Here is a 144,179-nt window from a genome sequence, read left to right as displayed (position 1 = left end):
CCCAGATATGTTCTAATGTTCATGTCTGGGGAATCTGGTGGTCAGCAGAAGTTTTGAAACTCAGAAGAGTGTTTCTAAAGCCACTCTGTAGCAAATCTGGACGTGAGGGGTGTCGCATTGTCCTGCTGGGATTGCCCAAGTCCCTTGGAATGCACAATGGACATCAATGGATGGGATGCAGGTTATCATACAGGATGCTTACGTACGTTGCAAAGTATCCCAGATATGTTCTAATGTTCATGTCTGGGGAATCTAGTGGCCAGCAGAAGTTTTGAAACACAGAAGAGTGTTTCTAAAGCCACTCTGTAGCAAATCTGGGCGTGAGGGATGTCGCATTGTCCTGCTGGGATTGCCCAAGTCCCTTGGAATGCACAGTGGACATCAATGGATGGGATGCAGGTTATTATACAGGATGCTTACTTACGTATCATCTGTTAGACTAGTATCAAGGGTCCCATATCACTCCAACTGCACAATCCCCACACCGTTACAGAGCCGCCATTAGCTTTAACAGCCCCCTGCTGACATGTAGGGGACATGGGTCCATGAGCTTGTCTCCATACCCGTACACGCCCACCCGCTCAACAGAATTTGAAACAAGACTCGTCCTACCGGGCAACATGTTTCAAGTCATCAACAGTCCAGTGTCGGTGTTGACAGACCCAGGCGAGGCGTAAAGCTCTGTGTCGTACAGTCAGCAATGGTACACGAGTGGGTCTTAGACTCCGAAATCCCATATCAATTATGTTTCGTTGAATGGTTCGCACGCTGCCACTTTTTGGTGGCCCAGCATTGAAATCTGCAGCAGTTTGCTGAAGGACTGCACTTCTGTCACGCTGGACGATTCTCTTCAGTCGTCACTGGTCCCGAGACGATTATGATTATTCACACAGACAAAATGAGTAATATATGAAGTGTTGAATATTAATACTTAATCAGTTATATTCTGGCAACGATACAGTTTATATGTACGTTTCGCACTACTGAAAGTTTTGTAATACGTGGCATTATTTGTACTTTGTGGTAACAAATAAACCAACTTGACGTGTATAAAAAAAGTGACAACGTGCTTGCCTACCAGGCAGCGGGCCCGGGTTAGATCCCCGACGGGATTGGAAATTTTCTCCGCCTGTGGACTGTGTATTGTGTTGTTCTCATCATCATCTTATCATCACCGACGCGCAAGCGCGCAAGTCACCCAGTGTGGCATCAACTGAAACAGGACTTGCGCCAGGTGGCCCAACTTCACCGGACGGGGCCTCACGGCCAACAATGTCACACGATCATTTCATTTTTTTAGATCTAGTACTAAGCAAAGTACCTGCTAATACGTATTATTTGAAAAAGATTGTATAGAGAATAGCATTATTTCGAAAAGCAAAGGTTAAAAGAATTCCATGATGGATATCGAGTAAAATTAGGAGCTAATACAACCTACTTGCTAAGAGCAATCAAGGCGTCAAATAAAGTGGCACTCAATAACTTTTTGTATAAAACATTTTTAAAAAATAGAGTTGTCAAAACATGAAAAATCATTGTATCCGCATTGGTTCCTACACTTCTTATGGCAAGTGTGGTTTGTTTACTGCCCTTCTTTGCTTTCCTCGTATGTTGATAGATTTTAAAAGTGTTTTCATGTTTCTGGACCTTTCTTTTTTAAGAAAACAGTTTTTTTAACTAATTACTGAATGTCACGTTAATTAACACCTTATTTACTCTTAATAAGTAGTTTGTACTAGCTCATACTTGTACTCGATGTACATCATGAAATAGTTTTCACCTATGCGGTTCATAACATTGTTATCTACCGCCGGCCGAAGTGGCCGTGCGGTTAAAGGCGCTGCAGTCTGGAACCGCAAGACCGCTACGGTCGCAGGTTCGAATCCTGCCTCGGGCATGGATGTTTGTGATGTCCTTAGGTTAGTTAGGTTTAACTAGTTCTAAGTTCTAGGGGACTAATGACCTCAGCAGTTGAGTCCCATAGTGCTCAGAGCCATTTGAACCATTTTGTTATCTACCATATATCGTTCTTCAAATAATGTGACGTGGTACCATGTATTTTGCTTAATATTATTAGGCTGATGCATAACTTCGTACCGTTTTTTTTTTATTTTGCATGTTCGTATTCCAGTTACTGTGAGTTTATTCATCGTTTGTCATTTTTTATTTGCTGCTAACTGTTGCTGTTTGAGTTTACATATTGTCTTTTGTCATTTGGAAATAGTGAGTGGAGCTGTGGATGCTAGAAAACGCAGTACCAAGTGGAGAAAAAGGAACATTTCTGACACGTTCTTCTGCTTGAGCTCAATAGTTGGATGACAGCAGCGGAGGCAACCGTAAACATTTTCTCCCTGTATGGGGATAATGCCACTGGACAGGGAAAGGCAAGAAAATTATTTTCTCGTCTTAAGGAGAATTTAGTATTGGAGGGCAGCGTGGAGGGTAAAAATCGTAGAGGGAGACCAAGAGATGAATACACTAAGCAGATTCAGAAGGATGTAGGTTGCAGTAGGTACTGGGAGATGAAAAAGCTTGCACAGGATAGAGTAGCATGGAGAGCTGCATCAAACCAGTCTCAGGACTGAAGACCACAACAACAACAAGGAGAAAACTCTCCGTGTTCAGAAATAACTATGGGATATAATGAACAACGTTTAAACACATTAATCCACGATGATCCACGTCAGTGTACTCGAGAAAATATCATGAACTGTGATCATTCCACCATCGTGCGACATTTTCATGCAGTGGGGAAGGTTGAAGGTATAGGCTGTGTGCGTATCGCATGTTCTAAGCCAAAGTCACATAAAGCATGTGGCCATATATACATCTCTGCTTGCTGGTCATCAACTGGCTCATGAACAACATCTACCAGTCACTTACTTTGCATTGTTACCGGTGACGACAGATGGTATCTTTACGGTGACATAAGGAAAAGAAAGGAATGGCTGAGCCCAGAGGAAGCACGAACTCCCCGTACAAAATTCTCCGCTCATCCACAAACGTCGATGGTGTGCATGTGGTGGAACAGCGACCGTGTGGTGAACTACGAACTACTTCCCCGAGGTACAACCATCACTGCTGACATTTATTGTCAACGACTGAGACGTTTTGCACGCGCAGTCGCAGAACAACGACCAGGAAGTTTGCGTGAAGTGGTGCTACTGCACGATAAAGCCATCCCGCATTCTGTTAGACTGACAAGAAACGCTATATATAAGCACGAGTTGAGTTGGGAAGTCATTCAGCACTCACCTTATTCATCGGATCTTGCCCCCCTCAGTTTTTCACTTCTTTCCGTTCTATTGAACAACCTTTAAGAAACTACCTTTCCGGGTGAAAATGAGCGCAGGTCATGTCTGGACGAGTTCTCGGTCTCAATACCACGTGACTTCTACAGTCGCGGAATCGAAAAATTACCCGAGCGTTGGCAGACTGTTGTAAATAGTGGAGGAGATATTATTGATGACTAAAGTATCTGTTGTGTGTTTACTAAACTTCTGGGGAAACGCTACGAACATGCACCAACATAATAGAAGCAAGTAAGTGATAGTGAAAAAAAAATTTTGCCATCGTTAAGTGTCCAATAATATGTGCTGCAATGAATGTTGAGTAAAAGTTTGTGCCAGTTAGGTTCACATGTTCTTTAAATCTTGTTTTGAAAATTCGTCCAGTTTCTGAGATAAAATCAGACTTGCTCTCCAAAAAAAAAACCACCTAAAAATAAACTTCGGAACACTCGGCGGACACACATTTGCCGTAAAAAAGAGAAACCCCACAAATTTGCACGTTCAGGCGTTTATAAGTTAAAATGCGATAACTGTGAGAAAATTTACATAGGACCAGTTGGGAGAGATTTCAAACCAATATTTAAAGAACATTTGAACCTAAATGGAAGAAACCCGTCACGTTTAGTACACAATTAAAAAATAAATCCACATAGCCAGCGACATGACGCAATGCCTGTTAGTCAAACATATTGTGGAGAAAGGAACTTTACTAAATATTTTACAAGAAATAGAAATTTTCCCATGGATAGTGAAACATTCTGATATTATTTTCAAGGAACAGACCGATCTAATGAAACAAAATCATTCATCGAAAACTTCTCTGTATAATTTAATTAAAAATACATTTCATATTTCTGAAATAATTCTCTATGCTGATTACATATATCTATATGTTAATCACACATTCGTATTGTTACATGAACATTGCGATATATTGCCATTGGAGTACGCTAGAGAATATCACACGTAAAGCAAGCTGAATTACTATGAACGGAAAAATTGCTTATACATAAAATAATACAACATGCCTGTAAGTATCTTATTACAAAAAATATGTGTCTTTTTATTAACACAGATACCGCTGATCATGGGAAATGCCTGAAAATAATCTGATGAAATAAAATATTAGCACAAAGCAGCTTTTGTCGAACATTTAATTAACAAGATGACTTATTTACAATGACCCAAACACAACGTAGCTCATTTCATATTATGAGTACATAATACCCGGTAGGTCCTAAATTACATGATTTACACATTCGTTCCTACATTTCTTATCGCAGCTGTTATTAGTATGCTGCCCTGCCTTGTATTCTATATCGGTTGGTAGATGTTAAAAACATCTTTTGGCATCCTCTATGTACTACATAAAAAATTTTATTCGATGCCACTTCGACACCTTGTTTCTTTTATAAGTAGACGATATTGGCTCATAATTTTTTACTGCAGGTATGTCTTGCAATAATTTCTACATGGGGTTCCCTAACTTCACTACTTCGTTCTGTACAGTCTTTCTAATAATGTGATGAGTTACTATGTATTTACTTAATGTGTGGTACATATACATGTTTTTGAGAGGGTCGTTTTCGCATTCGTCCCGTCTAATAAGATGTACCCAGAAATGAGTTTTAAATATCCCTCTTTTTGGTACCTACTGTCATTGCTTAATTATTTTGGCGAAACAAAAGGCGGAAGATAGACGTGTGTTCATGTGTAGAAATTGTTTCCTGAAAGAGAATTTTGCTGGTTCGTCAGTTATCATATAATTTGAAAATAATGGGAAACTTGTACTTTTGTGGATTACTCTTGTGTAGGAAATGTTAGTAGGTTGGGTTATGTGTGTGTGCATGTAGCCTTCAGACATTGACGGCCGACGACATGATGTTTTCCTTAGGTTTGCCGCGGCAGCAACTTATGGATTACATATTTGTCAAAATTTTATGAAATTTGTACTTACTTTTTATGTTACTTCAAATGATCTATACAAAATATTTTATTACGTCTGTTTGTTTATTCTTAAGTAGCTCTTGGTAGCTGATTATGTGGTATACGTTAAGTAAGTCTGGTAACCAAGCAATATAAGCAATCTGCCTCTTACTTTTGCCATCGATTATTTTGCAATGTTGGCAGGTATGTGTATCTTCGACAACATTATGACATCTGTTGTTAGTTGTCAAGCTGTAGTATTTAGAGTACAGATACAAATGTGACGTGAGATTGTAACGTTTATGGTACGGATTTATTCCTGATGCAGTTATGGAATAAGACTACCGGTTTGATAAGTGTAAAGTAAAAGAATCTGATTACTGAGATACACAATATTTAACTGATAATGACTTATGGTCGAAAGTAGCTAATCGCACTATTGAAATGAGGAACATTAACGTTGCAGTCTGCACGTTGTTTTTAATAAAATTAAAAACAGTGTCTCACTAGCATTGAAATTCAGTATAAAGGGCGTTTTCTTACTTCAAATGGTATCTTACTTTTACGACTGTTGTTTAGATCTGCTGTTTACCATTCAGTGAGAACTACATTTCACATCAAGATTTACTGAAGACGTATATTGTTGAGGTTGTAATTTTAGCGGGATTCAGCTATTACTAAGAAAATCACGGAACTCTATTTTGTTAATTTGACACGTAAAGCAAAAACGTTTTCTAAAAAAAAATAATGTAAAGTGATAGAGAAAGCTGCTACATGTAACTGTAAAATATGATGATGATGATGAGGTCCCATACTCCGAGAAGCGTAGGCAACGATGCGAGAGACCCGCACCGCCGTACTAGGCAAGGTCGTAGCGGAGGTAGTTTGCCGTTGCCTTCCTCTGACCGTAAGGAGGATGAATGATGATGATGATGAAGACAACACGAAAACAACACCCAGTCATCCGGAGGCAGGGAAAATCCCGGACCCCGTGCGCGGGAAGCGATAGCGCTACCGCAAGGCCTCGAGCTGCGGACCACTGTGAAACAGATGCCGAGTTATTATCGCGTTGATAATCTCGCCGTTGAGCGCCAATATTATCGTCATCCTAGTTATTGACAGATAAGAGAAATCCATAAACCTACATATCACTCTTTGATTATGGAGTTACTGGCTACTGTAATTACGGGTTTTCACAGAGAAATCGAGTTACAAGGTTTTCATTGCCTACCGTGTACCAACACTTGAAACGCGGTAATGTAATTGCAAGTAAATACTAGCAACAACATCATTTTCTACGTTGGAAGGGGGGACGGGGCGGGTGACACTCAGAAAATTTCTAACTTCCTATTTGAAAATAGTCTGATACTACAACCATTCATTTAAGCCCCTTGTACATACGTTAGTATACGGAAACACGATAACTTGAGCAACCTAGCAGCTACATCAGACAGAATGTTTCCGTTGTATAATACCACACGATAGCAAGAGAAAACTGACGATTAACACGACTCATCTGTTAATATGGTATGGTATCATTGTCATTATCCTGTTGGGTATTGCAAGAGATGTTTCGTTTCGAATATTTCCTTTCCGTAAATCGGATATTATATCTGTACACATACGACGTGAGACGTTGAAAAAATCATTAATGAAATGGAAAAAGAAAAAAGTAGTATGGACTCACCTTCCTCACGATCCCTGATTTCACGGAGAATTAAATGATGTCTTTCTTCTACGACAGCAAAAAAATTAAAAGATAAGCTGCAGTTGCAAAATCTCCCTGTAGAGAGACAAAGAAATGAGAAGTGGAGTACGTCGCTGTGCATCAGATGACGGAAGTACAAAATGGTAGTTCGTGACGTCACTGGAGACTAATGGTTTGTGGCAAAGGGCGGGCGGTACTGAAAAACGGGGATGGGCCTCCATTATGTGCGCCGCGGACTGCATGTAGCATCAGATCGACGACTTCATCTGGCGGCACACACGTTTTAACAGCGTTATTTATGGCAGCGGATGAACGATTGCTGGAAAATAAATATCCATTCCCTCTGAAAACCAAACGACCTACAAATCGACGTGCACACTCGCCATTAAGAATTGTGGCGAGTCACGGATGTCACGACGCATTTTACTGTCGACACGCAAGTCACAGCATTGTTAATGGCACTGGCTGCTGCACGGACAGACCCGTCTGACGCGAGCAAAGGAAAACTGTTAGCCCCTGCTACTCTTAGTGCAATCATAATGCAAAATTAGCAGTAGTGCATAATAATTTAACCAAATATTTCTCACTGAGTGAAAAAATTAGCACAAAAAGCACTTAAATTATCGCAGAACCTTTGATTCCAATCCACACCTATAACGACATTCAGAATGGCCTAGCTCCATACACAGGCTTAATAACAGCCTTTGCATTTGAAAGTACACCAATGTTTGCGAAATAAGTTACACTAAAGCATCAGTAGCAAAGATATCGTTATCGTTTGACTCAATGACTACGCCGTCGAACAATGTAGACATCGATATATCGTACCTTCTTTTGAGGATGAAGATAGTTAGTATCCCAAATATAGTGATATTTGCTTACTGACTTCGCACCTTCTATCTGCTGTCGTTGTTAACCATCTGTTAAAGCCAACGCACCCTCGTATGTAGCATGATACCTGTATTACGACCTGCAGGTACCTGAATATGAAGTCCAGTGACTAATGATTCTGTGTTATCTGAGCAGTTCTGGTAATTTATACCGAAAAATCGTAAAATTTAATTTTTTGTGGTTTTTCTTTGTAATTGATGTCGAAACATTGCCCTCTAATTCTAGAGATAATTAACTAGCTACATCCTAAGTCGACCTATACAAACAAACTATATTGCTGGAAACCAGGAAATTGTATCCTGGCAATACTAAAAAAATCATGTTTCAGGATACTTTTAATAAATAGCGTGCAGGCTTTGGAATAAACAGAAATTAGTTTTCGTAATGAGTGCGTAGAATTTTTATTATGAAATATAATAGCCTTATTATCTCTAGCCGACATAATCGTTAAGTCTTTCTCTGTCAGCTCAGTTTATAACCAAGTACAATATAAGAAGCATTAGTCACTACAAATATCATCATCCTTTGTGCGAAATATTCAGCAGCTCTGAGAACTTCTGTTGAAGTAAAAGCATTTCCTGAATAAAGCGCTTCAAAAAATTTCTGAACATTCTGTGAAAATTTTGAAATCTAAGAAGAATGGAACTAACAATTAAACGAAGTGACCTTTGCTCTTCAAGTTATCAAGTTATAGTGGTGTTGCATGTAAGACATTATGACGCCAATTTTGTGCCACAGAAAGTTTGTGTTAGATATAAAATGTCTGAAATTTCCTCTGTTGAATTAAAACATACGGTTGACGGGGAATCTTTGGTGTGACCAAGAAGTAAACCTACCCAAGGGATACACTTCGATTTTGATCAGTTTTGAATATGTAGCACTGCAGAGCAAAATAAGTGACACAAATATTTTTGTACGTGTCCATAAGTCTGTTAAGCAGGTGAAACATGCTCTTGAAAAAAACTGAGTTTAATGTTTCGGAAGGAATACCATTGAAATGGTAACAAATATTTAAAAAATTCAAATAAAAGTTGTATGGTTTTTAATATATGCTTCTATGATGCATCTAGATGTGTCGAAAAGGTTTTTTTTCGAAATCCCCTTTCCCCCCCACTACTTTGCTTTTCATTTCGACTTTTGCCTAGTAGCAAAATGTATAGCACCGTTAATACTGAATTCAATCATATATATGCTAAAGTGATGTTACAGAGACGCGTTTGTCAGAAATAATTTAGAAATATCTCTATATCGCCTCATGCGTCCAATGTGTGTTTGCTTCAATGTGTGCCGTGGTAGTGGTGTGACTTTTGGTCGACTTTTCTGCAGAAGATTGTTGGGTTGCATTTGCACTGGAATCCGGTTAGCGTCCAGGCCTTTGTGAATAGTAATTATCTACGATATCTTGGAGTAGAATTAGAACACAACTTAACTTCCAGGCTCATAAAACAACACGATATCGACATAAGATAGAGACTGTGTTTTTGGCCTTCCTGCTTTCAGATGGGAGAAGAATATGAGACGGCAATAAATCTCCTAGTTGGCTTACTGTGATCACTACGTCATTACTCTCCAACATTTGTGGAGACTTATAACAATCTAAGAGGAGGCCAGAACGACGTAGCGGGTACTCTCCACGTTGTGTCCGTTTTCAGGAAGGGGCTTGTAGGTTCTATTCGCCAAGCATTTTCTACCTTGTGTTGCCATGTTGTTCTGCCGCGTCCTAAACACAAAGTAGGCCTACTTCTTGCAACAAAATGAAGGATTCCTCGGTGAAGTGACGTCGCTGACCCTGACAACTTTCTCCATGTTTGAGGAATTTCTTTTTAATAGGTAGGGAGATATTGTGGTAGGGCACTCCACTCCTCCATCAGCGCGGTTGACTAACGCTAGATTTTCGCTGGTGCACAGTGGACGTGATGCAACACGCCTCCCCCGCCGCATCCCACACGTATTTCACAGAATTTAAGCAGGGCGAACAGGCAGGCCAGCCCATTCGTCGTTTCAAGAGCTCCCCCACCTGCGTTGTGCGATGTGGTCGCGCGTTGCCATTCATAAAAATTAAATCAGGGAAGAATACACGCCTTTTACAGTCATCAGGCTTTTAAACGGGGCAGGACATCAAGTAGGCCGACTCTGAGCAGGCACCACAGGACATTTTAAATCCCACTGTCTATACTTTTTCATAAAACTTTGTCAGCATGACCTGGAAGGATTCTAGATTCACAATCATAGCAGTGGAAGTTCAAAAACGTAACAAAATAAATTTTTTACATGTGAAATTTCATCATTTTTTCACTTACTATTAGCAGAATTTGTTGCTATAGGTACACTTTTATTCATAAGTAATAGAGAGTCTTTGATGAATTTTGCACAGCATACGAACCATACTTACAGATGTATGAAACTGTATAATTTATTTAATTTATGAAAAAATGAATGAGCTGTTACATTTTAAGCTTCGCGTTAAGAAAAAACTCAAATTTTAAAGTTAACTATCTCAATTTTTACCACAATTTTTTATACATTTGGAAAATTCTAGAGTTTCATACTCCTGTAAGTAACGTTTGTATGCTGTGAAGAATTCCTCGAAGACTGTCTCTTATTTATGAATAAAAGTGTACCTATGGCAACAAATGTAGCAAATAGTAAGTGAAAAAATGATGAAATTTTACGTGTAAAAAATTTATTTTGTTATTTTTTTGAACTCTCACTGCTATGAGTGTCAATCACGATTCCTTCCTGGTCATGCTGACAAAGTTTTATGAATTATTTTGAAAAAGTATAAACAATGTAAATTAAAATGATCTGTATTGTCTCTCCTGCTCAAAGTCGGCCCGTTTAACGTCCTATCCGAATAACTTGTTTGCCGGCCGATGGTGGCCGAGCGGTTCTAGGCGCTTCAGTCTGGAACCGCGCGACCGCTACGGTCGCAGGTTCGAATCCTGCCTCGGGCATGGATGTGTGTGATGTCCTTAGGTTAGTTAGGTTCAAGTAGTTCTAAGTTTTAGGGGACTGATGACCTGAGATGTTAAGTCCCATGGTGTTGAGAGCCATTTGAGCCAATAACTTGTTTGATGCGACTCGCCTGCTATGCCAACCGTTTCATCTCAGAGTAGCCCTTGCAACGTACTTCCTCAATTATTTGCTGGATATATTCCAGTCTTTGTCTTTCTCTATAGTGTTTACCCTCGACAGCTCCTTCTACTACTATGGAAGTTAACCCCCTTCTTAACAGGAGTCCTATCATCCTCTCTCTCCTTCTTGTCAGTGTCTTTCATTTATTATTTTCCTCGTCGATTCTGCGGAGAAATCCTCACTCCTTATCTTATCAGTCTAGAAGGAGTTCAGTGTCTCAGTAATGTTGACTGGTCAGTGTACACTGTTCAGAGATATGGAGGTCAATACGTCCCTGCAATCTCGCTCCATAGCACCTGAATCACCAAACCGATCGTGTTCCTGGACGCAGTGCTTGGTCCTACCATCGCCGTAAGAGGGTACGCCCTGAATCCTTATTCTGGCTGAACGTGCTCTCATCCACGATACCACTCCTCGCTATTCCAGTGCCTATGTTTTTGGCACTGTCTCAAATTGTGCCACCAATTTGCCGGTGTTGCCGGAACACAATTTACTGGTCGTCGGGCAAAGAGACCAGAGGCCGCATCTCTGTGGAGCGTGAGACTGCGTGTCTTTCAGTCCTGTTAAATGTAGTAGTAGTTGCATCCGCCGATTGCAGTGGGAGCTGTCATCTGCTGCGTTTGACCACCTATTCTCCTTCCGGGAGCACGACCTGTGGTTCTGAAGGCTCCACAGGCAAACTCAAGGGCTACACTCAATATACTTCGTCCTTCTTCCATGATTCTCCCGTGTGATATCATCCAAAAGTTCCATGTTACAATGAAGAGCACCACACAGCTCACCGTATCTGCTGCCTCCGTTTATTCCGCTGCGTAGCTTTGCGGGACAAGCCCCATTAGTCGCTGTATTCACGCTGACCTCACAACAGGTGACGTCTTGCCTTCTGTGCACGACCTCTGGCTACATGCTGCCGGACGTTGGTTCATTTCACGTTTGTTGTTAATATGTTATGTTACTTAATCTAACTCGAGCTTGGGAAGCGGTGTATAAGCAACTATAAATAATAGCAACATCCTTCACTGAAATTAACAGAGTTATAAAAATTCTAAATAACCGATATCACATGGTGCTGATGGAATTTCAAACAGTATTCTCAAAAGGTGCTCTAACTGATACTTGTAATACATCTCTGGCACAGGGAATTTCTCCAGATAAAATAAAACATGTAACTGAATTGTTTATAACAAAGATGACAAGAAACACTTAAATAATTATCGAACAGTTCCCTTACTGACCTATTTTTTAAAACATGAGAAACAGTAATGTATGTAATACTAGTCTCACACTTAAGTAGAAACAACTCGCTCAGCACATCACAGTTTGGATTCCAGAAGCGTTTCTGGACTGAGATTTCTATTAATTAAGCATTCTATTAATTAAATATTACTGGCCTTAAATAATAAAATATCACCACTTGGTATTTTTGTGATATTTCGAAGCCTTTTGATTGCGTAGGTCATGTTACTCTATCATAAAAACTGTATTTTTAGAAATCGATAGTTTTAAATTCGACTGCTTTGAAATATGTAAGGGCCAATCACGTGACAACGAGACAGATACAAAAGAATTAATCAGACTGTTTATTATTTCAAAAATAGTCGCCATAACTACTAATACATTTATCCCACTCTGAGACAAGACTTGCCTTCAAGGAAAAGTGTTTGCAGTTGTCTAAAGAAGCATAATTGTACCCAGGATCGTACCTCTTCGTCCAAAGAAAATCAACGGCCATGAATGTCTTTCTTGAGGGCTACGAAAATATGGAAACCGTGTGGGGAGAGATCGGGACTGTGTGGAAGATGTTTAAGGCCTTCCCAGTGAAACGTGTGGAGTCCGCCCCCATTTTGCCAACATTGTTCAAACTGCGATCCAGACGTTTCGCTGGGAAGCCCTTAAACATCCTCCAGACATTCATGGTCTCTTCCCGTGAGATTTGAAAAATTTTGCAAGGTTGAACAAAGACATTCGTGGCAGTCAATTTGCTTCGGACGAAGTGTTTCACGGACGGCTACAATCATAACTCCGTAGCCAACCGCAAACATTTTCCCATGGAGGTACGGACCGTCCTATAACACATCGGGATAACTGTATTAACAGTTATAGCGATTATCTTTGAAATAACAAACACTAAATTCCTTTTTTCCATTTGTCTCGTTTCCGTTTTACTTTCTTTTATACTTAAGACACAGAACGCAAAAACTTGTGCTGAAGAACTCAAACAATGTTAATGAGTAGAAAATTTTAGTGGTTGACCAGAATTCATAAAGGGAGCCCCACAAATTTTAATTCTGAGTGACTCTTATTCCTCATATATGTGAAGGAACTTCAGACAGAAAGCAACAGAATAGCTTCTCAGTGATGTTTCTCAAAGAATCGTTAAATTGTTCTTTGACAATGGGCTATCTCAAAACATGCATTGAACACTGTATAATCAGTTGTCTACAATGCAAACCAACAATGGATGTGGGACATGAACAAAAGTTAGCAAACAGGATTTTGAAAACTTGAACTGGAAGAAGCATATTATTGAGCCTCTCAGGCAGTTGCATTCAATTACTTTTGCTCTTCACATAATTGCTGGTCTTCGAAAAGAAGAAATCAACCTCCTGACATATTTTGCGTATTTCCAGTCAGTTATGTTTCCTCGAATAGTTTTGTGAGGTAGCTCTTTGTTTAGAAAAAAAAAAAACTTTCCATAGCACAAAAGCGAGCAGTAAAAATAATATTTGGTATCCACCCGCGTTGTCGTGTAGGCACCTCGTCAAGGAGTTGTACATTTTCACTGCACCATTAAAATATATGTATATTCGCTAATGAAATTCATCATAAATAGTACTCACCTTTTAAGAAGAACAGTGATGTCTATACCTGTAACAATGGAAGAAAAGATGGCCTATATGGTTTATTATTAAAGCTGTCAGTGGCTGAGAAAGTAGTTCAACATGCAGCAATATAAAATTTTGATCATTTGTCGAGTAACAGAAGATGTTTGACGTGAAGTAAAGCAGGTTTTAAATTTAACCTAAAATCATTTCTCCTCAACACCTCCTATCCGAGCAACAAATTTTTATTTAACAGCTGGTAGGCTGATAAAAAAGCTAATTTTAAGTGTAATATCATTATTACGTGAAAAATAATGCGTTTATTAATGTTTACACTAATCACGAGTACAAACCTCGTAAATTGATTCGTTCAGTTGATGTGTGGAACATTTAAATGATAGTTTTAATTATGCTCATCAATTTAAGTATTCTCGTGATATTTATTTGTCACGTCATCATAGTCCGTGCACCTTCCCACACTTCATTTTCACTTCTCCCCTCACACTGATAAATTATTCTTGGCTTCTTGCCGTTACACTGTAACCCCTTTCGCGCAGAAATTTTTCATAAGAGTCGAAACAGTTAATAATCTTCAAATTGGATGTGGCTGCTAACTGCCGTTAAACAAAATCCTGACTAATCCTAACTAATATCACATCATAGATAACTGAAGTGGGATACTTGTTCTTCTTAACCACATTATACGACCGCCCCTGTATTAACTGTATTCCATCATCCACACTCCTCAGTATCATCTGTCTCTCGTGCCTTTCATCGCTTTCATCGATTGCAATACACAGATACTGCATATGTCATGCCTGTATCAGATACTACATATATCATTAATGCACAACAACAAACAACTAGCATTTTATTTTTGTGTCATCAAAAATCGGAAAATAAATATACAATAACTTTCCGTTGGAAACAAAGACAATTAACAAAACAGAGGCTATTGTGAAATAAACAGATGGAAACTATGTAAGACGAAAATCCCCATCAGAATTCCAGACTTAATAGAGGTCCTTGAGACTGCGCAATCGATACCGCCAAGGTCACAGGACAGAACTATCGTCTGCCAGTGTCGTAGCAGCAACGATGCATTAAATATGAGTGCTACAGCCACATCTCTACGGCAATGAGAGATATGAAGCTCCAGTTTGTATCAGTATACGTTATACTAATTGTTCTGAAATACACCAATAAATACATTCAGTCTCCCGTTATTGTTGTTCTGAATGTCTTCGTTCGGTCTTACACGAGAATGAGATTTAAAATCTCGAAACCAGTAGTGTAGATAAAAATGTTATAACAAGGTCTGTGGAAAGATAATTCACTACCTTCCTGATATTTTTCGGCTGTAGATCCTCGCAAACTGTCGTAGTGATGAACGAACATTTTTGAAATAGTAATTACAGACGTTCTGTATACGCCGTGGTAGATTATAACCGCATGGAGTAAGCTACTTTTCTTTATACAGGGAGGTCCATTGATAGTGATCGGGCCAAATATGTCACGAAATAAGCATCAAACGAAAAAACTACAAAGAACGAAACTCGTCTAGTTTGCAGGGGGAAACCAGATGGCGCTATGGTTGGCCCGCTAGATGGCGCTGCTGTGGTTCAAACGGATATCAACTGCTTTTTTAAAAATAGGAACCCCCATTTTTATTACATATTCGTATAGTTAGTAAAGAAATATGAATGTTTTAGTTGGAACACTTTTTGCGCTTTGTGCTAGATGGCGCTGTAATAGTCACAAACGTATAAGTATTTGGTATCACGTAACATTCCGCCAGTGCGAACAGTATTTGCTTCGCAATACATTACCCGTGTTAAAATGGACCGTTTACCAATTGCGGAAAAGGTCGATATCGTGTTGATGTATGGCTATTGTGATCAAAATACCCAACAGGCGTGTGCTATGTATGCTGCTCGGTATCCTGGACGACATCATCCAAGCGTCCGGACCGTTCGCCGGATAGTTACGTTATTTAAGGAGACAGGAAGTGTTCAGCCACATGTGATATTAGTTTGACCTATGGCAGCGCCATCTAGTGGGGCAACCAGAGCGTCATCAGGTTTCCCCCTTCAAGCTAAACAAGTTTCGTTCTTTGTAGTTTTTTCGTTTGACGCTTATTTCGTGAGATATTTGGCCCGGTCACGATCAATGGCCCACCCTGTATATGTTCACCACACTGTTATTTATGAAATTTGTTCCAATCATCAGACTGTTCAGTTGGCATCGAAACTTACAGAAATGAGAAGCTCTGCTGTTATACAGTATTCTAGAGGAAAATGTAGACACAGTTCCGAAATGGTAAAATATATCGGAGCCTAGTCCATGTCTACTTTGTGATCATATGGATCACTTGCACTGAGTAGCTTGTTGTACATGCTAAAACTAAAGTAAGGTTATATGTTGTTATTATCCGGATTGTCAGTCGATATACTTTAAAATTTTTCTCTCTTAGAGACAAAATTTGAGTCGAGTCACTAGTGTAACTGTTGAGCGAAAGTGACTATGATACGTTCACGTGACTTATTAGTGTTTTGTCTGTTATTTATGATAACTGAGAATGGTGAACATGGTGGTGGCAAATGGCCTGCTGTTCTAGAACAGCCCAGGGCAGCCACCGAGCTTTACGTATCCATGCGACGGACAGATACTATAAACAGTGACACAAAGCCTCATTTCAAGACAGGTTTGGTATTTAACGTATGTCCTTGGCGCGAAGTCTCGTGATTGGAACTGTATCTACATCATTTTGAAGTGCAGGGCCGGGGTCTTACGATACTAATGCGTGCTGGGGCCTCTTACTATTCCAACATCGCATGGAGTGTGGAATGAATGACTCCTTAAATACGTGTATGTGTGCCGTAATTTGATTTTGTTTTGGTGGTACCTCCGGAGTGATATGAAGGAGCTAAAAAGTATCTCCAGATTATTCAGATAGTACTGATTCTTGAAATTCTGTACGTGGCTTTCACGGAACAACTTGCGTTTGATATTCAAGAGTCTGAAAATTCACAATTTTCAACGTTTCAATGGCACTCTACCGCGATTCAAGCAGACCTGTGACCATTCCCCCGCCGCCTTCTTTGCAAGCGTTCAGCATCCCCTGTTAGTCATGTTGGATGTAGGTCCCACACAATATAGCAATAATCTTGTTCGGGACGCACACGTTATTTGCAAACTGCCTACTATGTAGAGTGACTGCATTTTCCCAGCGTTCTGGCAAAAGAATGACTGTCACCTGACTTTCCTACAACTGAGTCTGTGTCATAATTCCATCCCTGTCCCTACAAATTTTTACACCCAGGTATTTGTATGAATTGACTAATTCTGAATCATTGGTATTGCAGTCATAGGCTACTAAGTTTTTTCGTTTGGTGATATACATAATTTTCATTTCTGTACATTCACAGCAAGTTGCTAATATTTGCACAATTTTCAAACCTGTCGAAATCTGACTGAATATATCTGCAGTTCTTTTCCAGATAGTACGAGGGTTGTTCAAAAAGTATCCGATCTTATTTTTTATTGCTGAAACCAGCAATAGGATCGCGCTCTCCCTATGTTTGTAGGCATATGTAGTACGCATGCCGGATTATTTTTTTCACGACTGCGGAAACAATTGAACACGATTAAATGGTGATCGCTGCATTTTACGTTGTGCGCAAAATTATGGAAAACGTTATTGCATTGTATTTTGTTTTGGGCATGGCGATACTAGAGTTGAAACCATCCACAAGATTCGACAGGTGTTTGGGTGTAAAGCAATGGATGCCACACAGACAAACGAGTGGTACAACCGCTTCAAAGATGGCCGTCCATCAGTGAAGAGTTAAGCAATTTGAGACAGACCTTCAAAATCCTAAAATGAGGTTCTTATTTGTCACGTTAGCGTCCTGGTTATCCCGGACAGACAAATCACCATTAGAGAACTTGTAGACGCGGTTAAAATTAGTGTTGGATCCATTCATTCCAGTTTAACGGAACATTTGAACGTCAGGAGGATTTCAGTGAAATTTGTGCCAAAGTTGCTAACAACTGAATAAGAACAACTACCTTCGGAGATCTTAAAGGACACGTTGCGTGCTGTGAACAGTAATACCAAATTTCTTAAAGCAGTGATAAGGGCTGATGAGTCCTGAAGTTACGAGTACGACTCAGAAAGAATGTTCGAGTCGTCACAGTGGAAGCATCCATCATCCCCGAGACCCAGAAAAGGGAGTCAGGTCCAAAGCAATGTGAAAGTAATGCTGGCCCTCATTTGACTGTAATGGCATGGTCCATCAATATTACATCCAGAAGGTACTAAGGTCAATAAGGAATACCACTAAGAGGTTCTGGTCGCCTTCGTGAAGCAGTGGGACCCAAACGGTCGGACTTGTGGGCAGCAGGAAGTTGGCATCTTCACCAAGATAACGCACCCGCTCATCGTTCTCAATTAATTCAAGGTTTTTGACCACACGCAACATGGATGTGGTTTGTCAGCCTCCAAATTACCCCTAACCTAGCACCAAGTGACGTATTGCTTTGTCTAAACTTAAAACAACTCTCAAGGGGACCAGGTTTCAGAACAGGGAAGACATTAAGGAAGTAGAATTCAACGGAGTAGCTGCGCACTAAACCAAAAGAAAATTCGCAGCTGTGCTTCCAACAGTGGCAGCAGCGTTGAAAGAGGTGGGTAGAAGCTGAAGAGGACTACTTCGAAAGTGACCTGTGTGAAACAATAAAGACTGATTTTTCAAATGAAAGCCAAATACTTTTTGAACAGCCCTCCTACTTCATTACATATAACTACGTCATCTGTGAATAATAGTGAGGTTGGTATTAATACTATGGACCTTGGGACCAACATAAACCACGAAAAACAAGGGGTCCACGACACTCCTGTGGAGGTTGCCTGATCCTACTTCTGTTGATGACTCTCCATCCAAGATAACACGCTGCGTTCTGCCTAACAATAAATTTTTAACCCATTTACAAATTTTTCAACATATTTTCGTTAATAAACGTTAATTCAAGTTCAAAAATGGTTCAAATGGCTCTGAGCACTATGGACTTAACATCTGAGGTCATCGGTCCCCTAGAACTTAGAACTACTTAAACCTAACTAACCTAAGGACATCACACACATCCATGCCTGAGGCAGGATGCGAACCTGCGACCGTAGCGGTCGCGCGGTTCCAGACTGAAGCGCCCACAACCGCTTCGCCACTCCGGCAGGCGCTAATTCAAGTAATAATTAATCTACCTGATCAGCAGCATTAGGAATTTCATGTGAGAAAAGCGCAGGTTCGGTTTCGCAGGATCGTTGTTTTCGAAATACATAATGATTCTCACGGAGGAGGTAACTTTGTTCTAGGTATCTCATTACGTTTGTTCTCAGTATACGGTGTAGGAATCTGAAACAGACGGACTGTGGTTATGTGCAACACGCTTGTTGCTCTTCCTATAGACAGAAGTCACCTGAGCTTTTTCCCAATGATTGATAACAGTTTTTTGTTCAAAAGGTCCGAGATTACGATTAAAATTAACTTCATTCAGGTGCAAATTCTATACAGAATTTGACGGGAGAGAAGTCGGACTCAAGAGCTTTGTTTACTTTTAAGAGTTTAGCTGTTTTCCCAACGTCAGTGACAATAATATCTATATCACTTACCTTTTGCAATGATACGAGAAGCAAATTGCGACAATTTGAAAATGGATATTAATCTTTCTGATTTTGCTTTGTAATCGTCAGCTCCAATTCTTGTGTTGTCCTTGAGCATCCGAACACTTACTTTGGTGCTACTATACGCCATGTCTTCTCCCCTTCTTGTTTACAAAGAAAACTTCTTCTACCAACAGCCCCACCGCCAAACCTGTGTTAGTGACCGCCATCTACAGAGGCTGGAGAAATCAGCAGTGTCGAAATGTTGATGGCATAAGAGACGAATTAAACCGTTAACTGGTCAGCCTACTTCGCGTAGCTTAAAAGTTGAATAATTTAGGTCTTTTAAACTAAACCATATTCAGGGTGGTCAGAGACACTCTGAAGAGCTTGTACGAGTGTTGCAGGGTACGTTGTGCTGAGAAATAATGATTACGAAAAAAATTCGGTCTGTTGCGCCGTTTCCGGGTTAATTTTCATTGAAGTTAACTAATCAGGCCCCTGCTTATGCAGATTCAAGAGGCTCGCCGATATGATTAGTATCACTTGTTCTCATAGCGTAGATGATAGCAAACGAGGCTTCTCAGACTCTGGCTCGGGTTCGATCCACGCTACCGCTCCATGTTCATTTTTCGTATCGCTTTCTTGTTCGGTTTTAGGAAACCAACCGAAGAACACCTTTGGCGACACTGCCTCTGCAAGAACTGACTTTCCAGACAGATTTGGGGACGTTCCAGATGCTAGGTGCCGCAATGTTAGTGACTGGCCGAATCTTGAAAGCAGAACGTGCTTGCCTCTGTGGTAAGAACGGTTCCCGTCTGATCATCTAAGTTAAGCGCCGTCGAGCTTGACTAGTACTTGGACGGGTCACTGTCCGGGTCTAACGAGTGCTGTTGCCAAGTGGGGTGCAGCCTTTGTGAGGCCAATTGAGGAGCCACTTAAATGCACCGGTCACGAAAACTGATAACTACTGGGAGGACGGTGTGCTAACCACATGCCCCTCCATATCCGCATCCGGTGACGTCTACGAGCTGAGTGTGATACGGCGGCCAGATGGTACCGTCGAACCTTCAAGGCCTTTCGGACTTTTTTTGTGATGCAGAGGACAATTTGCATCAAGGTTCAAGTTCTTTTTATATTGGTGTAATGGTGTCTCGTTTGGAGCCTAAAAAGGATTATTCTAAAAAGATCAAAGTCAGGTAAAATACGAGTCATTAATATTAAAAAACAGGCTATCAGACTTAATGAAAACAAAATCAATGTGTATGCAGCTTTAATAGTACTTGAAGAACTGTGGTATTGCAAATGTGAATGTGAAGCTTTCATTAGACAGTTTGGGGAGGCATACATAGGTCTTATATTTTATGTATACAGAGATTATGCAGAATGGTATATTGTACAGCAGTAGGGTTGTGAATTCAGGCAGAGTAGATACAGATCTCTGAGGCTATGGTTGGTTCAAATGGCTCTGAGCACTATGGGACTTAACATCCGAGGTCATCAGTCCCCTAGAACTTAGAACTACTTAAACCTTCCGAGGCAGGATTCGAACCCGTGACCGTAGCGGTCTCGCGGTTCCAGACTGAAGCGCCTAGAACCGCACGGCCTCTCCGGCCGGCAGATCTCTGTGGTATCACTTTTAGAGCCATAATAAATTAAAACCTCAAAAGTCGTACCCCAGACACGCAGCCGAAAGCCGTACTAGAAAACTGCCTCGTGGTTAAGGGCGAAAAATGTAGGTTAACATATGACATTATACCAAAAAGACTTAATTTGTCACTTAAACAGGGTGACGTGAATACTTTCTCAGTAGGGTGTTGTATGTATTGTACGAAATTCTGTCACTTACAGGATGGTGAACAATTTACTTTCGGCAGCTGAGGCCTGCAGGAAATAACTGCGTCGACTTCAGGAGCAGAAGAAGTGGCTTGCAGTTGAATTAGCAGTAGGGCGTGAAGAGGATACGCAGATAACGCTCCATCTGACACAGCCGAACGAGATTTGCAATTGTGTGTCATTGCAAGCATTCTGTTGGCAAATGGACTGTCATCCACGAGCGCAGCGCGCCCGGAGATGGCCCCTGTAGGTGGCGCTGTGTTGCAGTCGTCCGGTTCTAGTATCTGAGGTTGTACGCCTTCCTATTACGTACAGCACTTGATAGAGCCTACAAATATAGCTGTTCCTAAAGTGTACACAATATTTAGAATGGCACCTGCATGAACCATTATCTTTATACTCTTTAAAATCTACTAACCAATGGTTTGTATCCTGATTTGGAGCCCTCCTTAACCACGAGGCCATTTTCTAGGTTTGCTTCGCTGTGCCTCCAGAGACTTCTTTATGACTACCAATGAGGCTCTAATACACATACCACACAAGCCTGCATCTGGCTAACCTTAATTCATAGTGCAATAATTATATACCAACAGCCGTTATTTTGGCTTTATTTATTAGGCAACCACTTTCGACATTACATTATGTTAACTTCAGGTCTGTACGGTGAAGGTTTCAAAAAAGCACTCAGTACATAGTAAAAACCCAGAGAGTATTGTCTAAATAAAGCAAGTGTTAACATATTAATTTACATAAGTAAAACAAAAAATCTTAATAAAAATCTACATGATACAACGTAATACGTACTATCAGAAATTAACCAGTTATTCATGCATATTGGGAAAACATCAGTAACATAATGGAAGTAAACATAACACGGAAGTGTCTAAGTAATGCAACCATCAATCCTGTATACCCGTTGTCTGAAAATATGTATGGTTATGCGTGGTAAGAACCTACCGGTTTTTCTCAAAAAGTAGAAGAGGAACCAGCACATCATATGTGAAGATAAGAAGATAACAGGATCATATATTATGTACAGTAAAGGGCTTCACTATAGGTAATGGTAGACTGTTTAGTAAGTATACAAAAAGGACGACAAATTGAAAGAGGAATTACAGGTACTGAAACATCATAGCTGTACTTAGTGGTTATTAAACAATACTCTATAACTAGTAAACAAAAGAACACTGTAGGAGGATAGCTGCAAAATGAGAAAAAAAAGTGTCTGCCCATGTAATAAGACGAAGGAAATCACAGCGAAAAGTGGATATTGCATACGTAAACTTTTTAAAAAGCACACCTCTTACAATAGTACCTTCAAGATCATTATGTCTCCTATTGTAAGAACACTGTTTAGAAGATGGGAATCCAACATCAATTACTTGGGCATAAAATTCCTAACATCCATAGTGACATAGTTAAGTAGTATAGATAAATGTAAATTAATGCAGATGAATAGGAAAAATAATCCCGTAATGTTTGAATACTCCATTAGTAGTGTAGCGCTTGACACAGTCACGTTGATTGAATATTTGGGCGTAACACTGTAGAGCGATATGAAATGGGACAAGCATGTAGTGGCAGTTGTGGGGAAGGCGGATAGTCGTCTTCGGTTCATTGGTAGAATTTTGGGAAGATGTGGTTCATCTCTAAAGGAGACCGCTTACAAAACACTAATACGACCTATTCTTGAGTACTGCTCGAGCGTTTGGGATCCATATCAGGTCGAATTGATGGAGAACATAGAAGCAATTCAGAGGCGGGCTGCTAGATTTGTTACTGGTGGGTTTGATCATCACGCGAGTGTTACGGAAATGCTTCAGGAACAGTGGTGGGAGTCTCTGGAGGAAAGGAGGCGTTCTTTTCGCGAATCGCTACTGAGGAAATTTAGAGAACCAGCATTTGAGGCTGACTGCAGTACAATTTTACTGTCTCAAACTTATATTTCGCGGAAAGACCACAAAGATAAGGTAAGAGAGATTAGGTCACGCACAGGGGCATATAGGCAGTCATTTTTCCCTTGTTCTGTTTGGGAGTGGAACAGGGAGAGAAGATGCTAGTTGTGGTACGAGGTAATCTCCGCCACGCACCGTATGGTGGATTACGGAGTATGTATGTAGATGTAGATGTATATTTGTTATTTTCATGACTTCCTATAAGGAGACTACTGCTAATCATGTTCTTTCCATAGATACTCCGCAGAGGTATTATCTTAGGAATTTTGTGCCCAAATAACTCATGTTGATTTCCCATCTTCTAAATAGTGTTCTTACAATAGGAGACATAATAACCGTGATGGAACTGTTGTAAAAGGTGTGCTTTTCAAAAAGTTTACGTAAGCAATATACACTTTTCGTTTGTGGTTTCCTTCGTCTTATTACATGGGTGGAGACACTTTTTACATTTTACTGCCATCCTCCTAGAGTGTCCTTTTGGTTATTCCTTAGAGAGTATTGTTTAATAACCACTGAGTACAGCTATGGTTTTTCAATAGCTGTAATTCCTCTTTTATTTTGCCGTTTCTTTTTGTTACTTAGTATACGGATTACCATTACTTATAGTGAAGCCCTTTAGTTTATATGATATATGATCCTGTTATCTTACTTCATTTACGGTGAGTTGGTTCCTTTGCCTCCTCTTTTACCTTTTCACAAAAACCGGTAGGGTCTTACCACGCATAGCGATACATATTAGCAGACAGTGGGTATACAGGACTTATGCTTGTATTACTTTGACACTTCTGCTTTATGATTACTTCCATTGGGTTACTTATGTTTTCACAGTATGCATGAATAACTCGTCAATTTCTGATAGTAAATATTACGTGGTATTATGTAGATTTAAATTAAGACTTTTGTTTTACTTATGTAAATTAATATTTAACACTTGCTTTATTTAGACAATACTCTCTGGCTTTTTACTATGTACTTGCTGCTCTTTTGTGACCCTCACCATATATGCCTGAAGATGACATACCGTAATTTCGAAACTGGTTGTCTAACAAATAAAACCAAAATAACGACTGTTGGTATTTTATTATCGGAAATCGACCAGCCGAAGTCCCGCACTTCAGACATAGGATGGACTTACATTTATTAAAATCATAGTAGCTATTAGCACACGCATTTCCATTTGCCGTAACCACATTGTTTCTGTAAGTATCCCTAAATTGGCGTATAAAGTGTACTAGACTTGGCTCCTAGAACCATACGAAAACTACATCAAAGGCGTTGTTCTTGTTTCCGTAGAACCTTAGTGCCAGAGTATCCAGACGTTCGTTGTTAGGTTGCAGAAATGCAATAACAGGCTTTTCAGACTGGTTTTGAAACCTGTATATTAATTATAGTAATCAGTTTACAAACAAGATGTTAATACCGTCATGCTACTATCCATCATTACGACTGTGGCGATCTAAAGAGTGCCGGAGCACGAAGGACTTAGCAATTTTGGTGGTCACCGTCTGCGGACCCCCACCACTACCAGAAAACACACCTTTGCTTTCTTTGTGCGCGGCAAACATCGGGAAGGCTGCTTCCAGTTTAATTAAAAACGTACCCCTGCGCAGGAAGGGCGGGCGCTTTATTGCCCTCCTTTCCGGCGCTGGAGCCACGATACCGCACGCGTCGCATCCGGAGACGTCTTCCCTCCGCTGCTTTGTGCTCAGGCTGTGCATTTAAAACACCGGCTGCACTTGCTACCTTGCAGGCGATATTCCTTGGCCGTCCGACCCCTGCGACCGCTTTCTGTGCAGTCACGAAAACTCTTTCAGCAATAAGCAATGTACTCGTTTCTTTTTGGCAGCCCCGTTAAATTCAGGAAATGCAATAAAATTTGACGATTCAGTCATTAACTGCCGAGGAGCTGCAGTTATGGGCGAGAAATGAAACCACGCAGACGCTGAAAGAGCAGTTACCAAAAGGCTCGTAACTAATGAGACACTTACTTCTTTCACTAAAGCAGCCTCATTAAATTTCAGAAATATCTGAGCTGTAATTGCAATTGCTGCCTCTGTTTCTTCGGAAGTACGTAACCTCTACTAAACTGAATTCTGTCAAACATTTAAACTCTTCGAAAGTGAGAACAACACCGTGTTCCACAATTAGATGTAATGCACACGTCACAGGGTTCGAGGATGGTTTTATTATGTACTGTATGTTCGACCTATACAAGAACGTCTATGTATGTACTCCTCAACCCACCTTACCGTATGTGTTGGGGGTTTTACGTTTACCACTAACATTTCCTTCATTCCTTTTCCAGTCGTGAAGCTGAAAGCTAAAAACGACTGTCGGTACACCACTACAGATTCTACAATTTCTCAGATTTTTACTGTTATGGTTATTTTGCACAATTTATTTCGAACGGCGTAATATGTTTCTTGGTTCTCATTGGAACGTGTGTAACCTAAATAACAGAAAGCTTGATTGTGAAGCCTGACGCCTCTCTTGAAGCGGCTGCTGCTGGAGTCAGAGGTTTTCCGTATCGCTCTTGAGCATAATAAACAATCCAGTGATCGCCGACCAGTGTGGCCGTGCGGTTCTAGGCGCTTCGGTCTGGAACCGTGTGACCGCTACGGTCGCAGGTTCAAATCATGCCTCGGGCATGGATGTGTGTGATGTCCTTAGGTTGGTTAGGTTTAATTAGTTCTAAGTTCTAGGGGACTGATGTCCATAGATGTTAAATCCCATAGTGCTCAGAGCCATTTGAGCCAGTCCAGTGATCAAACGCCGTTCTCCTCACTGAATCTTCCCCGTATTCTCCCACGCCTTCTGCTGTCATTCTGGACAGATATATCACTGAAAGCATACGACACACGGCATATAACAATCACGATTTACATAAATAAACGTAAAAATGGCGTCACCAATTGTGCAAACCAGTTATCTGTTGAGAAGCAGTCTAGCCTAGGAACTGCAGTGATATTCGGATCTGTTTGCGTAAGAACAGCACCTGAGACAGTGACCCGTAGCGGTCGTTAAATGAAGGATTGGAATGGAAGTAACCTGCATAGCATTAGTGTGGTCTTCACAAGTCACATATATCATTTCCATATCTCCACATGTCGATTAGAATTGATACAAAATGTTGATCATGTAGATCTGTTAAACGGGAAAACGATTTTTAGACCGCAGTTGTTAGAATATTTTGAGTGTACGGTTTAAAATAAGTACACATGAGTATGGCGGTTCTTACACACACAGACACACACACATAGACACACACACACACACACATACACATGTGTGTGATATGTGTGATATGTTCCGAAGATAGTTTTTGTGACAAACGAAACCGAAAACGTGTTATAATTGTATGTTTTTGTCGGCTGAATAAACATTACTAAACACAAAAGAATCACTGTCGACTTCACAATCGTAATGCGCTCTCGTGTTGTACAAATAGGTTGTTATTTAGATGTTATACGTTCACTGCCATCATTGTTCATTAAATGAAATGCCTGTTCATTGCAACCATTCTTCATTCTCTATCGCCTCTGTACAATTCGGTTGTAACTACTGTATTTCGTTCCACTAATTAAACTTAGCAGCTTGTCTCTTCTAAGCTTTCCCCCTAGATTTACGTCATAAATATTTAATTGGTAAATTTTTTTTTTATAACTGAGCACGTGAACAATAACACAGTTTAGTGTCAGTCAATGACTTTTCTTAATTTGTATGTTTTATTGTTTCGGTGTTTTTTTCGGTCAAATGAAGTATACATATCCCTAATACGTATTATTTTTCTAATTCTCCTTTTCCCTAAGCTTACTCCCATGTCACAAACCACGCTATGTAAGCGTCTTGCTACATTTCGTATTTATTTCTGTATTAAGGTTAATGAACTGCTTTTATTTCTGAAGTATTGTTAGACATTTACGATATTTTTCTCAGATACTCTATTGCCCAAGTGGAGCTGTATTTCTTGTATTGACGTTTGGGTTCTCTTGGTTTCGGATTTCAAACATACTGTGGATTTGTTAGTGTTTATCAGTACTCTTCCATTGGCCTGAGCATTACACAAAATTCTCAACGTAATATTCGAATCCTTCACTAAACCTGCTCAGATTACAATATCATCACAAAAACTAATGAAATTTATGTGTTTACAATAATTAATTTTTGTACTTTTTCTATGAATTTACATTTTCCTCCCACCATTTTCCAATAATGTTATTACATGAATAGGGAATGGTGTGATACCTTTCTGTGATGTCTCTTCTTATTTTAGCCTCTTCCTTAAGGTTACCAGTATATGTATATATGTATATATATATAATTCTCGAGTTTCATATAAACTGAGAATCAGTTTTATCTCCTTACTCTGTTTTAATTTTCTTACATTATCCAAACAGTTTGCCTCAGTCTAATGTCTATGGATTCGTGTGGGGTAACGGAATTTTTTTTTCAAATTTGTGTGAAATCTTATGGGACTTAACTGCTAAGGTCATCAGTCCCTAAGCTTACACACTACTTAACCTAAATTATCCTAAGGACAAACACACACACCCATGCCCGAGTGAGGACTCGAACCTCCGCCGGGACCGTCGGGTGCGGGAATTCTTTGACAAAAATTCAATTGTCTATTCACTTTACATAATCAGAAATGTAAGGCAACATGTGACACAGTGATTCTTATAATTCACATAGTGCCATCTTTTTTTCTAGTGAATCACTCCCATTAATTACTGTAATAAGACAACTGCTGGACGCGTGGCTAGGATCTGGAATTCTCATGCTTCGTTAAACTTTGACACCGTACGGAGACAACAAATAATTTCTCATTAGCCTTCATAATCAGTACAGCATATTTAGCACGGAAATAGATTTAGTCTCGATGCCAGCAGTGCAGTTCAGATATCATCAAAGCACAAGCTCCGGATCTGCTCTGAAGCCATAAAGATCCTCAACAATTACAGCAGACATGCCCACCAGACTAAATGATCTGCTAAGTATGGAACATATTGAACGATGAGGTAGGGAAGTATCATTCTACTGGGTACCAGAGCATGTGGGAATCATAGGTGAGTGAAATGAACAAAAAGACCACACAGCAAATGACGCCTTCAAACATCTCAGGTAAAATGTGATACTCGCTTGATATCTGACATCTCGTCAGAGTGCCATGAGTGGTTGACACTGACGGGCAACAAGCAGCGGCCAGTGACGTCAACTATCCGTCTGTGGCACATCTCATATCGATAGCCCTGCAGGCTGTAGTGACCTAAAATAGGACACGGTCCACTAACGCACAGTTTTATATTTTCCACTAATGCATTTCTCTGCCTCGTGATGACTGGGTGTTGTGTGACGTCCTTAGGTTAGTTAGGTTTAAGTAGTTCTAAGTTCCAGGGGACTGATGACCACAGATGTTAAGTCCCATAGTGCTCAGAGCCATTTGAACCATCTGAACCACTAATGTATAGTTACATATTCGGCTCGAGGAACCCCGTTTAACCATTAACGTCTCTGGAAAAATACATATTTTATGACACACTTTTAAATATGTGTATTTTATACACTGACAGAAAAAACCACAACACCAAAAAATAATTAATGTAGGGTGCTAAATCCGCGAGGAACCGGATACTGGTGCACACATCAGGAACAACAGGAGAGAAACTATGACGATGCAAGATGGACAGACCGCCTACGGACGGGACTCAAACCCACGCCGGGGTCGAGTTACAGGGCTGACCGAAAAGCATGAGAAAGTCAGTAGCAACCTATGAAACAACTAAGTGCAACGAATTTCCGTTATAACGCTGTCTAAAGTTCAAATACAAACCGCAATCCAAATGCAGACGAAAGAGGAAAACCAATAGCAAAGCGAAGTCATCGACAAGCTGTCAGTAGTACGGTGGATATGGCAATAAACGCTGTCAGACGAAGTACACGACTGACAGAGCACTGGAGGCGCGGCGGTGGCGAGGAGGTGACGAGGTGGTCACCAGCGAGTGCAGCACTGCGGCGACTCTGTTCCCTACCGCCCACCCAGGTCCATTTGCTGCAGCGCATTCAACTTCCTGGCAGCTCGAGAACAGATCCCTTCCCCCCGAAATCGGTGCATACGGGCAGAAACGACGCAGATGGCGGCGTGGAAGGTGGAACGAAGGTCTCGATGACTGTAGGCTGTGGGGAGGAAGTGTGGTGTCCGAGGCGAAAGCTGCCTGTGCTGATAACCCTGGAGCCCCTTCTGTGTCTTACCGACTGAACCGTGAAAATTTACTTTCAAAATCTTTTCTTAAAGAATTTACTTTATTTATTAGCGATTCATCAAGAACATTACTACGCTATGTGAGCGTGGAAGTAGTTGCTAAGGAGTAACTGATGGACACAAATTAAGTTTCAACCAATGGAAATTTTATTCAGAAAAGCATTTTCAAAAACAGATTTAAAATTTATAAGCAGAAAAGCACCCTCGAAATATCAAGTTACAATTTAACAAATGTGAATTTTATTCCTAAAAGCTTTTTCAAAGCAGTTTTAAAATTATAAGCAGAAACGCACCCTCGAAATATCAAGTTACAACTATTCAGAGGCAGAATAAAAAAAATTGTTTTGTTACAGTAGGAGCCTTCGGGCTGACAAGCATCCGCTCCCTTTCAACACGGCCGTAGGCACGACAGCTCACAATGACCTCTGAAGAACTACACTGGTGCAAATCTGTAACACACCACATCACTTTCAATCAAAAATTTTAACAACTCACACAAACACATTAACTATGCACCCCGTAAGAGGGATGGAAATGGTACAAACACTCACACTAAGAATTATTTTCCACCAAAAGTGAAATTTGTTTTTAAAAGGGCTCTTACGGTGGAAGGGTGGCAACTTTAAAAAAATGACTGTTTAAATAAAACCCATGAAATTCAGACTTACATAAAGTGTACAACATGCTCTAAATTACACATATACCGCCTCGCAAGATGATAGGCAAAATAGAAACATATTTCAGGGATTCGGCCTTTACATTTCAATCAATAAATTCGTTAACACAGAATCCGACAAACATGACAGAGGCAGCTATTAACGTACGCCAGACCGACCGGCAGACAGACAGACACTAACTGCCTAACAAATGCGGACGAGAGACAGACAAGCAAGCTGGGAACGAAAGACTGACCAAGAAAGCAAATAGAATTTAGCAACTAAATGACACAACATATCTCCAGTCACTTAACTTCTAATAAGCTGCGATTTCTGGCCAAGATCTGGCGCAGCACCGTCAAAACGCTCTCTAACTTTTCACTGTTTCAACGGACGCAGAAAGGCGTGCCCATCTCCCGTCTCACGGCGTCACACTCGTACCGGCCAGACTGATGTCGTAGGTTGGCCCCTGTCGCTCTCGTGCCGGCCGCGAAGCCACTACGCCTCGTTATACGCCGCGGCCACTGGACTCACGTGGCCACCTCACATGCGCCGACCCTACGAGCGGACAAGTCATCTGGCGTCTCAGTGCGCGACCGACCAACCGATCGATCCAAACCCCAGTGCCCATTGCCTGAGCAAACTCGAGCAGACTGGCGGCCGGACGACAGATAGACACTAACTGGCCCACACTGACTCGGCTGACCAACTGACCAGACTCGCCGAGACTGACAGACTGCCCAACTGACTAACTGCCTCCGACTGACTTACCTCTTGGTGACTGACCAACTGCCGAGCTCATAGCGCCCCTTAAATGCACTTGAACAGGCTACCTTTCCCCTTTCACACCAGAGGGAGACACCAAAGCTGCGATTGCTACAGCGGCGCCACCGCCAGAAGAGGAGGGCGACTGCTTTACATGCGAGCTGTGGCGCGCGCTTCAAAACAGCAAATTTTACCACGGCTCACCGACGTAGCTTGTCGCCCAAGGGTGCACATTACTGTTATTGGCGTTCAAGCTAGGGGTGTAACGAAGGGGGGATGCGAGCGAGGTTCTGATGGCGACAGTGTCAGCAGATGAAGCAAGGTCTGAGACTGGTGACTATGGAGGAGCTCCTCAGGGCTGTGCTTGTAAATCGGTGTGGTGTGTTAAGTGCTCAAAAACGAAAAAGGCTGCCGCAATGGCGGAGGATTCCATAGTGTTTTTCATCTGCTACTTAAAGATCACGACCGAACATTCAGCTTCACAATTGGGGGACAGGTGGAACAGATGGCTATGGTGTGTTTCATCCATTGGTGTCACAGAGTCCTTGAAGGCAGAGGCCTTGTATTATGGGCCATTGTCAGAGACCAATGTGTGAGGCAACCGTTCTATAGCCAAAACTTGGGCTAAGGTGGTAAGGGTGAGTTCATCCTTGGTGGATGCCATGCAGAAGATATAGGGATACTTTGAAAATGCATTCACAGAGAACAAACACATAGAACACAAGAATGGGCCTGCAAAATCGAGATGGATGTGGTCCCGAGGGAAGCGAGGAATAGGTCAGTGGGCAAAGGACTGAGTGGACGCTCCCATGAGCCAGCACATACTGCACAACTATGGACCATCTTTTTGATGTCCCCATTGATCCCAGGCCAGTGCACATGGCTGCATGCCAGCATCTTCTTGCGGGACATGCCCCCCATGACTCCAGTTAAGCAAACTCCATACCTGACGACGCAATCCCGCTGGAATACCACTTGATGTGCATCTGTCTCGGTATGGAAGAGGATTACATCATCAGCAACCTAGAGTGAGTGAAAAAACTGTTTTCAGGGGCAGAGCTCTGTTGTCAGCTGACGAGTAAGATATTTTCGCCAGCCATGGATTGGGGTTAGGTAATGTACGTTTCAGTGGCAACACATGGGGCTGTCAGGGGAAAACCGCCCTACGTATGTTGTCATTCTACATTGATGTGGAAGCAGAGGACGTTCTGTTGGTCGGAATCAAAGTCTTAGCCATCTGGTTGATATGACAATGCGTCATCATAACAATGCTGGGCTGTCGCCTTTTGCCAGATAGTATAATTGGCGGTACTGAGAAACAATTCCCAGCGCTGGAGGCTGGGCTGAATAACGTCACCTATGGCATGTGAGCGTAATTAGAGACAACTGTGTCCCAAAAAGGTAGACATGAAATTTCTTGATTGCGAACACTATCGCTAGGCCTCCTTTTGGATGTGGGAATAGCTGTGCTGTGCTAAGTTCAGCATCTAGGGTGCATGGATTTGAACCATCCTCATTTCTGTGTGCCAAGACTCCTCCGATACTGTAGGCAGACGCATTGGCTTCTCCTAACGACAACGCAGGCCTGCATTCCGCAGTGTAGTATACAGATGTGGAGGTTTTCCAGATGTTCCTGGCTGGAGGATCATGTGACAATAAGGAATACGCCGCGTCAACTGTTCCAGAAATCGCTGGAATATTGCATGGTATGAGTAAATGCCAAAGGGGAGTTGCTTGTACTTTTATAACCCAAATGGTGTGTTAAGGACGACAATGTTCTGAGATGCCTCGTCTAAGGCGAGCTGGAGATTGCACCAGCGAAGTCGGTATAGGAAAAATATTAAACCTCAACCAGTTTGGCGAGGAGATCTTCGTGCTGGGGACTAGGATAGGTTCCACAACCCAAATCGACCAAAGAAGAAATCCAATATCAAAGCGAAGTCGTCGACGAATAGTCGGTAGTACAGGGAACATAGTAACGAGTGTTATCAGGCGAAGTACTCGACTGACTGAGCGGTCTTTTTTTCCTTTATTGTAATTTCATGCCCCTATTCCATATGGGCAGCGAGGGTTGGCAACGGCACAGTCTGTTGCTCTTCAGCCGAGTGGCTTTACAAACATATAAAAAGGGAAAACTCATACAAAAAAGATGAAAGAAAAATACAGAAACGGAGATAATGGAACTTAAAATATACACTAACATGAGGACATGCACCGGGGAACAGTTAAAGAGCTGGCATAAAGTTAAAAGAACACTGAACCGTGATTTTAACTTTCAAAATCGTTTCTTAAAGAATTTACTTTATTTACTGGTGATTCATCAAGAACATTGACACATTTAATCTCATTAGGTGAACGTGGAAGTAGTTGCCAGGAAGTAACAGATGGAAATTTACCTTTAACAAATGTGAATTTATTCCTAAAAGCTTTCTAAAAACAGATTAAAAATTATAAGCAGAAAAGCACCCTCGAAATATCAAGTGACAGATTTATTTAGAGGCAAAGAACAATATTAACAGTAGGAGCCTTCGGGATGAGAAGCTTGCCTGCTCCCTTTCAACACGGCTGTAGTCATGACCGCTCACAACAACCTCTGAAAGAGTACACTGGTGCAAATCTGCGACACACCAGATCACTTTAAACAAAAAAAAAATTTTAACAACTCACACAAACATGTAAGCTATGCACCCCGTAAGAGGAATGGAAATTGCACAAACCTCAAATTATTTGCCACCGAAAGTGCAATTTATTTTTCCATTTTCTTAAGAATTCTTACAGTGGAAGGGTTAAGCTTATAACCTAAAATAACTATTTAAATAAAACCCATAAAATGCAGTCTTACATAAAATGTACAACATTCTCTACATTACACATCTACCACATCGCAAGATGAAAAGCAAGATGGAAACATATTTCAAGAATTCGGCCTGTAAGCAATAAATTCGCCAACACCGAATCCGACAAACATGACAGAGGCAGCTATTAACGTACGCCAGACCGACAGACAGACAGACAGACACTAACTGCCTAACAAATGCGGACGTGAGACAAACGAGCAAAAACAAGTAGAATTTAACAAGTAACTGAAACAACATATCACAAATCACTTAACTTCTAATAACTGCGATTTCTGGCGAAGACCTGGCACAGCACCTCCAACGCTCTCCCGAACCGTCCGCCGCCAGCCGCTTCAACGGACGCAGGAAGGCGCGCCCATCTCCCGTCTCACGGCGTCGCACTCGTACCGGCCAGACTGATGTCGCAGGTTGGCCCCTGTCGCTCTAGTTCCGGCCGCGAAGCCACTACGCCTCGTTATACGCCGTGGCCACTGGACTCACGTGGCCACCTCACGTGCGCCGACCCTACAGGCGGACAAGTCATCTGGCGTCTCAGTGCGTGACCGACCAACCGATCGATCCAACCGCCAATGCTCATTGCCTGAGCAAACTGGAGCAGACTGGCGGCCTAACACATACTAGCACTCCGGACGACAGACAGACACTGACTGGCCCACACTGACCCGGCTAACCAACTGCCCAGACTCGCCCCCTCGTGCCAGGTTTACAGTTTGATCCAAACGACAGACATACTAGAACTCTGAACGACGGACAGATACTAACTGCCGCACACTGACCTGGCTGACCAACTGACCAGACTCGCCGAGTGTGACAGACTCCCCAACCGCCTCCGACTGAACCCTGCCAAGCTCATAGCGCCCCTTAAATGCACGTGAACCCCCTTTCACACCAGAGGGAGACACCAAAGCTGCGACTGCCACAGCGGCGCCATCGCCAGAAACGGAGGGGCTGCTTTACACTACACGCTGCAGCACGCTCTTCAAAACAGCAAATTTTACTATTGCTCAAATACATGGAAGACAAACACAAGTTAAAAATCAGCCACAGTAAAAATATGACACAGAGCGAGAGATGTAAAAAAAAACACTGGTAACTACGGAGCACCACCGAGCTAGTTGGCGCAGTAGTAGCACACTGGACTCGCATTCGGGAGGACGACGGTTCAATCCCGCGTCCAACCATCCTGATTTAGGTTTTCCGTGATTTCCCTAAATCGCTCCAGGCAAATGCTGGGATGGTTCCTTTCAAAGGGCGTGGCCGACTTCCTTCCCCATCCTTCCCTAATCTGATGAGACCGATTACCTCGCTGTTGGGTCTCTTCCCCCTAACAACCCACGGAGCACCCACAAAGAATAAAAAAGTGCTTGTAGGGACCTGCTGAGGGACTGGGGGCTGGAGAGGGGAGAAAGATGCGGTGGGGCTGGCAGGGCGGGAGGAAGAGAGAAAGAGGGATGGGAGACGCACCAAGAGGCAGGAGACAGTTGGGGCGGGAGATGTAGAGGGAAGACAATGCAGGAGGGAGTGCAGGGACACAGAAGGCGGTACCGGAATGGGAGGGGTTGTAGGGGGGAGGAAAACCGCTCAGGGTAAGGGAAGGGGAGAGGAGAGGGAGCCCTGAGGAGTAGGAGGAGGAAGGTGGGGTTAGAGTTGTTAGGGGGGGGTAGATGTCAGGGCGAAGCCCTTCAGCCGCGAGGGGTAGGTGCTGGAAGCTGCGTTGGGAAAGGAGGAGGAGGGTATGGAGGTGGAGAGGGCGCAAAACACAATGGTAAAAGTGCAGCAACAGGCTGGGGGTGTAGAGGAAGATGGACGCCAGGGGGTGGGTTGGATCGAGTAGGTGGAAGATGTACAGGATGCGGATGTGTTCAAGGAAAAGAAAAAGGTGGGGTAAGGGGATGAGGTCGTAGAGAATGCGCATGAGGGGCTGAAGGCAGATATGGAAGGCGAGGCAGGGTGCATGGTGTTCCAGGATTTGGAGGGCGTTACAGAATGTTGGAGGGGGCGAAAATCCAAATGACCTTGGCATAACAAAGGATGAGGTGGATCAAGGATTTGTAGGTGTGATCCACCGTGGAAGGATGCAGTCCCCAGTCAGGATGCAGAGTTCATTGTGAGCTTCGTATTGGACCATAGGGAGATGGGGAGTCCAGGTGAGGTGATGGTCAAGGGTGAGGCCAAGGTATTGCAGGGTAGGAGAGAGAGGTGGATAGGATAGCTATAAATGGTTAGGTAGAAATCATGGGGACGAAAGGAGCAGTTAGTGTAGCCTATGATGATTGCCTGACTGAGTGATCAAGGTGCGGAGGTATTTATGTTGGCTGCAGGGGACACTATTGGGCCAGTGAAGTCATGTGGTGAGCTGGTGGCATGCTTACTAGGCAGGTTCAGCACTGCGACGAGACTGCCCTCTATCGCCCATCAACATCCTTTTGCTCTGACGTGCAATCAGCTTCAGCACATCTCGACACAAAATAGAGTAACGAAATTTCGGGAATACGTTTGTCTAGTTAACATATTTAAGTCGCAGGTTCGAATCCTGCCTCGGGCATGGATGTGTGTGATGTCCTTCGATTAGTTAGGTTCAAGTAGTTCTAAGTTCTAGGGAGTCCCATAGTGCTCAGAGCCCATATTTAAGTGATTAACATCGCAAAATCACTGTAGAATAAGCGCAAGTCTTTGTAAATGTGAAATGTTGGTACACTAATAATCAGCGTAATGGCCAGAACGTGAATGCAAGCATGGAAATGTGCATGTATTGTTTTGTACAGGTGTCGGATGTCAGTTAGTGGGATGGAGTTCGGATGTCTGTTGCACTCGGTTGTTCAATAAAGGAACGGTTAATGGTGTTTGTGGATAACGCTAAATCTGTCGTCCTATCATGTTGCATATTTGCTCGATTAGATTAGGCCAAGTAACATATCGATGCTCTTTACAGCACACTGTATTACAACAGTGGTGAGCGTTATCCTGTTGGAAAACAGCTCCCTGGAAAGCAACATGTAAATGGCAGCACAACAGGTCGAATCACCAGATAGACGTACACATTTGTAGTTAGGGTGCTTGGCATAATCACTGTCATACAAAATCGAACCTCAGACCATAACTCGTAACGTAGGTCCAGTATGTCTCGCATGCAGATAGGTTGGTTACAGGCCCTCAACTGGCGTTCTTCTAACCAACACACGACAATCACTGACTCCGAGGCATAACTTGCTTTCACCACAAAACACAACAGACAGTCACACTGCCCTTGAATGGGCTCTCACTTGACAGCACTGAAGTCACAAATGGCGGTAGTCCTACGTCAGGTGGAATGCACGCCACAGGGCGTCTGGTCCAGAGTGATCCCTGAAGTAACCGATTTGTAACAGTTCGTTGTGTCACTATGGTGCCAACTGCTCTCAGATTACTGCTGCAGATGCAGTGCGATGCGTTAGTCATGTGCCGAGCACGATGGTCTTCATCCTCGATAGTGCCCCGTGGTCGTCTGGAGCCCAGTCTTCTTATGACCGTATATTTTCGTAACCACCGCTGCAATCAATCATGTTCAGTGGCTACAAACCTGCCAAGTCTTTCTGCACTATCCAGATGGCAATCTCAGCTTTTCGTAGCCTTGTTACACAACTTCGTTGTGACTCAGGTGTTGTTAATGGCGTCTTTGTCACCTTAAAGCCATTCTTGATTAACATCATCTCACCACATCCAATCTCAAACCTAACGTTCATGTCCATTAGATTGTATATTTAAAGCAAATCCGATTTGCGTCCTCATAATGAGGCTACTAGCACCACTCTTATGTAACTGGTACGAAATCTGAGTAGGAGTCGTATTTCATATGTTGAAACACTCCTACCAACTTTCGCTTATATTGCTCATCTCCTTCTTGGTGTTGCGTTTTTTTACATCAGTGTATTTTGATAAGCGGTTAAATTATGTGGGGACTTGTCTTCTATTTTGGACTGACTATGAGAGGAATGTGGTACATTTTTTATCATTTTGTATAGCCTTATCAATCCAACCTAGTTTATGATTGAAGGTTGGTTGGTTTATTCGGAGGAGGGGACCAAACAGCGAGTTCATTGGTGCCATTGGATTTGGGAAGGATGAGGAGGGAAGACGGCCGTCACCTTTCAAAGGAGTATCCCGGAATTTACCTGAAGCGATTTAGAGAAACCACGGAAAACCTAAATCAGAATGGCCGGACGCGTGTTTGAACTGTAGTCCTGCCGGAATTCGAGTCCAGTGTGCAAACCACTGCACCACCCCGCTCGTTACTATGATTGAAAGTTTTAGCGTGCAGCAGAGTAAGTGTTCATCCCTTTTTTTATCCAGTTAGTAGCCAGCAACTCATACCTGTTGTACTAATTCAAAATATCCTAATTAATTTTGGTTTTCTTGAATAAGATTCATAACTGATTGTAAATGCGATTTCAGTATTTCTCTCTCTCTCTCTCTCTCTCTCTCTCCCTCTCTCTCTCTCTCTCTCTCTCTCTCTCTCTCTCTCTCTCTCTCTCTCCCTCTCTCCCTCCCTCCCCCATCTCTCTCTCCATCTCTCTCTCTCTCTCTCTCTCTATGCGTGTGTATGTGTGTGTGTGTGTGTGTGTGTGTGTGTGTGTGTGTGTGTGTGTGCAGCATTATTACGGTAATTTATTGTTTGTTTTTAACCGCACCCATGTCATAAGAGGTTTTATTACCTGTCTAATGGCCTGACTTTCTTGTATCTAAACCCAACTATAGTAATCAGCTCATATGCTAATCCCGGATTGATTAGTACGTTTTATGTCTTTTTGTTGTTAAATAGTTTTATTCTTCTTGTAGGGCCTATGTACTCCTTCCACTGAGTCAACAGTTTCGATAATCAAGAAGCATCACTAACTTGAAAGTCAGCAGTGATCAATGCGTCTACTTATTAACGGTTCATTTCTGTGATTCCTTTTTGTGAGTTCTTGGTAGAAATATCTATTTTTTAAATTGACATGTGTTCTGTCACTGCAGAAAACATTGATGGCCTCAGTTGCCTGCAGATACAGTGACACTTGAGAAAGTCAGGGAGGAAGGAAGAAAGGAATGTTTGGGTTCAATGTCCCTTAGATGAAGATGCTCGAACTGGAGAAGGACAGAAAGCGTTTGGTCTCTTCGTTTTTCAAGGGCATCATCACTGAATTTACCTTCAGATGTCCGCATCTCGTGGTCGTGCGGTAGCGTTCTCGCTTCCCGCGCCCGGGTTCCCGGGTTCGATTCCCGGCGGGGTCAGGGATTTTCTCTGCCTCGTGATGACTGGGTGTTGTGTGATGTCCATAGGTTAGTTCGGTTTAAGTAGTTCTAAGTTCTAGGGGACTGATGAATATAGATGTTAAGTCCCATAGTGCTCAGAGCCATTTGAACCATTACCTTCAGATATTTAGGAAATACCTAATTCTGGTTGGGTGGAATTCGAAGACCCTTCATCCTCCCGATTCTGCCAACTAGTTCGTTTTGAAGAATGGACACGAAAATCTGAGAGATCTAAATGGTTTCCCGTGTGGTGAAATACATATATACGACATGACATACTTTTTTTTAATGAGCTTGACCATTAATTGGTGTTTACGTTTCAGTATTACAACATCCCATAAAAACTATTTCTGACTGAAGCTGAATCGAATTAAGGCTCGATTGAGGAATGGGAAGCGTGAAAAAGGCAGCACTGGGATGCAACGTAGGCAGGTGACATTTCCTCGGCGCGGTTTGACGAGAAGTGTGACAGCAAGGGGCGAGGAGAAGCCATCAGCGAGAGAGGCTTCAAAATTGCCGCGTCACTATCGATCGCGTCGCGTCAGGCGGGCGAACAAACACTCGTCTACTAACATCCGCACGCTTCCATCACGTGCCACCGGATCGTTCCGGTCACTGCCACCCCAAAGTGCAACACGCCGACCGAACACAATAAAAGCACCTGTCGCCGCGTATTGCAGCCAACCTGTCGAAAATGTAACTACAAAATTTATACGGCTGAACACGCAACCGATGACCAACTCACAGAAATAAATTATGCCTTTATTCTCGGGTTCCAGCAGCTGCTGTATAGGCGACTTCTGTGATGATCACTTTCTATCATGTAATACCGAGACGAGTCATTGTTGTTTCTCATCACTGCACAAATTTACCGTTAATTAATGGTAACAAATTCCACTAGGGGGAATTTTATTCTACAGAATCTTTCAGAAGGATTCAGCCTACTTCACAGGTCTGTATCCTCTACATAAATGAACACAAGATGAGCTAACTCATTAACGTGGCCGCCTGCCAAACCTTACATGAGGATCGGTGCTTTCGATAACGAATTGGTGATGTCTTGCCTGTCCACTATGCTTAGGAAGCGGAGTCCTCTAAAGTAGTATACCGAGTGTCAAACTGTTTACAATAGCTGTCGATTGAACCTTCTCGGTGTCAGGAGCCCTGTTGAATGCTGTTAGTGGAGGACTTCACTATCTTATACTCTTATCTGGATCTTTCAGCAACAACGAGGCAGCCGGCCGAAGTGGCCGTGCGGTTAAAGGCGCTGCAGTCTGGAACCGCAAGACCGCTACGGTCGCAGGTTCGAATCCTGCCTCGGGCATGGATGTTTGTGATGTCCTTAGGTTAGTTAGGTTTAACTAGTTCTAAGTTCTAGGGGACTAATGACCTCAGCAGTTGAGTCCCATAGTGCTCAGAGCCAGCCAACAACGAGGCAACCACAGTTGATCATCAGGAGGATGGTAGCTTGAGTGAGTAAAACTGGTTAGGACCTCACCAGAGACTATAACGTGTGTCAGTTCTAACCATGCTCTTCGAAACTATTACCATCCAGAGCTCACGATGAGGAACAATATTTTAATTTTTGGGTCTAGGGTTTGACGAATTAAAATCGCTGAAAAAAGTGCGAAAAAAGAGCATTAAAACAATGATAATTCTGAAACGCCTCTTGCAATTTTATAGAGCATTTGGCAAATCACGTTTAGATTACGCAGCGTAATTTATGGATCATCACATATTTCCTGTCTCATGACGATAAATACTTTCCACCATGAGGGACACCGAATATCAGCTGGAGCCTACCGGACCAGCACAGTTCAGAGTGTGTGTGCAGGGACTGATGAACCACCACTCCTGATTCAGCGGCGTCTCCTTCTGACCTGACGGGCCCTGTAAATCTCAGTGTTGCCCCAGTTATTAGCATTTAGTGCGGCTCTCCATCCCATCTTCGAACGGTCCCTTGCCACCATGCCATTCGGGAAATGCGCTGTCGACTGTCTCACGGATCTCGATATACGAGATGTGACCAGAAATCAACAGATATTCTTCTCCTATTTACTCATTCAGATATCGCTTTTTCCAATCCTGGAAGCATTTCTGGAACTCAATTCTCGTTATGGTGTTCAGCTCCTTCAACGGTTCTGTTGTATGGTAGCAAACCGACATTCTTTCAGGATTTCCTTCAGCCTTGGAAATAGAAAGAAGTCGCAGGGTTCGATGGATGGCGAATACGGTGGCTAAGGCAAAATAATGGTTTTGTTTTCTGCCAAAAAGTCACCAACGGGCACTGAGATATAAGCGGAAGCATTATCGTGATGCAATTTCCACAAGTGGTTTTTCCACAATTATGATCGTTTTCTTTGGACTGCTTCACGCAAAAGGCGCATAACTACCAGGTAGTATCCCTTATTTATCATCCAACCATGAGGCAGGAACTCAAGATACACTATCCAATTGTTATCGAAGAAAACAGTGAGAAGAAACGTGTCTGAATTTGTCAATTTTTTTCGGTGTTGACTCTACAGGTAGTTTCCATTGGGACGACTGGGCCTTGGTTTCGACGGCATGCCCGTATACCCATGGTTCGTCACTTGTTATAACGTTCTTTAGAATATCTGGATCGTTATCAACTACATTCAACTACGCGATGTTATTTTTCATCGAAATTGATCAATTTCGGACCAAACTTCGCTACTAGACGTTTAATGCCCAAAATATCCGATAAAATTGCTCGGCGTGAGCCAAATGATGTGCCAACATCACCGTAAATCTCTCTGATTGTGACCAGGCGATTCTATAGAACCATATTCTTGCACATTGCCGTCAGCAATTAATGTAGTAAGGCTTCCAGGGCGGTCGCCGTCTTCATTGTCTTCTCTAACCTGTTTGAAACGCTTATATCACTCGTAAACTCTCGTCTTACTGATGGCAGATACTCGAAAACGCACAGTCAAGTTCTCGAATGTAGGGCAGCACTTTATTCTATTTTTCAAGAAAAATTTAATGCACAATCATTGATCCACCTTTGTCGTAACTAAAGAGAAGTAATGAATGAGGAAGCCGCCTGGCAGAATCTTGCACAGATCTTAATTTAATAATCGCTAACACTTCGTTTAAGAATCATAAAAGAAGGTTGTACACATAGAAGAGACCTGGAGACACCAGGTGGTTTCCGATTGATTAAATGATGACTAGGCAGAGATTTAAGAACCAGATTTTAAATTGTAAGATATTTTCAGAGGCAGTTGTGGACTCTGACCGCAATTGATTGGTTATTAACTGTAAATTAAAACTGAAGAAATCGCAAAAAGGTAAGAAATTAAGCGGATGGGACCTGGATAAGTTGAAAGAAAGAGGTTGTTGAGAGTTTCTTAGGAAGCATGAGGCAACAGATGACTAGAACATGGGAAAGGAATACAGAAGAAAATTAATGGGTAGTTTTAAGAGATGAAATAGTGAAGGCAGCAGATGATAAAATAGGTGAAAAGTCAAGCCGTAGTAGAAATCCTTGCATTTCGCAAGATATATAGAAATTAATTGATGAAAGGAGGAAATTTAAAAATCCAGGAAATGAACCAGACGAAAGGAAATACAAACATTTTAGAAAATGAGGTTAACAGGAAGTGTAAAATGGCAAAGCAAGAATAGCTACAGAATAAGTGTAAGGATTTAGAAGCAAATTTCACTGGCAGAAAAATAGATGCCACCTGCAATAAAATTAAAGAGGCCCTTGGGTAAAAGAGAATCAGCTGCATGAATATCAAGAGCTCAGATGGTAAATCAGTCTTAAGCATAGAAGAATTATCGACCCACCAGGGTAGTGGAGAACGCTACTGCGCTGCTTCCTGGACTCCTGGACTCGGGAAGGCGCGCCTGGATCGAATCCGCCTGGCGGTTTAACGACGAGGGCCGTATGCCAGCCTGTGTGGATGTGGTTTTTAGGCGGTTTGCCACATCCCACTAGATGAATACTGGGCTTGTCCCCACGTCCCGCCTCAGTTACACGACTCGCAGACATCTGAAAACGTTCGCACAATTCCATGGCTTACACTAGACATAGACAGTCGGGGTACACTAATTCTGTCCCCGGGGGCTTAGCGTGGGGACAGGAGGGGCATCCCACCACCCTCTGCCACTAACACTGCCGAATCAGTAGTAACATGGACCACCCTGCGTTGAAGTTCGACAAAGGCCCCAAGAAAGAAAGCAAAAATGGGATATCTGAAAGGTGAAAGGAGTCCATACAAGGGAGATGAACGTGAAGGCAGTATTATAGAAAGAGAATTGGATGTAGATGCAGACGAGATGGGAGCTGTGATTCTGCGAGAAACGTTTGACAGAGCTCTGAAAGATCTCAGTAGAAACAAGGACCGGGGGTAGATGATATTCTGTAAGAATTAATGATAGCCTTTGGAGAGCCAGCCGTGACGAAACTCTTCCATTTGGTGTGCAAAGTGTATGAGACAGACGAAATATCCTCAGACTTCAAAAAGAATGTTGTAATTCCAATTGGAGAGAAAGCACTTGCTGACAGGTGTGAAAATAATCGAACTACCAGTTAAATAAGTCATGCTTGCAAACTGTTAACACGAATTCTTTACAGAAGGATGGAAAAACTAGTAGAAGCCGACCTCAGCGAAGATCAGTTTGGATTCCATGGGAACGTAGGAAGACTGAAACAATACTGACCCTACGGCTTATCTTTAGAGGTAGGTTGAGGAAAGAAAACCTACGTTAATAGCATTTGTAGACATACAGAAAGCTTTTGACAATTTTGACTGGAACACCCCCTTGCAATTCTGAAGGTAGCAGGGGTAAAGTACAAGGGGAGAAGGGCTACTTATAACTTATGCAGAAACCAGACGGCAGTTACAATTGTTGAGGGTCATTAAAGGGAAGGACTGGTGGAGAAGGGGGGCGGGGGTGGACAGGGTTGTAGCCTCTTACCGATGTTATGCAATCTGCACATTGAACAAGCAGTAAAGGAAACCAAAGAAAAAATTGGAGTAGGAATTAAAGTTCATGGAGAAGAAATAAAAATTTTGCGGTCTATCGATGACAATATAATTCTGTCAGAGACAGCAAAGAACTCGGAAGAGCAGTTGAACGGAATGAACAACGTCTTGGACCAAGGACATAAAATGAACATCAAGAAAACATGGATAATGAAATGTAGTCGATTTAAATCAGGTGATGCTAAGGGAATTAGATTAAAGCAGTAAATAAATTTTGCTATCTGGACAGCAAAATAACTGATGATGGCCGAAGTAGAGAGGACATAAAATGTAGACTGGCAATGGCAAGGAAAGAATCTCCGTAGAAGAGACATTTGTTAACATCAAATATAGATTTAAGAGTTAGGAAGTATTTTCTGAATAGTCTGGAGTGTAGTCATGTATAGAAGTGAAACATGAACGATAAACCGTTTAGGCAGAAAGATAATAGAAACTTTCGAAATGTAGTGCATGAAGCGTTCGGGGCTCGTGTTCGTCCCGTTTATTGCTTGTCATCTTCTCTTACGGTACTGCCGCCTCGTTTTCTTATTCCATTCACTGGCATCACTAACTTCCTGCCTTACCTGCCCATAAGTGGCAGCAGTAGTGCTTATCGATAAGAGCACTGCCATACCATCTCTGGAGCGACCGATGGTATTTCCGGGTCGTCGTGTGTCGGGAGTTCAGTCGGAACGCAGCAGCAGTGAAGTCGGTGACGCAGCACCGGTGAGGCGCGGACAGCCAGTGCTCGCCGACCGCTGGCGACATACTTGAACTGTCCGATGGTAGGAGACTGGAATGGGAATGACAATTGGTTGGTCGTTGAGTCGGTCGTCTCATCGGCCGACGTGTATTTGGTCCTTTTCGCGCCTAGGCAGTTGGTCGGCGGGGCAGAGCAGCGAGTGAGTCTCCGTGGCGCATGGTCAGGCCAGAGCCGCTGGTGGCGTGAACGCGCGGTTGGAGTTATGAGGCACTTCTTGCGAGAGTTACGAAGTTCGTCACCCACTGATCCTGGACACTAAAGTTTAGTGCTCACTTAACCTACTATGAAGCCTCAACTGCTGTCACATTTCTTCGTTTAATCCCGGGTGTCACTTTCTGGGAGACTCCCACGAGCAACAGCGTGTGTGCATTGAAGTCGGCTAGAATTGCAGCTATCTTCCTGTGTGGTGTTTAATTTAATTTAATTCATTCCTTCATTAATGAAGTGTACCAGCGTAATCTCCTGCCTTGTGGCTGTTGACGTTCCGGTGACCTGTCCTGGTCATTGACGTAGTTTTGGCAGTGTATTTTGCTCGTCGTGTTGATGCTGTCCAGCATGACGTCTAGTTCGACAGCCGAGGTGTTGTTGGTAGTTTTGGGCGTTTATTCTGACTTGGTTGGATTGTTCACCAGTATCCAGAACGTTGTGATATGGACATCTTGTTGTCGTTTTTCTGGTCGGGTGGAGCAGAGTTGATCTTTTTGGTTGGTTCGTCGGCTGGCTTTCGGTTGGGTTGCCTTCCGATTAAGAGGTTATCGGTCTGGCTGCCTGTCTCACCTAAATGTCCATTAGTGTTACCTTCCCAGGCCGATCCTGGGAACCTTCTGAGCTCCGCTCCTTGTGTTTTACAGTGATTTCCTTTCTCTTACGTACTCTGTGTGGCCTTCAGCCGAGTTTGAGCTTCTTAAAATTGCAAGGCTTTTTTCTTAGGTCTGAAGCCGTAAAAAATAACTGTTTCTTGTTTGGAATGTGGCCTTCAGCCAAGTTTCAGCGTTTCAAAATTAAAATTGAAAATTCCTTGTGCCTTGGCCTTAAGCAGTAAATTTGTTTCATGTTGGTATGTGGCCTTCAGCCGAGTTTTCAGCCTTTTCAAATTTGAAAAATTTTGGCTAGGCCTTAAGCCATAACAATTTTTTTCTAGTTTGCATCCAGCCTTCAGCCGAGTTTTCTTGTTTAAATTAAAAATTTTAAATTTCTTTTCTGGGCTTTAAGCCGTGAGATTGTTCGGGTTTCGTATGTGGCCTTCAGCCGAGTTTTATGGGAAAAATTTAAGCTAAGGCTTTCAGCCTATTTATATATAAGATAAAAACTTTTTTTCTAAAGAAGTGAAAACTCCAGAAGAACTCCCGTACCTCAATTCCTTTGCTTAGGCCTTGTGACTTGGATTTTAGATGTGGCCTGCAGCCGATCAAAATTAAATCAAAGGAGGTCTTTCGTTGAAACCTTGAGAGCTTTGATTCTTGCTTGTGTGATTGTGAGTTTTAAGAAATAAAGTTTATATGTTGAGTTCAACTGACAGTAACTTACTTTGGTCCGTTTCCACAAATATAACCGTATCCGCTATGTCCTGCTAGCACAGGGGTTTCAGTGCTACAGAAGAATATTAAAGATTAGATGGGTCGATCATATAACTAATGAGGAGACACAGAATAGAAATGGGGAGACAAGAAATTTGTGGCATAGCTGACCAAAGGAAGGGATCGTTTTTGCAGGAGTTATTAGGAGACAAAGAGGCTCGCTCAGGACAGAGCAGCGCAGAGAACTGCATCAAACCGGTCTTCGGGCTGAAGACCACAGCACCAACACGTACTCGAAGTTTAACGGATTCCTTTTACCATTCATTTGGATGACCTCACACTTTTCATTAGTTAGGGTCAATTGCCAATTTTCGCACCGTACAGATATCTTTTCTAAATCGTTTTGCAATTTGTTTTGATCTTCTGATGACTTTACTAGGCGATAAACGACAGCATCATACGCAAACAACTTCAGACAGCTGCTCATAGTGTCTCTTAGATCATGTATATAGATCAGGAACAGCAGAAGGCCTATAACACTACATTCAGGAATGCTAGAAATGACATGTCTTACTCGAAGACTTTTCGTCAGTTACTATGAACTGTGACCTCTCTGACAGGAAATGACGAATCTAGTCGCAATTTTATTACAAGCCGCTTGGGAGGTACACTGTCAAAAGCCTTCAGGAAATCTAGAAATAAGGAATCAGTTTGAAATCCCTTGGCAACAGCATTATTAGTGTGTGTAAAGAGCCAGCTGTGTTTCACAAAAACTATGTTTTCTGAATCCGTGTAGACTGTCTATCAAATGGCTCTGAGCACTATGCGACTTAACTTCTGAGGTCATCAGTTGCCTAGAACTTAGAACTAATTAAACCAAACTCACCTAAGGACATCACACACATCCATGCCCGAGGCAAGATTCGAAACGGCGACCGTAGCGGTCGCTCGGTTCCAGACTGTAGCGCCTAGAACCGCACGGCCACTCCGGCCGGCAACTGTGTATCAATAGACCGTTATCTTCGAGGTGATTCATAATGTTCGAACACAAAATACGTTCCAAAATCCTGCTGCTTATGGGTGTTAATGATATATTCTGGTAATTATTGGATTACTCCTTTTGCCTTTCATGAATATTGGTGAGACCTTTGCAATTTTCTAGTCTTTGGGTACTGATCTTTCGTCGGGTGAGCGGTTTTATATGACTGCTAAGTATGGAGCTATTGCATCAGCATACTCTCAAAGGAACCTAATTGGTATACAGTCTAGACCGGAAGATTTGCATGTATTAAGCGATTTAAGTTGCTTCACTACTCCGAGGGTATCTGTTTCTGCGTTACTCATGTTGGCAGCTGTTCTTGATTCGAATTCTGGAATATTTATTTCGTTTTCTTTGGTGAAGGATTTTCAGAAGGCTGTATTCAGTAACTCTGCTTTCGATAGCATTTCCATTGCTGTCACGCAGAGAGGGCATTGATTGTGTCTTGCAGCTAATATGCTTTGCATACGACCAGAATATCCCTCGATTTTATGCCAGGTTTCGAGACAAACTTTCGTTGTTGAAACTATTATAAGCACCTCGCATTGAAGTCCGTGCTTAATGTCGAGCTTCTGTAAAAGATCGCAGATCTTGGAAATTTTGCGTTCGCTTGAATCCGGCACGGTTTTGTTGTTGTTTCTGCAACGGCGTTCTAACACGTTTTGTGTACCATGCGGGGTCAGCTCTGTCGCTTGTTAATTTATTTGGTAAAAATCTGTCAATTACTGTCGATAGCCGGCCGGTATGGCCGAGCGGTTCTAGGTGCTTGAGTCTGGAACCGTGCCACCGCTACTGTCGCAGGTTCGAATCCTACCTCGCGCATGGATGTGTGTGATGTCCTCAGGTCAGTTAGGTATAAGTAGTTCTAAGTTCTAGGGGACTTATGACCTCAGATGTGAAGTTCCATAGCGCTCAGAGCCATTTACATTTTTTTTTTTTTTTTTTTTTTTTTGCAGTCGATACTATTTCTTTGAATTCAAGCCACATCTGATCTACAGTTACACTGTTCATTTGGAAGGAGTGGGGACTGCCTCTCAGGAAGGCGTCAAGCGAATTTTTATCTGCTTTTTCGAATACGTGTATTTTTCTTTTATTTTTGGAGGATTTGTGAGTTACGCTATTTAGTCTCGTTACGACACCCCTGTATTCACTAACCCCTGCATCGTTTTGATGCTCGTTACTAGCTCAGAATTAACTTGCTAAGAGGTCAAGTCTGTTTTCACAACCCTTTACTATTCGAGTTGACTCATGAACTAACTGCACGAAATAATTTTCAGAGAAAGCGTTTAACACAATACCGCATGATGTTTTATGCATACCTCCAGTTTTAAACATTTAGTTTCGTCAACATATCGAGGGCAAATTGAAGTCACCAGCTGAAGACATGCGCGGAAAAACGGGATAACCTTCAAATGTAAAATCTTAGATATAAGTGTTCTTGTGTGCGGAAACTCTGACAAAAAGAAGGACGGTGCTTGTTTTGTATACAATCTTTTATGTATTGTTTACTAAGTCAGGCGCATCTGATGATGGTCTCAGAGATAAAAAACAGGTCATAAAATAAAGGGCCGGCCGGATTGGCCGTGCGGTTAAAGGCGCTACAGTCTGGAACCACACGACCGCTATGGTCGCAGGTTCGAATCCTGCCTCGGGCATGGACGTGTGTGATGTCCTTAGGTTAGTTAGGTTTCAGTAGTTCTAAGTTCTAGGGGACTTATGACCACAGCAGTTGAGTCCCATAGTGCTCAGAGCCATTTGAACCATTTGGACCATAAAATAAAGAAGAAAACAGAAAACACCTGATAGAAATGTCGGAACGTACATAGTTGTATTTACTTGCGAAGACAAATTGCCTTCGACGTTATTATTTGCTGTCTGGTAACAAACATGGGTGAAGATTTAACAAGGGAAAAAAAATGAACATTTTTTAAATAAAGTCTTTTCCATACCAGTTGCAAGTTTCGAGCTTATGAGGCATCGTCAGATTATCTGAAGGAAACAGAAAAACCTTTTTTAATTTAACCAACGATAATGTAATGAAGTTTGATCGTAAACTATGCAGCCATGTGTAAAGTAATTTAAGTTTTCTTCCCTTGCAAATGTGACTACATTTTAATTAGTTTCAATCTGAGTTGTCATTAATCAATATGTTTGACACATGCGTCACATGGCCCACACAGGTGAAACTAGTATTGTACCTCTTTCGCGTAGCTCATGGTAGCTTTCTGTGTAATCCACTTGCCGACGGGGTGCCTTGACGCTGAGGATGGCAGATGCATTAGCGGCAGATCCGGAACGGCTTCTCCACTTTGGTCTCCTCCGCCTCATTAATTACTGTCGACAGGCGTGCTACTTCTCGGAACATAAGGCTGGAAGGGGATCTCCCCCAAAGGTAACAAGGAGACTAATTCTTGCTGACCACAGAATATCCACACTTTATGTACTCTTTTCCGTATGTGATTTCTGATCCTGTTCTATAAACTGTAAGCTGTGTGTTTCATACGAGCTATTTCTGATCTCTTTATTCCGAATACAGGTACGGTGCCGCTCTCCGTGCTAGTCTGTCTACAACTTTGCATAGACATCGTAATCTTTATACGTCTAAACATGTGTGAATCCCCCTTCAACAGCAACCCTCCACACCCAGACACATTGGCCGACATTGATGTCTCACGATGTGTGCTATCATATTTACTTTTAGTCAGCATGTGCCATAAATTTTTCTGCTCCCGTTTTGTAAAAACTCAAAGCTTGTGCTATGATATTCCTTGAGAATACAAGCACTTTTTATCAGGCTACCTGCGTTTATAAGCTATTAAGCATACTCAGCACATTTGAAACCTTACAGATCTAGACTCCATCCACAGCGACAAATTTGCTATTCATCCCTGCACGTGCGATCGAACCAAATCCATTTGATGCAGAGCATTTATGTGACCAATATTTCGTTGAATGTGAGGCGTTGTTTCTTTAAAGGAATCTTCAAGTAACGACAAGTGGCGGCCGTCTTTCACTCATTTATTTCAATAATAATGCCGCACTTTCGTCGTAATAAAATTGCAGTGTCACGGATAAAACTGAAAGTGTTTATTTCTTCTGCCTGAAATTTGACATATAATTTGTTCTTGGTTTTCCTATACTGATTGCTGAAGAGGTGATGATGGTGATGATGATGATGATGATGATGACCATAACGATGATGGTGACGTTGATAATTTTATACTTAAAACTTTTATTTTTGAATTACAAAGAAAGTTTTCTGTGATACATTTCATTCCATTGCTGTAATCTGTAACACCTGAGGGTATAATTACATTAATCCTCAGGGGGGTACACGCTTACTTTGTGTACCATGTGTTTGGCAAGCACAAGGAGCCCTAGCTAATATGGTATTTGCTTACACAACTTTACACTTCGGTACCATATTTAAGATTATCTTTCAATAAACTGTTTTACATATGAAATGTGGTGCAATCCTTTACTCTTCGTAGTACGCAGTGTTTCAACTTCAGCGCAATTATCATGTGGTATACGTCGGTAAAGAATGCTAAAATTTTTTTCAAGGTTAGCGTCTATGTTATTTTTCGCTGAGTCAGCCGGCGCACGCCGCTGCCTGCAGGGTCACCATATGAAACGTCCCCTTAGAAAAATTATATACGTGACTGGGCTTAAACTGACACACAATGTTTTTAGCGCAACGCAATCTTACTTTCAATAATCCCTACAAATGAATGGCTCTGACTAACATTAACCTATACCTTTCACAAATCACTTACCTCACAAAAATCTTCGTTACTTGAAGTACTGCAATATAGCGAGCGCCACTACTGCCAGCTAAATAAAAGATTCTAACTACTGAAGGCACTAACTACTGATGGGCATAGTTAGCAAATGAAAGATTTTGATAGAGAATAAATGATGTATTTATCTTAATAGTCATAATATATATAGCAGTTCATGACATCCAGTCTTATAAATTTCAAAACTCCGCCATCTCTCTCCCCACATCCACCACTGCTGGGGGCTCACCTCCTACTGCCGAACGCTATGCGCTGTTAACATTCAGCTGCCCAACACTACAATGGCAGACAACAATGGAAACTAGCCACAGACTGCACACAGCACAGCCAGTGATTTTCATACAGAGCGCTACGTGGCGTTACCAATAAGAAAACCTAAACAGCCTACTTACAACGCATTTGGGCGTCTTTGTAACTACTACTTTAGTGCGTGCAGTATGTGAACGAGTATTATCCTGCTGAAAATGCCACCACAATGCTGTTGCATGAGATGTAACACTTGACGAGCAGGATGTCGGTGATACACCGTTGTGCCGTCAGTTCCGTCAATCATTGCCAGCTGTGACATGAAGTCATACCCAGTGGCCTCCACATAATAATGCTTGGACTAACGTCGCTGTGTCTAAGATATTGGAAGAATGATATCTCGCCCAGACGATGGTCATCTTGGAGAACATCACTTCGACGCCGTTAATCAGCAGCCCATCTTCCGAGTCGGGACACCATTCCAAATGCAGCCGTTCATGTGGTGATGTTATCGGCAGCCAACGGATGGAATGGTAGTCCCCTAGTCCGACAGATTCATGATGACACAGACATCATTACTTGTCGGATGGCACGCGCGGATGTGGAGGGGTTACGATGCGCTTGTGGTGGTCAGACATGGTCGATCGGAACCTTGATGACACGTATGCTTGTCCTCACGTCCCTACGCAGTCACGCCTCTGTCACATCACATTGCCCTACAAATCAGAATATTGCACGATTCGACCCGCCAGTCAAACGGAGACCGACAACAAGACGCTATAAAAATTCTGTCACGTATTGATAACGCTGTCCCAGACGAGTACGCCTCATCTCCTTCATACTGATCACTCAACATCTGACTCTGTTCACTTTTCTTACACAGGGAGTCCCATTTATCTTGCTCACCCAAAATAACATTTTTTTTTCTGGTGGGTTAAACAAAAAATTGTTTCTCAATGCTCTTTAGTATCCTTTGGTAGTTATATCTGGAGTATAGGTTTAATTTATCTTAATTTATCTACACAGGTGTATGAGATACGAGGTAAAGGTTAAACTATTGAAATTGAACAATGTACACATTATTCAAGAATGTACTTAACCTCTCCAAGAGCTTTTTTTATTTTAATTCCCGGCTCTTGTAAACACAGATAGTTACTCACTTCCCTCCCCCCCCCCACCTCGCAACACATTTGTTGTTGCTTCAGCATACAATACACTGCATACCAATGGCCGGCCGGAGTGGCCGAGCGGTTAAAGGCGCTACAGTCTGGAACCGCACGACCGCTACGGTCGCAGGTTCGAATCCTGCCTCGGGCATGGATGTGTGTGATGTCCTTAGGTTAGTTAGGTTTAAGTAGTTCTAAGTTCTAGGGGACTTATGACCACGGCAGTTGAGTCCCATAGTGCTCAGAGCCATTTGAACCATACCAATGTAGCTGTGCATCAGACTAACTTAGTAGCAGCATAGCGGTAGTACAGATTGTAAATACTGTTTTTATTGTGTAAAGATGTATGACGCACGCGCGTGACGATAAGGTAGAAATGCTGCTGATCTACGAGGAAAGTGTGTTGACAGGAAATAATAAGTAACTTGCGTTTTTATGTTCAGTTCTGTTAGAGAACATAATGTGTAAGTAGGCTGTTTATGTTTTCTCTATGTAAGTAGGCTGTTTAGGTTCTCATGTAAGTAGGCTGTTTAGGATTTCTTATTGGTAACGCCACCTCTGAATGAAAATCACTGGCTGTGCTGTGGGCAGTCTGTGTCTGCTTTGCATTGTTGTAATACTCGCCATTGTAGTGTTAGGCAGCTGGCTGTGAACAGCGCGTAGCGTTGCGCAGTTGGAGGTGAGCCGCCAGCAGTGGTGGATGTGGGGAGAGAGATGGCGGAGTTTTGAAATTTGTCATGAACTGCTATATTTATATATGATGATATCAAGGTAAATACATTGTTTGTTCTCTATTAATATCTTTCATTTGCTAACTATCCCTATCAGTAGTTAGTGCCTTCCATAGTTTGAATCTTTTATTTAGCTGGCAGTAGTGGCGCTCGCTGTATTGCAGTAGCTTGAGTGGCGAAGATTTTTGTGAGGTAAGTGATTTGTGAAAGGCAGGGCCATTCTTTTGTAGGGAATTTTGAAAGTCAGATTGCGTTGCGCTAAAAACATTGTGTGTCAGTTAAAGCACAGTCTTGTATAATTGATCAAAGGGGACGTTTCAAATGATTACATACTTGTACTGCAATTTGCTGTAGTCCGGCGTTATTCTGTTCAGGCGAGACGACCTTACAGCCGACGGTGGATGCCCTACACTTAACGCCTTACGAGCACGAAGGTAGATTGAACGTGGTGGGCTATTTCCTTGGCCAGCCCGATCTCTGAACCTTACACCTCTGGATTTTTTTCCAAGGGGGGCAGTCAAGGATGTTGTCTGCCGAAATGTTCCTACAACACCAGAGGATATGCAGCGACGCATTAGTGATTCTTCTACAGCCATCATAGAGGAAGTAAGAGCACGATGTAGGGCGTCCTCCACCGACAGAGTGACCCTATATGTGGAAACCAATGGTCACAGTTTTCAGTATTTGATGTAAACGCTCTGTTTTTCATGTAGTGGTAATATCACAGTAAAAATGTCTACAAAGTTCCGTGTTTCTTCTGCACTGTCATAAGTACTGTAATCCAGTACTGTACAAAAACAGGAGTCAGTTACTGCTGCATTCAATGTTTATTGGTAATTCGCACAATGTTCAAATGTGCTTTGAAGAGATTTAATGATTTATTAATGAAATTAACTGAAGCAATATTTTAAACAGAGTTTTTATGTGTTATTTATCATTTCCGTAGCTACTAGTTTCGTGGGTAACATGGTAGAGTGTCATACATTTTTGAACGACTCTTGGAGAGTTTGAGTGTATTCTTGAATAAAACGTACATGATTCCATTTAAAAAAATTGACCATCACCCCATATCTCCTACATCTGTGGGGATACGTAAATCGTATACCTTCGGCAACAACTACCCAAGGATGTTAAAAAAAACATTGGTTGAAACAGTTTTTCATTTAACGTATCAGAAGAAAGTTATTTTGGATGAGCAAGGTAAATGGGACTCCCTGTATACCCTAACAGGCCTGTTTATGACACTAAACACAAACGACACTATCGCACTCAGTTCACAGTTCTGCCTATCACAGCGACACACAACTTGAATCATTTAAGTATTAATCGATGGTGAATACCTGTTACACGCATTTGCAGAGAGGTTTTGGAATTCCGTCTTGCAGTTCCCTGCATACGGAGCTCCCTTCGTGTTGTTTTGGTGCTGAAAGTGTTCGCGAATGCGTCATTCAGTTGGTTCTGCAGTGAGTTTTGCAGCTGACGTCCTTTTACTTTTCGTCACAATCTTCAATGATCGTCTTTCATGATCACTCAACACAATTTCCTCCACGTTGGCCGACCACTGTGGCCGAGCGGTTCTAGGCGTTTAAGTCCGGAACCGCGCTGCTGGTACGGTCGCAGGTTCGAATGCTGCCTCAGGCGTGTGTGTGTGTGTGTGTTTGTGTGATGTCCTTAGGTTAGTTAGGTTTAAGTAGTTCTAAGTCTAGGGGACTGATGACCTCAGATGTTAAGTTCCATAGTGCTTAGAGCCATTTGAACGATTTTTTGAACCTCCACGTTGTGACTTAGCGGGTGAAGTTTTCCCGCTTTCCCTGTGTTCTGTATAAATTTTAGATTGTAGCCTTCTTGAAACTTCAAACACTTCGGAACTCTTGGTTACGCTAGCACCAGTAATTCGCTCACCTACGAATTAACTTAGCTCGACATGATGCACTCACAAACACTGAACACTCTTCTGACCACGACTAGCACCTGTAACTGATACGGTCATCAAGGACGTATACCAAGATAAAGGACAGCAACAGTCAGGTCCTGGAGGAAGTGCAGGAAAACTTACTGAACGTTGGTTGTTACATAGAAATCCTTACAACCAATTTATTGAACATCAAAGCTCTTTACTAATATGGTGCAAGGGCCAGGCATAAATGTGTGTTTTCTATAAAATAATACAAGTTTGTAAAGAACCGAAAGCATAAATGTCTCTATTCCTTAGAGCAATGAAAACATTAAAGAACATCAAGCATTAACATCTTTCCTCTTTATAACCAACAAACTTTAAGGAATTCAATTTTACTCGAACCTCACTTTAATCTATAACAATGTTTCAAGATTTTTCTTTCACAAGAAGGAAGTATGTCAAACATGAATAAAATCGCAGTTGATAAGGCCGACGTCAGATCGTAGCGCAAATCCGCAGGTGGCACAACAATGTCAGAGGTAGACCTCGGGCACCAGTTCCCTGCCCCAACGAGACAAGCAGCTTAGGGATGTAACTACAACACACATAGCAAAGCTCTCTTAAACTCTGCAAGGACACAACAATAAATCTTTGACAAGCCCCAATGCTAACACGCATAAGGCAAATATAAATTCGGGTGCTGCAAAATTCAGAAATTATTATAGTATTAAACGTAGAAAATATTAAAACCGCCTTAACAAATGTAAAAGTAGCGTTCAAAAAATAACCTCCACAAGCCACCAAGCTCCTTACACGTAGCTGTATGAACGGTTATAGGCTAACCAGATAGTCTGGACAAATTTTAGACTCTTCAGTTACCTTAGAAACCAGCTGTTGGAACAGTTCAACAGGAAACGTAGCATATCGTTATACAAAGTGGCTGTGCACCTTAAGATATAGGTTATCGTACTGAGTAAGAACAGGGTGGCTGGCACAAGACACAACAGACCTCTCTTCTTTATTCAATACTGTTTTAAGATGAGATGCCACATTGTAACCTCCCCACAAAATAAAAATAAATATTATGAATAATGATTCTGATTTTAGTGTAACCTCAAAACAAAATTCTTTCACTGTGTAACATCCCCACAAAATTCATTTAAATTTATAACCTCCCTACAAAATTCTTTACACATTAACCTCCACACAAAATTCTTTCTGATTTTATCCAAGCTCAAAATTCATTCACATTTTGCGTAACCTCACAACAGAAAAATTCCTAAACCTCTCAACAGTAAAAATTATAATTATGTCGTTCACATTCAGTGTAACGATGCAACAAAAAAAATAAATTCAGTAACCTGGTAATAATACAATGTAACTAACCTCTCGATTAAATTGTCGCTCACTTATGACTTCTCAATAATTCACTGTGAATTTAACCTGGTAAATTTTGGACGACAGCAGTGCTGCGTCATGGCCCTGAAAGATCATTCTGAATGAAAAAAGGAAAAAATTCTTACCTCAATGAAATCGCCGGATATATCTGCTCTTACAATAAATTTTTCCGGCACAGCTCTGTGCAATGCTGGCCGACCTATCTGTCATTTATGAAAGGAAGCAACTGATTTTTCTATTGCAATAATCGGGATGATCATGGATGGGAGAAATTAGTAAATTCTTTAAATTGAAATGAATGGTTGTTAAAAGTTACATTTTGTGGTGTCACCGCCAGACACCACACTTGCTAGGTGGTAGCTTTAAATCGGCCGCGGTCCATTAGTACATGTCGGACCCGCGTGTCGCCACTGTCAGTGATCGCAGACCGAGTGCCACCACGCGGCAGGTCTCGAGAGACTTACTAGCACTCGCCCCAGTTGTACGGACGACTTAGCTAGCGATGCAGCACTGAAGAAGCCTCGCTTATTTGCAGAGAAGATAGTTAGATCAGCCTTCAGCTAAGTCAATGGCTACGACCTAGCAAGGCGCCATAGCAATTGATAGTTATCGTATGAAGCATGTCTCATCAAGAACGATGTATACAAATGATGGATTAAAGTTAAGTATTCCAGCAGCTACGTACTTTTCTTTATAGCATTCATTACGTATCCTGTTTCAGACCTCACGCCATCCTGCGTGAGCTTATAGCGTGCATTTCGGCCTTCGCTAGTAATATAACACATTTTATGAGGAAGATTATTATTACGAGAGTTTTAAAACATTTACATGTGACTTGAGATAACATTACTACTTATACGCCAGGCTGCTTTTTACCTTATACAATAATACTCAGGCTCCGGCATCGCTGCACCGCGACCGGTCCAGCCAATACGATACACCATACCAGAGTAGAGCAGACTCCAGACTAGCAATAACTTACTGCTACAGCTACACAGTTCCTACTGCAGTCAACACTGCTCTCTGGTCAGAGACCTTGCATATCGCAGGCAGCGCATGAGCAATACATCTAAATTACATCTGCTCGGACCTCTTACAACATACAGCACAGTCCAACCCGGTAGGATTTAAAATCAAGATACAAGTCACAGTCATTCCACTTTAACTTAAAACGGGGCACACACAGTAATCTTAACTAAAACGAACTTTAACCGGCAAACCAATTACTCTAATAAAGCGAATTGAGCACGTGTTAGCAGTTCGTTTATCTAAGAACCAATCGATCACCGTGCAGTCGTATGGCCATTAACTTCAAATTACACGGGGAGGCAACCACCAAGCTGCTCCAACACGACAAGCTACCGACGACAGAGAGAGGTTTTCCGAGAATTTTCACAAACTATGCCACAGTGGCGGGGCAATCTTGGGGCTCTATTCCCGAGCAGGGAACCCAAGACAGATGCAAGCCTGATACAGCTCGGGACAGCACTAGCATCGACATGCGCGCCGCGAACATTGTCCCTTGCACGTCTGCTCAAGCCGACCTCTAAGCTTTGACTTCTATCGCCCCATTCGAACCTGTGTCTCCTGCTCTGAGGTAACCAACCAGAGATCCGATACGTTATTGCAGTGCCTGTGTTATTCCGAGTTTCGATGCAATATTCCTTTGGGCATGCGAAAAATTGCATCACGATGGGTCCCGCATGACTTGACGGAAATACAAAAATCGATGCGTTACGACGTTGCTCAGACACCCTTGGAGGGCTATGAGCGCGAAGGAGAGGCTTTCTTGAGCTGTATCGTAACACTGGACGAGACATGGGCCACATCGTACGAGCTAAAACTGAAACACCAATCCAACGAATGGCCTCATTATGGATCGCCGAGAATGTCGAAAGTGCGTCAGAGCACCATTGTGGTGAAAGTTATGGTGAATCTCGTGTACGACTGTGATGGTGTTATCCTAACGCATGACGTTCCTCCACGGCAGAACGTCTATGCACAGTATTACCGTTCGTTTTTGGAGCATCACCTGCGACTAGGTTTGCGAAAGAAGCGACAACACTTTCTGCAAAACCCAGCCATTATTTTGCACGACAATGCGTGGGCGCATATAGCGCAAGCCGTGGCTGCTCTGTTCGGTCGATGGGACTGGGAAGTACCATACTACCCGGACTTAAGTCCTTGTAACTTTGATTTGATTCCGAAGATGAAGGAACCACTTCGTGGCATTTTCTTTAAAACTGTTCCAGAGATTCGACAGGCAGCAGTCCGCTCCATTCGCACCATCAACAGAACAGGATCTGCTAAAGGTATACTGTGTCTTCTACATCGCTGGCAACGAGTTCTACACAACGCTGGTGACTATTTTGAAGGACAGTAACAGATGCAAACATGTAGCTCTTTTGTATCGGTTGTGAATAAACAGTTGCCACTATTTAAGTTCCAACCCTCGTACTTCCTGATATCCAATCATACTGCTCCTTCTTCTTCAATGTCTTCCATATATTCCTTTCCTCGATGACTTTGCAGAGAACCTCCTCAATCATTTTCTTAAGCGACCACATAATTTTCAACGCTTTTCCATAGCTTCACATCTCAAATCCTTCTATACTCTATTTTGCCATAGTCCATGTCTCACTACCATACAATGCTGTGCTCCAAACGTACGTTCTCAGAATTTGTTTCTTAAATTGAGGCCTATGTTTGATGCCAGTAGACTTCTCTGGACCAGGAATGGCCTTTTTGCCACCGATAGTCTGCTTTTTATGTTCCTCACGCTCCATCCGCCATTGTTTATTTTGCTCAGTCGATAGCAGAATTGCTTAACTTCATTTGCTTCAAGATCAGCGATTCTGATGCTAAGTTTCTCGCTTGTCTTTTCTCTGCTACCTTTCATTGCTTCTTCCTTTCTTCGATTTACTCTCAATCCATGTTATGCACTCATTAGACTGTTCACTCCGTTCAGCAGATCCTGTAATTCTTCTTCACTTTCTCTGTGTACAGTAATGTCATCAGCAAATCTTATCACTGGCATCCTTTCACCTTGAATTTTAATACCACTCTTCAATCTTTCTGTTATTTCCGTCATGGCTTCTTTGACGCACAAATTGAGCAGCAGTGGCAAAAGTCTACTTACCTGCCTTACACCCTTTTCAATCCGAGCACTTCATTCTTAGTCTTCCACTCTTATTGTTCTCTAATGGTTCTTTCAATATTGTATGCTAGCTGGGGTACCCGATTTCGTCCGGGAAGTTCATATGGGATTGTGTGCTACTTGAAATAAAAGAATAAAAATTAAAGTTTAAGAGGTAAAAAATTTATTGTAAACATGTTCTAACTATGTGCAATACTTGTTTATGAAAAACATTTTTCATTTTGTTATCCGTGGTAGATAATCATAAATTTTTGGTATTTTCTACTTGAGAGCAAGCTACGTACAGCTGACCGCAAGAGAATCATGAGTCACACTGCTATATTTTAACGTTTGTCAGTGCGCTTTCTTAATTGTAAAACTGTAGGCTAATTTGATTGGAAACTGCAGTCAGTAAATATCAGTTGCATTCTGAGGATAAACAGTGTGTGTCATTTGCGTTATCCAGTAGTAAGTTCGGCTTCAGTGAAGTTATTCGATAGCTATTTGACAAGCATCCTTGTTCCATTACATAGATTTTATGAGCTGTTTCTGAGTAGTATGATCTGAATGCAATTTTAAGTCGAAGTCATTGTAAAGGTATTCCTGGTACTTGCAAAGAGTTTAGAAATTCTGTATGGAGGTTCATATTTTCTTCAACGTTCACGATCGTGTCGATCGATTTGTATATTCTGTGTTCACCGGAAATTATCTTTTGAACATTAAAGTTATTATCGACGACAGAATTATTTTCGGTTGCGAAAGTTGCCTTTTCAAATAGCCAGTTCGGAGTGGTATAGTTGCGAACAAAGTTTGGATACAGTTTTCAGCGGTGCTCATGTTGCAAAAATCACTGTTGAGGTTAATGAGGACGGTCGTCTGGTCAGCAGGATATGTGCCTTCGTCCATTTATAGAAGTTGTTGAGCAAAATGTGCTGTTGCTTCGGCTTTCGATAGTTCAAGCCTCGTATTTTTTGTTATTCACAGTAATTATATCTGCGCCAGATATGTGATTTTTTCAAAGCATTGATTTCGTCTGCAGGTGTTGGCTTGGGAGCCGGCCAGTGTGGCCGAGAGGTTCTAGGCGCTTCAGTCTGGAACCACGTGGCCGCTACGGTCGCAGGTTCGAATCCTGCCTCGGGCATGGATGTGTGTGTTGTCCTTAGGTTAGTTAGGTTTAAGTAGTTCTAAGTTCTAGGGGACTGATGACCTCAGATGTTGAGTCCCATAGTGCTCAGAGCCATTTGAACTATTTTTTTGTTGGCTTGGGGACAACTTGCAGGTATTGACTTGAGGATAACTGGAAGCATTTGTCGAAAAAATCCTGAGAGTATGAACAGAGCTACTCCCATCACCTCAGAGTTTCCTCGCAAATCGTAAAGTTCTGTCCATGGATTCGAGCGCTCTTTTATGTGCTATTGTGTATTCGTCCCAGAAGATAATTTTAGCTTACCTTAGAAGTTCACCTCATCCACATGCTATTGAGATTCTGCATACCGGGAATTGTTCTTTGGTTATATTCAACGGTAGTTGTAGGACGGAATGGGCAGTGTGATGTGTTGCTTAGCACGTATTTACACCAGAAATAGATTTACTAGTAACGTTTCCCCGGTGCCGCCTGGTGCGTCCAAGTAAATAATTCCGTCAGTGTTGTTGTTTATCCGGTCCATGATAACGTTGTAAATTTCCTTTTGATTGTCATTGGGGATGGGTTTGTTATGAGCTATGTATTGAGGGTCCGCAGCTCGTGGACTCGCGGTAGCGTTCTCGCTTCCTGAGCACGGGGTCCCGTGTTCGATTCCCGGCGGGGTCAGGGATTTTTCCTGCCTTGAGATGACTGGGTGTTGTTGTGTCTTCATCATCATCATTCATCCCCATTACGGTCGGAGGAAAGCAATGGCAAACCTCCACTAGGACCTTGCCCAGTAAGGCGGCGCGGGTCTCCCGCGTCGCTCCCCTACGCTCTGTAAAGGAGTGTGGGACTCATCATCATCATCATGTACTGTAGTAGTTAGTTGATGTTGTAATTTTTCCCTCCGTATAATTTCGAGGTTTAGCACACTGATAGCATCTTTTCGTGGTGCTTCCATCCCAAGTTGTACTAAGGTAGATTTGTTTATTGCTAAACATAAATCTTCTACGCGAATTAGTGTTCCATTGAAGACGTCGTTGAATTAGATGGTCAGTTCAGGATGAACTTGTCGAATTTGGTGCAGTATGTCGTCACTCATACTCTCTTTCAAGGAGTTCCATAGACGTTTTGGATTCGGTGTATTATATGTCGTAAAAATTATGGCGAATAATCTGTCATTTGTTCAGCTAAGACTCTGAGTGGGGCTTCTTGTGGTGTTGTCGTTTCCTACATGTTGGCATGCTTCTCTGAACATCTGGCATAAGTATCCGACAGCAGTATTGAGACCTGTGAAGTCGTTCTCCGTAAAAAATCGTGTAGCAGCGTTTGGTGTATTTCGTGCAGATAGAAATTTGCCGGGTTGTTCGAATGAATGGTGTATAGTCGGCCTAGTACCCCAGTTTTCTTCTACTGGAATTTCTTGTTTTCGTCGCAGAAAGATTTTTCTTATTGTGTTCCACATAGCCTATAATAGGTAGGGACGTCAACATATAGTATTGTCTTCGCGAATGGGTCCGTTTGGCACAGTTGGTAAAAAGTTGTTAATGTTGTGTTTTGAGATGGTTCGCTTGCAGTTGTTCTGGCGCTGGTTTTTGTGAAGTAAACTCTCCGTCCATTCTCCAAATGTTTTGCATGATGTTGCACAATTGGTTACCGTTCGAGTATGGGAAAATAAAAAATCCGTCACACTGCTTAATTACTGTTGATGTATCTTCGCATCCGGTACATGAGGATTTCGTCGTTTTTGTTCCGTTGTTCGCTGTCTTTGGCTATTTTAAATACTACCTTTGTTCACATGCTTACAGACATATTGGATGGGTTTCACTGAATTGCAGTAGTTTGTATTTACCAGGTATAGCAATATGAATCAGGAATCTGGTTACAATAATTACACATCTGTTGTTTGAAACTGATAAACAATATTTTATTAAAAATAATTTCCATTGCTATTTATACATTTCTCTCGCCTCTCTGGCGGGCTATGAATGCCAGGAAAAAAAACAGTTCTTCTTTTGAAAAGCCGCGCGGGATTAGCGAAGCGGTCTCAGGCGCTGCAGTCATGGACTGTGCGGCTGGTCCCGGCGGAGGTTCGAGTCCTCCCTCGGGCATGGGTGTGTGTGTTTGTCCTTAGGATGATTTAGGTTAAGTAGTGTGTAAGCTTAGGGACTGATTACCTTAGAAGTCCCATAAGGTTTCACACACATTTGAACTTTTTTTTTCTTTTGAAAAGAACCAGTCAGCGAGCTATTTTCGTAGGTTTTCGTATGAATTGAAGCGCTGTTCAACGAGAGCGTGTCCCAGTGATGCAAATAGATGATAATGGGACGGAGAGTAGTCTGGAGAATAAGCCGCATGCCCTAGTATTTCCCAACTGAATGTCTCGATCGTTTTGCTGACCCGCTTGCTGTGTGTGATGGGGCGTTATCATGGAGCAATATAACTATATTGTCTTTTTCCATATTCCGGTCATTTTTCACGTAATGCTCGGTTTAAATCCAATTATTTGCTATTGCTAGCGATCAATGTTAAATGTTTCACCAGATTCTAGCTGCTCATAATAGTTGACACACATCTGATCACAACAAACACAGAGCATTGTCTTGCAGTGGATGTCGGTGGTTTCCCTGAATTCACTCATGATTTACGACGCTTAGGATTCTCAAAATACATACGTTTTCATTACCTGTCCCTATTCAATGAAGGAACGACTTTCTTTTGTATGTGAGGAGGAGAATTTCACAAGTGGTCTTTCGAATTGCTTGTTGTCTTTCATTTAGTTCGTGCGGAACCTATTTTCCCACTTTCTGCACCTTTCCCATAGCTTTAAACCGAAGAGAAACGTATCCCTGCGTCACATTCAATTGTTCCGCAAGTTCCTGTTGAGTTTGAGTATCATCTTTATCCAATAAGACCTGCAATTCGTTGTCTTCGAACGTTTTCTGCGGTTTCCTGCGCTCGTAGTTTCTCACTTCAAAATCACCACTTCTGAATTTTTCGAATCACTCTGAACACTATTTTCCCAAGAGCATGTTCGCCAAAAGTTTCGACAAGCATTCGATGCGATTCTGAAGCAGTTTTCTTCAAATGGTAACACAAAACTAGTGCTTTCCGCAAATCGTAGTTCCTAGGCACAAAACTCGACATGTTTGCGGGTTTGAAACAGAAACTTTTCAGGAAGCAGATGGTGCTGTAAACTCTGTCTCATGGGCCCTACACTGACGGCTAGCAGCTTCTATGGGTAAATTCCGGTTTCATATTTCTACACCTGGTATGTGTGCTTGGAACATTTTGGAAAGTAGTTGTTATATGGTACTACCAACTGATTATCTATTTCCAGTTCGTCGCTGCCTTGTATTCGTAGTTTCGCTGTGCGACCTAGAGTTTGAAAGTGACGGGTGAGGGAAGTGAAAGTGAATATAGTCCTCATGATGAGGTAACTAAGGAACCAAGTATTTACCAGCAATCACATAATTGGAGTGAGGGAAATCTAAGCGAAGGAGTGCCAAGTGTAATAAATGTAGGACAGCAATCATATTGTTTAAGTGATAGTAATACCATTGATATGGAGGTTACAGTAGAAGCAAACCCGAGTACATGTAGAAACAGGAATATACAGGTGTCTATAAATAACTTCGTTACACAGGAAAGTGTGAATCTTACATCAAATGATACAGAGCTTAAAGATGATATTATTATTAAATTCATGGTGAATATGGTTCAAATGGCTCTCAGCTCTATGCGACTTAACTTCTGAGGTCATCAGTCGCCTAGAACTAATTAAACCTAACTAACCTAAGGACATCACACACATCCATGCCCAAGGCCGGATTCGAACCTGCGACCGTAGCGGTCACGCGGTTCCAGACTGAAGCGCCTAGAACCGCACGGCCACACCGGCCGGCCATGGTGAATAATCGGTGTCAGTTAACTGAGAATATGCGACGATTAGATGATAAATTTGATACAAAATTTGATTCCCTAACTGAAAAATTTAACACTCAAATGGGATTACTCCAAGAAAATAATGGTTCACTAAATGAAAAATTTGACAAGAAGTTCGAGTCACTTGAAAATCAAATCTTTTCACTTGAGGATGATAATAGACAATTAAATGAGAAATTCGATAACTTAAAATTAGAGTGGAAAGAACCATTAAATATTAAATTTAGTGAATTAGAAATAAAAGTTTCCATGGGTATGACTAATCTACACACCGAAATTATGGGTAAAATCAAAGAGATGGAGAATGAATGTTAATCTATTTCAAAGGGGCATAGTGATTTGTCCGATACAATCTGTAACTGTGAAAGACTAATGTGAAAATTGAGGATCTGTCTAAAAAGATGTCAGAATTTGAAATAGACACTTGCAAAGGCATAGATAAATATTTAAAGGAGCAAACTAAGAAATTAGTTGATGATCTTTCCGAGTGGGTAGAAGTTAAAAATAAGAAAATCGAAGTCAATACTATTCTCGAGTTGAAACAAGATGAGGTAGTTAAGGAAAAACAGATGGGAAATGATGAACTTATTATGTTAATATTGGTGGAGTTTCAGGCTATTAAAGATGAAGTGATTGTAGAATTACCTAAGTGGCAACGTGAAACAAATTGTAAATTGTTAGGATTAGAACAAAAATTGTCACGAAATTATTGATTAAAGACAACCATTCCGAAGACAGGCATAGGAATAATAAACCCTGTAGTGAAGTAAAATGTAATTATTGTGGGAATAAAACTAAAAAATTTGGGACTCTTATGGAAAAGAAAATGACACGTTTGTCCAAAGAGGGTACTTGTCTTCTTTAAAGGTTGAGACAAGCATATTCAAAAGCAGACAGTTTCCTACCTTTTCGACTGAAAAAGATAACATCCATCCAAAAATTTTCATCAACAATTTTAAGCGTATTTTTACTCTCAGTTGGCCTGAGCATGATGGCTTCAGTTTATTGTGTCCAAGATGACGGGTGAAGCAGCACTGTGGGCTGTATAAGCGAGTGAGAATTGTAATAAATGCGCGGAGTTTGAGTAACTTTTCTTAGCAAAATACTGGTCGAGCAGCAAACAAGAGAGGCTACGAAAGGAGGTGTATCAACCAGAGTTTTATAATAGTAAACGAAGTTCATTAAGACAGTATTCCGAGAAATACATTAATAAAACGAGGAACTGGAGTGATCTTATTTTCCATAGAGAAGCGATACGTATTTTGAAAGGGAGATTACCTATTCATATTCGTGAGAAACGTATAAATGTCCCTGACTATGGCCGGCCGCTGTGGCCGAGCGATGCTAGCCGCTTCAGTCCGGAACCGCGCTGCTTCTACAGTCGCAGGTTCGAATCCAGCCTCGGGCATGGATGTGTGTGATGTCCTTAGATTAGGTAGGTTTAAGTAGTTCTAAGTCGAGGGGACTTAGTCCCATAGTGCTTAGAGCCATTTGAACCATATGAACCTGACTATGACGTGGAACAGTTTCTGACTGTAGTCGATTCGATCGATATCATACTAGAAGACGCCCGAGTATGGAATAACAATCAAATGTCTACCTCACAACGTAATAATAATAATAATAATAACAATAACGACAACCGAGATAGAAGTACTAAACTTGTACTACACGAAGGAGGACAAGCGACATCTTATGGCTATAGTAAAGCTAATAATAATAATAATAGTCAATATAAACGTAGCACATATTATACTAAAGAAACCCATGGAAATAATAATAATCAGGTAAATCAGATTAGTACAGGAAAACCAAATCGTAAACGCAGATATAATTATTCGAATAATGATTACGGTAATTCACGCAGACGTGATGTACACCCAGAAGACGATCCTAAAGGTATAAAACCTTGGAGAGACCCTCCGACACGTGAAGTTCGATGGGTAGATACAAATGTAGCTCAACAAGCACAAAAATCACAAGGACCGATACCACTCGGCAACGAAGCAATGAAGTCGCGAAGGGAGCAACTACCAAATTCGGACGATACTGTACGTATTGTTGAAGTACATGAACCACCAAATATGACATCTACCGATAGATTAAACTAGAAACGGTCACCCGAAAGCCTTCCTAGGATAACTGGAGAGGATGAGGAGGACAGGCATCATTTTAAAGTGAATCTGCTGAGGTATAATGATGCTTTGGACCTAATGGACGAACTGTTTGAAGAAACACGTTACATTTCAAATAAGTGTGGATGAATTTTTGCAGGCAGTAGTTCAAGCAGTAATCAATGGCACTGATGCTGAAATTTTGATTGATACTGGAGCAACCATTAGCGTAATGACGCAGGATTATTTTAAACAAATTAGTCGACGAGTGAAAGTGCCTACATTTCCTCTTACTGGATGTACTGTATCTCGAGCGTTTAGTACGAAAGCGCAAAATGTCTGAAAACAGGCACGAGTCGACATTAGGATGTTGGGGGCTTCAATAGAAAGTAGCTTCTTAATTGTTACAAGAATGACTGTACCATGTGTTTGGGGTATAGATTTTTTGTGTGATGCTGGAGCAGTCATCAATTTAAAAAAAAGGAACATGTACCTTGAACTCCGAAGGTGACATTTTGATAGTCTCCATGACAAAGGGTAAAATAGTCCCGGATCAGTATAGCATGAAGTTACTGGTTAGCTGTATTGGTATTGATTGTAATTTAGTTGATGATATTTTCTTTATTGAATATACTGGAGAAGAAATAAGTCAAGTTTTACTTCAGGAGAAAATCTCCGATTCCGAATACCTATCTGCAAGTCAACGAGAAGATTTGTGTTGCTTGTTAAGTAATTATCTGTCAGTATTTAGCAAATGTCCCGGAATTATCAAAGGTTTTTAATACGACATCCACACGAATATTTTTGTCAACTTCCTACTCTGTTCCTAGGGCAAAGAGAGAGGCAATCAAGAAAGAAATTAACAAAATTTTAGAGTGGGGAATTACAGAGCCCTCTCATTCTGAATACTGTAATCCTCTTTTGGAGGTTCTCAAAGCAAATGACGACGTCAGATTAGTTCGAGACGCCAGAGAGGTAAACAGAATAGTCATACCGGTACAGACAGACCTGAGAATTTGGATGAGTTAATTCAGAAATTCTGTGGTGCCCGCTTCCTGACATACCTTGATATGAGAAGTTCGTACTGGCATACGAAAATCTCGATTGAATCTCTAAAGTATACTGCTTTTATTTTTCTGGGCAGTAGTTACTAATTCACTATTATGCCATTTTGACTAAATATTAGTGGAAGTGTATTTATATCGGCGCTAGGCACTGTACTTGGACGAGATTTACTCGATAGTTACCTTGTATGTGGACGACGTATTGATCGCTACCGAAACATGGGAGGAGCATCTCGTTCTGATTGAAAAAGTATTTGCGAAATTCTTAGAGTATGGAGTAACAGTAAATTTAATGAAATCGAGATTCGCCAGAAGTTAACTGAAGTTCCTAGGACATATAATTATCCCGCACGGTATTATGCCGAATCCTAAAAAATGAGTGCTGTCAAAGAAAGTCCCTATCCTAAAAGTACAGAGGGATTAAAATATTTCATGGGGTTAGCCTCATTTTTCCACCGATTCCTGCCTAATCAATTAATCATCCAAGAATGTTTGTTATAGTTATTACGAAAGACCATTATGTGGAAACGGACTCCCGAATGTAGTCAAGCGTTTGAAAAAATCCGAGACACTTTAGTTAACGCCCAGTTGTTAAACCAACCGAAAGTAGAATAGCATTTTTATACTGCCGCTGATGCTTCCGGAACAGGCCTAGGCGCTACGCTTCTCCAAATGGATGATCCACAAGATATGCATACCATTACAAGATTTTCAAGCAGAACGCTCTCTAAATGTGAAAGGGCATACTGTACCACAGAGTTAGAGGTACTAGCTGTGGGATGGGCGCTTAAAAAGTTTAGATATTTTGTCTACGGCAAAAGATTAACCATATTTTGTGACCATAAAGCTTTGTCTTATATTTTAACGGGAAGAATGTTTCATTCAAGATTAACCAAATGGGCCTTGCTACTTCAAGAATATAACGTTGCAGTGCAATATGTAAAAGGGGAAGGCAACATTGTATCTGATGCTCTATCTTGTTTGCCTAGGAGACAGGCTAATGAAGAATTTGAGGAACAGACATTAGATTTCAAAGTAATGAATGTGTCTATTGCATTTTGTGAGCAACAAATTTCAAAGTTGTGTCACAATATGTCGCAGTTGCAAGATCAAGATCGTTATTGGAAACCTATTCGGGATGTAATCAGCCAAGGAGCTAAGAATCATTCTGGTACTCTATATACTTTACAGTCTAATATATTATTTCGAAGAAAAACTCATAACAAAACAAGGAAAGTATGCATTCCAAAGGAACATTTGGAATCTTTACTGTGGTATACACATTTGAAGTGGGAACACTTTGGATCATTAAAATGCAAAGCCAAGTTAGCCCAATCTTGCTACCATCCGAATTTAGAACGCTTGGCTAGTAATATTATAAAGAAATTTAAGATTTGCCAGAAAACAACCCATCAACTATTGCCAAAAAATTGAATTACACCCAATGATACCACACCTAACTTTGACATTAATATCTTGTGATGTGCTTGGACCATAATTTGTCAATCATTTCATAACAGATTTGTAAAACCGAAGACGATATTGACAGACAATGCTGCCTATTACACCAGCAGAATCTGGAGAGAGACTATGAAGGAATATATATATATATATATATATATATATATATATATATATATATATATATATATATAATCCGGGAATTAAATCGGTTCCTACGTACATATAATGCACACCAACATTACAAATGGATCGAGTGGTTATCAGAATTTGAAAGAATTTATAACGATTTGCCTCATACTTCTACAGATATTCGCCCAACCAAGTGATGTATGGTAAGGATGATTCTCAAGAAAGGGATGGCCAAAAATTAAAGAAGACTATCTCACTAAAGAGGACATCTTGAGGAAAATTTACTTAAATCTACAACATCAAGCTCAATTACGAAAGGCAAAGTTCGATAAAAATGTGAAACCTATGCTGTTGGAGAAGAAATATTGTTGAGACGCCATCCAAAGGCCACGATAAAGAAAAAGTTAACTAAGAAATGACAGTATTTATATACTGGAGAATACAGAATAATACAAAACCCCCATGCTTGCTGACTGTGATTCTGATGTGATAAAAGGTTTATTCCACGACACAGAAATAAACATTATCAATGAACAGACATGTAGCATTTATGAAGAGAAACTGAAGGAAAAGAGAATGGGAAGAGTATTTACTAACAGGACACCGATACTAGACTTGAGCCACAGAATAAGCTACAACATGTATTATTTTGTTCATTATTTTGTATATAGTTAAGAAGATTATTTTATTCAATTATTATTAAATATAATGTATGTGTTATGAGAAACACGCCACGACAGTATAAATTAAGAAGATTAAAATGATAACGTTCACAGAAAAGACTATTTATGGAAAGAGAAAGAAGCACTTAATAGATTGAAGAACAAGAGAAAGCAAGATTAAATGACTTCAGGATGGTTAGTTAAGTTTAAAATAATGCTACCCTAGATGTATAAGTATTTTATGCTTATGAATTATTGATGAAATTTTATATGCATTAATAGTAGAAAGGACATTTCATGTATGTGTAATGATCACGATCAAAGCTAAAGGAAATATGAAAGAGGAACGAAAAGAATGCTGATGTGGATGTCTAATCGACGTTATAATGTGGAAAACACAATAAGAAGAAACCCATGTGTTAAAGACAATGGAAGCATGATACAAAACATACGAAAATAATTATTTGAATTTCATGATAAACCGATAACAATTACGGTAAGGAAAATGAAAACAAATCTCATTAAAGTACGGTGGTAAGAAGATGAAAAGGCTATTGTCTAATACACTCCTGGAAATTGAAATAATAACACCGTGAATTCATTGTCCGAGGAAGGGGAAACTTTATTGACACATTCCTGGGGTCACATACATCACATGATCACACTGACAGCACCACAGGCACATAGACACAGGCAACAGAGCATGCATAGTGTCGGCACTAGTACAGTGTATATCCACCTTTCGCAGCAATGCAGGCTGCTATTCTCCCATGGAGACGATCGTAGAGATGCTGGATGTAGTCCTGTGGAACGGCTTGCCATGCCATTTCCACCTGGCGCCTCAGTTGGACCAGCGTTCGTGCTGGACGTGCAGACCGCGTGAAACGACGCTTCATCCAGTCCCAAACATGCTCAATGGGGGACAGATCCGGAGATCTTGCTGGCCAGGGTAGTTGACTTACACCTTCTAGAGCACGTTGGGTGGCACGGGATACATGCGGACGTGCATTGTCCTGTTGGAACAGCAAGTTCCCTTGCCGGTCTAGGAATGGTAGAACGATGGGTTCGATGACGGTTTGGATGTACCGTGCACTATTCAGTGTCCCCTCGACGATCACCAGTGGTGTACGGCCAGTGTAGGAGATCGCTCCCCACACCATGATGCCGGGTGTTGGCCCTGTGTGCCTCAGTCGTATGCAGTCCTGATTGTGGCGCTCACCTGCACGGCGCCAAACACGCATACGACCATCATTGGCACCAAGGCAGAAGCGACTCTCATCGCTGAAGACGACACGTCTCCATTCGTCCCTCCATTCACGCCTGTCGCGACACCACTGGAGGCGGGCTGCACGATGTTGGGGCGTGAGCGGAAGACGGCCTAACGGTGTGGGGGACCGTAGCCCAGCTTCATGGAGACGGTTGCGAATGGTCCTCGCCGATACCCCAGGAGCAACAGTGTCCCTAATTTGCTGGGAAGTGGCTGTGCGGTCTCCTACGGCACTGCGTAGGATCCTACGGTCTTGGCGTGCATCCGTGCGTCGCTGCGGTCCGGTCCCAGGTCGACGGGCACGTGCACCTTCCGCCGACCACTGGCGACAACATCGATGTACTGTGGAGACCTCACGCCCCACGTGTTGAGCAATTCGGCGGTACGTCCACCCGGCCTCCCGCATGCCCACTATACGCCCTCGCTCAAAGTCCGTCAACTGCACATACGGTTCACGTCCACGCTCTCGCGGCATGCTACCAGTGTTAAAGACTGCGATGGAGCTCCGTATGCCACGGCAAACTGGCTGACACTGACGGCGGCGGTGCACAAATGCTGCGCAGCTAGCGCCATTCGACGGCCAACACCGCGGTTCCTGGTGTGTCCGCTGTGCCGTGCGTGTGATCATTGCTTGTACAGCCCTCTCGCAGTGTCCGGAGCAAGTATGGTGGGTCTGACACACCGGTGTCAATGTGTTCTTTTTTCCATTTCCAGCAGTGTATAAACTGATTATGTATACGACGAAAAAATGCATCAAAACAAGCACAGATGAACAATACTCACAGTTTTATGATGAAGACGCAAATCTGCACAATAAGGAAAAAATGCACAAGCAAATCTATAGCACGCTTTCTATAACAGTAAACCAGCACTCTTAGACGAGTTACCCCTTAAGAGTGCTAAAAGTGCGCGTGTACTGTCCGCTGACCTGTGCGGCGAATTTCATTTTGTGATTTTGAGCCGAATGGAGACAAATCCAGTTTCATTTCGACTTTGCGTGAGGTAGACAAATCACATTGTTACAAAAAGTTGTTTAGCCCATCAGTGAAAATTTAAACCTGCGCTCTCGAATTGAAACACGTTACACAGTCGCGCGTAATTGAGCTTTCCATTAAATTGAATGTAATAATTGCAAACTTGCTTGGACTTAATGCACAAAGTTTGAAACTAATTTTCGTGACAAATACTGATCTTTGATAGAAGTGAATCGAAACTTTATTCAAAATATCGAGGTTCTGTTTTAATTAGCACACATATCACCTTGTTGATCACGTTGCTTAGCAATATTGTAATGCAATTCAATTCATTCATTAGAACGATTTGCGACGTAATAAATCCCATTACACATACAAACTGTTACACGGAATTTGTTGATCGAATGAGACTATAATAGAGTTTTTTTTCAGAAATGCCAATAAACCAGCGGTTTCAAAAGTTAAATTACCAACTGTTGTGTAACTTCATTGATATTGCATTTCACTGACGAACACTAATCTCATTGATAAATGAAGAATAATTGCAAGTAGGTTTTGAATAGTCACCAACACTGCCAAGTAACAGTTTACATCACAACCAGCAATAAATGCCAATATAACTGAACGGGCATTAGTTCATTAAAACAGAGCAATCAACTTCCAATTCTAGGATAAACTAAAACCTTGTAGAAGTGTAATAAGGTTTATCTGAACATTTCTATCATAAATCATTATTTCGCATTAACTGGACAGATTAATAGTGGGAAATGAATTCACCCACAACAGATCGTCCCGTTCCACTACTAAACTTTTATCCTGACTCTTCACAAGAGATCTCAGGAAGGCGAGATCAAGAAACAAGAAAAGAAGAGACATCGGTATAACATCTTGGTATTAACCGTAACTAATACAATATGGTGCCAAAAGTCACGAACGAGTTGTGCACAGAAATTCAGACAGAAGCTATTCGTGCCTTTTAGCATCATATTGTGTGACTAGTTACAGTTAATGAAGAGGTGTGTAATTGACCTTGGGCGACCCAGCTAGAAACTGGTAGGATTGTATATTCATCCAACTGAGAATGACAAAATAAAGAACTATCAAATATCCTTAGTACTATAACAGTTGCAGATCTACCACCCGAAGCAGCATAGCTTGGGTCAACAAATTGGACGTTTCTCTGTCAAAAAGGATTTCACAGTATTCATAGTCCCCTGTCGATTATATCAATATCTTTCTTGCACTCCCTATGCGTGAATATCCATCTTTTATGCATGACAGTTAATGGTGTACAACAAACTGAAAAGGTGGTGGTGATAGTACGTTCGTATGGGACCAAGCTGCTGAGGTCATTGGTCCCTAGGCTTACGCACTACTTAATCTAACTTAAACTAGCTTACACTATGGACAAGACACGCACCCATGTCCGAGGGAGGACTCGAACCTCTGACGGAGGGAGTGGCAAATGATAAGGCATTCTAATTTCTTGAATGGTATACTCTTCAACATTTTAGATGCTTTGACGAATCCAGTGTCTTTTATAGTCTTATGCAGTGTTAAGTAGGACCTTAAGAATATTTGTTGCAATTAAAAAAATCCTATGCTTAATCATTTTCCTTTATTATCTTTCCAGGTAAGTGAAGCGCCAGTATGTTAGTGCTGTACGTGCCGATAGAGAGAGTAATTGGAAGCCATATACAAACGATTGAAGATTTTCAAGATGTAAGTATTCTTACTATACTTTTCATTATTTATCGTGAAGTTCTAATACGTAATGTAATAAGAGAGTGAATCATTCCTTATCGCAGTAACTTACGCAATGCACATGTTTGTGCCTCCTCTATGAATGCAATTATCGTTTAAGTTAAAGTTCACTCCACAGTGTGTATACGTGAGAATTATCTACTCAATTGTAGATCGAATCTGTGTGCATACTTACCTGTACTGGTCTAAATTGCATACAAAATATACAATACCATAGTACTGTACAGGATAATTGGATTAGATGCTCATCTTCTCCCATACACATAAAGATAACTGCCACATATTGTGGCTTAAGAGAGTTCCACGTGGCTGTAGACTTGTTGCACTCGACGAACGCTCACCTTTCACTGTTGAAAATCTACAAATTTTTATATGTTAACAGAAAAATAAATACACAATGCAATTCAAGAGAGGAACTGACATGATCATAACAAAGTGGATAACTCTATGAGCATCTAGTTTGCCCTTCACTCGATCATTATACGTAATGAATTATTCACCTTTACATGATAATACATAAATTTTCCCCACGTTACAAACGTGGAACTGTTGGCGCACATAGCAGTTATTCAAGAATTAAACTCTATAACCACATGGCCACACTCAAGAAAGATCGCACTAACATACCCCAAAGGAATTTAAAATAAAGAACAAAGACTTTCAATGGGTACTTTGAATATACATGGACTGATATCATCAAAATTGCAACTTGGCTCGCCCGAATTTGTAACCAATTCCGCCACGGCACACTGCGTTTATTCGATTTACTCCATCACGTCCACGCGAATAGAAAGCTACGTACTTCTACATCGATGTGACGAAACTGCCGCCTGCCTCTGTGGAGTTGCGCGCTCATCCGCACTTTCTTCTCACAGTCAGTTGTCTACAATACACGAGGCGATTGCTGTGAGGTCCCCGCCGTTTCTGGTCAAAAACCTACAGCACGCGACATGATATGGCACATTCTCGTCCCAGTTTTCCCTTAAGCAAGCACGACATTTTTCCTAAAATTTAGTTGTAGGACTGAAAAAGGTTCTAACAGTGTATCAGGAATGTGTCCCTCACTTTGTTTATGTCAAATATTGTGCAACGCACAGATAACGAAAATATTATTTATTCTTTTGAAGTTCACGTTGATGGAGTAAGGAGAATTCGAAATCGTGATGGTAATACACTAAAAAAGGTTTTCCACAACGTTCCGAGCACGGAATAATCTGTAGTTATAATTGCCGCTATCGCGATATACGAGGTTTGATCGGAAAGTAAGGAACGATCGGTCGCGAAATGGAAACCACAGTGAAAATCAAAACTATTTTCTTTGCACACTTAGCCACACCTTTCAGGTACTTCTCTACATATTCGTCGCTCCAACTTAGACATTTGTCGGAGCGTTATACCAAGTTTCCAACACCATCGTCATAAAAGGCAGCCGCCTGTGCTTTCCGATAATCCTCTACACTAGTCTATAGCGCGTAGCCCGCGCCGAAGTGTTGTCTTCGTATCCAGCGTTTCATGTGAACAGAGATGATACTCAGGACGAGCCAATTAGGAGTGTGTTGTGGGTGATCGAACATTTCCACTCGAAAAGGCTGCAGGAGCGTCTTCACGGCCCCTGCAGAGTGCGGCTGAGAACTGCCATGCAGAAGGAAGTGCGTGGCAGTTGTGTTAGGTGGGCTGCATTCATTAAGGCGAAGCCTCTCAGCGGGCCCTCCTTCTTGCCTGGAGACGTTGTTGTTCTAGGTACCTTCACTCGCTCACAGTGCACTCACAACTGAAAAGAGCGTCTTGATGTGATCGAGGGGCATACTAGAGACACTGTCCAAAACGTCTGTGAAAAGCCTCTCGGATTTTCACAGTGGTTTCCATTTCGCGACCGATCGTTACTCTCTTTCCGAATAGTCGTTGGTCGTCGTAATTCTAGTTGAGAATAAAGTTTTTAAAAGCTTTTTTTCTATGAAAAAGCTTCATCATAAAAATACTTATAGTTTAATCATAGTTTGACAAATTTAAATGTCCCTTCTTTAATGTACGAAAGAATTCTGTGAACTAAAGAATATCTCCATCACATATTCTTCCATTTTTTTCACTACATCACCAAAGATTAACACGTAATGGCATGTACCAAAGCGAGTAGAACGACGCTGTAGAAATAATTATAACTGAAATAATGAGCTCCAGAGTGAGGTTTATATCTAACGTTCCGTCACATTTTATGAATACCCTTTTTCTTCTAGTTTTTATGAAACGTTCATTAATATCCCACTTTAGTAGAAAACTGAAGCAAACAAAAAAATGTTGATGAAATATTTCTTCCTTTTTAGGCAGAACGACAAAAAACATAACCTATAGATATCGCTTTGCTAGAAAAATAGAAGAGACAAAAACGTAATATTATATCAGTTCCTTGATATGATGAAAACCTGTACCAGTGCTCTGCAGCAGATCAGAAGAGATGATCTAGACAAAAATTAAGCCACTGGAATCAACGTGGTTTAGCAGTTGTAAGTCATGGACGCTGTACAAGCAATATACGCTGAAACTTTGGTTAATTGAGAGCTGAAGCTATGTTTGTTGAAAATCTTTGATATCAGAGACCAAATTGTGCGGCAGTTCTGAAATCTCGCTATTCCCAGCACCATCCCATGCTTCAACACTTTTTTCATCTCAGTCTACGTATATAAGAGGTCTCACATTTGCGTTCCAGTTTAAAAAATTACTTCCCTTACAATATTTTATGACCAATATGATCATTATATGATCACAGAGTAGTGACAGTTAGAGGTCTCACTTCTTGGTTTTAAGCACTGACGTCACTAAAAAAATATTGAATTTATTTCTGAGCTTTCCCAATTTTGGCAGCATCTTTTTAAATAATAATAATTAATACAATAACTTATTATTGCTTACTTTTATGATGCCGTACCGTGTCGCACCTTCTTTGCATGTCTCGGTAATTATAAGAGCTCGATGCGGAATTTTCTTCAAATTTTAAATCTTAGAGGGAGCGTACCACTGTTAAAAATCAGAGAGTAGCTGTCAACTTTCGTCTGCAAAAATGTGCTGCTCCGGCTAACTTCACGATGTCTCATAATGTGACAAAAGCTTAACTGTCCAATACTAAATAGTTCCGTTGATCTGGGTAATTGAACAACGGCTCTCTAACCATAGGATTGTCTTTGAAGGTAGCTGTAGTGTTTAACCTAAGTACCGTGTTTTCTTTGATTTACTTTCATGTTCACAGCTGAATGAGTTACTGATGTAATAGAGATAATAATACGTGTCCGATTCCTTTTAGTACGGAACAAGATAGCAACTAATTCACTAGTCGCGCACGTCATGCAAGATTTTGGAACTGACGAAACTCCACATGTCTCGCAGATGCGCGGACTTGCACGCAGGTTTCACTATTTACACGCAGACTCTTCCATGTGACTTTCCTGGACGCTTACTTGTGCATGGTTAAGAGCCTGTCCCTAACTTCTGTCCACGTAACTGAGTGCCGCAGTTCTGCTCGAGTTAAAATTATGCATATGAGGGCCCTTGTCTCACCATTGTCCATGAGTCAGAATCTTGTTTGACCTCTTTGCCGTTTGCACGACGAAGAATTATAGTACTACGGAACGAGGCATGCTGAAACAGCAGCCACACCAAAGACAAGCTTGTCACGAAAGAGCATGACTCATAATTTACAAACCAGTACTCCATGTACTGTACATCAACAAGTAACATGTTAATGTCGTGCATGAAGACCGTCTGTACTAGCTATGAGATAGCATGTGCAGCAAAGGGAGGGATTTTGTAATTGCCATACCGAGGCAAATTTGTCTTTTTCATGCTGGAAAATTATATTGGTGACTGACTTTTACTGTTCACCATTTATAATGTAACAGGGTCAACACGTAGAAACGAATATGCGTGATATGCTGCAATAACGTTGTGTTATAACAGGGTCCTGGAGCATAATGTGTGACCAAATGTATCCCTTATATATAATGATTTGTTTTTCCGTCTGACATGTCTTATTGTTGCTCAAGAAACTTGGTTTTTCACTTATGTGAGAATCTTTACTTTAACAACTGATGTTCATTGAAATCTCTTGTAAATTAAGGAATTCTGAAAGATTCGTATAGTGCCTGTTTAGCCTGTACTGATTCCCTAAGTCCACTACAGGCCTCTCATTCAAGATAACGTGGTCGTGTGATCCCGCATCAGCACACTAACACATGTCACGGTCCTTTCTGTTGAACAGTTAGTGGTACACCGGATATGGGCCGTAACCCGTTGGATAATTACAATTGCGCGACTGGGGTTTGCGTGGCCAATAGGCTAGGTGTTCAGGGATGCACGGATAAAGTTGGTACCTCCTCAGCCCGTTTCATTGTTGCCCAGTCGTTCTGACACGTGGAGTAAATTCGCCTTAACCATACAGAGACCAGTGGACAACAATATCGTCAGGACGATTACTTTCGGCGGATCCTTAGACTGCAGCGCCAGAAGCGGCGAGTTGTCACCACTGTGGCGCCACTCTTTTGCTACTGTTGGTGCCTTTTCCGCCAACTCTTGCGTCAAACGAAAAACGAGGACACTTCGGGTGGCGGCGCCACCACACTCCAGCTCGCCGTTCGCGCCTGTGACGTCACACAGCTCCTTTGCTCAGGCTGCGGCTGGCGATGTTCCTCGGGGACTCCATGTGGAGTGCGTGCGCTCCACCGCGACACCACCTCCGCCCCCGCCCCCTCACCCCCGCTTCCACTACCTCCTCCTCCTCCTCCTCCTCCTCCTACTCCTCCTCCTTAGGGAGTCGGCGTGTGCACCTGCCATCCCATCTGTCACACGAGTCTGCCACATCTCCAATTGCACTTTCTTTTACACATTCCTCCAAGCACAAAGAGATAGCAATTTTCCGGACGTCAGCGTGACATGACATTTTTCTCCTGTTCAGTGACTTAATCTCACCTACATCTGTAGTCCGTAAGTCACCTTGCGTTGTGTGTCGGAGAGTGCTTCGCGCACCACTGCCCCTTTCACTCTTTAATGCTCCAGCCACGAATGGTTTCTTTGGAAGAACTAATGTTGATATGGCTCCATTTTTGATTTTGTTTTTATTTTCTTCAGTCCGGTGACTTGTCTCTTACAGGTCTTCACACAAGCTTATGTTGGAGACTCCCCTTCGTTACTGCGTAACAACTGAACCTGCATCCCCTTTTCGTGAGCTACAAGAACGCTGGGTAAAACCAATCATCCCTAGAAGGCATCGTGGTAACACCGTGTAGCACCGCTTCTAGCCTTGATAATAACCTCTATTCGGCAAGAAGAAGAAGATTCCACACGTTTCTTCAAGTATTCCCTATCTATCCGAAGTCGCCCTTTTATGATGTCATCCTGTAACACATCAAACTGTAATGATATTCATTTCTATGAGGACTGTTGATATTTTTAAAAACATCGGGAATCCGGTATATATAAGCCTTCGATACATCGAGAAAAGATATCGATGTACCTACGGAAAAATATCGATGTACCGGCCCATGAAAATATTCTGCGTATTGGAAAGATACTGCCGATTTTACAGCTGTATATTTGAGTATTTATTTATTATTATATAGTCTGTACATCAACAAGTTAGCAGAGAATTCCAAAGCCAAAACGTTACAAACATAGCCCCCCCCCCCCACAACCAAAAATACATTAAGCTGTCAAAAACTACACACCATGTTGGACAGAGCCAACAGGTGAGGAAAGGACACTGCCTGAAATTACGTCAGCGACCAGGACAGGTAACCGGAACACTAAAGACCACAATGCAGAAAATTCCGCTGGTGCACTTGAATTTCAAGCCGACAAATATAGTTAATTCCACCACACGGCGGCTAAATCTTCACCATCTCGAGCACTCGCTGTTGCTCCCATGAATACCACCAACAGTGAACAACAAACCAAGGGCACAACGTGAAGAGACGTGGCTTCAGTAATTAAATCACCACTCAACTTTCATGTCCTGGGTCGGTGAGCCATGACCCTCGTAGCACTCGGAACAGCCCCAACAAGCTCCGACACTGTAGAGACCGCCAGCAGGCCCGGCCGACTGCGCCATGTGGAGACTTGCTTTCTGGTCCACTCCAACCGACCGACTGGCTGCACACCGCCAAGTCGGAACTATAAGAACCAGAGATGGTGCACGGTGTGAATATCGATACACACCACTGCTGCCATACGTAGAAAGAGGAAGAACCATGGCATAACAGCAATAATCACAGGAAACCAAATGCAGAGTAACAGCCAAGTTTTAAAGAACTCATAAGCCGGGGTCAGCATGGCTCACCGCTCACGTGTCTCCGCCCACCGCAGAGACCAATCTTAACGTTTAGATAATTGTTCATTATTTTCTGAAACTGTTTTTGAAGAATACCGATGTAAAGAAATAGCACTCTAGTTGCGTTAAAAACTATTTTTAACGCAACTGGTGAGCTATTTCTTCACACAGGTAATCTTGTCATTCCGTTCACACCGCCACCCTCCAGTGCAGTGTAATTTCTTCTTTGTGCCTACCAGAAGTACAATGCAACATGTCATGCAGCTCCCAGTGTATGTCTGTAACTCTAAGAGCATTAAGGTGAGTTTAAAGTACTTTCATATCCATCAAACGGCACCGATTTAAACCGAATCGACCATCTGTGGACCATCTCGATAGAGCTGTGCGCGCCCTTGGATCCTCAGGAGAGAAACCTATTGCATGTGAGCACGGCACTGGAGTTGACATAGTTCCACATCCCCGTCGATACCTTCCCAGAACCTCATTGATTTTGTTGCTCCGCCTCCACGCTGCAAAAGATGGTTACCAGGCTTTTGACAGGTGCTCACATTAAAGTGACTGGACCGTGTATTTTGTCTAGTGAGTGTGCGTAGAAGGAAACTATGTGTTGTTTGATTCCTCTGGGAACAGAGGAGTCAAACAGCAAATCACATTGTGGTGGCTCTGTGGGACCGTTTGTCACTGCAGTTTGATGAAATTTTCCTGAGGGTGTCGCGTTTATTGATGGTATGGTGATGAAGGAGCTTATCTACTTCCATTATCAAATCTACCCAGTAAGTCACAAACTGAGGAGCTCGAATCGGTCGAATGTGAAAGGACTACAGTTTCTCAAACCCCACTCCAATGAATTTCATTCTCGCTTCTGTCTTTCTTACCATTAATTACAAGAGTTCGTTAGAATTTATTCTCGGTGTACTCATATAAAATCACGTGACTTTTTCCTGCAATTATTATCGATAACAAACCATCACTGACAATGTTAATACAGGTATACATGAAGACAAGCTGAAGATGAAGAGATGCAGGAAGTACATGACGATACTGAAAAGGAAATACAGTACATAAAGGGACATGAAAATCTAAAAATCGTGAGGAACTGGAATGAAGTTGTAGGGGAAGGAGTAGAAGGAAAGGTTACAGGAGAATATAGGCTTGGGACAAGGAAAGAGAGATGAGAAAGATTAATTGTGTTCCGTAACAAATTTCAACTAGTAATAGTGAATACTCTATTCAAAAATCACAAGAGGAGGAAGTATACTTGGAGAAGGCCGCGTGATACTGGAAGATTTCAGTTAGATTACATCATGGTCAGGCAGAGCTTGCGAAATCAGATACTGGATTTTAAGGTTTACCTAGGAGCAGATATAGAGTCATATCACAATATAGTAGTGATGAAGAGTAGGCTGAAGTTAAACAGATTATTCAGGAAGAATCAATGTGCAAAGAAGTGGGATACGGAAGTGTTAAGAAATGACAACACTCCCTTGAAGTTATCTAAAGCTGTACAGACAGCAATAAGGAATAGCTCAGCAGGTAGTACGTTTGAACAAGAATGGACTACTCTAAAAAGGGCAATCACAGAAGCTGGAAAGAAAAACATAGGTACAAAGAACGTAACTGCCAAGAAACCATGGGTAACAGAAGAAACTCTTCAGTTGCTCAATGAAAGAAGAAAATTCAAAAATGTTCAGGAAAATTCAGGAATACAGAAATACAGGTCGCTGAGGAATGAAGTAAATAGGACTTGTAGGGAAGCTAAAACGAAATGGCTGCAGGAAAAATGTGAAGAAATCGAAAAAGAAATGAGTGTACAAGAACTGACTCAGCATATAGGAAAATCAAAACAACTTTCGGTGAAATTAAGCAAGGGTGGTAACATTAAGAGTGGAACGAGAATTCCACTGTTAAATGCAGAGAATAGAGCAGATAGATGGAAAGACTTCATTGAAGGCCTCTATGTGGGGGAAGATTTGTCTGATGTGATAGAAGAAGAAACAGCAGTGGATTCAGTATTAGAATCATAATTTAACAGAGCTTTGGAGGACTTATGATCAATTAAGGCAGAAGGGATAGATAAAATTCTATCAGTTTTTCTAAAATCACTGGGGATATTGGTAACAAAACGACTATTCACGTTGTTGTGTAGAATGTATGAGTCTGGTGACATACCCTCTGACTTTCGGGGTAATATCATCCACAAAACTCTGAAAACTGCAAGTGCTGACAAGTACTAGAATTACGCGCGCAAATTCATGAGGCCTTGCAGAGAGTGCCCCCAAGCTTGTTCTTCGTTTGGTTTCCTCAAACTGAACAAATGTAGTTCGCCTGGCTAGAGGTTACCACTTTCGAAACAGGGACATTTTAATTAGTAATGTGCTGTTCAACAAGTGGTAACCCGCGGAGAGATTGAAATCGAGCAGGCGACTTCCTAACTGGCTAACTCCAATGGTAAATAACTCGAACACGGTGCAACGTGTCGTCGCCTCGTGGAGGAATTCACTTGGTCCTAGCAGCGCGATATGTATCTCGTTTATGGTGGGGAGAGATGAAATGGGTAAGTAGTTTCACGCTCCTATGGGCAAAGATATCCAATAGGCATAAGCCATACTATTCCACGTTTGCGGCTATTCATCAACGTCTGGTGAAACGGGTGGTGTCTTGTAAAAGCGGCGGCGGTGACATGCGAAGCGAGCGCACGCACGCTACGATTTGAGAGGTATAATTATGTGTCTTTGAAAGTCTAAACTGGAAGCTGGAGGGATTTCACGGCAAAGAAATCCGCCATTGTTGTAAAATACTTTATCGACCAAATCTTGCACGACAGAAGTCGCCATGCACTACGATACACTACGACCCCGAAACCAATGCTTCAAATGGCTCTGAGCACTATGGGACTTAACATCTGTGGTCATCAGTCCCCTAGAACTTAGAACTACTTAAACGTAACTAACCTAACGACATCACACACATCCATGCCCGAGGTAGGATTCGAACCTGCGACCGTAGCAGCCGCGCGGTTCCGGACTGCGCGCCTAGAACCGCTAGACCACCGCCCGCCACCCCGAAACCGTGGTAGTGTATTACAAGTTCTGCCGGGCAAGACGTCGGTCGTCATCTTGTAACAATGAAAAATCTTTACCGCGATTACAGTGTACGAAATGCTTTCTGCATTTCTTATTCACACTATCATCAAGTATACAGCAGACAAAAGAATCATTACTGTTCACGTTTATAGCGAATATCACCAAACTGTTAATCGGCGGTGCATTTGTATGGTTATAGGTTCGTGATTTTCCAAGCCCTCGCGGGAAAGTCTTCAGGTCCAGATTGTATACCGATTAGGTTCCTTTCAGATTACGCTGATACAATAGCTCCCTACTTAGCAATCATATACAACCGATCGCTCACCGATAGATCTGTACCTACAGACTGGAAAATGCGCAGGTAGTAGGAGTAATCCATCGAACTACAGACCTATATCATTGACGTCGGTTTGCGGTAGGGTTTTGGAGCATATACTGTATTCAAACATTATGAATCACCTCGAAGGGAACGATCTATTGATACGTAATCAGTATGGTTTCAGATAACATCGTTCTTGTGCAACGCAGCTAGCTCTTTATTCGCACGAAGTAATGGCCGCTTTCGACAGGGGCTCTCAAGTTGATTCCGTATTTCTAGATTTCCGGAAAGCTTTTGACACCGTTCCTCACAAGCGACTTCTAATCAAGCTGCTGGCCTATGGGGTATCGTCTCAGTTGTGCGACAGGATTCGTGATTTCCTGTCAGGAAGGTCGCAGTTCGTAGTAATGGATGGCAAATCATCGAGTAAAACTGAAGTGATATCAGGTGTTCTCCAGGGAAGCGTCCTGGGACCTCTGCTGTTCCTGATCTATATAAATGACCTGGGTGACAATCTGAGCAGTTCTCTTAGGTTGTTCGCAGATGATGCTGTAATTTACCGTCTAGTAAGGTCATCCGAAGACCAGTATCAGTTGCAAAGCGATTTAGAAAAGATTGCTGTATGGTGTGGCAGGTGGCTGTTCACGCTAAATAACGAGAAGTGTGAGGTGATCCACATGAGTTCCAAAAGAAATCCGTTGGAATTCGATTACTCGATAAATAGTACAATTCTCAAGGCTGTCAATTCAACTAAGTACCTGGGTGTAAAAATTACGAACAACTTCAGTTGGAAAGACCACATAGATAATATTGTGGGGAAGGCGAGCCAAAGGTTGCGTTTCATTGGCAGGACACTTAGAAGATGCAACAAGACCACTAAAGAGACAGCTTACACTACACTCGTTCGTCATCTGTTAGAATATTGCTGCACGGTGTGGGATCCTTACCAGGTGGGATTGACGGGGGACATCGAAAGGGTGCAAAAAAGGGCAGCTCGTTTTGTATTATCACGTAATAGGGGAGAGAGTGTGGCAGATATGATATGTGAGTTGGGATGGAAGTCACTGAAGCAAAGACGTTTTTCGTTGCGGCGAGATCTATTTACGAAATTTCAGTCACCAACTTTCTCTTCCGAATGCCAAAATATTTTGTTGAGCCCAAGCTACATAGGTAGGAATGATCATCAAAATAAAATAAGAGAAATCAGAGCTCGAACAGAAAGGTTTAGGTGTTCGTTTTTCCCGCGCGCTTTTCTGGAGTGGAATGGTAGGGAGATAGTATGATTGTGGTTCGATGAACCCTCTGCCAAGCACTTAAATGTGAATTGCAGACTATTCATGTTGATGTAGATGTAGATGTTACGTCTTTGCAGATATTATAAAAAGGTCTATAACTAGAAAATCGTTGCCCGCGACAGGCAGAACAGTCACCAGTGTTCATTAGTGTCGTTCGGGTTTAATATTGTTGCTAGGCCACGTAGCGTATGTAATGGGCTCCAACAGCATCAGATGTTGAGCGACATATCTGAAAAACAAGGGAATGATGTCTAATCGTGTGAGACAGCACGAGACAGTGTTTGAAGATGGTCTCATTATGATTCTCCTTATGGCTGGCAGGTTAAATCGTGCAATATCTTCACTTCTCAAGCGTTCGGTTTTGAAAATGGTGTGGTGTTGGACCGCATCGGATCATGAGGGCAGGTATGCCAGTCACGTTTCTGGTCGACCATGTGTGACTGCCACAGGGGCGTATCGCCGTGTGGTGCACCAAACACATTGTAACTCCTTTACATCTAGAAAATTGGTTGGCCTCGAGCAGCAGCCAGACTGGAGGGTTTTGCCGTCCTTCGCGTAGGCTGTCGTTAACACCAGAACACAAGCGACTGCGGCTGTTTTGCCGTGACCAGGAGGCATGACCTGCTTATGAACGGAGTCGTATTGTAGCCAGCGGTGAACTGCGGTTCTACCCTACCCCGGATGACAATCGTCAGTGAGTACTGCGGCAACCTGTGGAGGGGACCAGTTCTTCCAGTATGTTGGAGAGGCCCAACGGTGCTACTTTTGGCGTCATGCTGTGAGGAGCCAGCGGTTATACCTTAATATCATGGATGGTAGTGACTAAGGGAACTCATGACGGCACAAGGTTATGTCATGCACATCCTGTGTTCTCACGTGTTACCTGTTATGCGAGAGTGTACCGGTGCCATTTTCCAACAGCACAATGCTCGGCCGCACGATAGACGTGTGTTAATTGTCTACACGATTGAGAATTACTCCTGTGGCCAACGACATCCCCATATCTGTTGCTGATAGAACATGTGTGGGACCAACTCAGAAGTACAAGTCTCAAACTCAGTTTCCAGGATGTGAAGGACCAATTGCAACAGTCGTGGGCAGCTTGCCTGCGGAGAGGACACAAGGCATTACGACACCTTTCAGAACCGAATCAGTGTATGCAACCAGGCCAGAGCGGATGGAACAGCATACTGATATGCGAGCCCATCCTGCCAAATTGTTTCTACATTTTACTATATTTTATAATCACATGAACATTTATTTTGTTCCCTCCTCCCTTTTGGGTGCATCAAGTTGTTTGTTAGCAGCGTACTCAAAAGACAAAAAAAAACTTTAACTCATACGTCACTACGGGGCAACTCGAATATACGAGTGGGATCTGCCAATGGAGATCTCTGTGAATACTTTATTATAATGCATTTCATTCTTTCAAAAGTGTAAAGTGCGGCAGCGTTCTTTTGCAAGCTTATGTTTATATATGAAGAGTATACACAATATACATTATTGATCAGTTAGAAATTAAGCTGACAAAAAACTGGTTAGACAACGATATTGGTCTGCTAACGCATGGTAACTTTTTTTCAAGAATAGCGGTCATTGATCTCTGCAGTGTAGATGGGATTCTAAATAGCCGTAAATGTCTACGGTCCCTAACAGACGAGCTGCGGCAGTTACGAACAGGCATCCCACTTAATATAAGGAAAACCGTGTGATATCAAGATGAGAGATTTCCCATACATTGCACACAGATAATTACAGATCTCGTTAACGCAACACTGGACATCGTTGGGGAAACACACAATAGTCTACACGCTCACGTGACAGCAGACTTTTTTTGTTTTTTGTCATCAGTCTATTGACTGGTTTGATGCGGCCCGCCACGAATTCCTTTCCTGTGCTAACCTCTTAGAGTAGCACTTGCAACCTACGTCCTCAATTATTTGCTTGACGTATTCCAATCTCTGTCTTCCTCTACAGTTTTTGCCCTCCACAGCTCCCTCTAGCACCATGGAAATCATTCCCTCATGTCTTAGTAGGTGTCCTATCATCCTGTCCCTTCTCCTTATCAGTGTTTTCCACATATTCCTTTCCTCTCCGATTCTGCGTAGAACCTCCTCATTCCTTACCTTATCAGTCCACCTAATTTTCAACATTCGTCTATAGCACCACATCTCAAATGCTTCGATTCTCTTCTGTTCCGGTTTTCCCACAGTCCATGTTTCACTACCATACAATGCTGTACACCAGACGTACATCCTCAGAAATTTCTTCCTCAAATTAAGACCGGTATTTGAAATTAGTAGACTTCTCTTGGCCAGAAATGCCTTTTTTGCCATAGCGAGTCTGCTTTTGATGTCCTCCTTGCTCCGTCCGTCATTGGTTATTTTACTGCCTAGGTAGCAGAATTCCTTAACTTCACTGACTTCGTGAGAATCAATCCTGATGTTAAGTTTCTCGCTGTTCTCATTTCTATTACTCCTCATTACCTTCGTCTTTCTCCGATTTGCTCTCAAACCATACTGTGTACTCATTAGACTGTTCATTCCGTTCAGCAGATCATTTAATTCTTCTTCACTTTCACTCAGGATAGCAATGTCATCAGCGAATCGTATCATTGATATCCTTTCACCTTGTATTTTAATTCCACTCCTGAACCTTTCTTATATTTCCATCATTGCTTCCTCGATGTACAGATTGAAGAGAAGTGGCGAAAGGCTACAGCCTTGTCTTACACCCTTCTTAATACGAGCACTTCGTTCTTGATCGTCCACTCTTATTATTCCCTCTTGGTTGTTGTACATATTGTATATGACCCGCCTCTCCCTATAGCTTACGCCTTCTTTTTTCAGAATCTCGAACAGTTTGCGCCATTTTATATTGTCGAACGCTTTTTCCAGGTTGACAAATCCTATGAAAGTGTCTTAATTTTCCTTTAGCCTTGCTTCCATTACTAGCCGTAACGTCAGAATTGCCTCTCTCGTCCCTTTACTTTTCCAAAAGCCAAACTGATCGTCACCTAGCGCATTCTCAATTTTCTTTTCCATTCTTCTGTATATTATTCTTGTAAGCAGCTTCGATGCATGAGCTGTTAAGCTGACTGTCTGATAATTCTCGCACTTGTCAGCTCTTGCCGTCTTCGGAATTGTGTGGATGATGCTTTTCCGAAAGTCATATGATATATCGCCAGACTCGTATATTCTACACACCAACGTGAATAGTCTTTTTGTTGCCACTTTCCCCAATGATTTTAGAAATTCTGATGGAATGTTATCTATCCCTTCTGCCTTATTTGACCGTAAGTCCTCCAAAGCTCTTTTAAATTCCGATTCTAATACTGGATCCCCTATCTCTTCTAAATCGACTCCTGTTTCTTCTTCTATCACATCAGAAAAATCTTCATCCTCATGGAGGCATTCAATGTATTCTTTCCACCTATCTATGTCTCCTCTGCATTTAACAGTGGAATTCCCTTTGCATTCTTAATGTTACCACCGTTGCTTTCAATGTCACCAAAGGTTGTTTTGACTTTCCTGTATGCTGAGTCTGTCCTTCCGACAATCATATCTTTTTCGATGTCTTCACATTTTTCCTGCAGCCATTTCGTCTTAGCTTCCCTGCACTTCCTATTTATTTCATTCCTCAGTGACTTGTATTTCTGTATTCCTGATTTTCCCGGAACATGTTTGTACTTCCTCCTTTCATCAATCAACTGATTACTTCTGTTACCTATGGTTTCTTCGCAGCTACCTTCTTTGTACCTATGTTTTCCTTCCCAACTTCTATGATGGCCCTTTTTAGAGATGTCCATTCCTCTTCAACTGTACTGCCTACTGCGCTATTCCTTATTGCTGTATCTATAGCGTTAGAGAACTTCAAACGTATCTCGTCATTCCTTAGTACTTCCGTATCCCACTTCTTTGCGTATTGATTCCTCCTGACTAATGTCTTGAACTTCAGCCTAATCTTCATCACTACTATATTGTGACCTGAGTCTATATCTGCTCCTGGGTACGCCTTACAATCCAGTATCTGATTTCGGAATCTCTGTCTGACCATGATGTAATCTAATTGAAATCTTCCCGTATCTCCCGGCCTTTTCCAAGTATACCTCCTCCTCTTGTGATTCTTGAACAGGGTATTCGCTATTACTAGCTGAAACTTGTTACAGAACTCAATTAGTCTTTCTCCTCTTTCATTCCTTCTCCCAAGCCCATATTCTCCTGTGACCTTTTCTTCTACTCCTTCCCCTACAGCTGCATTCCAGTCGCCCATGACTATTAGATTTATGTCCCCCTTTACATACTGCATTACCCTTTCAATATCCTCATACACTTTCTCTATCTGTTCATCTTCAGCTTGCGACGTCGGCATGTATACCTGAACTATCGTTGTCGGTGTTGGTCTGCTGTCGATTCTGATTAGAACAACCCGGTCACTGAACTGTTCACAGTAACACACCCTCTGCCCTACCTTCCTATTCATAACGAATCCTACAACTGTTATACCATATTCTGCTGCTGTTGATATTACCCGATACTCATCTGACCAGAAATCCTTGACTTCCTTCCACTTCACTTCACTGACCCCCCACTATATCTAGATTGAGCCTTTGCATTTCCCTTTTCAGATTTTCTAGTTTCCCTACCACGTTCAAGCCTCTGACATTCCACGCCCCGACTCGTAGAGTTTGTGGGAAAAAATTAGACAATATTCTGTAAGAAAACACTCACGTCTCGCGAAGACATGAAACAGAGTATTATAGACTCGTGCTGTGTAAAAAGTCAAAGCGGAGTTTTGTCCCTATGCAGGGTGTTACAAAAAGGTACGGCCAAACTTTCAGGAAACATTCCTCACACACAAAGAAAGAAAATATGTTATGTGGACATGTGTCCGGAAATGCTTACTTTCCATGTTAGAGCTCATTTTATTACTTCTCTTCAAATCACATTAATCATGGAATGGAAACACACAGCAACAGAACGTACCAGCGTGACTTCACTTAGTTACAGGAAATGTTCGAAATGTCCTCCGTTAGCGAGGGTACATGCATCCACCCTCCGTCGCATGGAATCCCTGATGCGCTGATGCAGCCCTGGAGAATGGCGTATTGTATCATAGCCGTCCACAATACGAGCACGACTCTACATTTGGTACCGGGGTTGCGTAGACAAGAGCTTTCAAATGCCCCCATAAATGAAAGTCAAGAGGGTTGAGGTCAGGAGAGCGTGGTGGCCATGGAATTGGTCCGCCTCTACCAATCCATCGGTCACCGAATCTGTTGTTGAGAAGCGTACGAACACCTCGACTGAAATTTGCAGGAGCTCCATCGTGCATGAACCACATGTTGTGTCGTACTTGTAAAGGGACATGTTCTAGTAGCACAGGTAGAGTATCCCGTATGAAATCATACGTTCTCCATTGAGCATAGGTGGAAGAACATAATGACGAAACTAAAATGAGCTCTAACATGGAAATTAAGCGTTTCCGGACACATGTCCACATAACATCTTTTCTTTATTTGTGTGTGAGGAATGTTTCCTGAAAGTTTGGCCGTACGTTTTTGTAACACCCTATATAATCGCTTTATGGCTTATATCAGTGCTCGAGTTCAACGTCTTGAGTAGTTGATATGACGCACATAATCACACATGCGTACCGAACCTAGTTTACAGGTTTCCTCACATTTATCGCAGCAATATGGAAATTTGTGTGATCTCTTCTGCTGACGGCGGGACAGCAGTTTGTGGTGCTGTTTATCTGCCACTATTCCATCAAGTCCCAGAGATGTAACATCGTGCCATCGAAGGCGCTTCAATGGCGCAGAAAAACCGTTAGAGTTCAGTTGAAAAGGTTATCATCATAATTCGGCAGCTGTAAACGTTAAAAGTTACTTGCGTACGTCAGACAGTTCGCTACATAGTCTGCTACAGCTTAGCGGAAATCGCTGTTTGTTATAGTGATGTCAACAGTTTCTTGATGTGTGGGTCCATAGCCTCGACATAATTTATGAATGTTAGAACCATTTTAAAAGTCCGCCGTAGGCTGTCAATTCCTTTTTCTGCAGCAGAATTTTATAGTATCATGCAAAAAAAAAATGTTACTGAACACTCTCGGCCTGTGATCGTTTACTAAGCAGTTGCGTCAGTAAAATCAGTGTTATATCCAAAAACTACAATTGAAAATGGTCACAGGCTGGAATTGGCCAGTAATGAAATACCCGATGCAATGAAATCCATCTGCAAGAAAGAATATGTCAATCTACGACCGAAATTGGAAATGGTTTCAGCATGCATCCACTGTCCAATCACATTAATGTGACCACCAGTCAGAGGCCTGAATAATTACATTTTGTAGCGCGGACCGCTGAGGGACGCGCGGTTCGAGAGTGAATGAGGTTCTGGACAGTACTGGCTTGGATATGGAGCCATGTTGACTCCAGGTTGCGTACTTGTGTGCATCCGCTGCGCGTTCCACAATGACGTGATTGGCCAGTCACTGTCACGAAAACATTCCCAGAACATAATGTTGTTCAGGACGTTTGTTTTCAGACGTTTCACGCCGCCCACGCCAACGGTCACCTGTCCTGTGGACCATAAAACGTGAGTCATCTCAAAATTCCACCTGTTGCCACTCAGTAGACGTCAATGTGCGGTATTGGCGTGCAAATTGAAGCCTTCGTCCCCGATGAACTTGCCAGCTTGGGTGGCTGAACCAGGCGCCTGCTATGGAGGCCCATTTGCAGGAACGTTGTCTAAACGGTCGTTGAGGAGACCCTTTGGTAGCCCTTTGGATCACGTAGGCTGTCAGTTGCTTAACAGCTGCACGTCTGTTCTCCAGTACACATCTCCGTAGCTGTCGTTCACCCCTGTCATCTAGGGCCTGTGATGTACCGCAGTTGCCTTGGCACCGGTTTTGGTTCAAATGGTTCAAAATGGTTCTGAGCACTATGGGACTTAATATCTGAGGTCATCAGTCCCCTAGAACTTAGAACTACTTAAACCTAACTAACTTAAGGACATCAAACACATCCATGCCCGAGGCAGGATTCGAACTTGCGACCGTTGCGGTCGTGCGATTCCAGACTGTAGCACCTAGAACCGCTCGGCCACTCCGGCCGGCGGCACCGGTTTTTGTTTGCGCCATTTTACCATGCCCGGTATAGTTTCACCGTGGCAGCACGCGAATCATTTACAGACTAGCCGTTTCGGAAATGCTTCCGCCGTTGGCCCGAAAATGAACGATCATGTACTTTTGGGCGCCTGACAAATCGCTCGATTTTTGACTGCACTGTTTTCTGCGTTCCCCTAGAACGGTTTATAGAGCCTCCACTGATAGTTATACCACCTGCCGCCAGTGAGTGATTCTTGCACATTGATGTCGAACATAGGCGGTGGCCATACTGACTGGACCATGTAGAACGTTCAGTTGTCGTCACCATTGCCAAAGATCGATAATAGTAGCCCATTTCCGGTGACTGTGATATGGCTAATGTCCTATAAGGTACTGGAACTTATAGTTACGCACCATCGATCAGGGAGAATCAGGATACCTCCACACGTTTTCGAAACGTTGGAGTGAGTCGGTCGTCGGCTAGTGGCTATTGGCTAGGGTGTCGCTCGGGGTACGGTCCAGAAGCGCAGCCAACTGTTTAATTGTTAAGTGTAATGGGTCTGAAAGTCACAACAAGTATTTGTGTTGTGTTTGTGATTGAAAATTCGTTATTTTGTGAAGCAAAACTTTGCAGAATCATTTGTGTTCAGAAATTTGAAAATACAGAGCCTTATTCTTAACCAAGCAAGGTATGAAGGAGAGCTTCTGCGAAGTTTGGAAGTTAGGAGATGAGGTACTGGCGGAATTAAAGCTGTGAGGACGGAGCGTGAGTCGTGCTTGCGTAGCTCAGTTGGTAGAGCACTTGGTCGGGAAAGGCAAAGGTCCCGAGTTCGTGTCTCGGTCCGGCACACAGTTTTAATCTGCCAGGAAGTTTCATATCAGCGCACATTCCGCTGCAGAATGAACATTTCATTCTAGAAACATCCCCTAGGCTGTGGCTAAGCCATGTCTCCGCAATATCCTTTCTTCCAGGAGTGCTAGTTCTTCATGGTATGCAGAAGAGCTTCTGCGAAGTTTGGAAGGTAGGAGATGAGGTACTGGCGGAATTAAAGCTGTGAGGACGAGGCGTGAGTCGTGCTTGGGTAGCTCAGTTGGTAGAGCACATTCCTGCGAAAGGCAAAGGTCCCGAGTTCGAGTCTCGGTCCGGCATACAGTTTTAATCTGCCAGGAAGTTTCAGTCAAGAATAATGCTATGTAACATTACTAAATAACTCAAATATTTGTACTGTGAAATACTTGAAAGGAAGTCACTTATGTGGCTAAGCAGGGTGAACGATGCTGAACTGAGAGAGATACGTTTAGCGACATACGCTTGCTACAAGTGAACAAATAATCTATGGATAGCTTGAACGACTTTTATCACTTCAGGACAATCATCAAAAATAGTTCCGTGCACATACAGGATGCAGTGTACAGATTTAGACACACTCTTCAGTTTAATATCAACCCATGTACCTGATGTAACGAACCTCTTTCACTCGACCTGTTGCTATGAAGCTCGAGTGAATAGTTCAATTGTTCACAGCAGTAGGTAAGGGGGAGGAGACCACAACCTTTATATTTAATCTTTCTAAATATATTCTGGGGGCCTGCCTTAGCTGCCTCATCCTTTATATGTAGTGGTATACGTTACACCGTGATGGTACAAGCATAGGCATATACACTCCCTGACAACAACAAAAATTGTGGTCACCCAGAAGACATGGTCAACTGTCAATGTAACTCGGCATACGCATAGACAATCGACGAGTATATTAATTTTCCGTGACCATTACAACGGCCACCAGAGTGTCGTTCTTATTTACAGTTGTTACCAGGCCTGGCAGTATGTATTAGATGCGAGAACATCAGATGTTCTGTAATAACTGTGAAGGACACCGAGATGCTGCGCGCTCGTGAAATACAGCGTTATAATGACCTGGTATTGTTTCAAAGCGGCTCATTGTGGGTCTGCATTTGGCTGGCAGGTCGAATTGTGCAGTATACCGATTTTTGAGGCATTTGGATGTGACACCAGCTCAACACCGGACTGCAATGAAAAGTTAGGGTTCCGGTTGATCATGTCTGACAATCACGAGGGAGGGTTACCGTATTATGCACCAAACACATTGTGGACCCTTGACAACCATGCCTGCCATTAGAAAACAAGTAATTAACTCCCTGTATTACTGTGGGTCAAACAGCAGTCTGTCTAGAGAATTACCTTCTAATGTGTGGGCTGCCGTTAACACTACAACAGAAATGGCTGCATTTGGAGTGATGCCACGACCGGGAATCATGGTCTGATGATGAACGGCGTCACTATGTGTCCTTCGATGAACCGCGGTTCTGCACTTCTCTGGATGACAATCGTCAGCGACGACGGACGCGACCCAGGGAGAGGTCTCAGGGCGTTCGGCCTGGCGTCTTCGTTTGGGGAGCCATTGTGTCATGGCTGGTACTGAGCGAGGGATTCGTCACGGGCATCCTGCATTCTCATGTGCGACTCTATAGTGACGACATTTTTGAACAGCACACTACCCGTCCACACATCGTACGTGTTTCTACGAACTGTCTGGGTAAGGCCGAGGCACTCTCATGATCAATACGATTCCCAGATCTGTTCCGAAAGAATATGCGTACGACGAGCTCGGACATCAACTCCATTCTGCAACCAGTATCCAGGACCAGTTACAGCATTCGTGGGCCATCTCGCTTCAGGAGAGGATATAAATTCTTTATGCCACCAAACCGAATCAAGGTTAGGGGGGTTGCAATGTCATACTGATGGGAGGGCTCATACCGCCGAGTTTTTCGTAAGGTTTACTCTGTTTTGTAATTACTGCTATAACATCAAATAACCTCTCAACCTGTGAAGTTTCATTACATTCTCTGTCCCCTTCTGGGTGCTTCACATTTTTTGTGTGGCTGTTAAATACAATTAAATACCAAATGCTAACGTGAGTATGATGCGGTATAGCTGTTTCGCGTCTGTAATTGGAACAGTTGTGGTCATCAGCCTAGGCGACCTGGTGACCTGCCGCTGACACGTGGCCCTCCGCTGTCACCATCACGGCAGCGGACAGCGCACGTGCCGTCACGGACAGGGCGCTACCAGCTGACAGACGGGCCAGCTGCAGCTGCTGCTGACGTAGGCCAGAGACCCCCGCTGAGCCGCACCTGCTGTGATGGGCACCTCCATCCCTCACCCCCTCCCACCGCACCATATCGCTACTATCTCCAGCTGCCGTTGCCAACACGGGGCGCTCATGTATTTCACGTTGCAATAATCCACTTCCAGTTTCACTGGCGCATCTTGTACTGCCGGCAACAAACAAGAAAGGAAGTCTTTAGCGAACATGAATTGTAGGAAAACTAAGAATCTGGGAAGGGACTGTTCTCAGCACAGGCCTACAGTGTTGTTGAAAATAACAACTCTGACAGTTATGTCGTTTAGTGTGACTCTCCAGAGAATCAGCCAGCTTGCGCAGTGGTAAGGCCGCATACTTTCCTAATACAAGGTTTTGCTCCATCTCTAAAGGCGTCAATGGGACGTGTAACTGTAATTTTCCTAGATTAGAGAACCTAAAATTCTTTGTCAAACTCGCTAAGAATAACCTTTATTCTCGATAGCCGTTTTCGCTAATCAGTCTCACCATCTTCAGACCTCGACAGGTAGGTTATTGCAATTTTTTAAATAGCAGTAAAAGTACTATTTCTCGTATATTGGGTTTCGAGAATAAAGGTTATTGATAGTGATCTTGGTAAAGAAGTTTAGCTTCTCTAGTTATTGCATTTTTTTTAAAAAAGCAGTAAAAGTACTCTTCGTAAATCGGTTTTCGAGAATAAAGGTTATTATTAGTGATCTTGGCAAAGAAGTTTACCTTCTCTAATCTATCATCAGAGGTCGCCCCTTGCGGCTGAAAATGAGTACAGTAAACGTAATTTTCCTTCTGTCTTTCCACTCATTACAACAACGTACTTGTCACATTCGCGAATAAAATTAGTATTTTTCTACTAAAAGGAACAGGTAGACATTAACAATCACTCGCCTTGATTTGCAGTAATTATTGTTTCAGATATTTTTCTTGCATTAATGCACAATTAGCAACTTAGATGATCATCAAACCTTCTTGCCAACATCTTCCCTAAACGCATGACGTAACAAACATATTACATTTTGATTTAACATCGATGCAAAAGAACAAATAAAAAAGCAATTGCCTCAAGAGATCTCCATTTGGTGGAAGATACGTATGCATTGAACACTACTAAAATTCGGCATGTGCGTGTCATTGCCATTAGAAAAACAGAAGAAAAGAAGAAAAACTAAGCTCACCAGACGAAATATTAGAAATCGTTTCAAACAATCACCCTGGTTGCTTTGGAGCGCTGCAGATGGTTTAAACTACCAGTCAAGTGACTCTCCATCAACTTAAGTCGTGGCAGTGGGTGAAGTTCCTCACAACAAGAAATGAGAAGGAGCCATTTGTACGTATTATAAAGAAACTTTTTATAGCCAAGAGCAACTTTCAAAATTGTTTTTTATTGACCAGTTTTGACAGGTCAGGTTATCATCTTCAGTTCTTTAAAAACTTTTTCGTTCGTTCATTACTCACGTCATGTTACCATTTTAGTGGAGATTATATAGCGCATTCCACACTGGTTCGACGAACCACTAACCTGGCATGAGTAATGAAAAAACAATGGAACATGACATACAACCGAACAAATCTGAAAGATCTGAAGATAGTCTTATCTGTCGAAAGCGGTCAAAAAAAATAGTTTTAAACACCATCTTCGCTATAAATTTTTCTAAAGTTCATGGCACTGAAGTTAAAAAAAATATGTAAGGAATCAACACAGTTGGGTGCAACGACATAGAGACGTGACTGATCGGCATAAAAGAGCCGTCGTGTTTGGCCGTGTGCAAGACCACACTGAGAATGGATTTTCCTCGTTTTTGGCGTATCGTTGCGGCGTATCCAACGTACCTACGTTGAGTGGTGTATCATTTGCAGGCATCTAAGTGGTCATAAGAACAGTGACCGTAAAAATGTGCAATCCGGCAGGATCGGTGACGAGTTCCACGCAATGTCAATGACAATCTGTTTGAAACACGACAGGAATTGTCAATTTTTTTTTCCTGCAAATACTGCGAGGAGAACTACATGCAATAGACATGTTGAGTCGGGTACCTGGCAAAAGGCTATTGCCCACAGTGCCACATCAACGGAACAGAAAGTGGACAAAGGCATGTGGTACGAAGAGTACCTATTCTGTCAGTTTTAAAACGACGCTAGCCATCGAGAGGCCCACGAGCCAATGAGGCATTTAAACAGCAGAGTGTGTAGGGCACAGTTCAGACCGGAGGTTGTCACACATTTTGGAGAGAGTTTCCGTCCTGTGATCTGATACCGTTCATTCAATTTTGCATAAACATTGTGGTAGTCAAGTATTTAGCTTTCTTTGTCATCATACTGAATATGCCGAAAGCCGTCCGGTCAAGTCTGCGCGTCGATCCGTCTGACTGCATTGATTCCATACGCAACACTTCACTGGCATGATTCAAGTCGTTGGAGAGCCACACGACTGCCACTGTTACACCATAAACATCTTTACCCACACCCACGTCAACCATGGTGTAAAAAGTCAGTCATGTTCACAGGGCTGCCTACGTACATCCCTCCTCTCAGAAACACTGAGGCACCTAACAGCCTCTTGACTGAGCCGCTAAATCACCCGACCTCTATAACACACAAAATTTCAAACGTAGGAATGACCGTCTCCGCAATATGACAACTGTACGAGATATAACCCCAAGTAAGTTGCTTCTGCTTGATACTTCTTACCTGAAAGAAATTTCTGTACTCTCTTTATCGAGGAATTGGTAGCATTATTAATGGTAGAGACAGTGAGGCAGCTTTACACAGTACAGATTTGAAATTTCATGAGTGAGACTACTACTGTTTGTTGTTCTTAATATGTAATACAATGTCAACGTCAAAGTCGTGAGATGGAAAGTTCCATTTTAAGAGAATAGATGATTTAATAAACCAAGCTCCATACTCTGAACTTGGAAGTGACAGGTATTCGATTTTGTTCTTATTCTTCGAAGTTACGGGATTAGATTCTTGTGGCCATCAGTTGTCTCAGATATTTATCTACTGTTTCCGTCTCACAGTCTGGACTGTCTTCTTATGTCAAATCCAGCTATCACATATTGCCGCGTACATTAAGCCTTGATACAGATATTAAAGATTCCATGATTTCGCCTTAAAACAAAATGGTTCCTTTGAAAAGACAGCTGATTGTTTCTCATGTCCCATCCTAAACCCGTGGACTGATTCACTTTTTCTGTTGACCTAATCGTCAACGGTACGTTAAATCTGAACATTTCTTTCTCTTTGAGGCATAGTTGGATAAGAACAGGGGATTGCAACGGTGGCAGTGTTGTTTGGCATGAACTATTCTCATTCAGCGCTAATGTAGCAACAATGTACCATGCATGGAGTAATATAACCAGCTGATAAGTTTTTGTAATCATGGAACTTGAAAACCTCTACAGCTTCGGTAGGTAAGAAACAAATAGCTATGAAGTGGCCTCGAGTGCTTTCATACACCAAATGTTTAACTTGCATGTGTAGAATCAGTGTGTACTAACAGTTTTGCCTTTCTTATATGAACCTTTAATGCCAGAGAAATTCGTGCTGGGGAACACTAGGAGAAACAAGAAAACGAGCAAACTATAAAGTGAATCATATTACAGACGGAAGTGGAAAAGTAATTATCGCTGTAATGTAGATGAAATGGAAGAGAGTGGTTTACGTTTAGGTCGGATGGGTGGTAAATGAAGGGATAAGTTGTATGATGAAATCTAAGAAAAGTAAAAAGATGAAAACAACGATCTAATGGGTGATGTTTGTCTGACGTTAGAAAACGTATTGGAGCGACATGGATACAAACAGCCAAAATACCTTAATATCGAAAACCTATGAGTGGTCTTCATCCAGCAGTGCCCAGGAAATCGCTGATAATTATCATGAAGAACATTATGAGGACGTTTTGCATTGTTTTTAATTTGTGCACACGGTGACTCTGAAGGTAAACTATTAGGTGATTGTAGATGCAGTGTTATGATGAACACAATGGGGACGTATATTTTTTAAGTGTGCACCCAGTGTACACAAGAAAGATAAAATTACGTGTTTGCAGATGCAGTTCAGATGGTTCAAATGGCTCTGAGCACTATGGGACTTAACATCTGAGGTCACCAGTCCCCTAGAACATAGAACTACTTAAACCTAACTAACCTAAGGGCATCACACACATCCATGCCAGAGGCAGGATTCTAACCTGTGACCGTAGCGGCCGTGCGGTTCCAGACTGTAGCGCCTAGAACCGCTCGGCCACCGCGGCCGGCGTAGATGTAGTGTTTCAGGATCCACTCAGCCCTTTTGAGGCCATTTGAGGAGCTAATTGATTGAGGAGTGGCGGCTCCAGTCACGAAAGATGACAACGGCCGGGAGAGCGGTGTGCTGGCCACATGCCCTTCCATATCCAAATCCAGAAACGCCTATCGGCTTAGGACGACACGGTGTTGGTCGGTGGTGCTGGCCTTTCTAAGGCCTGTTCTGACGGACTTACGTATTTTAGTTTACACATTGTGTAGGTTAACTGCCGTGTTTTGGAACTGAAATGAAAGTCTTATTAAGACCAGACACTTCTCGCTTTGTTCTAAAGTCCTCACTCGTCACTGCTACAATATCCTTTTTCTCTTACAATTTTGATTTTCAAGATCATGAATAGTTCGCATGCTTCACCTGTTAGTATAAGCAGATTTAATTCTTACTGTTATTCATACTTCATTTTGTTGTGTACTTTATCCTTGTTGTTCATCCATTTGGATGTTTTGAGTAATCAGCACACAACACATGCAGTGTACGAAATATTCACGTTTATGTGTTGAGAAGAGTTACTATCACGTCGCCAATTCGTGTGTTTTGTTCAGCTCTCGAGGGACGCGTTCGTCTTGTTTGTTTTGGTAGTGGGAACGTCTGCTATCGCTCTGTGAGTATTTATAGTTTCTCACTAAAGTGAGTCTGTACTTTTTGCCGCACACACAAAACTGGCAAAAAAAAGTACATAAAAACACCCACCTAGTCACTCTCTCCATCCCTTACCCCTCTCCTCTCCTCCCTCTCCCTGTCCACGCCGTCCATAATTCCTCTTTCTTTCTCCCCTGGAGTCCCCGTCATCCCCCCTCCCCATCCTACACACAGAACCAGACATCACACCTGTGTGTAAACACTCCGCTCTCCAGGAAGGTCCAGGCCAAAACACGTTGTGCCGTATTTCGTGACGTCAGGGATGACGTAGCCTTCGCTCGATGACGACACATCGATTCGAGGCAGCTAGTTGTAGGACGCGCCGCTAGGGGTAAGTGAAGTACGGGTGGCGCTGCGGGCGTGAGGCGTCGTGACGGAGGCGATGCAGCTCGGCGGGCGTGCGTGCGTCACGCTGCCTCCAGCGTCACTCCTACTGCGTCATATCGATGCCATTCACTGAGATATGGTCCCTTGGTGCAGCGTTATGATATCTCATTTCTTATCCGCAGCCATTTGGTAACCCACATTCACATTTGCATCATCTGTATTATACTTTACTAAATCACTTTCTTTTCTTCTGAAATTAACTATTGTAGTACGTGAGGTTGTTGTTGTAATTCCCTTCAGTTTTGTTTGATGCAGCTCTCCGTGCTGATCTATTCTGTGGCTGCCTCTTAATCTCGGCGTAATTGCTGCAGCCTACAGCCATCTGAGCCTGCTTACTCTATTCATTCCTTGGTCTCCCTCTGTAGTTTTCATCCCCCTTTCTTCCATTAAACTGTCGATTCCGTGATGCCCTAGAGTGTGCTCTAACAACCAATTACTTATTTCACTCAGATTGTGTCATAAATATCATTTTCCCCAGATTGAATTCCATATCTTCATATTAGTCATTTGTTCTATCCATCTACGCTACAGCATTATTCTGTAATAGTTCTTGCGTGAAGTGTTTATTGTCGAAGTATCATTTCCCAAAAGGCTTCAACCCAGACTAAGAGCTTCAGAAAACACCACCGTCCTTCCGTATTGCTGTATGGTGTGGCAGGTGGCAACTGACGCTAAATAACGAAAAGTGTGAGGTGATCCACATGAGTTCCAAAAGATATCAGTTGGAATTCGATTACTCGATAAATAGTAAAATTCTAAAGGCTGTCAATTCAACTAAGTACCTGGGTGTTAAAATTACGAACAACTTCAGTTGGAAAGACCACATAGATAATATTGTGCGGAAGGCGAGCCAAAGGTTGCGTTTCATTGGCGGGACACTTAGAAGATGCAACAAGACCACTAAAGAGACAGCTTACACTACACTCGTTCGTCCTCTGTTAGAATATTGGTGCGCTATGTGGGATCCTTACCAGGTGGGATTGACGGAGGACATCGAAAGGGTGCAAAAAAGTGCAGCTCCTTTTGTATTATCACGTAATAGGGCAGAGAGTGTGGCAGATATGATACGCGAGTTGGGATGGAAGTCATTAAAGCAAAGACGTTTTTCGTTGCGGCGAGATCTACACTCCTGGAAATTGAAATAAGAACACCGTGAATTCATTGTCCCAGGAAGGGGAAACTTTATTGACACATTCCTGGGGTCAGATACATCACATGATCACACTGACAGAACCACAGGCACATAGACACAGGCAACAGAGCATGCACAATGTCGGCACTAGTACAGTGTATATCCACCTTTCGCAGCAATGCAGGCTGCTATTCTCCCATGGAGACGATCGTAGAGATGCTGGATGTAGTCCTTTTGAACGGCTTGCCATGCCATTTCCACCTGGCGCCTCAGTTGGACCAGCGTTCGTGCTGGACGCGCAGACCGCGTGAGACGACGCTTCATCCAGTCCCAAACATGCTCAATGGGGGACAGATCCGGAGATCTTGCTGGCCAGGGTAGTTGACTTACACCTTCTAGAGCACGTTGGGTGGCACGGGATACATGCGGACGTGCATTGTCCTGTTGGAACAGCAAGTTCCCTTGCCGGTCTAGGAATGGTAGAACGATGGGTTCGATGACGGTTTGGATGTACCGTGCACTATTCAGTGTCCCCTCGACGATCACCAGTGGTGTACGGCCAGTGTAGGAGATCGCTCCCCACACCATGATGCCGGGTGTTGGCCCTGTGTGCCTCGGTCGTATGCAGTCCTGATTGTGGCGCTCACCTGCACGGCGCCAAACACGCATACGACCATCATTGGCACCAAGGCAGAAGCGACTCTCATCGCTGAAGACGACACGTCTCCATTCGTCCCTCCATTCACGCCTGTCGCGACACCACTGGAGGCGGGCTGCACGATGTTGGGGCGTGAGCGGAAGACGGCCTAACGGTGTGCGGGACCGTAGCCCAGCTTCATGGAGACGGTTGCGAATGGTCCTCGCCGATACCCCAGGAGCAACAGTGTCCCTAATTTGCTGGGAAGTGGCGGTGCGGTCCCCTACGGCACTGCGTAGGATCCTACGGTCTTGGCGTGCATCCGTGCGTCGCTGCGGTCCGGTCCCAGGTCGACGGGCACGTGCACCTTCCGCCGACCACTGGCGACAACATCGATGTACTGTGGAGACCTCACGCCCCACGTGGTGAGCAATTCGGCGGTACGTCCACCCGGCCTCCCGCATGCCCACTATACGCCCTCGCTCAAAGTCCGTCAACTGCACATACGGTTCACGTCCACGCTGTCGCGGCATGCTACCAGTGTTAAAGAGTGCGACGGAGCTCCGTATGCCACGGCAAACTGGCTGACACTGACGGCGGCGGTGCACAAATGCTGCGCAGCTAGCGCCATTCGACGGCCAACACCGCGGTTCCTGGTGTGTCCGCTGTGCCGTGCGTGTGATCATTGCTTGTACAGCCCTCTCGCAGTGTCCGGAGCAAGTATGGTGGGTCTGACACACCGGTGTCAATGTGTTCTTTTTTCCATTTCCAGGTGTGTATTTAATAAATTTCAGTCACAAACTTTCTCTTCCGAATGCCAAAATATTTTTTTGAGCCCAACCTACATAGGTAGGAATGATTAAAAATAAAGTAAGAGAAATCAGAGCTCGAACAGAAATGTTTAGGTGTTCGTTTTTCCGGCGCGTTGTTCTGGAGTGGAATGGTAGGGAGATAGTGTGATTGTGGTTCGATGAACCCTTTGCCAAGCACTTAAATGTGAATTGCAGAGTAATCATGTAGATGTAGATGTAACACTACAAATTTATATTGGATATTAAATCCATCTGTTTCGAAAACTTTTTTCTTACTGTTTCCAGTCTGCATTTTAATCCTTTGCGTAGCTGGCCATCAGTTATTTTAATAATGATCTAAATACGGGTCCTCTTTTTTGCAAGTACACAAATTTTTGTTTTGTTTTGTCACCCACAGCTGTGGGATCCTCAGTTATTTTTAATTTTATTTCTCCTTTTTTTTACATTATTCGTGTTCTGTGGCTGCCAACCTAATTCAGTCACAGGTCTTAATTAGTACACGATGTCACCATTGTAGTATTGCACTAATTTGCGTCACTGATGCGACCTAGTAAGACACTGTATTTACGCACAAGCAAAAGGAAACGTTCAGCTCAACTACACAAAAACAAGTGTTGGCCCTAAAAACAAACTTATCACAGCTCAGGACTAACTAAATGCTAGAATAACAAGGTGTACTAATTTAGATCTCTGCCCGATTTTCGGTGGCAGCAATAGGATATACACAATGTACTCGTAAAATAAAATAAAGAAAACCCACTGAAGATGCCAAAACTGTGGTGAAACATGTTTGGGTGATAAAACAAAACAATTTGAGTGCTTTCAAAAAGACAGGTTCATCATTAATTCATTATTATATTTCTGCAATTATGGTAAATGAGCTCAAGACTCCAATATGATTAATTATTTTTCAGACCAACTAGTCAACCTTATCCACTGCTCTTAACATCTCATTCCCTACGTCCCTCCGCATCGTCTGATTTAATTCGACTATTTTCCACCATCCTTGTTTTTTTGTTTTTTTTTTTTGTTTTTCATGTTCATCTTATACCCTCCTTTCAAAACGCTGTCCATTCCTTTCCTATCTCTGAGGTAACTACAATACCATTGGCAAACGTCGAAATTTTAATTGTTCCAGCCAGTACTTCAATTTCCCCTCGTTGGTTTCCTTTACTGCTTGGTCATTGCACAGATTCAGTAACGCTGGGGATAGGCTACAATCCTATCATTCGTTCCTCACAAATACTGCTTCCCTTTCATATCCTCCTACACGTAACTGTGGTCTGGTTTTTGTGCTAATTGATTCTTCTATTTTATCACTGATAAATCCATAACATTGAAGAGTGTATTCCAGTCAATACTCAAAATCTTTATTTTAACCTAGAAATGCTGTAAACGTACGTTGGTTTTTCTTCACCGTTTCTTCTAAACTGAATCGAAGGGTCAGTATCGCCTCACGTGTTCCTACAGTTCCCCGGAACCAATGATCACCCCTGAGGTCCGCTTCGGATAGTGTTTCAATTTTTTCCATTAATTTTGAAATGATTCGTGTCAAAGTTTTGTAATCGTGGCTTATTAAACTATGGTTCGGTTGTATTCACATCAGTTAGCAACTACATTCTTCGGAATTGAACGATGTGTCTCATTTTCCTGCGTTATTGTTTCAGAGAGGTTGTTGATCGATAAATCAACATTCCAGGTTGCACTGAGAATAATTCGCGGTGCCTGCTAGTTACGTGTTTCATGGTAAAATAAATCAATTAAAAAAACCAATAATTGGAAAACATGACTCATCTCTGCCCCTGGTAGCTGAGCTCTTCCTGTTTCATAGTATACATGTATTATGAAATGAAATTAAGCTTGAACACTCGTATTGAAACGTTCTACTCAAAGTCAACCAAACTAGTCTCTTATCATCTCTATTAGAAAAGACCAATATACGGTCTATTCTTTAGAGTTTCGAACGTCCTATGCATAAAACAGCTTCAAACGTCTCACAACAAATCTGTTAATGTGTCAAATATTTGACTGTAAGCATGTAAGCGAGAAAAAGCTTAAGAAAGGTTTGAAATTATATTCAATGTTTGTTGGAAGTCACTAAATGCTCTCATTACGAAACACTATATGAATATAGTGTGGGCAACTTGCACTCCGTTTTAATCGAACACTAGTTTTTCAAGCGTCTTGTTGTGTATGACTTTATACCTGCCGAACTACGAGGGTTCCCAGAAAGTAATACACCACACTTTTTTCTGAGGCGAAAACAATGTCACGAATGCGAAACGTTACCTAAGTATTACCTGAAGTCTCCCTAAGTGAGCGCGCCAAGTTTCCGTCACTTCCGACAGATAGCGTAGCAACTTTTCCAAATGGCGTCTGTAGGTGATGTACGTGACAAGCAACGTGCAGTCACTGAATTTCTCACTACAGAGAAAGAAACTGTGGTGAATGTTCACAAGCGGTTGTGTAAAGTGTATGGAGCGCCTGCCGTCTACTGAAGAACAGTTAGTCTCTGGGCACGGAGGTTGAGGTCATCAGAAGGCGGGTCGGTGGAGCTCCACGATTTGCAGCGGTTGGGGAGACCATCCACGGCTGTCACACCTATGCTGCACGAGCCGATGTTGTCATTCGCGAGGACAGACGCTTTACGACTCGGCAGTTAGCGCTGCATCTGTCACTCAGCAAAGGAAAGGTGGATGCAGTTATCCGCACTCTTGGAGATACAAAACAGTGTGCAAGAAGGGTGGCGCGGTGTCTTAGCGGTGGATGACAAATCGCACAGAAGAAAAATTGGTCTTGATTTGTTGGAACGTTTTGAAGCTGTGGCGGAGGTCTTCTTGTCCCAGATTGTGACAGGTGATGAAACCTGGGTTAACCATTTTGAGGCCGAAACAAAACGACAGTTGATGGAATGGTGCCATTCCCACTTCCCACAGAAGAAAAATTTCAAAGCAACTGCTTCACCGGTAAGGTCATGATCACCGTGTTGTGAGACTGTGAAGGTGTGTTTCTCACTGATGCGATGCCAAGAGCCTGTACCATTAATTCAGAGCATATGTCAACACATTAAGTAAACTCAGGACGCGCGAGTACGGGGCTACAGCAACCCGGGAGATGTTTTGCTGGAACAGGATTACGTTCGGCCGGACAAAAGTCTGAGGACTGCTGAACACATCGCACAACAAGGTGGGACAGTGTTACCCCATCCACCCTACAACCCTGACCTAGCCCCTTCGGACTTCCACTTATTTGGGCCATTAAAGGATGCCATTCGTGGCATTTTGAGGACAGTGAGGAGGTGATTCACACAGTGAAGCACTGGCTCCTCCACCACGACAAGGAATTGTACCGACAGGGCATACAAGCGCTTGTTTCAAACTGGAGGAAGGCCATAGAACTGGATTACATGGAAATATAGGATGTGTAGATAAAACACCAATTTTTCGTATGTGTAATTCTCATTAGGTTCGTTTGAGCAGTTACCAGACAGCGCCAGGCAAGAGGCTGTACTACGCATGCGCAGCTACAATGACGTAGGCAGCCCGTGTTTGGTGCTTGCTCTGCTCATACGCTTTTCGTTGAATTTCTGGTGGTTTTTTGTGGTGGGGCATCACGTGACCATGTGCAGCCCTGCGGCATGTTGTTGACATACAGAGTTGTACTTAGAGCAATTGTTTTATCACATCCCACCCAGATAAAGGATGCAAATAAGAAAGCAGTTCTTGGCAAAATATCATTTCAAAATTAGACTCCACAGCTCGAAGTACCATAACATTTTGCTATGGGGTGAATTTGACAGATTGTTTTTTTTTTTTTTTTTTTTTTTTTTTTTTTTTTTTTTTTAATTCGTTCTCTGCAATATTGTCATGTACCATTTCCAACAGGTTTACATCTACACAGCACTGCAAAAAACTAGTAGGATGGAATACAAATTTTTGCAAAAAAAAGGCGTCTTGTGTAGCTTACACCGGAATAAAGGACAATAAATTTCATGAATATTTCAAAATGTGCAAAAAATTAACAAGGTTGTCTGTGAGGCAAAGAAGCTGTACAACTGACAGTTTGTATTCTACTCTAGGATTACATATGAAGCCATAGAATGGCATTCTATAAATTTAAGACGTAAACACAAAATAAGAAATAACTTCAGGCCTACAGGAAGTACTAGACAAGTACCTTGTGATCGAAAAACACTTTCACAGAAGGCAGATTTGTAAAATTCTGCTACAGCTGTCATTACATTTGAAACAAAATATTTAGTTCATGACCAAATTTGCCTACTTAGTAAATGTTTACGTATGTTCGTACGTATATAGCATTAAGAGATCTTACAGTGTCATAAAAGGAACATGACAGCAGGGACTACTCCAGCCAGCATGGGAATTTCATAAACCACAGTAAAATGCTTCATTCCGCTCTAATTGCACATTTCTATGTCCATATGCACTCTAAAGTACCTGATATTCAGCTTTTCATGTGGTTTTCGTGATACCAATTTTCTCGGATGTCCAGTACTGTATTCTCATGTTTGGTTCTTTCTTATGGTATAATGTCATTTGAACTAGAAAATGAAAATTTGCTCTTGAAATTGAACGAAGTTGAATGTAGCCAATAGTGCGGAATGAAACACTTCGTTTGAAATAAACTAACTGCCTCAGCAGAAAAAAAAATTAATACAAGCAAACTTCTCTACAAACCAGACAGAAATAGGTTCATTAAGACATGATTACTAATTATGTGGAAATAATATAAAATCAGAAAATTTAAACTACTAACTTATTTTGGTCTTTCATGGTTATGAGAATGTATATTAATTCACTTAATGGTTCCCGGCCACAGAAATCTATTTTGATTTCATTTGACGTGGGAGCTGTAAACGGAGAGATCAGCAATACTACGAAGACACGAAACATGTACACGGGTTACGTGGGGAAGGATCCTCTCCCCACTTTAACTCAGCTTGCTCTGCGCATGCGTGAATCTGGCAGTTTGTGCGCGCCAGAAAAATGTTTCCTGGTAGCATCTGGCTACTTGGTGCTACTGCTCATACAGCAAACAGCCACGCTTCAAGTAGCCAGAAGCGGGAGGAAGGCACTGCTCATACTCGAATTCTGCGCATGCGCACTAGCCCGCTAGCAACTGCTCATACGAATTATGTTCAATAAAGAATTGTTGAAGAAAAAAAATGAGGTGCCTTACTTTCTAGGCAACCGTCGTACGAGGGTGGTTTGAAAAGCTCTCAGAACGGAATATAAAAAAAGTACTGGCATCACTGAAGCTTTTTTATTTTTCAGTGTAGTCTCCTTGTAGATTAATGCACTTGGTCCAACGATGTTCATATACATCTACATCTACATCTACATCTACATTGATACTCCGCAAGCCACCCAACGGTGTGTGGCGGAGGGCACTTTACGTGCCACTGTCATTACCTCCCTTTCCTGTTCCAGTCGCGTATGGTTCGCGGGAAGAACGACTGTCTGAAAGCCTCCGTGCGCGCTCTAATCTCTCTAATTTTACATTCGTGATCTCCTCGGGAGGTATAAGTAGGGGGAAGCAATATATTCGATACCTCCTCCAGAAACGCACCCTCTCGAAACCTGGCGAGCAAGCTACACCGCGATGCAGAGCGCCTCTCTTGCAGAGTCTGCCACTTGAGTTTATTAAACATCTCCGTAACGCTATCACGGTTACCAAATAACCCGGTGACGAAACGCGCCGCTCTTCTTTGGATCTTCTCTATCTCCTCCGTCAACCCGACCTGGTACGGATCCCACACTGATGAGCAATACTCAAGTATAGGTCGAACGAGTGTTTTGTAAGCCACCTCCTTTGTTGATGGACTACATTCCAGTTCCTTGATCTCATCACGAAAATGAGTTTCCTTCAGCCTGCCAAATAGTTGTCAACTCCGGCTGTCAATTCTTCGTTTGAAGTGAATCTTCGTTCACCAAGAAAAATTTTCTGTTTTGGGGAGAGATGGAAGTCTGTCGGAGCTGTATCAGGTGAATAAGGCAGATATAGCAACAATTCATACCTTAGTTCTTAGTAATCTGGCATTGGCGACGGCACACGTTCTTGATCCAGCGTCAAGAGTCGCGGCACCCATCTTGCAGATAATTTATTCATTTCTAATTCTTCAGTTAAAATGTGATATATCTTTTCAGATGACATCTGGGATGCGTGAACAATTTCACGCCCACTTGGCAACAGTTGAATATGAAGGAGCAGACTCCCTCAGTGTAATCTGGAAATGTCCTTCGCTTTCATACCTTTCTTTACGAAGTACTTAATCACTGCTGAATCTCGATTTTTTCCATCTTCACAAATCACTATGCGGGAGCTATAACAGGGCCACGTCACAGCCACAGATCTCTGACGTGGTGCGCGTCTGCCGGCAGCGTCCAACGAATATCACGTGAACAACTCGTTGCGCTAGCGCTGACCTCTCGTGGTGATTCCGACAACTTTTCAAACCATACTCGTATATGTCGGACAATAATATAATTTTGCAGATACAATCAGTGTCTGCGAACTGGGCTGCAAACAAAGTTAGTAGTAAACAACGAATAAATTAAAATGTCATGCCTGATGCGGCAGTTTTACTATATGAACAGAGAAAATTAAGTAAGCGATAAACTTTTCCCCTTCAGTTGTTTTCTGGGGCGTAGCACAGATAAAATGTATCGATAAGATTTGACTGTTGTTCCGCACCAAACGCAACACCGCTCCTGGTCACGATCGTGCCACCTACCGTCACCTTCGTGAAGCTCCTGTCTCTTTCCTCTCCACCCTGGCCAGGCTCTACAATGTAGTCCTGTCCACCGGTTACTACCCTGACCTGTGGAAAACCTCCCGTATCCTCATGTTCCTTAAACCTGGCAAACCGCCGTCCGCCGTCTCCTCCTACCGTCCCATCAGCCTTACCTCGGTCTTCAGCAAGGTCCTGGAATCTATCCTCACCCGCCGCATCCACCAGCATCTCCGCCAGCACCGCCTCCTTCCCGTCACCCAGTGTGGCTTTCGGCCATCCTTCTCTTCCGACGATCTTCTCCTTCACCTCACTCATCTCCTTTCCGAACAGCTTAATTCCCGTCGCTCCGCCATCTTCCTCTCCCTTGACCTCGAACGCGCTTATGACCGCGTCTGGCATTCCGGTCTTCTCTTCAAGCTCCAAACCTTTGCCCTTCCCATTAACTACGTCCGTCTGATCAGTTCCTTTCTCTCCCGCCGTCCTTCCTATGTCACCATCCATAACAACGATTCCTACACCTTTTTCCCCTCCGCCGGTGTGCCCCAAGGCTCCGTCCTCTCCCCCCTTCTGTACCTTTTGTACACGGCGGACATGCCGCCGCCGTCGCCCCCCGTCCACCTCCTCCAGTTTGCCGATGACACCGCCTTCCTCGCCCTTGCCCCCACCCTGCAACGCTCCCAATGCCTTCTCCAATCCCATCTTGACTGGTTCACCGCTTGGTGCAACCAGTGGTTGCTCAAGGTCAATCCCTCCAAAACCCAGGCGATCATTGTAGGCAAAACCACCCCTTCCTTCCGCCTCCTTGATTTCTATCTCACCGTCTATGGCCGTCCTATCGCCCTCACTCCCACCCTTACGTACCTTGGCGTCACCCTCGACCGTCGCCTCTCCTGGACTCCCCATCTCCAGACGATCCAAGCCAAGGCACGTTCCCGACTCCGTCTCCTCAAGCTCCTTTCCGGCCGCACGTGGGGTCTGGACCGCTCCACAATCCTCCACACCTATAAATCCCTCATCCGCCCTATCCTTTGTTCCGCCCATCCATCGTGGATCTCTGCCCCCCCTACCTTCTATAAATCCCTCCAAATCCTTGAACGCCATGCTCTCCGCCTTGCCTATCGCATCCGTCTCCCCTCCCCCACGCGGATCCTATGATCTCATCCCCTTCCCCCACCTCCTCCTTTTCCTTGAAAGGATACGTATCCTGTACACCTCACGTAAACTTGATCCTCCTCACCCGCTCGTTTCCCCGATCCTCTCCCACCCCCGCCCGCTGCCGTGCCTGTATTCCCACGTCCCACCTGGTCTCCATCTCTCCACCCTCCTTACCCTCTCCCAAGGTGGCTTCCGCCAGCTCCCCCTCCCTGATGATGTCCTCGTCCCCTCCATCTACCCCTCTTATCAACTTTGATCCTCCCCCCCACCTCCTATGTCCTCTCCTTTAGGCACCCTCCCTCCCTCCCTTCCCTTCCCTCCTCTTTCCTTTCCCCCCTCCCTCCTCCCCTCTCCACCGGGCTTCCCTCCCCCTTCCTCCCTCCCCCTCTCTCCTTTGCCCATGGCATCTCTGCTCCCCCCTCTCCCATTCCCCTTCCCATTCCTCCTCCTCCACCTCCTCTCTTGGCAGGTCCCCGGACTCGTACTCGCTCAGTGAACATTCGCGCGCCGGGGATCATCGCCGTCAGTGTTTCGTGTGTGTGCCTTCGTTTGTGTGTAGTGTTGTTCGCCGTCACGCCCCCACCGTTCACGTGCCGTCGCCATCATCCATGTTCTGTGCATCGTGTCGCCCAGTGTTAGTGATGTTTCTCGTCTAGCGTGAACGGCTACATGTTTTATCGATTTTTAGTGTCTACATTTTTTGCCCACCGTTTTTACTGTCTACTCTGTGCCACCTTTATGTACTACTTGTTGTAACACTCAAGGCTGAAGAGCGGCGTATTGTGCTGCTGCCAGCCCGCCTTTGTATAAGGTGTTAAAATCACAATAAAGAAAAAAAAAAAAAAATTTGACTGTTGTGTGTGTTCATTCTCATACATTGGATGAAAAAGTATTGGCGCACCGTCAGTTAACGTTGACTGAAACACGCAGATTCTAACTGCAGTACTTACCTTATTTATTCATTTTGTCTTCAAGATTATACCTCTTAATTATGAAAGTTTTAAATTTTAATATTCCGTCAACAATTTCATGAAATATTTAAAATCAATTTTTTTCTTTCCCTAGAAGCCGTTGGATAACGATCCCGCAACTGAAACTGGGTCCCAGGTTCTGGAATAGTGGCTTACTAACAGATTGGAGGTGCGATTCTCTTGACAGGGGTTTTTCTCAATGTTCAGCTCGCGTTATCGAGGCTCTCATATTCTTAAACTGTTTCTGTCTTCTTGAATACTTTGTGTAACGTGTACTTGGTAACCATATGAATGATAAAATCTTACAGCTCATTCCCACCATCTTTCGATAACAGTACACAAATTTTCCCACTGGTCACATGATTGAGGTGTTTTCGGGTCGGGGAACTATTTTGCTTCTCGCCTTATGAGAGTTTTCAGAAAAATAGTTTTTGTACTTTTAGTGAGTAATGCAACGCCTTTTTCTAATCCATTACCACATCTAGCTTTTATCGCCACACCTCAGCCTGTAGAGTACTGATTCTTGTACAGGGGACAGTGAAATTAAAACGAGACAGGTGTACGAAATTAAGTAAACTAATGTTTCAAAAGTAATCGCAATCACTGTCACTACATTTATTCCAAAGTGAGATAGGACTATCGACGCCTTTACGGAAAAATGCTGCTGGTTGCCTACGATATCTTGGTTGTACCCAGACGTGCACGTCTTCGTCTGAAGCAAATCAACGACCACTAATGCCTGCCTTCGGCGCCTCAAAAATTTGAAAATCGCACTGGGAGCGATGGGAACTGAAGGGAAGATGTGTCAGGGCTCCCAAGTCAGACTTCTGCTGCGAAGTCGGAACAACCTCGGCAGCATGTCGGCGGGCATTATCCTGAAACAGTATCATGCCGTCCGTCAAAATTTCCGAGTGTTTAGACTTAATGGCACGACTCAGTTTTTTCAAGGCGTCCACTTACCGCTATGCTTTACTTTTTGCGCTTGTTCCATAAAGTTAATGAGTAGCGGTCCTTCGCTACAGACATGACGGTTTTCTAAGTGGGTCGCTGTATTTGTTGTGCAAATATTCCTAACACACTATTCTTCTGACGAAAGTAGTTAGCGTTTCCTTAAGTCATTCGCATTCGTCAGTTGAACTGGGTTGTCGAGTATAAAACTTCGGGATCTCTATGCCTAGCAGACATTCATGCCCTTTCCGTACGCTGATCCCGTGTAACACTACCGTCTGCTTTGGTGAACAATGGCGTGTAACTGGATATAGCGTATTTCCTATTGTATCTACGAGGGCTCTAGCTTCCGTCGGGTGTTCACCTTTCACTTTATGAAAACACGGTTGTTCTCATGTGATCTGTATTAATAACCTAACAGATTGCTGCTTTAATGTTGTTTCCAGGACTTTAATCATTCCCGCTGATATCCAGTGCTAACTACGAAACTGCACGGTTACTGAATCAAGTTTTTGGCTGTGTTAGCCACTTCAACGTAATCACCATAGTTTTATTTACAGGGATAGCAAGCTGTATCGATATAGATTTCAGTTTCTCCAAACGACAACTATAAATCAACGATAGATGTCTCTCAGAACCTCTTCGTTAAAGGACGTCTAAGATTATTTGACAACCATACTTCCAGACTGGCGTATCGCACTGTCAGGACTATAGTTTTTAGTGCTTCAGTATTGGTTAGATCTTTCTTTCACCTTACTTCTTACTTATCTTTCTTTTCGCAGCATCATTCAGGGCGTCCCATTTATCTTGACAACCCTAAATAGCTGTTTCTCCAGATGCGATTTGCAAAATGTTTCAAGCAAATGTTCTTTAGCCGTCAGGGGGGAAATCAATCAGCATGATTGCCTTCGTTGTAGCTTTATTTTGACTTTTTTAAATGGCACCATGTATTTTGACTTTTTTAAATGGCACCCTGTATTTTTTATTCGATAATTCATTTCCTCTCCTAAAGACCTATTAGAAAATGTATCACAGTGTACCATTCACTAAAACACAACGTTATTAATTACGTAACACAACACTGACGTTGACGCTCCCAGCGCTTAGTGCAGGTACTGGATAATGGAACACATCCACGTGCTGACGTTGACAAAGTACAAATGTAAACATAAGTAGAATCCATGCTCGTCATTCCGTCAACCATCGTCAGTTGAAGAGTTGTGTGAGTAGAATGTACACCAACGAAGAGAAGGTAGAATTGCTAATCATCTATGGGAAATGCAAGTTAGCATGACAGTAACTGCAATACTGTTTTCTTATGTACGGGTCCATTTAGTACAGTAGTTTAGTCCTTTTAAATACTGTTGTGTAGAGTAGGCATACAGTAAAGGCTATCCGTCCTACAAACTGCATCGACATAATGTTTCTTTTATTGTTGTTGTTGTTGTTGTTGAAGGTAGGCGAAATGGTTCGCAGGCAGCGGAACTGTCCATAGAACGATATCCTGACAAGAATCTACCTTCCTGACGGATGTTTTCTCGTCTTTTTGCGTCGCAACAGGAAACGGGAAGTATCCACCCACGACAACGCAATCGTCGTAGCACTAGCACAGACCAAGCTGCCGAAGTTACTGTTCTCGCTTCCGATCCTATGTATCCACAAGTGGGCACACGACAGCTTGAACACGATATTGGCATTCCTAAAACCAGTGTACATCGTATTCTTACACGTCAACGGTTCTGTGCTTACCATGTACACCTACATCAAGAATTGCAAGGGAATGGTTTCCAGAATTGTGTACAGTTCTGTCAGTGGGCACAGCAGCAAATCCTCGCCAACCCGAACATCTTCTCCAATGTCCTATTTACCGATGAATGTTCCTTCTCGAACAAAGGACAGGTAAATACAAGGAACATCAATTATTGGTCCAGTGCCAAACTACGATGGCTTAGACAGGTGGAACATCAGCGTCAATGGAGAGTTACGTCTGGTGTGGGATGCTTGGTACTACAGTTATTGGCCCTTATTTCATCAATGGTAGTCTAAACGGCACAGCGTATGCCAACTTCCTCAGACGAATTCCTCTTCCTCTTCTCGATGAATTGCCGCTATGAACTAGAATGCTTATGTGGTATCAACACGATGGATGTCCAGCGTGCACGTCGTGTTCTGAACCGAAGGTATCCTGCCAGATGGATTGGTCGAGGAGAAACAGTTACTTGGTCTGCTAGGTCTCCTGATTTAAATCCTCTGGACTTTTTCTTCGGGGATGCATTAAGACGTTGTCTATCGCGATATTCCATCAACTCCAGAGGACATTCATGAACGTATCGTGCTTGCTTGTAATTCTCTTGAGCAGGCAACACTGGAAGCAGTAAATAATTTTTTCATTCAACGAGTGCACAGGAGAATCAAAGTCAATTTTGTGTTATGTTTTTACTTGGTTTTCATTTGTTTTCTGACAACTCCAGCAAGTGGACGAGTTTATGATCCCGGGCTCAAAGTCAGTGTTGTATTAAGTAATAAATATAATTGTTTCAGTGAATCGTACACTGCGATACATTTTTGAATAGGTCTTTAGCAGAGGAAATGAATTACCGAATAAACAATACACGGTGCCATTTAAAAAAGTCGTACCGCTGTTCATATCTTCGTAAGAAGCAAAGCTACAGCGAAGGTAATCATGCTGATTGATGTCTCCCTGACAGCTAAACAACATTTGCTTGAAACATTTTGTATTCTGCATTTGGACAAACATTTGGGGTGGTCAAGATAACTGGGTGACCCTGTATCTCCTGTTCAGAACGGTACAGGAAAATCGATGTGCTTTATAAAGTGACATGTACCAACCTCAGTTTTATTTCTAAACTGTCGCATTCCTTTGTACTCAGTAGAACGTTGTAGAGTTCGAATAGCTGATAGTTGACTAGGTAGGACAGTGGTAAACGTCAAGCTGCTACTCAGTTGTTGAGTTTTATGTGGATTTTTGGGTTATGTGTACTAAAGTCGTTTGAAAAAGAACTACGGAGGAAATCAAGCGAATCTGCAAGACACTCAAGTTTTTTCTGCCACATTAGTCTGGTACAAAAAATGCAGAAAAATGTATAAACAATCAGGATAAAAAGTTTTCTGTTGCATACGTTTGTGCAAACATTTAAGTTTTAATACATTTTACAGCGTACTTAAGGCGGACGGGTGGATAGTGTGAATCAGCTATTAGCAAAGTTACGAGAAAACGACCGACGTTTTGGTAAACCATTTTGTACTTTTCAGATAATGTTTAATTTACTCTGTGCCTTCGCACTTGTTCTCCGAATTTCAGTAAACTACAGTACATCAGTAAGTCGATAATGCCTATTTTCACCTGGGCAGCAGGTCCTATGTTGGTTAACCTATACTGACATGTGTAATCCACTTAGTGGCACAGTTACTACTGTGCAGAAAACTTCGGATAGTAAACTATGTGACGTGTTTGCGAGAAAACTGTTAGATGAAGTGGGTACATAATAAGCTGTTGTTGTTGTGGTCTTCCGTCCTGAGACTGGTTTGATGCAGCTCTCCATGCTACTCTATCCTGTGAAAACTTCTTTATCTCCCAGTACTTACTGCAACCTACATCCTTCTGAATCTGCTTAGTGTATTCATCTCTTGGTCTCCCTCTGCGATTTTTACCCTCCACGCTGCCCTCCAATGCTAAATTTGAGATCTCTTGATGCCTCAGAACATGTCCTACCAACAGGGCCCTTCTTCTTGTCAAGTTGTGCCACAAACTCCTCTTCTCCCCAATTCTATTCAATACCTCCTCATTAGTTACGTGATCTATCCATCTAATCTTCAGCATTCTTCTGTAGCACCACATTTCGAAAGCTTCTATTCTCTTCTTGTCCAAAATATTTATCGTCCATGTTTCACTTCCTTACATGGCTACACTCCATACAAATACTTCCAGAAACGACTTCCTGAGACTTAAATTTATACTCGATGTTAACAAATTTCTCTTCTTCAGAAACTCTTTCCTTGCCATTGCCAGTCTACATTTTATATCCTCTCTACTTCGACCATCATCAGTTATTTTGCTTCTCAAATAGCAAAACTCCTTTACTACTTTAAATGTCTCATTTCCTAATCTAATTCCCTCAGCATCACCCGACTTAATTCGACTACATTCCATTATCCTCGTTTTGCTTTTGTTGATCTTCATCTTATAACCTCCTTTCAAGACACTGTCGATCCTTTCAACTGCTCTTCCAAGTCCTTTGCTGTCTCTGACAGAATTACAATGTCATCGGTGAACCTCAAAGTTTTTATTTCTTCTCCATGTATTTTAATACCTACTCCGAACTCTTCCTTTGTTTCCTTTACTGCTTGCTCAATATACAGATTGAATAACATCGGGGAGAGGCTACCACCCCTGTCTCACTCCCTTCCCAATCGCTGCTTCCCTTTCATGCCCCTCGACTCTTATAACTGCCATCTGGTTTCTGTACAAATTGCAAATAGCCTTTCGCTCCCTGTATTTTACCCCTGCCACCTTTAGTATTTGAAAGAGAGTATTCTAGTCAACATTGTCAAAAGCTTTCTCTAAGTCTACAAATGCTAGAAACGTAGGTTTTACTTTCCTTAATCTTTCTTCTAAGATAAGTCGTAAGGTCTGTATTGCCTCACGTTTTCTAATATTTCTACGGAATCCACACTGATCTTCCCCGATGTCGGCTTCTACCGGTTTTTCCATTCGTCTGTAAAGAATCCGCGTCAGTATTTTGCAGCTGTGACTTATTAAACTGTTAGTTCGGTAATTTTTACATCTGTCAACACCTGCTTTCTTTGGGATTGGAATTATTATATTCTTCTTGAAGTCTGAGGGTATTTCGCCTGTCTCATACATCTTGCTCACCGGATGGTAGAGTTTTGTCAGGACTGGCTCTCCCAAGTAAGCTAGCAATAGTAATATCTGTACTCATACGCCTGACACCCTGTATATATAATAAACAGTGAATAGCGTTTTTATATTAAATTGGTTCAAATGGCTCTGAGCACTATGCGACTTAACTTCTGAGGTCATCAGTCGCCTAGAACTTAGAACTAATTAAACCTAACTAACCTAAGGACATCACACACATCCATGCCCGAGGCAGGATTCGAACCTGCCAGCGTAGCGGTCGCTCGGCTCCAGACTGTAGCGCGGGCAACCGCACGGCCACTACGGCCGGCCTATATTAAATTAACGGATATGATGGCCCTTTTTAACCGTAGAGCAAAAAAAAATCTGTGATTTTGCTGCCTAGACATTTAATTCCAAAAACGATCTATCTATATGCCACAACCAAAGATCCATGAATTTTCTTTCATCTGTGTCATTCAGAACAACTTAGAAATGTGTGCCAAAATATAGATTTCAGGAATGATGACTGAGCAGAGAATTTAAATTTGTTTTCCTGAAACTTATTTCTTGGCGCTACATCACTTCGCACAAACACTCTTCATTTACGAATAAAACTAGTTGTTTAGTAAGATTCGTCTCCCAAAGCACAAAATCATTGATTTTTGACAGAGCATTTGAATGGCAGTTGTTAAACCTCGAATTACATATCATCAGTTTCAGAGCAGCTGCGTCGATAAATATTTTGCTATGGAATCTGAACGGTCAAGAGAAGTAGTAGTAATATGAAGGACATATTTAACTAACCAACAACATTTAGCAAGCTATCCTTACTGTGTGGGAGCTATCAGAGAAATAAGCATTAAACATGTAGTATACATTATTGTCAGTTCCGACACCCTGTCGGAAATATTTTTGATCCTTAACTAAACAAATTAAAGAACTGCAGACACGAAAATAAACAAATAACTTTTTTTGTTAACAAACCAGTGGAACCGTAATTCTTACAGTCACTTATAACACATAAAAGCAATGTTAAGAATTATCCCATCTGCAAGACTAGCTATACTGTAGGTCGATTCCGCTACTGTAATGTCTGGAAGATGTATATTGGCGTAAATGAAGATCATCATGATACGAATATTTGTAAATCAATAATGTATTTTCAAGTTACATATCTCTTTCTTATGCTTAAACTGTTTGTTAATCAACTGTTGTAAGTACCAATTATTGGCTTCCTTAGTGTTTACTAAAGATACGGGACTGTGAGTTTTTGATAGGAAAGTTATTTTCTGTTCATTTAGCTAATGGAGAATTGGAAGATTACTGCTTAAATGCCTCTTTGCATGCTCCAATGTTGTCAACCTTGTCTCCATTATCCCTACGAAAGCATTTCGCAGAGTCCTGGAGTATAACATAAACCTACATTCCTCTCTTAATATTAGTTCTTGTTTTACAGAATAGTTGCCGGCTAAGGTTTGTTACCTTTACATCACGCTCACCTCTGACTCAAATAAACTGGTTCACATTAGTGCTAGCCACTGTTAGTCGTGTTTACAGCCACGGGCGTCAGCGTTACGACCATATAGTTACTGGGGCTGCGGGCGTGGATTGAGTATATAGGGTGTAGATAACAAGGAGTTCTAAATGGGAAACCCCCTTGCAAAAAGTTGGAAAAAATTAGGACCTAGAACCACAGTTTGGAGCGTTCTGGATGCGTCATACCATATATTTCAATGGCACTTGAAACTCCCGAAGCGAGCCAATTCAAGCCAGGATTAAAATGTATTATGCGATTACGGATTATAGAAGTGACAGACGAAGATCGCGACATTTGTAAATACTGACCCTTTGAGTATTAAAATCAGTTGAAGCAAGTGAAAATAATCCCCGAAAATGAAAAAAAACAATGTGTTTCGTAGTTTAAAAGACAGAACTATGCTTTTAAAACCTGGAGAACGCTAGAAACGTATTACTTTAAAAGAATACTCACCAAAAATTCACACTACGTAGTTTTCCTTTATTGAGCAACGCGGTGAAAATGCTTGTTATTTCAAAACTTTCTAGCGAACAATCGAGGGAATGTAGTATGTATAGAACTAATAGGCTTTATGCTATGTGTACGTCCTTGAAAAACAGTTTATAATTTCCTATAAACTAGGAGATTCTATTACATTTTAGTTGTCAAATAGAGTAAATTTGAATATATTTTGTAATAGATATGTACTTCGCACCATTCCTTTGCCTTCAAAAAAAGATAATGTTGATGAATTGCCTTGAATACTCTTCGTAGCAATGCTTTGTGACACATGCACTGACTATAACTTCATTATTTCACCAACATCGCACTGTAACGGACAGACGCGTAGCGTCCTATTGTTAGTCGTCTACCTCTTTGCTACGCTCTGCCCCTCCTTTCAAGATTACTGCAAACCCAAACAGATTCGCTCTTCTCCACTCCGACTCATAGTCGTAGCAACACAATGCATTAATACTTGGAACATAGTGGTTTTAGTAAGTAATGTAAGAGGATTTGATTCACTGACGCGTTAGTAAATCATGAAAACCTATAATTGTTACTGAACAAGTTTTTTATGTGAAATTAATTGTTCTTGGATTTGTTCGTTGAACGTTGTTATTTTAGGGCTCGAAAAATTCAAACTGCTTTTCAAAAAAGTATGTTTGGGGGTGAGGGTGAGGGGGTGGGGGGGGGGCGCATCCCCCGTGTACCAGCGAGCGCAGAGCAGAGTGTCCCATGTTTACAATTGGCATGGATACCAGGTACTAAATCCATGTTCTAGGACAGGTAGTAAGAGTCTTTTGTTAGGCATTTCCTATGTTGACTGTCTGCATTCTCGCAGAAATCGACCAACGGAGCAAGTTCTGCCGACAGCTTCGATAACGACTGAACCTATTTAACCACTCCATGTCACAAAATTTTTTTATAAATATTTGTGTGTATATGCTGATAGCAGTTGTGACGCAATAATACAAAGAGCATACGTTTATTTATTTTGTAGTGTATTTGTGTAATTAAGACATTTAGAATTCTGGACATTTGGCATAATAGCTGTCATTCTGTGGGAGATACTTCGGTACTCTCGGGATAGCTGATATTTCGCACTTCACGCGACAGAATTCAGTTACATGTCATCGATGTCGAACATTGTCCTACGTAGCACGTCTTCTGAGAGTATAGACGTCTCTACAAGCAAATACAATATAGATCAATAAGAAGAGTGGTCGGATACTATTAGCAATCTGTCAACAAAATATTTTCTTTCCATCGTGGCAGGCTTAAAGTACCTACAGCATATGGGACGGAACTGCAGTACATTGAGTGAATTTCAGATAACTTTAATCGTGCTGATATCAATGTGCTTGATAAGTAATTACGATAAGCGAATTTTAGATCAAATAAAAGTACGAACTCACCAAACGACTGAAAAATAAGTTAGTAATGGGAGGCGAGTGTGAGAGGATAAAAAAGTTAAATCATCTTTTAAATTGCCACATTCCTATAGATCGAAATTTAGCTCCATCGCCGGCCGGAGTGGCTAAGCGGTTCTAGGCGCTTCAGTCTGGTACCGCGCGACCACTACGGTCGCAGGTTCGTATCCTGCCTCGGGCATGGATGTGTGTGATGTCGTTCAGTTAGTTAGGTTTAAGTGGTTCTAAGTTCTAGGGGACTGATGACCTCAAAAGTTAAGTCCCATAGTGCTCAGAACCATTTGAACCATTTAGCTCCATCGTTATCACTGCTGAGCTTTCCTTACTGGTTTGCAGTTTCTCCATTTTGTCGAGTTCAGCTATGCGAAGCTAATTGGATCAGCTGAAATGACTAGCAAGACATTTCAACTAACATAATTAGACAAATTTCTGTCTTTTGACAAACACACGAAGGCGCACTGAAAGTAATGGCTTCGAAATCTTTTGTGTGAAAAGTCTGAATGCTTCTAACATAAATCTAACTTTATTAACATTCTACATCTTCGTGCTTCACTTCTACACATTCGCAAAACCTTGCAGCTAGAGTGCCACGAATTGTAGCGTGTAGCATGGCGGTGTGTAACGGAACTAAGTCTATGGGTGATAAACAGTGTGCTGTAATCGAGTTTTGAATTCTAACGGCTATTCTGCAAATGGAGCACCCTCTCCCAGCTTGACAAAGCCACACCACGCACGAGCGCTGCGATACCTGCAGCAGACCGACGCCTTTGGTTCACTGTTATCTGTCACCCTCCATACAGTCCCGACTTGGCTCCATTAGATTTAGACATGTTTCCAGAAGAACACATTCGCAAACGGAATTTTGATAGTGATTAAACGGTGCTAGCAGAGGTGAGATTGTAGGTTCGCCAAAGAAATCAAAAGTTATAAGTGACGGTATCAACAAATTGGTCTCTCGTTTGGAGAAATGTGTTCGTCGCAAGGGTGACTATGCTGAGAAATAAATATGTAGACATGAAAAATAGAGATGTAGAACGTTAATGGCTTTTGTTGTTTTTTTTTAAGAGTTTTCACGTAAGAAATTCTGAGGTATTAGTTTTTATCACGCCCTCGTTTTATCGCCTTTCCAGCATAACGAATTCGTCGAAATGGCTCGACGTTTCCATGAGTGTTGCTCTCATCGAATACAGACGAAGCATTGAAACAACAGCACCCCGTGCCAGAAGACGGTTGTGAATGATTAAAGGGTCGCGATAGAGTCCCGGCGTCCTAGTCAGGCTCCAGATCGGCAACATAAATCATACGGTACAAGACAAGACATTAAAAAGAATACGCTGCAACAACACTGTAAAGCCGAGAAACATATTTACACTGAAGGAAAAGAAACGAAACACCAGGAAGATTAGTTGGTGGGTTAATCTGGAGGAGGAAGGGATCAAACAGCGAGGTCATCGGGTTAGGGAAGGATGGGGAAGGAAATCGGCTATGCTCTTTCGAAGGAATCATCCCGGCATTTGCCTGAAGTCATTTAGGGAAATCACAGGAAACCTAAATCAGAATGGCTGGACGCGGGTTCGAATTGTCTTCCTCCCAAATGCGAGTCCAGTGTGTTCGCTTTCGGGAGGACGACGATTCAAACTCGCATCAGGACATTCTGATTTAGGTTTTCCGTGATTTTCCTAAATCGTTTCAGGCAAATTCAGGGGTGTGCAACACGAACGAAAGTTGGTAGACATCTTTCTAATTTGCAAGTTGATGTATATTCAAATTTCGCGCCACTAGCATTAGAGTGACGCTAGTAGCACCACTATGTGGATGAAAATCAGGTTGTGAGCGTTAGTTACCTTTGAGATTCGACGTGGTAATTTCATGTTAGTCAGGAATGCCTTCAGGGCGACAAAGATGCTATGATCAGCACCTCGCTGAATTTAAATGGGGTCGAGTAATGGGGGTTCGAGAAATTGGAATTTCCTTCTGTGATACTGCAAAAGGACTTCGGAGGAATGTAGCTACTGCACGTATTTGCTGGCAGCGGTAGTCACGAGAATGTATCGTCGCAAGAAGACGGGGCTCCGGGAGGCCTAACGGTATGGCGAGAGAGAATGTCATGGTGTTCGGCGTATGGCGCTGGCGCATCGTAGTGTATGTGCTGCAACAATCTGAGCAGCAGTCAGCACCACAGTGACAAAACTATTTGTTACAAAATGGTTACTTCAAGGACAGTTCCGAGGAAGACGCCCTGTAGCGTGCTTCCACTGACTGCAAACCACCGCCATTTTCGGCTTTAGTGGTGTCAGGCGAGAACCGATTGAAGTGCAGGATGAAGGTCTGTTGTGTTTTCTGACGAATGCTGGTTTTGCCTCGGTGTCAGCTACGGCCGTGTGTTGCTGAGGAGGAGGCAAGTAGAGGGTTTGCAAGCAACCTGTCTGCGTGCTAACCACACTGAACCGACATTTGATGCTTGGGGCGCGATTTAGTGTGACAGCAGGAGCACTCGTGGTTACCCCACGCATTACCCCACGCACCTGACTGCAAATTTGTACGTCTGTCTGTTGATTCGACCTGTCTTTCTGCCATTCGTGGATAGCATTTCGGGGTCTATTTTCCAACTTGATGCCACTGTTGTAACCTGACATTCTCTTTGGAGTGTCGACATGTTGTCTCGGCCTGCTCGATCTGGCTCCCTCTGTTGGTCCATCATGGACTGAGAACATCGGCTGGTCAAGTATTTGGCGATGAAACTATGGTTAATGGAACAGCACTGCTCGCACCCCAGTATCTACGTTGCGAATGCCCAGGGACACCAACCGAAAAACCGAGTATTTGGTGGACACCCGTAACCAAGGGCTGGTGATCTTCGTTCGATGTCATGTCCGCATCTTGTGGTGAAGTCTCGGTGTCGTGAAGAGAGGTGGTCGGAGGTTCCTGGTTCGCAACCGACATTAGCAACATGGGTCGTCGTAGCGACGTCACCAACATGGTGTCGATGTCCATGGATTCCACGGCCGGTGAGGACCCCACCGTGGTCGTTACCGTTGTACGCCTGGATGGCAGTGGTTGCGTGATCCTGTGTGGCACTGAAAAACCTGAGGCAGGAGCACGTAGACGACACACAAGAATTTGGCTGTACGGTCTACAGTGTACACCGGAGGAACCTGTGACTATAATTATACATCGTCCAAGAATATTAGTAATAATGCCGCGTTCCCGTCTCCTGCGAGCTCCAAACTCACTGAAAAACCACATAATTTTGCACCTATTTTTAAAAAGATACATGGTTGTCTTCCGTGAAGGATGCAGCAGATGCAATGAAGTTGTGTGCAGGTGACGTCCTCTCATGGTTGGGAGTGGTAATATGCCAAAACTATTTTTAAAGCTTTTTCCGACTGTGCAAAACACGAAGCCTGTTTATCTACTACTTACAAGTACGTACAAAACCAGGAATTGTGCTCTTACGAAATAATGAATGCCGTTGGCATCACACAAATTTATAAAGTCACTTGACACAAACTGTAGTCCACTGCCAGAGACGACAAGTTCGGAGAGTCCAATCCAAAAAATTGAAATCAGTTCTCTCTTTGTTTGTAGCACTCGTGGACTTCATCAAATGGAAACTTGCTAAAATCATCCACCACCATTAACCATCTATATTTCCAGAATGGATCAGTATAATCTACATGCAGTCTTCGCCGTGGGCGTTGGGTTAGGCCAATCAAAAATTTTTTGAGGGAAAGCAGCTTGACGCTCGGGATAGGACTGACAATTTGCAGTTAACTGTTCTAATTGTGAGCCCATACAGACCCAAGCACGAAGCCGTTGGGCGAGTTGTTTTGTTCTATGCCCATGATGTCTATGCATCAACAGAACCCTCTTTGTAATAATCTGATTCTGTGTAAAGAATCAACCTAGCTGAACTGAACGACCATGTTATTGTGCAAAATACCGACGAATCAACGAATTGTGAATTCCTTTAACTGTTCGTGGCCGACTGGTGTTGATGTTCTGAACCAAAACTTGCAAATTTGGATCCGCATATGTTTCCTGTGCAATTATCCTGTACGTGATTGCAAACTTCAGTCTCTCTACGTCCTGTGTATCTACATAAAAACACGAGTCCTTTGACTTGTCGAAACCTGTATCAGGTCTAAATGGTAACTTTGGCAATGTTTCAGCGTTGGAATGTTTCGTCGCCGGACAGCAGGGAATCTCATACTGGCAATTAGACAGAATGAAAGACTAGCGCTGTAGCTTTTGAAATGTGCATGATGTGATAGGGCGGTAAGGAGTGAATAATGAAGTCAATGGGTCGTGAAACGTGAAGAGTTAAAATTTTTGCCCATACAAGAGCTGGAGAAACTTATTTGCATTTGCATCAAAAGTGATGGCCAATGTCTCCTTTTCTAATCGAGAATAATTGCAATGAGCTTTAGTGAGAAATTTAGAGGCAAAGGCAAAAGTAAAAGGTCTGACAGCAACTTTAATTCTATGGGGCAAGATCGCACCTGTTCCATGGGATTATGCGTCAACCGCCAAAGTTACTGGTTTAGACGCGTCGAAATGTGCCAGCCGATTGTTACTCAACAACGCGTCTTTTCGTCGCTTGAAAGCAGTAGCACATACTTTCGACCACAGTAACTGAACGTTCTTGCTATGAACACGATGCAGCGGAGCTGCAGTTTGAGATGCGTTCGGGGTAAACCGGATGTAATATGTCAGTTTGCATAACACTGCGTGCAGTTCCTTGATACTGCGAGGCTCTAGTAGCTCACGAATTACTTTGAGATTTGCCTGTGATCGACGAATTCCTTGAGCATCTATCACATGATTATATGTGCAACTTCAGTTTGAAAGAACGAACACTGTTCTTTGTTACATCGGAGTCCGGCAAAACAAAGCAGTTCAAATAACTGCCATTTGACAAACACTGTTTTGGCGTACGATCAGAAACTTAATGTCATCCATGTAGTTTGAACACGACGGCACCTTTGTTGTCAGCTGTTCTAAATAAAGCTGAAATATGGTAGACGCTGATGCCCTGCCGCAAGAAAACCACAAAAATTTGAACAAGCCCATGTGCGTGTTTATCACAAAAAAATGTTGTGAATATTCATCTAACAGTGTCTGAAGATACTCGTCCTTCAAGACAATTTTCAAAATGTACCGACCAGCACCTAATATGCCCGTAAGTTCGTCCAGTCGTGGCAAAGTATATGAATCTAGAACCGTCTGAGTATTTACAACTGGCGTGAAAAGTGTACATAGGCGTAGCTTTCCATTCGGTTTGGTCAAAATTACCAAGGAAGGAGCCCATTGGATTGCGTTAATAGACTAACCAACGCCTTGTTTGCCGGCCGCAGTGGTCTCGCGGTTCTAGGCGCTCAGCCCGGAGCCGCGCGACTGCTACGGTCGCAGGTTCAAATCCTGCCTCGGGCATGGATGTGTGTGATGTCTTTAGGTTAGTTAGGTTTGAGTAGTTCTAAGTTCTAGGGGACTGATGACCTCAGATGTTAAGTCCCATAGTGCTCAGAGCCATTTGAACTAACGCCTTGTTTTTGCCATGTCTCTAACTCTTTCACTGTGTTGTCTCTTATGGCTAGTGAAACAGGCCGGGTGAGAAAAAATTTCGGTTGCGCTTTGTCTTTCAAAGATACAAGAGCCTGAAATTGTGTACCTTGCCAGATGTTTTCTGAAACAGTTCATTGAACTCGTTACATAGGTGAGAGACACTTACACCGGCCGGGGTGGCCGAGCAGTTCTAGGCGCTGCAGTCTGGAACCGCAGGTTCGAGTCCTGCCTCGGGCATGGATGTGTGTGATGTCCTTAGGTTAGTTAGGTTTAAGTAGTTCTAAGTTCTAGGGGACTGATGACCACAAATGTTAAGTCCCATAGTGCTCAGAGCCATTTGAATTATTATTCCGTTTTTTTTTTCGTAACTGGTCGTATTATGTAATTTACATGACATTTGAGAGGTAACAGAATTTATGAAAAACGCTCGTATTTGCATGAAGTTTTAGTGAATTTCATGTTACTTGAATACTTACTGTTTTTAATTTAATTTAAATTATTAGATTAAACGTTTGTAAATATCGACAAGTAAACTAAGGAACGCATAGAGTTTTCCTGAAAATGTACGACCGTCCTGATTTGCGAAATCCCTTGTACATGCAGTTTGGTAAGGCACCCGGAACTACTTTGCACCTCGACGTTTCGAGCTGCAGTCACAGAGGCAGGCCCCATTTGGCAGTTAACCTGTGTAGCAGTGAGACGCTGCTAATATAACAAGAACGAATAGTGCACGTGCAAATTTTTTGAATATCTCAGAATTTGCACTTATACTACAGAAATAATGTGACCAGAGATGAAAAAATAAGAGTTGGCGGGATTCGAACTGTAGCGTCGTCCACGACCCTCTTGCTAATCACGAAGACTAACCACTTCACAATGACTTTTAGAAGTCATCTGTTACATAATACACGCGCAAAACTTCTCTTGTAAATTTCTCGGAATTGCCAGAGTAGTGCACCTTGCTATTTGCACATTATGGTGTAAAAAGTTTGAAGTAAATCGGGAACCCAATGTCGTAGCCTCTCCTTAAAAGTCGTTTTTGGACGGCGTAGCCGTTCATAAGTGCATCTGTTCAAAATTCTTACAGAAGCTCCGGTGTCTGGCTGCTTCCGCACTTCCTAATTTGAAATATTTAGTGGCACTTTATGAGTTTGCCTGTGAATAGGAGGCAAGTTGTGTGGTTTTGAAAATTTTGATATTGATCTACACACTAACTTGGGTTTTACCTTGGCACCTTTTGCACTAGCAGATTTTGACAAAACTGCTTTCACACTCACAGCTGAATTTTTACTAGCACTAGAAACTGATCGTTCCTGCCAGAATTTTTAGAAGTGCACAGACTGAATATGTCCGCATTTTCCGCAGTTATAGTGCTGTTCGTTATGGCAAGGGTATGCCCACTGTTTATGAGACCTAGCATTATTTCCTTGTTTGGCATGGAACGGATGTTTACCGCCACGCGGAACCTGTCTGGCCCTAGACGGCTGTGTTGAGTCGGGTCGCTTTGAACCAGACTGCGCTGTGTGTACTTTGCGCACTGGCTGTTTGCACATTGAAGTACAGAAATTTAAGGTGACTCAAAACCTGACTGTCTAATGACTCTAACATTTTTTCCGATGTTGTGACTCTGTACTTCAAAATTTGGGCTCTAACACGACTGTTTGATACATTGAGATATGGCACCGCGAAATATTTGATCTGCAAAGTAGTTGCTACACACATTTAAATTTACACTGTCTTGTCAGACCTCTTAATTCTGCTATACACTCTTTGATTCGGAGTCCTCCGCAGCCTAAACAATTTAAACTTAGCAGCCGCGACGTGGCTCTGCTCCTCGAAATGTTTATCGAGAGCAGCCACTAGTTTATCATAGTGTTTTCTGGTTGGGTCTCAGGTAACATCCTGCTGCATATTCTATAAATATCTATTCCAGTTTTGTCCAGAAATGTAAAAGGCACTCCCTACCTTCTCTACGATGCGCAGCGAAGAGCGCGTGAATCTGAGATATGTTCGCTGTCCACTTTCCCGTCTGTTCACCGAATTTGAGGAACTGTGGTGCACGAACGCTACGGATGATCGTGGGTAGCTGCTGATCTGAAAAGCTCTGTCATTCCTGTTATCGGCGTCTGTGTTTGCTGAGCCTGTAACTGCACGATTTGTTTAGACATTTATTATGAATCCACATTTTACAAGGAAAATTTCAACGATCTTAAACAAAATCAAATATCAATTCTTCACCGAACATAATTTTTACACAGAAAAAACAAGAACTGCTTAAAAGAATTTACTATTAGTTGTGAGAAGAACACTCTGAAAGGAAAAATACAATTTAATATTGTTCTCGGCCTGTAACTGAAAGAAAACAAAGTTTTGCACAATTTTACTGACAAATAATTATTCTACTGTGGCTGTTGCGAAGAATAAGCTTCATGTTGTGACCTCGCCGCCATATTGTAGAGTGGGGGCGTCCACTTTCTTGAAAATCTCGCTGCCGCTGAAAAAGGCTAATACAGGCATCATGGTAGGAAGGATGCGTGGTTTCTAGGGTAGCAAACACACACACACAATGAAAGCAGCAAATTAGTGAATAGTAAAAAATACTACATATTTTGGTACAAAATTTGGAAATTTGTGGTACGATTTTATGAGACCAAACTGCTCAGGTCATCAGCCCCTAAGCTTACGCACTACTAAATCTAACTTAAAGTAACTTACGCGAAGGTCAACACACACTTCCATGTCGAGGGAGGACTCGAACGTCCCACGGGGAGCCGCGCGGACCCTGACTAGGCGCATCAGACCGCTCGACTACCCCGCTTGGCCATAACTTTGGCAATGCCTGTTACAGCAATTTTCGAATGCGTAATTAGCCTGTCCGTCCTGCGCTAACTACAGTTTCACGAACGCAAACTAATATTCTCTAAACGTAAGTCGGAAGATAACTAATCTTCTGTCTTGATGTGTTATTAGAAGAACATTTCTATTAATTTTTCTGTTTCTACTGAAGACTAACCACTACCTTTCGGCCACTCTTTCCATCTTACTCGACCACTTGAGACATGACGAACGCTTTGCAGGAACTTCCTGGCAAGACTAGGACTGACTTGAACTGAACGCGAGTCTCTCTTCCTGGTTGCACCGAGCTGCAGGGGACGTGAATCTCGTGGGCAGCGTGATTGGTTTGCGCACAGCGATGTTCCTGCTGCGGACGCACTTCTGGTACCAACCGCCTCAAACTCTTCTTCTGTTGCATATCAGTACACCACAGGAAAAGCACTTTCCCACGAAAGACAAAAGTCCTAGATTCGTGACTCAGTCTTGCACACAGTAGCAAACTGCCAGAATGTTTCAAATCACCGCGCACGCTCCTGCAGAGAAAAAATTCATTCTGTAAAATGTCTTCTTTGTCCACATTGCATTTCCCCTTGGTAAATTCCGGTTTTATGTATGACTTGTTTTTTATTGTATTTCTCTCTCTCTCTCTCTCTCTCTCTCTCTCTCTCTCTATCGTGTGGCGCCTTGCCGCTAGGTGCAAGTCACGTAACGCCATTGAGGCGACCTGCGTATCGGTGATGATGGAATGATGGCGAGGAATACACAGTCCCCGTTCTTCGACCGGTGAAAATCTCCGAGCCGTTCACGAATCGAACCCGGCACCGTCCGGCTGGCATTGCGTCTCGCTGACCTCGCAGCTATCGAGGCGAATTGTGCTTACTTGTATATCTACTACTCGGCACGGCAAATTGTTTACATGTCAGTGTGACAGTACCGTCACGTTTACGCTCGAGAAGCAGGGAGATGAAGCAGTCACATCTTACACAAGTGGAGCATTGTCACGCGCTACATCTACATACACGACAAAGTGAGTGAGCTGAATGTTAACAGGGAGAACTGAAACCAGGCGTCCGGTGTATCTCACATTGTCTGTCCACTGCGTTCCACTGGCAGGATTCGCAAACTATATTTCCAAAAATTTCGCTATCTTTCACAGCTGTGTCAGTTGATTCGTCGTCTGCTGTTTCTGTCGCGGATGATAACGCCGACTCTATGTTCGAATGTACGCTGATTTTATTAAATTTTCACTTTTTTCGTTCATGAAAGCGTTTCTGATTCGTAGAAATTACATACACATTCAGCAGTTACACGGGACCTTTCAAGCCTGCTGACGCCAGAATGGTAAAATCTAACGTCTCAATATTAAAGGCAAACTGACTGCGACGTGTTGTGGTAACTTTTTGGATAGTCACGTCGAGGTCTTGGGTTCGAATCCTTACTACCATTTACATTTTTTTTTTTATCTGGTGGAAAGGTTATGAAGGAGGTACAGACAGCATTGTGAGGCCAACTGGAAAACTGGTTGATTATGAAAGCAGCGAAACCGACGCCTAAATCGCCGAAGTAGCGTTATGTCGAAAGCTTCCACCAGGCTAGGTGGCACAATGCGTTTAATTATTAGCACCAAAGGCACCTGGCATTATTTTTTCTGGTTAAAGACAACATTGCTCTTCGAGTGCCCGGTGTGTATGGTGTAGCCTGCGAATACGGCAGCATGTATATTGGACAAACAATTCGCACGGGTGCGGAGCGTTGTTGTGAGCACAAGCGCCATATAAAACAAAGGGAGCTTGACAAGTCGGCCATAGAGGAGCACTGTCTAGAAAATGGACATTAAATACAGTTCTAAAATACAAAAGTGTTGGATCATGCGTCTACATATTGGGACTCCGTTATAAAGGAAGCGGCCGAGATTCGTTTAAACAACAATAATTTCAACAGAGACCAGGGATACACACTCAGCAGGGCATGGGGGTGAGCGTTGGACATCGAAAGGAAGTAAAGACAGATGCGCGACGCGGGAGCGGAAGTTTCAAACGTGGCACCTGCCCCTGGCGCCATCTGACGTCACCGATGCTGCCACGGGCAATAGCTACGCCAGCTGCCTGGGTCGACTTAGGCGCGCGTTCCACATTGGGTCGATCTGATTGGCTGCTGATGATGTCACCATGTCTATGTAAGAGAGAAACCGTAGCAGCCGCAGCAGTCAGTGAACTCCTGATGACGATGGCGGAGATGGCCATCGAAAGCTCGAGGGTTTTATTCGAATTGACGCTGATGGAAAACCGAGAACGTTTTGTTCATGTATGCCGTCGCGAAAGACTCCGAGGACAGAGAGCAAGTTGCTTGACGATTTATGACTACAGATCTCATTGTTTGCAAAATTCCAGACGAGTTGAAGCTATAAATGGCATGGTGGCATTAGGATGAGAACTAATTCTTTCTTTTTCAAAATGTTGTTAATGGAATAAAGATAAGGACGTTGAGGTTACTTAATTAATGCCAAATGTTCGGATATCCTTGTGTCTACAACATAACTTTATTTTTTTTCTGTCGAGTCGATGAAGTTGCCCTATTAAGCAATGGAGAAGAAAAGACGAAAAGAAACTATGCATTCACAACACTGACTCGTCAGCTGGCACTATTGTTTGACAACGGTCTTTCCACATCATGTCTTTGCGACGTATTTTCATATTATAGTGTGCATGATCTCATGGGTCGTCTAAACAAACCACTTACCACCTTAATTCTGATGTTTCCTTTTTTCGTAAAAAATCTAGTGCAGCATGCTCCAAGTACGTTCCCTCGTAAGCTCATAGTTACTTATTTATTCTGTCACCTTAAAATCAAATCTAATTAACGGAATTTTTGGATTTTTTTTTTTGTAATTTTCTTTCTAGCCCGGAAGCCCGGTTCTGTGCGACAAAAGTTGTGAAATTTGTGAAGAGATAGTATTTCTTCGTATTGTTCATAATATTCCAGAAATTGCTGTCTAATAACATATTTATTTATATCATGTTATCATGAATTAAATATCGTGTGAATTTCACGTTTTCTACTTGGTGGGAGGGGGGGGGGGGGAGGGGAGAGGAGAGGAGAGGACAGTCGCCTGAATCCTGTACCACTTAGCATCGTGTCCCTCGTGCACTCCACTGATTTACCTAACTTTTTCTCGTCAACATTTACTTGCACATGTCGTCGCCTTCTCAGCGACTCAGCGACGCTATCACTCCTACCCTGTTCTCATTGTCACTAAAATTAATAGCGTTAATAGAGCAATATGTCGTGGATACCTGATAAGGCATATTTCGCAATCATTTTTCATGATCACTTTTCGCTCTCGTTCTGCAACATACAATAGCACTGCTTTCAATTGGAACGTCACTGTCCCTAGTGAAGTCACTAGGTTGCCACAACAGCCAAAATTCGGCTCGTCTTGCCGAGTAATATCTCTCATTTGTCAAACAAATGAAAATTCTAAACATAAATAGGTGATATTAACAGTGGCCCATAATTTTACAATGCATTCAGATTTATCTTGGAAACACAGTCGCCTATTGTTAGTGTCACTTGCTGGTTAACGTTTCTCGTGGCCCACTACTTCGTAATAGTTTCCTAAATGGGTATCTAATAATAGCAACAATCGTGTAACATGGATTCAAGCACTCAATACCTACGATCAGTCAGTAGTAGCGTCGTCTTGATAACGTTCTTTCATCCAGACAGAATCGAAACTGTTGGCTAACGTATTTGTGATACAACCAAATACAATCCTTAGTTTTACACAAGGATAGAAAACCATTATTTTTCGATAATTTTTCATCATTTAATACACCTTATGCTATCGATAAATATTTCCATTTCTCCCTAAAAGAGATAGTTTCATTAATTTTCCATCTATAACGAACTTCCTGATCTTACAAGGAAACCTTTTGACGAATCTTGCAGAGAAGTAACTATTGTGTTCTGAGCTGTTTCAATAGTGAAACGGAATTTTTTCATCTAATTCATTAAAAAGAGCTGCATAACTAACATTTCCAGGGTTTAGATATTGTCAGCTGACTTTCCAATCTCCGCATCCCAGCAGTATTAATTCATCAGAAATAATCATTCGGTCCTCGGTAACTGTTATATCCTTAGCTATCGTAAAATGCGAATAACATTGTTTTGAAACAATAATGCTACAGTATCTGCGTTCGCGTACGAGTGGCGAACTGTTCCATTAATTAAATTTTAGCATACTGCTATGTTATCCTCGTTTCATTTAAATGCAGACCAGCTAAATTGAATTACAAAGGTCTGTATGTGCAGAGAGAGAGAAAATAATTTGCGAACCGCTATCGCATAAATTTTGTTTTGTTTCTGACTTAGCTTAGCTCTGCTTCCCACTCTGCTCTCGATAATCATTTAAACGTGGAATGACTTCGTTGAGAGGATATTATTTCTCGATCTTACTCTTTTCTACTTTATATTTCTGTTAAACACGCCTTCGTTAGAGTGGTTTAAACAACAAGAAGAGCTACTTCTGCTTTTGATAATAATTGTAGGCGTTGCTTTATAGATTAATGACGAAATCATCACATTATTCAAGAGAGCAATGTCCATCTTCAGACGACCGAAGGTGCAGTTTCACTGAAAAGTATTTCGATCATTATTACTCTGATTAGATTTCTCCGTCATTTCCTATTTCCATTTTATTTTTTTTATTTTTTAAATCATAACTGTCATTGTGATATAATATTTCGATAACCTTCTTTATGTAGTTAGACGTTGTGAAGCTGTAAAGTTATTTCGTCATTCACATACATCAATATATATTATAAAAGTAAGTGTACAATGTGAGTGCCACTAAAACTCAGAAAAATGACCCGGTGCGATCAATGGAATTATCTGCTGTGGTAGCTCTCCAGCATCCATCCATGAAGAAGGTTCCCATTTTTATCTGAACGGCGTGCTTTTGAAGATATATGGGCTGGGAAGTTTCATCCTCTAGAAATTGGTATAACATTCCAGAACATTCGAGAGTATTTGAGAACATTCCATAACATTCGAGAGTACTTGAGAGCATTTCACCACCTTTCGGAATGTTTCACAATGATCCAACATATTCGGGAATGTGATGTTTAAAGCTTTCCCGGCGTATTGATTGTTCCATAAAAACACTGGAGAACTGCTGGATATCAGTAACGTTCTGCCACGATATTTCGGCGCAGAGTCTTCTGGCCATCTTCAGGTGAATGCCATTGTAGTAGTACTGGCGAGTACGCGCTGAGCTCCGCTATTTAAAGCCTTCTGAGGTGACATTGCGCATGCGCTGCTCAGCGTGCGCGTTCATAACCGCTCCGTGCGCTGCGCCTCGCGCCCTCAACTGTGAAAGCCTGGCGTATCGGTATCAGGTCGATTTCCATCTTTATGCAGATAACTACGTCGACTAAGAAGTTTCTCTATAACAGGATTCCAAGCAGAGTTTAGCTGATAACCGCTATCTCGATTCATGAGAGTCTCGTTGTCAAACAATCCTATTTCCACAGATTCATTGATAATCAAGCTCCAAAAGTTTGATGTATGGGCCAAAACTTTTGTGTCGTCGTAATTCATGGAATGGTCTGTGGAAATACAATGTTCGGCGATTGCGGACTTGGTGGGTTGGAGAAGGCGAGTATGCCGTTGGTGTTCCACAATGCGTTCCTGCACAGTTCGTGTCGTTTGCCCTATATATGATTTGCCGCATTCACACGGAATTTTGTAAACACCTGGTTTACGCAGGCCCAGGTCATCTTTAACGGATCCCACCAGTGATGAAATTTTGGAAGGAGGACGAAAGATGACTCTCACTTGATACTTTCTCAATATTCTGCCTATCTGTGAAGAAATATTCCCAATAAATGGTAGATAAACAGTCGACCTGAAAGCCTCTTCCTCTTCCTTGTCCCGTCGTTTGTAGGTCTTCATCACTCTGTTCACTTGCCCAGGTGAAAAGCCATTCTTCAAAAATACTTTTTGCAGGTGTTCCAGTTCCGCTTGAAGACTGTTGGTGTCAGAAATAGTATGGGCACGGTGGACCAAGGTTTTGAGAACGCCCATTGTTTGTGCTGGATGGTGGCAACTAGTAGCTTGTAGATATTGGTCTGTATGAGTGGGCTTTCTGTACACCGAGTGACTAAGTGTGCCATCACTCTTCCGTCGCACCAAGACGTCTAAAAATGGCAGACAACCATCTTTCTCTATCTCCATGGTAAACTTTATGTTTTCATGTATGGAGTTCATGTGACGCAAAAATTCTTGGAGACGGTCCAGACCATGAGGCCACACTATAAAAGTGTCGTCAACGTACCGCCAAAATACTGTCGGTTTAAAAGTGGCAGAGTCGAGTGCTCTCTCCTCAAAATCCTCCATAAAAAGATTGGCCACCAGGGGAGACAAAGGACTCCCCATGGCGACACCATCAGAATATTCGTAAAATTCGTTGTTAATTATAAAATATGTAGAGGAGAGAGTGTTCTCAAACAACGCTGTAATGTCTGCACCAAACATATTGCCAATGTGGTGTAGTGAGTCCACCAGAGGCACATTTGTGAACAGTGAAACCACATCAAGACTGACCAATAAGTCACTACTTTGCAGTTGTAGTGACTGAAGTCGACTGATAAAATCACCAGAATTCTTTATGTGATGTGCACACTTGCCTATCATTGGTTTGAGCAAAGATGCCAAGAATTTTGCTAGGTCGTAGGTGGCTGCTCCAATGTTACTCACAATTGGACGTAATGGCACATTTTCCTTGTGGATCTTAGGCAGTCCATATAGCCTAGGTGGCACTGAACTGTTTGGTTTCAGTCTCTTGATAACCTCCTTCGGTAGAGAACTATTTGATAAAAGTTCTGCTGTTTTTCGCACTACTCGGCTCGTGGGATCCTTATCGATTTTGCGATACGTTGAATCACACAATAAAACATTGGTCTTATTAATATAGTCATCCCTTGGCATGATGACAGTAGCGTTTCCATTGTCAGATTTTAAGACTACTGTATCCACATCTGCTCGTAAGTTACGGAGGGCTATCCTCTCCATGGGCGAGATGTTATTCTTCATTGGTGCACCCCTGGTCAATACACGGCAAGACTCTCGACGAACTTCCTCCGCTTCTTCTGTATCAAGACGGCGTACAGCTTCTTCGATGGCACTGATGATATCCACTTGTGGCGGTGAAACAGGTGTGGGAGCAAAATTCAGTCCTTTTGCTAGGGAATGCTCGGGAATAGTCTGGAACATTCGAGAAGATTCCAGAATGATCTAAAATATCCCGGAACATCCCAGATAATGGTGGAACATTCCAGAACACTCCAGAATGTCCAAAAATAAAACACCAACAACCGTTATTTTGGTATTATTTGTTGGTCAACCAGTTTCGGCATTATATTATGCCATCTTCAGGCCCATACAGTAAAGATTACAAAAGAGCAATAAATATATAGAAAAAAGCCAAAAAGTATTATCTAAATAATGCAAGTGTTACATAATAATTTACATAAGTAAAATAAATCAGTCTTAATAAAAATCTACTTGTTCCAACGTAATATGTACTATCAGGAATTAACCAATTACTCATGCATAATGTGAAAACATCAGTAACCTAATGGAATTAACTATAAAACAGAAGTGTCACAGTAATTCAACCATCAGTCCCGTATATAAATTGTCTGCAAATATGTATCGGTATTCCTGACAGAATACTACCGGTTTTGTCAAAAAGTAAAAAAAGCGGGCAAAGGGACCGACACATTATATGTGAAGTAAGATAATACGATCAATATATCATGTACAGTAAGGGGGTTCATTATAACTAATGGTAATCTGTATAGTAAGTATACAGAAAGGACGACAGTTATAAAGAGGAATTGCAGCTACTGGAAAACCGTAGCTGCACTCAGTGGTTATTAAACAATACTCTATAAGGAGGAACCAAAAGAACATACTAGAAGGATGACTGTAAAATGTAAAACAAGATCCCAAATAAGAATCAAGGCTGGGTCAGAAAACATCTTGTGGTGACTAACTAAAAATGCAAGTTTTAATTTAAAATATTTTTATATTTTTAATTAGTTACAATAATATGTTTACAAACCCAACATCGATTCTCATATGGGATCTTGTTTTACATTTTACAGTCATCCTTCTAGCGTGTTCTTTTAGTTTGTCCTTAAGTAGTACGGTCTGATAACCATTGAGTACAGCTAGGGTTTTTCAATAGCTGTAATTCCTCTTTTTAATGTGTCGTCCTTTTTTGTGTACTTACTATACAGATTACCATTATTTACAGTGAACCGCCTTACTGTACATCTACGTCCATAGGATTACGCTGTTATTCACAATAAAGTTCCTTGTAGAGGGTTCAGTGAACCACCGTCAAGCTGTCTCACTACCATTCCACTCTCGAACGGCACACGGGAAAACGAGCACTTAAATTTTTCTGTGCTAGCCCTGATTTCTCTTATTTTATCGTGATGATCACTTCTCCGTATGTAGGTGGGTGCCAACAGAATGTTTTCGCAATTGGAGGAGCAAACTAGTAGTTGAAATTCATGAGAAGATCTCGTCGCAACGAAAAACGCCTTTGTTTTAATTATTGCGACTCCAATTCACGTATCATGTCCGTGGCACTATCTCCCCTGCTCGTGATAGTACAAAACGAGCTGCCCTTCTCTGTACTTTTTCCATGTCATTCGTCAGTTCCATCTGATGCGGGATCCACACCGCACAGCAATACTCCAGAATAGGGCGGACAAGCGTGGTGTAAGCAGTCTCTTTAGTAGACCTGTTGCACTTTCTAAGTGTTCTGCCAATCAATCGCAGTCTTGGGTTGGCTCTACCCACAACATTATCTATGTGATCGTTCCAATTTAGGGTATTTGTAACTGTAATCCTTAAGTAATTATTTGAATTTACAGCCTTCAGATTTGTGTGTCTTATCGCGTAATCGAAATTTCTTTTAGTACTCACGTCAATAACTTCACACTTTTCTTTATTCAGGGTCAATTGCCACTTATCGCACCATACAGGTATCTTATCTAAATCATTTTGCAATTCGTTTTGGTCATCTGATGACTTCAAAAGACGGTAACTGACAGCATCATCTGCAAACTATCAAAGACGGCTACTGAAATTGTCTACTATGTCGTTAATCTAGATCGGGAACAATAGAAGGCCTATAACACTTCCTTGGGGAATGCCGAATATTATTTCTGTTTTACTTGATGATTTTCCGTCTATTACTACGAACTGTTACCTTTCTGACAGAAAATCACGAATCCAGTCGCACAACTGAGGCGATACTCTGTAGTCATGCAATTTGGTTAAAAGACGCTTGTGAGGAACGGTGTCGAAAGCCTTCTGGAAATCTAAAGATATGGAATCAGTTTGACATCCCCTCTCGATAGCACTCATTATTTCATGTGTTCCTCAAGAACGATATTTTCTGAATCCGTGCTGACTACATGTCAATAAATCGTTTTCTTCGAGGTACTACATAATGTTTGAATACAATATATGTTCCAAAACTCTACTGCAAATCAATGTTAGTGATATGGGCTTGTAATTCAACAGATTACTCCTACTTCCTGTTTTGGGTGTTGGTGTGACTTGAGCAATTTTCCAGTCTTTAGGTACGAATCTTTCTGTAAGCGAGTGGTTGTATATTATTGCTAAATATGGAGCTATTGTATCAGCGTACTCTGTGAGGAACCTGACTGGTATACAATCTGGACCGGAAGCCTTGCTTTTATTAAGTGATTTAAGCTGCTTTGCGAAACCGAGGATATCTATTTCTATGTTTCTCATCTTGGCAATTGTTCTTCTTTGGAATTCAGGAATATTTACTTCGTCTTCTTTGGTGGAGGAGTTTCGGAAAATCGTGTTTAATAACTCTGCTTTAGTGACACTGTCATCACTGACTTCACCGTTGTTTTCGCGCAGTGAAGGTACTGACTGCTTCTTGCCACTGGTGTGCTTTATGTACGACCACAATCTCTTTGGGACTTCTGCCAGATTTCGAGACAGAGCTTCGTTGTGGAAATTATTGAAAGCATCTCGCATTGAAGTACGCGCTTTATTTCGAACTTCTGCAAAACTTTGTTAGTATTGAGGATTTTGGGTTCTTTTAAATTTGACATACTTTTTTCGCTGCTTCTGCAACAGTGATCTGACACGCTTTGTGTACCATGGAGGATCAGTACCATAACTTATTAATTTATGTGGTATATATCTCTCAGTTGCTGTCGATATTATCTCTTTGCTATCATTCCACAAGTTTCCTACGCTTACATGATCAGATCGGAAGGAGTCAAGCTGTCTCTTGAAAAGAAGTTAAGAGCATTTTTATCAGCTTTTTTTTAACAGATATACTTTGCGTTTCTTTTTGATGGTTGTAGGAGTTACGGTGTTCAGCCTAGCAGCCACCGTTTGTGGTCGCTAATCCCTGCATTCGTCACGATACTCACTATTGTCCAGGATTATTTGTTGCTAAGAGATCAAGTATGCTTTCGCAACCACTTAACGCTTCGAGTGAGCCCATGAACTAATTGTTCAAAATAATTTTCTGAGAAAGCATTCAGTACAATTTCGGATGCAGTTTTATTCCTGCCGCCGGCTTTAAACGTATGAATTTTCCAGCATATCGAGAGTAGATTAAATTCACCACCGACTGTAATTATATGAGTGAGGTGCCTATTTGAAATGAGACTCAAGTTTTCTTTGAACTGTTCAGCACCTATATCTTCTGAGTCGGGGGGAGGGGGTCGATGAACTATCTACTTCAGTTTCACTACAATGCAAACTACTTCTGACAGCAACAAATACTCCACCACAAATTGTATTTAATCTATCCTTTCTGAACACTGTTAGATCGTTAGAAAAATTTTCTGCTGAACTTATTTCCGGCTTCAGCCAGCCTTCTGTATCTATAAATATTTGAGCTTCAGTGCATTCTATTAGGGCTTGGAGCTCTGGTTCTCTCCCTACACAGCGACGACGATTTACAGCGACAATACCGCCCGTTTCTACAACTAACTTACTGTCTTTTACCTGCCCCCTTTTTGACGCACTGCCTTTTTGTGGTTCCCTGAGGCCCTCTAACCTAAAAAACCAGCCAGTCCCTTTCACACAGCCCCCACTACACGTATAGCCGCTTCCTGCGTGTAATGGACTCCTGACATATTACGCGAAACCCGGAAACGCACGACCCGATGGCGCAAGTCAAGAAATCTGCAGCCTACACGATCACAGAAACGCCTGAGCCTTTGATTCAAACAATTCACTCGGCTCGGCGCCAATGGACCACAGTCAGTTCTATCAACGATGCTGCAGATGGTGATATAATCATCATATTATATTACTTCTCATGTGATGTTTCGGTTCCTTTGCCCGCTTCTTTTACTTTTTGAGAAAACCGGTGGTATCCTATCACGAATACCGATGCATATTTGCAGACATTTCTTATACAGGACTGATGGTTGCATTACTTTGACACTTCTGTTTTATGATTACTTCTGTAAGGTTACTGATATTTTCACTTTATGCACGAGTAATTGGTTAATTCCTGATAGTACGTATTACATGGGAACAAGTAGGTTTTAATTAAGACTGTTTCCTTTTACTTGTGTAAATTAATATGTAACACTTGCATTATTTAGATAATACTCTGGCTTTTTTCTATGTATTTATTGCTCTTTTGTAACCTTTATTGTATAGGCCTGAAAATGGCATAATATAATGCCGAAACTCGTTGATCAATAAATAATATCAAAATAACGGCTGTTGGTATTTTGTTATTGTAAATCGACCAGCCGAGGTCCCGCACTCCGGACATAGAATGGAGTTACATTTACTCTCGAATGTTATGAAATGTTCTGGAATGTTGTGGACCATTCGAAGTTTTCTTGGTATGTTCTATAATTCACTGCTGGTGGTGCTACCCATTAGTAATGGCATATAAAGCAAGACCCGTCTTAGGGTCGAACGTCTGTTTCTTATCAGTGACCAGGAGAGGAATCAAAAAAGTCGTGCAGTGAGTGAATAAAACAAACAGTAAAGTGTGAACAATCAAAGTGACAGTGACTGAATAGAAATCTAAAATGAAATGCGAAAATTGTGTAAAGGGTACTTACTGTATTTGTTAATAAATAGTTGGTTTGATGTGTATTTTAGTCAATGCCCAAACGTAAAAGACGAGGCGTAGTAATCCACATGCATTATGAGTGTGCATATGCCAGTGTGTGTGTGTGTGTGTCTGTGTGTGTGTGTGTGTGTGTCCTACATCTACTCCCAAACCTCTTGACCGACTTCAACGTGTATCATAATGTCAGGTGACAGTCAGTGTAGGGTTCAGAACCACTTAGCCATGAAACGGGAGGAAGGAGTGAAAAAGCAGCATAGCTCGTGACACGTGAATTCCCAGACTTTATTCATTCAGTATTTGAAAATGAGATCACTTAGCGACTTTCAGAATTTGAAACCTTTGAATTGTTTTCTCGCTGTCAACCCCTACAAAATAATGAAAAGAGAAATGATCGTCACTTTCCGTTTTTCCGCTTTTCATGCAGTAAAAGTATTTCACATTTTACAGAAATATGCCACTGAATGTCCCCATAAAATTGTATCTTTGTACAACACACAGTTCAGGAGATGCAACATAATACACGTTAAGGACAAGGCCAGGCGTTGCGTTTAAGGACATGGATGCACAGCTGAAAATAAGTACCCGGGCAATGTCTGGATTCTCCGATAGTATTGTACAAACAAGAGGCAACATGGCGTTCTTTAATGGACACCTCTTATGTCCCAAGATATAAGACTCACTAGTCTATCAACTCTATCAGAATTTTCAGATAGACAGAACATACATGAAACGAAGCAAAACAAAAAGCAAATGGTCTATTTATTGTTACTAATTCACAACGACGTATTCTCTCGGTATTGAAGATGATGATTACCATAACGTATTACGTTGAGTGCACGACTGCAAGTTTTATAGTATCGGTGCTAAAGTAATTATGAGTAACAGAATAATAAATGTTCATCAAGAATAAAAAATGTGGAAACGTCCTAAAACACAAAGAGTGAGAAGAGTACTCAAAGGCAAGAAATAAAATAGTATAGTAGATAGATATGGCTGCCTGATCACTGGAATAAAAAGAATGAGCCTGCACTTCTGCAACAGATTAAAATTCCCATCCTGAAAGATTAGGTTTTAGTCTAGATACTACACAGAATTTTTAAAGCCTCACCGCACTTTTCTCGTCATCAGATGTAATAGGAGGCATATTTCTACTTTGCCCCTTCTTGTCATCGTACTATAAAAGGCGTTAAAATGTTGTGTACAGCGACTTGCTCATAAAATGTGGTGAGGGGGTTGGCGGTCCTCTTGTCGTAATATGTCTTATGTGTTAGTGGACAGTGCCCTCTTTGGAAATGGATCAAGGCTACTTTCATCACTCTGGAGTGCCTGGTGTGAGGCAGAACATTCCCGTGGAGTTGGCTTCAACAGTCGCAACTTATTGATTTCACAGTCAGCCATTCCTCCTGCTACAGCTGAATGTCTCTCTGACTCAACAGTAAAATGGGAGGTACGGTATTGTGTGTCATGTTGTGTTCCCTTCAGGCTCCCGTGGCTGTGTCGTTGCTCGTTTCTCATTTTCCTACTATCCCACTTCCCTTGGTACCAAGCAGAATGACCCCTTGAAGAAAGAGAACTGTGCCCAATAGAAATCTTTTCATTTTCTCCACTCGATAAATTTTCTGCAGAGCACTAACGGAAATGAAGACATGCGCGGAAAAACGGGCTAAACTACAGTAATTAGAAAAGGAGAAAATGGGATTGTGTAAATGAGCCTAGAAAAAATATATAAAAATACTTTATTCTTAACGTAAATCCATATAATATGGACCAGTTGTTGTTCCTGATCTATCGTATCCTTTATACTGGAAATTTGGAAACTTGTGGTAAGGTCGTATGGGACCAAACTGCTGAGGTTATCGGTCCCTAAGCTTACACACTACTTAATCTAACTTAAAATAACTTACGCTAAGGACAACACACAAACCCATGCCCGAGGGAGGACTCGAACCTCCGACGGGGAGAACCGCCCGATCCGTGACAAGACGCCCTAGACCGCGCTGCTACCCCATTCGGCTTTATACTGCAACGCAACATAAAAATCAATA

This window comes from Schistocerca serialis, chromosome 6, assembly GCF_023864345.2.
Source record: "Schistocerca serialis cubense isolate TAMUIC-IGC-003099 chromosome 6, iqSchSeri2.2, whole genome shotgun sequence".
NCBI lineage: Eukaryota > Metazoa > Arthropoda > Insecta > Orthoptera > Acrididae > Schistocerca > Schistocerca serialis.
This window is presented reverse-complemented; position numbering follows the sequence as displayed.